The following is a 113,818-nucleotide window of genomic DNA, read 5'->3' on the forward strand; positions in this document are numbered from 1 at the left end:
GGTGGTGTTGTGGATATTTTGCTTTTGAGGAAAAGAAAAAAACACCTAGTTTCTAGAGCTCCATCAGACTTACTTTTATTAAAGGCAAGGAATTGCAATGTTTCGACACTAGAGGAATTGCACACTAGGTCTTCATCAGGAAAATATATCCTTAGATTTGCCTGTATGAAGACCTATAGTGTCGAAACATTGCAATCCCTTGACTTTAATAAAAGTAAGTCTGATGGAGCTCTAGAAACTAGTGGATGTTTTTTCCTTTTCCTTAATGTTTGCCTTGATGCCTGACACATCCAGCACCTGGCCTAAATATAGGCATTGAGATGTGCACACAATCCTCTCTGTGATATTTTACTTTTTAAACATGTTTGGGGTCATTTTATTTATATTATTATTATTGTTTATTTTATAATATTTGTTAAGCCAACATTAAAACATTAAAAGTTCATAGACTTGGCTGCCACATGACATAATTTCTGAAAGCCAGACGGAGGGGCTAGCACCTCTCAAAAACTGCCCAGGGTGCTCACAACAGCCCGAGCAAGTAGATAAATGACCCCAAACATGTTTGAAAGTGAAATATCCCTTTAATATTGACTCTGCTGACCCAGCAGAGTCTCGTTTAACACTGTGAACAGGCAAATACAAATACACGCGTGACAGTGTGGTTATCGATTGGCCGTTTGAACTGGGGAGTTTAATGGAAAACCTCAATGTTTTATCAGGTTATCAATAAAAGCATTTTAATTTATTTTAAAATGTTTTCTTTGAATGTATGTTAAACTGTCTCAATGTGACATTGTCATTTTGTTAAAAGAGTACATGCCAGGATTTTAATGGATCACAAAATATGCTGCTTTATAAACCTTGTCTAATAATAAAAAAGATAAATTGAAGTTTGTTTGAGAGTTCATGATAGAAAATAATATTAAAATGCATATTCACTTCACGCCAGGTTCATTAATTGCTGCTCTGCTAAGTCTAAAGTTGTTTGAAATTTCAACCTTAAGTCTGTATGTTTTTATTACTAGGGCAGATGGCATCTATGATGTAATGCTAATAATAATCAAAATTATGTGAGTGTGTGTTACAAGGCAACAACAACGTGTTTGTTGTTATTAATTGCTTTTGAATTATTTTCTAGCTCTTCATTTTCACCCTTCACCCTTCATGGCCACTGGCCAGTCATGGCCGGTTGGTGGCGATAATACACCATAGTTGGTTTCAAACGCCATTAATGACGCAGGGAGAAGAAATACGGAAGTACGGACAGATCGTCATAATATTTATTTATTTTTCAGTATTATTCTTTTTTCTTGGAGGTTATTATTACCAAGACAGGTTAACGTTTCATTCATACTCGTGCTTATTCACAGCAGCTCGTGCGGTTTAAAATGCTCCGAAGCCAAAGAAGCTAGAGCGCGGCGCGGTGCACGCTGGGCATTATGATAATGACGCGGGACGACGTTGTTGATTCGTCGGGAGGAAAACGAGAGCACAAATACAAAGTTTATCGGTTTATTTGGAGTTTTATCCTTTAAAACGCTCCATTTCATCACATCTATTGATCTATAAACCTTCTCCCCGTCAACAGGTGGGTCTTGAAAGCACGAATCTCCATTTAAAAGTGACTTAAATAGCAGGCTAACGTTTAGCATCAGCATCATCATCGGCTCGAGCTGTCAAATGAAACTTTAAGCTTTATGTTATATGCTCCGTCCAGAGCCATGGCTCCATCGTACGACGGCGTCGCTTGGGTATCACTATCTCATAATCTCCCTAAAGCTACATTTATGCTCCACGTACGTCGTCATGCATTGGAACATAAACAGGGAATCTGTAGGACTGTTAGCCCCACAAGTCAGAACCCAATGGTACTGAAGTTTCTGACATTTTTGAGACTGTGTGTGTTTGCTGAAGCAGACCAAATCATGTATAAATTAAAAGGATAAGTGCAAAGATCAGGCTGAAATCCTGAGTGTAGTTCCATCATCACACACAGCTGCTGTTTTTTGCCTTGGATCAAGACTGACAGTCAGTCAGACTATTAAAAGCATCTAATACTGAGGTATACTCTGTAAACCTGCATATTCATATTGCGTGTACCTCGTACCACCACCATGATGCCATCTCTGATGGATGCTGCTGATAGAAGCATAGATCTATGCCTAGTCACACACTCGCGTGAAGTGAGGGGCGCTCTTTATCATAGGCCTACATCATCATCCATCATCTCATTCTGGCCAATCACAATTTGCGTCCTCACTTTTCCATCTTCACTTGTATCTTCAATGTTTGTGTTAAACCCGGAAAGCATAGGAGGGGTCCCTCAAAAATCACACTCGTGTGAAGTGAGGGGCGCTCTTATCATCAGCCTAATCAAATCATCTGTGGTACACACACACATAGACACACAAAGCTGGGCATAGGAGGGGCTATAGTGACCCTCAAAAACAAACAAAAGAATACATGATGTTTCATGATTATTTATATAATGGCTGTATGCTCTTATGGCAGTCATAATGAGGCTATGTAATTTCTGTAGCGTGAGGCAGCTTGATGTACAAGTACACCCCCTGGACAGTGACGCTAGGATATCACAGGGACATGCTCGTCTACATGACGTAACATTTCCCTTCATTGTCAATGGCATTTAATGTTTGTGTTTTTTTACGTCATATTTGAGGCACATATGACCTAATTTCTCCTTTCAGTGTCAATGGCAAATATGAGACATGATGTGGGGACAAAAGCTGTATATAGGAGGGGCTAGCTCCCCTTAACTATGGGTCTATTTATCTATTATTCATGATAATGTACAGACCCTGACGTATGTGTTTTTTCCCTCCCAGGCATCATGTCTGAGTCTCTGGAGGAGGAGAGACTAAGAGTCCAGAGACAGATTGAACAACTGGAAAGGACTTTGTCTGGAGCACACCACGACATGTCTGTGGACAGCTCTACAGGTACCTGTCTGTCTGTCTGTCTGTCTGTCTGTATCTCACCGTCTTTCAGTCTGTGGTTTTAAGATGCTTAAGATGACTAAAACCTTTCTGATTGGACAGATGATGATGACGATGATGAGGATGAGCAGGAGGAGGAGCCAGTCAATGTGAGAGACATGCATATGCTAATAACAATGACAATAAGAAGTGTGTGTGTGTGTGTGTGTGTGTGCATACTTGCATGCATGATCGTTTGTGTTCATGCATTTGTTTTCTAAGTGTGTGTGTGTGTGTGTGTGTGTGTGTGTGTGTGTGTGTGTGTGTGTGTGTGTGTGTGTGTGTGTGTGTGTGTGTGTGTGTGTGTGTGTGTGTGTGTGTGTGTGTGTGTGTGTGTGTGTGTGTGTGTGTGTGTGTGTGTGTGTGTGTGTGTGTGTGTGTGTGTGTGTGTGTGTGTGTGTGTGTGTGTGTGTGTGTGTGTGTGTGTGTGTGTGTGTGTGTGTGTGTGTGTGTGTGTGTGTGTGTGTGTGTGTGTGTGTGTGTGTGTGTGTGCGTGCGTGCGTGCATGTAGGATGCAGCCTCTCTGTCAGAACAGCGACTTCAGGTCCAGAGAGAGATACAGCAACTGGAGAGTGCTCTGGGACAAGATGCCACCATACTGTCAGGTAACACAAACAAACATTGGCATATTGTGTTCCGTCTGTGTTTCATGGCCGCCTCAATGCTTTTCCAATGGAAGTCACGTGGTTTGACCAAACATTGACAAAGTACTGTGTGTGCAATGTTTGACACTCGAACAAACCTTATTTCACATACGATATACAATATATTTTGTTCCACCACATTAAGTTATCTTTCAACTTGCTGGGAATTTGCTGTCGCGCTGATCAGAATCAGTCCTTAAAACACAACTACAATCAAACACAACCATTGAAGATAACAATAGAAATCACATCTAAAGCTAGTGCTATAGAGCGTCGCAGTCCCGCCCCCTTTCATGACCACGACAGGCCCAGGAAATAATTCCCCATTCATTTTCCCCATAGACCTTTTAAAAAGCCAACTCGAGTTGTGACAAATCATGATAACAAACACAATATTTTGGGCTAAACAAATAATTACAAAGAAGAAAAACAACAAAGTGTTGTAACCTGACGTTTTTTTCTTCTTTCTAATTATTTGTTCGGCCCAATAAATTGTGTTTGTTGTCATGATTTGTCACAACTCAAGTTGACTTAGTACGAGCCTTAAAAGGTCTTTAAATGTCTATGGGGAAAATTTATGGGGAATTATTTCCTGAGCCTGTCGTCGTCATGAAAGGGGGCGGGACTGCGGTGCTCTATAGCAAATTAACTAAACAATTGCTAACACATTGTCCACTCATCCAAGCCGGGCAGCCTTTACTCCATTTTATTCTTTAAATGCCTTCTTATGCAATGCATTTAGAAAAGCCTTTGTGTACTAAAATTAACGTGTCTTGCCTTCCAGCCATACTGCTTTTTTTTTTTTTTATATATATTTTTTATCCCACGATTTTGTAACCCATTTTTCACCCCTGTGCCAATCATCTACTGTGATCCTGGGCTCTACACACCCTCCGCCAACCTGGGGAGAGCAACGGACTTAACTCATGCTCCCTTCATGCCTGAGTGTCCAAGTTGCTCCTTTACACCTGACAGGGGGGAGTTTCCCTGGTTGGACGTAGCGCGTGGAAGGAACACGTTATTCCAACCAGTTCCTTTCCCCTCCATCAGGCGCCCCGGCTGGCCAGGGGGAGGCAGTTTAGAGACCAGGATTACTGCATGTTTGTGAGGGTACCTACCCTAGGGGACACGGGGAGAACATGCAAACTCCACACAGAAAGGCCCTTTCGCCAACCCCGCCTTCGGGTATGGGCACTGATGACGCGGAGGAGGAAACACGCCGCCAGCACCCATACTGCTTCTTGACATTTTTACCATAGCAATTCTTTTTGACATGTTATGCTGTATATTGAGCCTTTCTGTCTGTCTGTCTGTTTGTTTCTCTCTCTCTCCAGATGAAGATGATGACAGTGATGATGATGATGATGATGAGGTTAGTCAAGTTCTTCTCTTCTAATCTCTTTTATTTTCTCTTTCTTTTCTCTTCTTCTCCATCATTCCCTGCTGTATATCCGTACATGCAGTCCTTTAAGTGTGTGTGTGTGTGTGTGTGTGTGTGTGTGTGTGTGTGTGTGTGTGTGTGTGTGTGTGTGTGCGTCCCTGTGTAGAGTGGAAGTGAGTTGGATCTTCCTATGAACACAGAGAGCTGTCTGCAGATGAACATGGTGTACCAGCAGATTCTACAGGAGAAACTACAACAGTTAGAAACCCTACTACAAGACAACAGACTGCAACAAGTATACAGCACACACACACACACACGCGTGTATAGTACAGTATGTAAAAAATCGTACGATTAATCACACACGTTACTGCAGTGAAATCTGTTTTCCGCATTTGACCCATCTCTTGGAGCGGTGAGCCGCACCATGCGCCACACTCGGGAATCATTAGTTGATTTGACCCCCAATCCAACCCATTGATGCCGAGTGCCAAGCAGGGAGGAATTGGGTCCCATTTTTACAGTCTTTGGTATGAGCCGGCCAGGGATCGAACCCCGACCTCCCAGTTTCAGGGCGGCCACTCTAACCACAAGGCCACTGTCTGGTATGTGTAGTACATCATGTACCCATGCTTTGCTCACAGACACACTGATGTGTGTGTTTATAGACCTTTTACTTGGTGACTGGAGTGTAAACATAGTAGCACACTCTAAGCTCTCCTGACCATAATCATATCATTATTATCAATAATATATCAATAATAATAATAATGTTTTTCCATATTTGTCTTCTAGAGGGAGTTGGATTCTCAGCTGACAGGTAAAGGACAAGCTACCCCCGCATCACATCCACATCGTGGTTCCAACCAAGCCAAACTGTTCCTGGGACGCTTCCTCAAACCATACTTCAAAGACAAACTCACTGGTCTGGTAAGCCTAGGGATGCGTACAGAGAACTGGTGCCAATTTGATACTGGTTCATGATTGATTAGTCAAGTACCAATAAACTTCTGGACATAATGGTATTTGAAAGACAATTCATTCTGAGGGCTGTATTTTGCGTGTCTTAAGTACCAGGTCTTATTACTTAACTTAAGACCTGGAGGCGTGGTCAATGCTCTTTGGCCACTCAGAATAGCCAAATGGCATTGATCACGCCTCCAGGTCTTAAGTTAAGACCTGGAAATACAGCCCTAAATGTTTAACAAACAAGCTTTAGTGGGGTGGGTTTGTCTAATATGCTAACAGCATAACAACATATTAAATATACACAGGCAGATTTGAACACTTCAAAATTTGAAGATTAATTGGACCAATGTATTTCTTTGTCAGAGAAAATAACTGTCGCCGATTCCGATCAAATTACATGATCGGCCCGATTTCTATTTTTTTATTAATAATTCTGTAAACCAGTTTGTTCAGTACTATTTCCGCCTGCATTGTGTCGTCAGTCACTTAACTGGCAGCAGTTAATTCCCTGACTGAATCAGTCCGACTGACTGATTCTCATAGCCTTCCATTGTCCAATGAAACATTGTTTTTTCCCAGGGTCCTCCAGCCAATCCGGAATCAAAGGAAAAGGCCAGAAACATGACACAATGTGTGGATTCACAACGGATGAAACTGAAAAGATGTAAGAACACATGCATACAAGACTACTAGTCACACCATGAGGTTAGGTGACATTAGAGATGTAAGAACACATACAAACAAGACTACTAGTCACACCAGATGAGGTTAGGTGACATTTGCCCATTTTGGACTGAGGCATTTTGGCTCTGAAATATATATTCAAAGATTTGCGCCACATTTTCACGATTTTTCAAAAATAGCAGACCTACAAGTTCATAGCACGGCACTCGGTGCCGCGCTATGAGCATGTAGATCTGCTATTTTTCAGCGGCTAAAGCATAACATAACGCATAACGCTTAAAACACCAAAGGGGGTTCCCGCCTAGAATGGGTTAGAGATGAGATTATATGAGGTTAGACTGGATGAGTTTAGGTTACATTGGATGTAATCTCTCAAAGACAGATTCTGCTAACAGGAGACCAAGATCAAATGAGGTTTGGTTACATTAAATGACCAAGCAAATGCCCCTTCTGATGTCTGTTTCCTGTTTCCTGTCCAGGGGAGGGCTGGCAAAAGACTCTTCTTATTCATGCTGTTGCTGAAGACCGCATGAAAAGACTCATCAAGCCCAAACTAAACAAGTACAAATGCAAATAATAATAAAACTGCTACTATTACTAAGGTCAGTCGTATGTTCCCTTAGCTCTGTTGTCCCTCAGCCCTGTTTTGTTAATTAGGGTTGAGACAGTCTTGCATGGCCATTGGCCGCCAGACAACTATTGCACAACCTCCGGATGCTGTATAGAGGTCTGGAACTACACCTCCCGTTTACGAAAATATATCTTAAAATATCTTTTCATTACATATTAAATTTGCATTTCTGCTAAGCAGCAAGCTTTATATGCTTAGATGATTGTGATTTAAATTCCGATAAACTTTGCGACTGTAAAGACGAAATTGAAGTGGGGAGGAGGCTTCACATCCGCTTCATCACTAATATCATTTTCAGAGCTTCCGTTGTGCCACACTATGATGGACGTATTTCCTTGTGGGAGGCAACAGCCTGGCCACGCAGGACTAGAGTTGAGGGAACTACCCTATATAGGCTATTCGTACTCTTTGAATTACTGCATGAGTTAAGTACATATTTCTGTCTGTCTCATCCTGTGTGAATTTCTTTCTCCGTCTGTCTCTTTGTAGGATAGACTATCTGACTCAGAAGTTGTCTTCGTCCCAGAAAGTAGACCCACAGCTGTATTTCTCCCAGGAAGAAGACATCACGCAACAGATAGACCAACTGGAGAAAGACATAGTCGTGCTAAAGTAAGACTATCTGTCAGCCTCTCTCTACCTGTCTTACTGTCTGTTGTCTGTGTATCTGTCTTACTGTTTGCTCTCTGATTGGCAAGGGCGCAGAATGAGGAGGAGCTGGTCGGTGATCGCTATGACAACCATGACTGGGAAAAGATCTCTAATATTGATGTAGGTTTTTACCTGTCTGTCTCTCTATATTACTATATGTCTCTTAATACCTGTCTGTCTTACGTCTGTCTGTCTTTCTGTTGATGTGAGTGTTTAACCACTAATCTTCCTCTCCTTTTGTTCAGTTTGAGGGAACGAGGGAGGCTCAGGACATTTGTCGCTTTTGGCAGAACGTTCTCCATCCGTCCATCAACAAGGCCCGCTGGGGCCAAGAGGAGATCGATCGTCTGAAGGAGATCAGCAAGGAACACCAGGAGAGAGACTGGGACAAGATAGCACAGGAACTAGAGGTGAGACTGGGAGAGGATAGCACAGGAACTAGGGGTGAGACTGGGACAAGATAGCACAGGAACTAGAGGTGAGACTGGGAGAGGATAGCACAGGAACTAGGGGTGAGACTGGGAGAGGATAGCACAGGAACTAGGGGTGAGACTGGGAGAGGATAGCACAGGAACTAGGGGTGAGACTGGGAGAGGATAGCACAGGAACTAGAGGTGAGACTGGGAGAGGATAGCACAGGAACTAGGGGTGAGACTGGGAGTGGATAGCACAGGAACTAGGGGTGAGACTGGGAGAGGATAGCACAGGAACTAGGGGTGAGACTGGGAGAGGATAGCACAGGAACTAGGGGTGAGACTGGGAGAGGATAGCACAGGAACTAGGGGTGAGACTGGGAGAGGATAGCACAGGAACTAGGGGTGAGACTGGGAGAGGATAGCACAGGAACTAGAGGTGAGACTGGGAGAGGATAGCACAGGAACTAGGGGTGAGACTGGGAGTGGATAGCACAGGAACTAGGGGTGAGACTGGGAGAGGATAGCACAGGAACTAGGGGTGAGACTGGGAGAGGATAGCACAGGAACTAGGGGTGAGACTGGGAGAGGATAAATAGAGAGAGAGATATTGGTAGAATGATTATAAGGCAGGTGAAAGTGGTACAAAAATGGAAATTAAAAATAAAACATTCTCTAGTCAATTAGTAATCTGTTGAGAGACTGGGGACATGTTTTGATTTAATTAAAAAAAGGAACGGTGGCACAGATTTATTCAAAAGAATGCTAAAAGGATAATCCAATAAGCCTTAAGCTTTGGGTACTAATAAGCTTTAGGTGTTTTTGAATGTTTGTATCAAGGTCATATTTAAATCAAGGTCTACCTACAAATCCACCTTGAGTGCCTGGACCTGGAATGTAATGCCTTTCTGTCATATTTTCCCTTTCTCTCTCTCTCTCTCTCTCTCTTAAGCACAGATGTCCTGTGTATTAAATTCAACATACATTTTTGTTTTCTGTTTATTTGTCTTTCTACCTCTCTGTCTGTCTGTCTGTCTGTCTGTCTGTCTCTGCCGCTGTCTGCAGACCGGCAGGACGGCGTTCATGTGTCTCCAGTTGTATCAGCGTTACATCTCCAAGACATTCAAAAACAACATGTGGACAGAGGACGAAGACGAAGCCCTCATAGAGCTGGTGGACAAGATGAGGATGGGAAACTTTATACCTTATACCCAGAGTAAGATTGCATTATACCTGTACTGTACAGAGTACGATTACTTTATACTTATATAAGGGTAAGATTACTTTATACTTATTATACCCATAGTAAACTAAGATTCTGTTTACCGGCCGGCCTGCCGGGCCGGTAAAACGGATTCTGCCCTTGCTGCTTTTATGGAAGTGTCACATTTTGAAAACCGAGATTTAAATCAGTGGTTCTCAACCTTTTCATGCCGTGACCCCCAATTTCCCAAAATAATTATATTTAACTGGGGCTTCCCATTTTGTTTGACCCAGAGCTTATTTTCATAGTTTTTGCCTCCTTATATTTTTTGACAATTTGGCCAATTTTGTTTTACAGTATAGTTTGTTGATTACTTTTGATGCAGTAATGTTTTTTGTTTGTTTGTTAAAAAGCTCTTAAAAGTCCTTAAATTGTCACTTAACTGTCATCTGAGGTCGTTAGAGGCATGAACAGTTTGTGGCTGGGGTGGTGCCTGTATCTGATGGTGCGCTGAGCTTTTTGACTACACACCCGCCCCTCTTGTACAGTGTGATTTAATATACTGTATTATACTCTAGTATAGGCCCTGATTGGTCGCGTGTCTGTTTATCCGTCTCCAGTGAGTTATTTCATGGATGGTCGTCAACCTTTCCAGTTGCTGTACAGATGGAATGGGGTTCTCGACCCGTCTCTCCGAAAAGGCGCCTGGAGCCCAGAAGAAGACGAGGTGAGAGAGGCCGCTTCCTTTCAATAAACCAGCATGATAATATCTATACAAAAATGTGGATGGAAGCGTTTCACACTATAGAGAGAATATATATTTTATAGCATGAATATTAATGTTGATTATTATTTTAGAAGCTTGCTTCCATTTTCAAACATTGTGTGTGGGTGTGGGGTGCGCGCATGTGTGGGTGCGTGTGTGTGCGTGTAGCTGTTGCTGCAAGCAGTGTCTCGTCATGGAGAGAAGAACTGGTGGAGAATCAAAATGGAGGTTCCTGGAAGAACTGACGGAGCAGTTAGAGACAGGTATAGACTCCTACTGGATGGTTTCAGTCACACAGACAGTTCGCTTGAAAGTTCCAACTCACATTCTGTTTGATAGCAAATAATAAAACCCTTGTTGGACAGCTGTTCTCTAATGGTAAGACCCAACATTAAATGTCCCAAAATTAAACAGCTGTTCTCACATGAAAAGACAACTTTTCATGTTGATGAATTATTTTTTCATCATCATGAAAAGTTGTCTTCAATATGATCATGTTAAAAGATCAATCCCATGCTTCTTGTGTCGTTAAAGGACAACTTTGGTTTTTATAAACCAAGGTTCATGTTTTATGTGGTTATTAGAGAAAGTAAAAGATGGGTGTTTTTTTTTCATCTGATGCTTTCTTTCGTTTTAGCTATTTTTGACAGGGGGCCGGGGCATTCGAACAGGTGGCTAAATATGTATTTTGTTCTGACCACAAAAGATCACGGGATCTATTGAATGTGAAGGGGGATACTAGGGGGCTATTTAAAACTACATTATTATAACTATAACTAACCATTATTTTTGAAAAATGTGTGAAAATATTTGAATATATATTTCACAGCAAAAGTTTTTAACTCAAATATTTGCTTCTGGGGGTCCCTGAAACAAAATATTTTGAGATTGCGCATAATTTGAGAACCACTGATATAGAATCATAGGATTTTAAGAAAACTTGGAAGACATTTGTAGAATCTGGTCTCAGGTCTCAATGGGTTCAATTAATCTATTACAGATTGTTGACATGTAGGTAACATATTACTTATGTATTTGTGTGTTTGCACTAGGTATCATGATATTCTGAAACCAGGAATTAAGCGAGGGGCATTTGATGAAAATGAGAGAAGACTTCTACTCATTCTGGTCCAGAAACATGGAGTTGGTAAGGGGTGTCGAAACTGGCGCTATTTGTTTTTTTCAACAGTGAGAAGCATGGGGCGCCCGCTGGCCAAGTGGTCCAGGCGCATGCCCGTTCATGACGACATTTGCTGCTTGTCTATCCCTCTTTCCTGTTCGTCTTCACTTGATACTATCAATAAAGGCAGAAAATCCACAAAAAAAAAGAGTGGCCCTGGATAATGACATCTCAGCAACAGCATGGCTCTGTAACAGGTGATTTTATTTAATACGAGTCTGCTGCCTGCTGGCCAGGCTGAGTAGCGAGTGACAAAACAGAAACACAGAACGCAGCAAATCAGGCTGGAACCCAGGCTATGATTTACCTGCTCTCCCTTCTGGCTCCAAACTATGGAACGCACTTCCTATTACAATCAGAACTGCAGACTCACTCCCAATCTTCTGTCGAAGTCTGAAAATCCACCTCTTCAGCCCATAGCACTTGCCCTAGCCTCAATGACCTTACAGACGTATGCAAAGGCTCAACTTATGTCTTTGAAATAGCATTTTATGTAGACGGATGTTAGGTTCTTAGCTTTTTTTATGTATTTGATGTATTACTATGTGTTGTTCTAATTGACTGTAATTCTGCTAAATGCCTAAATTGTAATTGTGTTCCAAAAATAGACGATCTACAAGCTCAGCTTGTACTATTTTCACCTGCCAACCAAGCATAACATGTCTTGTCTTAGTTCTACTGGATCTCTTATCCACTAGTGACTAGTCCATCAATAAAATGATAGTCTAGTTTGTATTTGTTAACAAAATTGTTAATGTTTAGTCCTACTTTTAGTCATTATAGCTTAGTTTTTATTTTATGAAATAAAAGTGAAATAAAATTTAGGCCAGTATTTTTGTTGAAGATTTAAATGTAAAATCTTTGGAAGACAAAGAAAAACTAACAAATGAAAGGAAACAATGAAGGAAATGAGGAAATAAGCCTGTGGCTTAAAGGTTTCAAATATTTCAAACATATGCAGTGGTTTCTTGACAGCAATGTGAAAGGATCAAAACATTTAGTGTATCCTTCTAGCGCGTAATTGTACTTTTACTTGGGCGAGTTTTATCGCCACAACATTTGCCCTTACATTCCAAACAACTGCTCCCTTTTGTTTCAGGTCGTTGGGCGAGGATTGCTGCTGAGATTCCAAACCGTTTTGATGCTCAGTGTATGAGAGAGTGGAGGAAGTACAGTGGTACAGTAAGTACTGTAGGACACACACACACACACACACACACACACACACACAGGGCAGAAGTCGCGCTAGGATTTTAAATTCCCAGTCATCATGGCCAGAATGATTACAGTTTACCGCAAATTTTGATAAAAAATAACAGACTTAATCATGATTCTTGAACATTGCCAATAATAACAGTTACAGCATCATATTTGGGGCGGAAAACGATTTGAACGTAAAGCAGTATGCTAATAAACGCCTTCATCTTGCATAAGGGAATTGCGTGATGAGGACAGAGCATGATTTAAACGCTTTTGACGATTTAAACGCTGGAGTGCAATAAAGAGAGTCTGCTTGCCTATAGGCAACCACACTACATTTCGGCTACTCACAAGTACATGGTCAACAGATATGACGCAGTCTTCCACACATCTAGTTTCCATTACGCAAAAATCTACTTGTGCGTTGGGTAAACACTGATACAGTACACATACAAGACAGACAGACAGACAGACAGATCCACACACAGACTCACTTATTTTTGTCATCCTGTAGCAGCCCAAGAGGTCACAGTGGAAAAGGGGAAAAAGGAGGAAGCGGACAAGTCAACAGGCCGCCCCGACGGGCAGGCGGAGACGGCGGGCCGCCGGCGAGGCGGGTCAAAACGCCACCCCAGCCCCCAGGCAGAGGCGGCAGCAGGGCGCCCAGACAACCAAGAGACGAATCAAAAAGGAGGAGAGTGACGATGAGGATGAGATCAGTGATGAGGAGAGCGAGGACGAGTCGCAGCTGGTGTACATGGACAGTGACAGTGAGGAGGACAAGAAGGCAGTGAGACGGAAAGTGGAGGAGACACGGGAGAGACGGCGACGAGAGGAGACGCAGACACAGGAGAGACGGGCAGGAGAGGAGATGCAGACGGACGAGAGACGGGGAGGAGAGGTGGCGCAAACGGAGGACAGACGGGGAGGACAGGAGGTGCAAACGGAGAGCAGACGGGGAGGACAGGAGGTGCAGACACAGGGAGGACAGGAGGTGCAGACACAGGGCAGACAGGGAGGACAGGAGGTGCAGACACAGGGCAGACAGGGAGGAGAGGAGGTGCAGACACAGGGCAGACAGGGAGGACAGGAGGCGCAGACACAGGAGAGACGAGGAGTGGAGAAGGCTGTGCAGACAGAGGAGAGACGGGGAGGAGAGGAGACGCAGGTGGAGGAGATACAGGGAGTGGAGGAGGTGGTGACGGAAGTCCAAACGGTGCGGAAGGTGAAGAAGGAGCACCCTCTCCCGCCCATGGAGGAGTGGCTCCCTTGCCCTAGAGTCGGAAAATGGGACGCGTTGAACGGCTGCCTGGTGGCGCGCCCAGAACCCTGCTCCTCCCTGCCCCCCACCACTTCCGACAAAGGTTCCCCGAATGGGGTGCGCTCCACCATCGTGAGCCGCCTGGGGGTCCAGGTGGACTCTCTTTTCGGACAAGCCCCTAAACCACTGCCCCGCTGGGGACGGCACCGGCCCGATGCCCTGATCCAGGTGTCGTGCAAGCACCTGAACTATCTGATGCAGAAAAAGGCCTCCTCCGTCACCGCCAAAGACGTCGTTGCTGCCAAAGACGTCGTTGCTGCCAAAGACATGGACCAGGTGATGCAGTTCAGGCTCATGGCGGCCGTTACGCCGTGGATCGGAAACCTGCTGCTGCCCGCTCCCTGGACCAAGAGGAGCGACGCAGACCACCTCCGGGAGAGAGGAGAGAAGGTGCGCCTCTCCTCCACCTCGGTCTTCCTGCTGCTGCTGAAGACGCTCTGCGTGGACCTGACGGGCTGCAAGGGGGCAATAGAGGAGAGGAAATCTAAGTGCGACTCGAATCGGACCGCTCTTGAACTGTTGCCATGCGTCACACAAACCAAACAACAACATCAACATCATATAAAGCACTTACTACAACAGCAGCAACAACAGCAGCAACAAGTACACACATCTCAGCAACAACAAGTGACACGTCAACCATGTCCACAATCGCCTCAACCACATCATCTGCAGCTGGTAATGCAACAGCCGACGAAAAGCAACACTCCTCCTCTTCCCGTCTCTCCGTGGATGAGCCTCCCTAACATACCTCCTCACATCCTCACGTCGATACCTCCCAACATGCATCTTCAATATCTTCCTCTCGTGATGCATCCTGCCATGTGCGCTCAGAGGCCACCGTTGCCGTTTCCTCGCCACTTTGTTCCTGTCACCATGTCTCCTAATACCCCTGTCACCATGTCTAATACTCCTGTTTCCATGTCTAATTCTCCTATCACCATGCCCTCTCCTACTGCATTACAAGCTGTACCACTTCCTCACAATCCCTCGGCCATCCCTCCGTCACCCAATTCCTCTGTCAGTCGCGCCTCTGCTCCCACAGTCCCAGGCCAACCGAGTGTCCCCTCTGAAACGACCAGCCGGGAGGGTGATCATCCCGACGGCACGATAATCACCAGTCCGGGTGAAACATGCAAGGGCAGGAAGCGACAGCGCAAGGTTACGGAGAAGGTCAAATGTATGAAGGAGGATGCAGCCGCCAAGGTAATTAATTATGTAACCTTGATGGCAACACATAACGGACATCTTGGTTTCAAAGAGGATTCAGCGTCAACATCTAGAATGAATAGTGGATTTAGCTATGCAATTTACTGCGTTTCCCAGGTTCAGATTTTCCTTAACTGGCATTTTTTTTATTTAGGTTTTCTGAGCTCAATTGCAACCCCCAAAAAACTTTTAACATTCAGTACATTCTGTGGTCTGGGGTTTTCTGGCTCAAACGAGTGCTCTGATTTTCCTGTGAACTGTGAGGTAAGAGTCCACAATCCCATGTATATGACAATGGGATTTGCCAGCAGATGTCACTGTTGAGACCTGTTTTCATTGCAGCTCAAAAAGCTTCAGAACATACAGAGAAAACACCAGACCACAGAAAAGCCACTGAATGTTCAAAGTTCAGGTTGTGTGTGTGTAATTGAGGTCATTAAACCTACAAGAAAAACAAAAAAAGTGAAAATGTCACAAAACCTCTAAAAACATCTAAAACTAGCTCAGTAGATTTAATAGGTTTATTTATTACAAAATATTTACAGGCAGACATAATCATTCTTATCAAAATAAAGAAAATCCCCTGTAAATACTCTCATAATTCTTTGACTAGTTTGCTCAGTAGAGCGCAGACCTCCACATGTTCAGAGAGTGATGCCATGCACACTGCTACCCAGGTGTTTCCTTCTTGTTATGATAGCAGTCTCTTGACTCCTTGTTGTTGTTTTGATCCTACTGTAGATTGAAGCCAAGGAGAAGAAAAGAGTTACTCCTAGACGACAAAGAAAAAAGCCCAAAATTGACTCGCATCCTGACACGCTGCCTCCTGGCCCGACGCTGTGGAAGATGACGGCCGATGGACTGGTTCAGGTGGGCCCCGGAGACCTACCCCCGGGTTTAAAATTGCCACTCCCTCTCTTGACGCCACATAGGAATGTTGTCTTCCAACAGCTGATTCCATCCCCAAACAGCAGCAAGAAGACTTCCGTCCAGCCCCGCCCTCCACCCACCAGTGTTCAGTCTCAAGTTGCCTCTACCTCCCTCCCATATGGATTCAGTCCCATCTTCCACCACGTCCAAATCTGTCCACCTCCGCCAGGTACTCCACCCGGTCCCTCAGGACCTTGCTTCCAGCCACCACCACCCGCCAGCGTTCAGCCTCAAGCTGCCCCCTCCTCCTCCCTCCCGGTTGGAAGCCCTCACGGCGGTCACGTCAGGCCTCCAACCGGTCTTCAACGTGGTCCATCCCTTGGTCTTCAACGTGGTTCATCCCCTGGTCCAACAGGACCTTCATTCCGACCACCATTTTCACCCTTGCGGCAACTGCGTCCTCCCGCCATGCACTCTCCGTTCGCCCTCCTCCGTCCTGGTTCGCCCTCGCCTCGCTTCCCCGGCGCGGTGAACGCTGCCCCCACCGCGACGGCCCCCAGGACGCCCCCTCTGCTCAGGATAGCGCAGACGCAGGTGGATCCCTCCCTGTTGTTCACGGAGCCCCGGGCGGAGGTGCAGCGGTGGATGAGCGGCCGTGGGGGGGTGGCACTCCCGGGTTCGGACGTGGCGTTGCCGTACCTGCCGCCTTTCATCAGCAACCTCCGGACACTGTGTGCTCTGCTTAAGGCCAAGAGGTCCCTGGTTGACACGGCTCTACAGACTCTACCTGGTCCAGATGCTGGTAACTCTGACAGTGAACCTGGTTCCATCTCAGACCATGATTACATCCAGACGGGTCAACCAGGTACACACACACACACACACACACACACTTTCATTAATAAATAAGATACAATGTTTCGACCCTTGCGGGTCTTCGTCAGGAAGTGATTCCTGACCTGAAACATTGCATCTTATTTATTAAAAAAAAAAAATGTTGTGCGGACTCACTACCTTCCTTCTAATCTGTACGCATTGCTGTTCAGCATCCGTATAATCTTTTGAGATGTGCATGCTTCCTTTTAGGATTATATTTCTAAATACTGATTGACAAATACAAAGGTCTGTGTGCACGGGCCTTTAGTTGACACAGATGTGTTGTTGCGTCTGCATCCCCCCCCCCTCCCCGCCCCGCAGGTCCAGCTCCAGAGGAGCATGAGCGCGTGGCAGCAGTACGCCACCTAGTGGTTCAACGTTTTGCTGCTGACCCAGCCTACCAGCTGCTGAAGGCACGCTTCCTGTCCTGCTTCACCGTACCTGCCCTCCTGGCCACCATTCAGCCAGTCGCAGATCTGCCTGATTCCTGCACAGCCAATGAGGAGGAGGAGGAGGAGGAGGGGCTAAGAGATGGAGAGGTGGAGGAGGGGCTAAGAGGTGGAGAGGCGGAGGAAGGGCTAAGAGCCGTTGAGGAAGAGAATGTTGGCTCTGAGGTACGTCATGGTCAAAGACGAACTAGAATATTAATTTGTATAAAAATAAAAAAACATGTTTTGTTCTCAAAAGTGTTGCCAGTCGCCTATCCCAGAATTCAGTCCATTTGAATAGTCCAATGTGAGAAAGGGTCTTTGTGTGCAGGGGTACAAAATGGTCTGGTTTGTAGTCTCTCAGGAAACTCCACAGTCAAGGATTTAGATTTTTTTTAGAATGTGTGCTCGCGTACAGCAATCTCAAAATATGTTGTTACACGGACCCCCAGAAGAAAAGTTTGAGTTTAAACATTTAGCTTTAAAAATAATAATCAACTGTGCTAATCCTGTGCATCTGTATGGTCATCGTCCTTCTGTTCTCTCTCTATTCTAACTCATTATACTCTGACTTTTTATTCCTTCCTAAGATCAAATGTGTGAAATGTGATCATAGGATGTTCATGCACTTCCTGTTCTGTTCTCATCGTGAGAGAGAAGCCTGTACATGTCTTGCATGGTCAGGTTCTTCTCTTTCACCAATGGGTGTGCCATACGCCCTTCTATTTCTGATTGAGATTGAATCTCCCAGGCTATTACTGCTCAGCTAGACTATTTACCACAACATATTTATATCACTGAGATTTCTTAGGACTTTTGATGTGTATATTTATGAAACAAAAACAGTTGAAAGTGTTTCTGTTGCAATTTGTTCGAGGATAAGTCCCCTTTTTTCCTGGGCTAATGATGAGCTGAAAAGAGATCTGGACAATGCTGTATGTTTAATCACACAATTATTTTCAGCCATCACTGACAGAAGTACAGTATACTTTTGGATGCCTTTGGAGAAGTTGAAAATGCACCTGAAATATAAAACAATCCCCCCACCACCACCAATTGCCTGTATAACAGCAATGGTACACTCTATAGATATGTAATTGGTACTCATCATATTTTATCATAACTGGCAGTTATCTTCATCACTACTACAGATTATATCATGACAATTAATGTGAGAGGTTGTGATGTCAAGCTGACCAGTGCACCACAACTGCAGACACAGATCTACCTAAAACCAGCGCATTTACATCTGTCAATCTCTTCTTGTACCTCATACAATGATGTAGGATGTTATATTATATGATATGCTTCCTAACAGATGGAGATGTAGATTGTTGCGGTTCTGGTGGTATATTATTCATCCTTACCGCTATTACATTCTTCTTGAGAATGAATCGACACGTTTCCGATATTGTTGTTTTTTTATTTTTCACAGAATCCCTTGCTGCTCATGCAGGGGTCTCCCGCCGCCCACTACTCTGGCATGGTGACTCGACGCACATCCAGACTGCTGGCTACGGAACCACCGCCGCAGACCGGTCCAATGGATACCGGAGCTACGGAACCACCACCGCAGACCGGTCCAATACCGGAGCAGAACTGCAGCGACGGCAGATAAGAGCAGACTGTGGGTAGGTACAGGACCAATGAATGGATCCCATGCAGGCCGCAGTGGAGCATAGCACACGGACGCAGCAGTAGAGGCCAGATAAGGTCAGATGGCTGGGAAGGGAAGGGGGAACCGTTATGTTTTACCGGCATCATCGTCATTTCCTCATGACGAGTTGTCAGCACTGTGGGGGTTGGTATTAAAGGTATTATATATTCGCTGTCAGGTGGAAACCTTGTCCAAAACTTTTAACAAAAATTATTATTATTATTTAGTCACAAGCTCTTGTTAATACACCTGAATTGTTAGACACTGTCATACAACAATGTAGGGCAAAAGAAATAATTGAAATTGAATAAAATGTAATAACGGAGATGAGAGGTTTCTACCTGACAGGGATGTTACATGGTTCTTCATGAAGATCCCAGACGGAGATTTATGACCACCTTAGAGGTTTGTAGAATCTTTTGGTTCTATATTGAACTGTTTAACACAGTGGTTTTCAACCAGTGGTCCCCAGCTAAATGAGGGAGAGTTGGTAACCAAATGGACCCTTATAGAACTCTAACTCTTGTAATGGTACCAACATCAATACAGCATGGAATTGTGGTCAAAATCTACAACAAAATATTAAGTTTTGGGTCTGAGAGGATACATCTCATCAAATGGTGGTCCGTGGCTGAAATGCTGAATAAATAATGGACCTTGATATGAAAAAGGTTGAAAACCACTCTGGTTGAAAAGGTTTGGAGTGCATATCGGAGTATTACAATACTATGTGGTATTGTACTAGTATATGTTTTGTTTCACAATCTTTATTTTTGTTGTTCATGGGTTTTCTTTTTACAAAAAAGTGTTTTGCAATAAAAGTGCATCTTTCTAAATCTGTGTACGTTCATAAAATGCTGTGTTCTTTCTGCAGTATCGACAACATTTTGCAGGTGTGTGTTTGTCTTAGATCTTAGGAACAGACAAAAATAGAGACAACTAAATGTTCGTAAGAATCCCTTAAAATAACTCAATTGTTTTTAATTCATTATTATTAATATCACTGTAATATCACATTTCCATTTAGTATGATTAGTATCAGGTACAACCAGGTATAGTCTGGTGACCACCGGAGAGACGGATGACAGCCGGAATGTAGACGGCACCTGGGTGAGCAGTATGGGTTAGCGCCCCAGCCTGTGTCCTCCGTGAGGAGGAAGCCCAACAGCCCTCGGTGAGGCCTTTAGAAGGGCCATGCAAGCATCAAGCGGAGTCGTAGCACCAGTGCCCTGCGGAACCATTGCCTACCAGTGTCTGGTGCTGGGACTCTGATGCAACGTACAACGTCCTGAGCCTGGTGAGAGCAGGAGTGGACCAGGTGAGACGTAGGAGGGGCCCGGACAGGGGACAACCCACAGAACCTAGTCCTTCCATGCGCCAGAAGTGTACCTCCCAGCCCTGGCAGAGTAGTTCTGGAGTAGTTCCAACGGATTGTGTGTCCCTGGTTTTTCCCTAGTGGGACTGATTGAGGGACTTACTGGGACTTGATCACCCCGGCTGGGTCGCCTGAGTGAGGGGTATGATGTTGGAAGACCCGAAACCCCGTTGACCTCAGGATACATCACTGAGGATACGTCCCAGGTGCATCCATGCAATGTATTCTTTTGTCAGTATATTTTCCTTTTAGTATAGTTGCTTTTTGTTTGTGAAAGTCAAATGACTCGCATTGATATGGACTCTGCATTTTAATTTAGTTTGGAACACTGAAAAGAAAACCAAAACTATTTCAAAAATAATTATGAAATATGTGTACTGCGACATGAAATGTAGATCTGTAGAGAAAAACAAATTGAAACAGAATATCGTTGTGTGTGCGCGTGTGTACTGTACGTGGTTTTGACACAGAACAGGAAGTGGCTCCTAGGGAACGGGAAGTTTCTCTGTTCCCCATCAAAAATGATGCTCTCATCTCCCAATGATCTCAAAACCGTGGTGGATAGATAGAAGGGTGGATAGGTATTATCACTCCAACTAGTAGTCAGGAAGGCAGTGTGGTTTGGTTTGTGTGTGCGTGACGTGTGTGTGCGGTGGTTTTGTTTTATGTGTAGTGTGCACTAGCGGTTCTGTTCGTGTGTGTCTGTGTGGTTCTTTTTGTGTGTGCTGTGTGTGTAGTGTGCGTTTCTGTCTGTGTGTGTCTGTATGTTTGAGATGGCAGGAGATGTGCAGGCTGTGTGTGTGTTGGAGGAGGAGGCCTGTTGGCTCCAGTTGGAAGACTTCAGAATGGTGCTCATTAAAACCATCGAACCTTCACGCATCATTCCTTATCTGCGCCAGTGTCAGGTACTCCTGTTTTCTGTTCTCTAATCGCTGCTTATCTATGTTCCAATGTCACATATACTCCTTCTTTCATAATTATGCTCTCATTGTTCCTTATCAGTAGATAAGGTACAGTACGCCTGTGTCAGGTACTCTTCGCTCCTATTCTCTAAGTAATCACTCCAATCTATGCCAATGTCAGATACTCTTACCTCCTCTGCTATTCTCTTCTCATCAGTCACTGTGCTTACCTCTGCCAAGTTCAAGGTTCTCCTCCCGTTCTCTCATTTCTCCTTATCTACTCTACGCCAAAGGGTTCTCCTCTAATCACTCATCCTTATCTCTGCCAATGGCAGGTAATCCTCTCCTCTCCCATTCTTCTCTCATCACGGCTCATAATCTGCCAATGTCAGGTACTCCCGATCCTCTCCTATTCTCTCATCACTCCTTATCTACAGTATGTTAGTTTCAGGTGCTCCTTATCTAGGCCAATGTCGGGTACTCCTCTCATCGCTCCTTATCTCTACGCCAATGTCAGGTACATCACTGTATGTCTGCTGTATGTCGATGTCAGGTACTCCTCTCCCCTTGTCCTTGTCTGGTGTCATTCTCTAAATCAATGTACCTACTTGATGTTCACACTACTTCACACAGAGCAGGAATTGTTCCTGACTAATAGCTAATTTTTCAATTTAACCTTTTTTTTGCTTTTTAATGCTTGGACAAACTTCCAAGAAATATTAAAAGCATAGAAGGAAACTAACACAACAACATGTAATATAACAAGCAGACACAATACCCAAGAAAAACTATTGCATTTCCCTTGACGATAACATTTCACCTGCCACTATGCATGATACCACTGAGCACAAAAAAAGAACAATGCATGTTGAACAAGAATGGGAGGACACACATGACTAATGACCTTTAATGTTATGCTAATCAGATCGGATGTTCGAAAAAGTATGGTCATCATCTCGATCCATTCTGTGAAATTGTCCAATGTCTCAGTACTGTTCTACATTCAGTTATGAAAGCTAATTTCACATGCTTGTGAGGGCAGTTTAATATTTAGGATACCCAATGCACATGATCCTGGACTGGTGGACCCACAACGAACTCGGTTTCCATTATGTTAATATACCAATAGTTGACCTCAAATGATGTAGCTTTTCACATTCATACAACATTGAGTACCATAGTCTGTTCCGCTTTCTTTACTGCATCTCCAATAGCTGCAGTCCTCCCTAAGTCCAATAACTCCTATTCATATTTTTTAAAGAAACATTTAAATCTAATTTGGGAAAATAGGACTAACATACCAACATTCTATTCAGAATATAGTTTAAAAAAGGCATTCAGAACACATTTTATATGCAGTTGCCTATGTACAGTAACACCTTTCTCTTCAACAATCAGTACAGGTAATTGTAAGCGCTGCTCGCTGCTAAAAGGACTGCTTTGACGATAAGGAAGTTTGTTCCTTATCGTCAAAGCAGTCCTTTTAGCAGCGAGTACTTCCTGTCAGAGTTCAACAAAATGTCGTTGTTGGCAGTGTTTTTAAATAATGACATTATGAGTTATGACATTACAACGTTACTTTTGGGAGGCGGGAGTGAATGTTGCAGCCAGTCAGAATGTTTAAAATAGAATCCAAAGAATCCAGGATTAGGGCCTAATATATTAGGGCCTTATGTTGTCTCTGTTGGGTGGGAACCTCATATGTCCAAAACATACTTTTCAGGGTTAGAAAAAGAAAACAAAGACAAAAAGTAGCAAACAGCAAAAGTAGCAGATCTACAAGCTGTGGATCTGCTACTTTTGGTGCTTTGGTGGTGTGACACTGTAGTATGGTCAAGTAGTAATTTACAAAAAATAAATTTAAAAGAGGTTTATGCACGACAGCAATGATATCTACATCATGTGCAAGTGTTTTTCCTGTCATTTACTGTACACACCCACCCCGGCCATATTGTGCTGTAGCAACTGTACTTGTGGAGGCATGTTGGTCTTTCAATGATCAGAAATTCTAAAATGTTTTCGAGCCGCGGACCCCCATCTGAAAATGTTTTGTGCCAGGGACGCCCCAGAAGAGGATTTGTGTTATAATGTTCAAAAATAGCAGATGTACAAGTTTGCAGCATGGCATAAAGTGGTTAAAATAATCGTGATGCTGTATTATATATATTTTTCCTGGGAACCCTGCAATAGTCTTAAATCATGAGTATATTGTATGATCTAATCAATGCATGTGTTGGCAGGTAATCAGCCCTGAGGATGAGGAACAGATATTTAACGACCCCATGCTCGTTATCAGGCGACGCAAAGTTGGTAAGAACAGAACCCATGAGCAACACTGAAGGATTAGACCCAACAAGCTGTACAATTCATTAAGACCTGCGGCCAATTCTACAAATTCCTTCTAAATCAGCAGTTCTCACACTTTCAAGATTTTTCTGAAATGTTGAAAAATAGAAGATATACAAGCTCGCAGCATGCCACAAAGTGACACGCTTTGAGCTAGTATATCTGCTATTTTTGAATAGCCAATCCCACAATCTTAAACCTAAATCACACCAATGATTCGCCAATGCAAGGAGTGTGCATTGGAGTGGTTGACCTTAAAAAATGTTTTGTAGCATTGGTGCGGTTTGGGCTTAAAACCAAGGACACGGATGCATTCCTGGTATTAATGGGATAATAGCAAGACTAATATCTATAAGCTACAATGCATCACAATGTGACGTGTTGTGAGCTTGTAGATCTAACTTTTTTTTAAATCTTTGAAACCTATTTAAAACATCTGGGACGCCAGAGTTAAAGTGGTTTAGTTTAAATGTTAGACGTTTGTGCCGTGGGGCCTTGCCTCAACAGGATGCTAAGTAAGGCATAATAAATGGGTCAGCGGAGGTGACTAATCCTGAAGGGATTCATTTCTCCATAATGAACGCCGACCCCTTTATTATCCTGCTTATTACACAGCTACTTACTAATGAATTAAATAATTCTGTAGGTCGTCCTCAGACGAGCCCTCCATCGTTGCTTCCAGTCATCTCGGTTCTCCATACATCTGGCCAGCTCGTTGGTGCTTTGCGCTCCTACGTCGTTCTTGAGTACATCCACATATGTTAATGTGGGACGTCCTCGTGACCGGTGCCCGTGTGTTGGTTCCCACAGCACTAGTTTGCTGGCCCAGCTCTTGGTGTCTTTGGCAGTGTCCTGCTAGTCTCATTCTCCTGGCTGCTATTTTCTGGCTCACCCTTGGCATTACATCATACAGATTTGTGTTGGTAACATGTGTGCTCTTACTGGTGTAGCACCCGTCTAGAGACTTCTGCAGGGTTGGTTTCAAGGTACAGCTTCTTCTACCGTTGCGTAGAAGAAGCTGAGTTTGTTTTGACGGGGGAGGTTGGAGTGCCATACACTGGCCATGCCGTTCAGGGCCCTCCATGCAAGTGCCTTCCTCACTTTCAGGTCTTGCTCCCTTGCTAGTTGACCCAAAAGTAACAACAAAACGAGGTATTTCCTTGTCTACGCAAATGGAAGTATTCCATAAGTGTTGCGCTGGCCGTCTGCACAGCGCAACACAAACATTTTTAATTAGGGAAAAGGCTATTTTTACATTATCTTAGTTAAAAGCATTCCATGATTTTCTCAGAATACAAGGAAGTGTTGATCAAATAGAATACATTTTCGGTTACGGCATCGTCTATTTCTCGCTTCAAATGCTTTCAAAAACATTCTTGAGAGCAATGTTTATCTGTAAATGACATTGTGTGTTTGTTGTTCAGTTAACTATGGAATCCTGCATTTCCCATGTGACGGCACTATATATGGTGCCCGGGTTTTGTGACATGTGACATCATCAGGGATGGAGATGTGGAGACCCTGATGTCATAGTAAATGCGACCTGCTGTCGCAGTTAAGTCCATATATGGAGATCCCTGATGACATCAGTATTGGCCAGCAACTCTACATGTGACCTCAAACCTTTAGATCTACATATATGGATATATGTCTGGATATATATCATATATGTCAGAACCTGTTGATCCTTCCCCAGCCATCCATCCTTCCTCTTCGATGTCTCCATTATTATTGTTATTAGTCGCTCGTCCGCCGACGAAAACTAGAGTTCTCAACAGGCCCATCTGTCCATTCAAACTCTAGATGGGCCTGCCCCAAAGTTATCAGTGAACTAGAATTCTCAACAGGCCCGAAAATTAAGGCCCGGCCCTACCTGGGCCCTGTACACTCAAGAGAATGTCCCCACTAACATCCTTAGATCTCCATATATGGAGCTGACCTGTTCTGACATTCCATATGTTGATCTGACCTCAACAAACCCTTTACACTCATGACATGCTCCTTATATGGCCAGTACAGAATTCATTCCATGTTGATTTGACCCCCCATGCCAAAGCGCCAGCGCTCGCCCAGCAGTCTGCCATCAACAAGGCAGGTGCGTGCAAGCCGCGACTCGCAGCGAGGTCGCTTCTCGCCCTCAGGCATCTTACTGGTTTACATGGCTGTCATGTTGGATACAGCACAAAATCCATGCAGCACAGCCAGGTGCTCTGAATCTTTGATTAGGCAGCGGTCTGTTATAGAGCTGATCGGTCATTTTACAGAAATAACACACTGCTGAATTCAGCGATTGACCAATCAGAATTCTAAGCTAATGCGGATCCAAATGAATCAAGCATCAACAATCAAGCATATCCAAGCCTCGTAATAAGAACACCTGACTTCGTGACCCTTGTGTAGGAGCACTGTTGGACATCCTCCAGAGGTCAGGGGTCAAAGGCTACACAGCGTTCTTGGAGAGTTTGGAGCTGGACTATCCTCAGCTTTACAGCCGCATCACCGGGAAGGAACCCAACAGAACCTTCAGCATCCTGGTTGGTAAGGACTGGACCTGTGTGTGTGTGTGTGTGTGTGTGTGTGTGTGTGTGTGTGTGTGTGTGTGTGTGTGTGTGTGTTCTAACTGTGTGTGTGTGTGTGTGTGTGTGTGTGTAGACACAGCAGGTGACAGAGGTCTGACAGAGTTTCTGATGTCAGAGGTTTCTTGCCTGCAGAGGGCGCTGCAGGAAGAGAAACGCAGACGGCAGGCTGCATGCGCCGCAGCCAAGGACCAGGTCAGTCTTTTACCACTAGAGAAACGCAGACGGCAGGCTGCATGCGCCGCAGCCAAGGACCAGGTCAGTCTTTTACCACTAGAGAAACGCAGACGGCAGGCTGCATGTGCCGCAGCCAAGGACCAGGTCAGTCTTTTACCACTAGAGAAACGCAGACGGCAGGCTGCATGCGCCGCAGCCAAGGACCAGGTCAGTCTTTTACCACTAGAGAAACGCAGACGGCAGGCTGCATGCGCCGCAGCCAAGGACCAGGTCAGCTTGGCGACTATTAGGTCTTTAACAACTTGAACCCCAGCATTCCTATTCAGGGGGCCAGGCGGCAGTGGGCGGACAGTAATCAGACACACCCCCTTCTTATACAAACCCAAAACTATGATAGATTCATCGAAAACACCCGTCCCTTGGTTCTGGTCGGTGACTGGTATTGGCCTAGGAAGAGGGCGTGGTGTGTCTGATTAAATTAATATCAAATATCAAATAAATAAATAAATGTACTCCACTGTGTTTCAGGAGGAGAGTAGTCGCCAGCATCAGTTGAGAGACCGGGAGGTGCGTAAGCTCTCTGAGCGCGTGCAGAAGGTGCGTGAGGAGCGAGACAGGTTGAGCGAGGAGGTGAAACAGCTCAGAGAACACAACTACATCCTGATGACCAACATCAATGCACTCAGCGATGACAAGAACAACGCCCTGCTGGCCAACAGGGATCTACAGCTGGAGGTATAATTATGGATGGACCCAGACAATTCTTGCCATTAATATAGTCGTTGCAAAGGTATTAATTGATTACGTCCCGTGGTGGGAGCTCTGGTCTGGTTTTGGTGAATATTAAGTACTCATTTGGTGGAGGTCTGGGAGCCACTCATAAATAATCCACAAAACTGGCGCCATTTGTATCGTTGACCTATTTCTACCATATAGTGCAACTTTCGTTCACACTTGACCTATCTGTCACATGGAACTATTTGTTGTGTATCACTATGCCAACAGCACAAAAACATAGAGAACCACTATACAATGTATGCACAACTGTGTATACAATGTATATGATTAATTTTATTTGATGAATTTGATTTGTTGAATTTGTGTGTGTGTGTGTGTGTGTGTGTGTGTGTGTGTGTGTGTGTGTGTGTGTGTGTGTGTGTGTGTGTGTGTGTGTGTGTGTGTGTGTGTGTGTGTGTGTGTGTGTGTGTGTGTGTGTGTGTGTGTGTGTGTGTGTGTGTGTGTGTGTGTGTGTGTGTGTGTGTGTGCGCGCGCGCGCAGATAGAGAAACTGAAACACAGCCTACAGAGTGCGGAGAGCGCGAACCGCCTGGCCCGCCATCGAACAGTGACGCTGCGTTCTGCCATGGAGCAGAGACCCAGCCAGGAGGCGCTACTGAGCCTCCAGAGGCACAACATGCTGCTGTCAGAGAGAGTCAAAGAACTGGAGGTAAGCAGGCAGGCAGGCAGACATTCAGTATTTCATAAATACAGTAAAATAACTTCCATTAAAAAGAAATACAATAAAAATAAAAACATTTAAGAAGTAGTGAAAATAGAAGATCTACTAATGAGAGTATTTTTTTAAGACTATCTCAAAATATGTATTACTATAAATAACGCTAATGGGTCGCACACACATTGCATTTCAGTAATTTATTCTTGCATTTTGGACAGGAGACAAACGTTTTGTCAAGGCTGGATAGGTGAAACGTTTGTCCAAAATACAAGAATAAATTACTGAAATGCAATCTTGGTGTGTGTGACCCATTACCGTTATGTATATGATATGATTTGAACGGGTAACGCACCTTAAGTCAGAGTGCGGTGGTCACATGAAGAGTTAAAATATGTATTACTGCCATCTCTTTGTATGGTTGGGAGAGATATATTTGTACGAATACCTTTGTCCTATGAGAAAATTAAAAGTTTTTTTAAATTAAAAGTCTGGGAACCACTAGATTAGTACAGTAGATTAGTTTTCACATTGTGTGTGTGTGTGTGTGTGTGTGTGTGTGTGTGTGTGTGTGTGTGTGTGTGTGTGTGTGTGTGTGTGTGTGTGTGTGTGTGTGTGTGTGTGTGTGTGTGTGTGTGTGTGTGTGTGTGTGTGTGTGTGTGTGTGTGTGTGTGTGTGTGTGTGTGTGTGTGTGTGTGTGTGTGTGTGCGCGCGTGTGCGTGCAGAGCAGAAAGCTCAGCACCTCCCAACCCAAAGGTGCAAAGGAGGAGGTGGAGGAGGAGAAAAAAGAGGAGGAGGTGAAGAAGGAAGAGACCAAGAGAGAGGAGAGGAAGTTGGACCTCCTCTCTACTCCTCTACTCGTCTTCAAACTGAAGAGGCAGCTTCACCAAGCAGAGGAGGAGAGAAACAGGGTGAACAGGGTGGTTGGCCAGGGGTCATTGTGGTGGACATTTTCACCATGGACATACAGATTGAGCGGATAATAATGCAGCAAATAAAACATTTGTGAACCTCTAGTACTGGTGGTCTCCTAATGTGCCATGGTATTGTCGTGTAAAAAAGAAAATCAGCCTAGTCTTTGCCGGACACACATTTTGTCCATGGACACTTGATGTGGTTGGCAAACAGCTTTTAGGTGTATTACTGCCACCCTCTGGCAGTATTAATATATTACTTGCTTCCAGGCATTCCTAAAAGAAACTGAAAAGATATTTTTAAGACAAGACGATAGTCGCATAAACCATTGGATTTTTTTTTTTTTAAATGACATTGTAATAACTTAGCTGCTACACACAGCTGATTGACAGCCAACCAGCTCTGTTAGTGATGTGTTCTCTGATGCGCTCACATGAAAACAAAGAGTCCATGTATAAGTAGGTTTTCAGGAGATGTATCTGCGTGTGTTGGTTTATGAATTCCTGGTGTGGCGCTACAGAGCTGAGACAGGGTGTTTGTGTTTGTTTTTCAGACCCAGGAGAAGATGGAGGAGTTGGTGCTGCGCTACTCCCAGCTGAAGGGAGACGCCAAGATGTACCGCCAACGAAATGAACAAACCCTCCGTCAGCTGGAAGAGGTGTCCAGAGAGAGAGACAAGGTCTGATATAGGCTGTGATATACAGTATATTAAAGCTACAATCTATAGGCCTACATTTTATGTCTCTTCCGATGTAATATAATTGCAACTCGGTGTGTCATCTGCCGTCCAGCGCTGTCTGCTTCAAATAACTTTGTCGACATTGTCAATCAGTATGGGGTGGTGTCAACATGTATCTGTGGAAGTATAGGGAGACCACCAGCTCCAGATGTCCTAGACATAGTTTATTTAACATACTCTACAACTGTGGTTCTCAACGTTTTTGGCCCCTTTGTCGCCCTGTCTCGCCATGCTTTGCGTTATTGATATTGCAGTGGCTCAGTGTCCGGTAGAGCTGCCAATTCGATCCCGGGCTCCCCCAGAGTTTGTGTCGAGGTGTCCTTGAGCAAGATGCTGAACCCCTAATTGCTCCCAATGAGCAGGTTGGTGTCTTATATGGCTCCTCCGCCATCAGTGTATGAATGGGTGAATTTAATGCACAATCTATGTAAAGCGATTAGGATAAAAGGAGAGGAGAGGTTTCTGCTCGACAGTGAAGACGATATGATAGTAAATAGTTACTAATGTGTATGTTTGTCTAATAGGCCATGTTGTCCCGTGCTGACCTCCATGCCGAGACCACCGTCTACCTGCAGGAGAAGGACCAGTACAGAGTACAGGTCAGCAGTGGTGGAAAGTAACTAAGTACATTTACTCAAGTACAATTATTTTGGTATTTGTAGGCCTACTTTTACTTCTACTCATCTCAGAGGCAAATATTGTACGTTTACTCCACTGCAATTATTTGAAAACTTTAGTTACTTTGTAGATTTTGATCATTATATAACATACATTAACCACTTCAGCCATATACATTTTGGCCATTTGAGAATAGTCGATCTACAAGCTCACAATGTGTGAGCTCGTAGATCAACTATTTTCAAAAGATTATTATACATTTGAAAACTTTAAATGGATAACTCTTCATGTGACCACCGCACTCTGGTGTGTTACCCGTTCAAATCATATCATATAAATAACGGTATCGCCGGAATGTCCAAAATGCAAGAATAAATTACTGAAATGCAGTCTTGGTGTGTGCGATATGATAAAACTTTAAATGGGACATTCTGCACAATTAGTACTTTGTACTTTTGGTACTTTTAAGTACATTTTTAAGCCAATACTTTTGCACTTTCACTGAAGGGAATGTTGAATTCCAGACTTTTACTTGTAACAGAGTATTTCTACATTGCAGTATCGATACTTTTACTTGAGTAAAAACTACTTTTTCCCCATCACTGCAGGTCAGAGAGCTGACGGAGAGGACCGATTGGCAGCAGCTCCAGCTGCTGCGCTCAAAGGGGGAGGTGCTCCAATTACAGACACGCCTCCGCAGGCTGACCTGCTCCACTCATCAGGTACTGTGCACCGGTGGTTCCCAAAGTGGGGTCTGGGGACCCCTAGGGGTCCTTGAGAGAGTTCCAGGGGGTCCCCAGCTAAATGATGAGTTAGTTAGGAACCAAATGGACCCTCATGGGTGTGTAAACTTTGTTTTACAATATAAATTGGAGGTCCCAGAGATAGAAATGCCATTAAAGGACCACTTCACCACTTTTCAACCTATCTTCATATAATAGGTCCTCACTAATAACTAACATTAGGAGACCACTAGTACTAGAGGTTCACAAACGTTTTATTTGCTGCATTATTATCCGCTCAATCTGTATGTCCATGGTGAAAATGTCATGTTGACTACAATGACGAAACGCATAACAAAAAACAAAACAAAACACAGCCTGTACAACAGTCGCTCGTAAGCGGCCAGTTGTCCAAGCGAGGTGTACCAGAGGCACGGTGCAGGTGCAGTCCTTAACCAACAGCCTCCTACTGTACCTGACATGATAGCAGTTTGTATAGATTCTGCTAAAGGAGGGGCAGCATTCCTCAACGTAATAATAAACCCATAATAAACAGAATGGGGGAGAATGGAATATGACAACTGTAATTTGTTTGTTTGTTGTGTGCCATCATGAAGTTAACCTGAAAGATACTTTTGTGAGCATACTCCATACTGTGCCCGCCTCCCCACCCCTCCACTCCCCGCCCCCCTCCGCTCCCGTCTCCACACAGCGGGGAACACTGACGTGGCCACATTTAGAGTGACGCCCCACTGCACTCTTATTGGTTAGTGAAAATACAAGGTTCACTCCGCTCGTATGCCACTTCTCATGCACGTCTCGCCCAGGCGTTTTTTCCTACTTCGAAAACAAATGCCTGTGGACTCCGAGGCTAATGACCTGACATGGCTTTTTGTCGTGTTTTCTTGATCCATCAAAGGAAAAGCGACATTAGTGTTGTTGTTTTCTCAGAGTGGGCGGAGCCAGAGTGCTAGCAGTGAGGAGGTTGAGCGCACAGAGGGCGGGGCTAAAGGTGAGCGCACATAAAAAGATCACTTTGTTCTGGAATTTGTAATTATTGTGTTGTTATGGTAACTCTCTCTAGGTAGTCATTATCTCCGCCAGGCCAGAACGGCCCCTGTCTATGTGCATTTTCTTTGTTTGATTGCGTGTCTGTAGTCTGTGTACAGTCAATCTGGACCGATTGGCGTGAAACTTTGCAGGCATACTCCCAGTAGGCCAAGGACGAACCTCTCCCCCAGGCCTATAACTCTTGAATCGTAGGTCGTACAATGATTTGTTTTGTTCTCTAGATTGCTTGGATCATGACACAGTTCCCCATAATAGGTCACGTCACGCCCATTTGTGACTATTTTGCGTTTTCTTAAAAACTCACTTTGTGCTACTACTCCTACAGATTTACAGAAGTGTCAGTCCGAATTAAATTTGATAACAAAAAGCAGGGCCAAAATCTATTTCACTTCAGTCAGTAAGTAGTACCAGTAACTACCAGTAGTTTGTTGTAGAAACGTCATTTCTTTCTACTAATTTGGACACACATGGTCCAGGCTGTGAGTCATGAGACAATGACCGTCAAACAAGGGTTTTGGTCAGGCCATATTTCTTAAACACCCTATGTCAGTGGTTCCCAAAGCCTGGATCGGGACCCATTTATGAGTACCGTAAATATCCCTTATATTTATTATATTTCCTACAATGTGTTAAAACCAGGCCTGGCGGAGATCCGCTCTCCGAGGAGTGTTTTCTAGTGTATGACAGTATAATATTACATATTGTAATGAGAGGACATGGATGGTAATAATAACATGATTACTTGACAGTAGGCAGTAGTGACGACATTCCCAGCGGGACCTCAGGAGAGAATGAAGAGAATGCAGCGTTGCAATGCCACCAGTCACCTCTTGATGGCCCCACAGAGTCAGGACAGCAACCTAGCACTGACGCAGCATGGGTAATATTCTCTTTTCTGGAAGAGAACACTCTTACTTCAACCCAACCAAACACACACACACACACACACACACACACACACACACACACACACACACACACGCACATGCACACGCACACTTGCTTAAGGCAGTCCATCTTGACACTGCACGCCTATCATCCTCATCATCATTATTTTCATGTCTCTGGGCCTTGACACATGAGCTCATTTGAACTCTAAATGTGTCTTTAAGTATATCTAACCCAAATTGGGGAGTAGTCTCTCTTCTCCTATCCATGTTTGATGTGGCTGATGTTGAGTGGGCTGAAACTCTGGTTCCTTGTGTTTTCTTTTCCATCTGACTGTCTGTCTCTCTAGGAAGATGAACTGTCTGACTGCTGGAGACCACGGAGCAGATGTCATCGCAACTTCTTCTACCGCAGGTGGGTGTGAGCATGTCATGTCAACAATAGAGAACCTCAAATACACCAAAAAATGAAATATGACATGCTCACAACAAAGTACATGTGATTTACGTAATCCCCTTGACCACAGGAAGCGAGCCCTCAGGTCAAAGGTCATTGGCAAGGAGCATGCACTGTGCAATCTTGACGACAGCAGTGGAAGTGATATCACAGACTCTGATGGAATATGATTGGTAGGGTAGGATTAGCCACGCACGCACGCACGCACGCACGCACGCACGCACGCACGCACGCAAACATAATCGTTATTCACTTATTTCTTCTTGGTATGAATCACCCACATGAGTTGGCTGAGACGCCCCTAACTCACCACGCCACTGTCTCTCCAATGTCACATAAGGATTGTAAAATCAACGTGAATGATAGATATTCTACTTATTGGTGAAATAATACTGCTGATCTACTTTACTGTTGTCTTTTTGTAGGTCAACCCAGATCTCATCTCAACCACTGATTCCTACAGCACATTTTCAAAGGATATTTTGCACTGTGTGTTGGACAAATTAAGGAAATAATCTCTGCAGTAAATAAAGGCTTTCTTTTGTTATTATTATATATTTTTGTGGGGCGCTAGCCCCTCCTATATCCAGCTTTTTGCCATAACTCGTAACTGCCATTGACAACGAAAGGAGAATTTACATGTGTCTGAGCAAATCGGCTTTTTGTGCCACCCTAAACATTAAATGTAATTGACAATGAAAGGAGAATTTACATCATATGTGTCTGAGCAAATTGGCAATTGGCTATGTATATAATTATCGTTAATATTACTTGCGTGGGTATAGCATGACCCAGCAATGGTATAGTGTGGGGAATTGTGTAATGCCCAGTGACGTGAATGAACTAGGCATGTTGACAAATGAATTCATGAGGAAGTATATTCATTTTTTATTGGATAATGTACGATGATAAGAGCACCCCTCACTTCACACGGTGTGTCTTTAATCATACACAATTAAGTTGAGTGATATCCAACGAGCACTCCCAAACTCCGCACAGGTCTCATAACATGTCTACGGTGGATTTTCATGAAACAAAAACTTTACAGATTGAAAGAGGATAATTCAAGCTTTCCGTACAGCTGCAATGTTGGTGAGTTTGATGTTGTATAATACAATCAGATGGGACTTTTCTGTTTGGATAAATGGGCTGTCAATGGGACATTCAAAGAAGAAAAAAGGAAAGAAAAAACTACATTAATCTCTAAATAACTTGAATTTCTCACACGGTTACTTGCACATGTAAATAGATAAGTGTGCTTTGTGTATATAAGTATTTTGTTTTAACTTGCACAAATGTACTTAGATAAGTGTACTTGATTTAAGTGTATTTTGATTTGACTTGCACAAATGTACTTTAGATTTAATGTATATTGGTATTTTGTTTTAGCTTTCACAAATAAGTGTACTTAATGTATATTGGTATTTTGTTTTAGCTTTCACAAATAAGTGTACTTATTAATGTATATTGGTATTTAGTTTTAGCTTTCACAAATGTACATAGATAAGTGTACTTGATGATACCTCCTGTGCCTTCTACCCCCAAATGATATATTCTGTAATATATTTAATGTATTTTTAACCTTATTTTAACATTTTTATTTAATAATAATATAATCTAGTTTTATTCCGTATAAACTTTTTAGGCCAAGACAATGCCAAATTTAATGACCATCATGTGGCAGCCGAATTTATGGACTTTTTATGTTTGCTTTTGTGTGTGCTCCCCATAAACGTCATGTGGCAGCCAAGTCTTTGGTCGTTTTACTATGGTGAGGGTGATTTGTGTTTTTAATGGTTTCATAATATTTGTTTAATGTTTAACTTTAAGTTTATAATGGAAACCATGTCCTGACTGACATCATCAATATATGATTAGTCTTGCCCAGATATGGAGTTCCATTCTGATTTTGTGTCATCAACATGATTTCAGAGATCCACACAGTGGCCACGCATGAATTTGACACAATATAACATTTTAATTAATTTAGATTTTTTTTCCTCAGAACATTGACATAACTTTGACAGAGCAGATTTGCAACAAATGCTCGCCTATTGTTGTTGACTGTTCGTTCGCCTGGTATTATGACAAAGTCAGAGATAGAAGGATGATGCTGACAGGGCACTGCATCAGGCACCCAGCACCAGAGGTAGAAGGATGAGGCTGGCAGGGCACTGCATCAGGCACCCAGCACCAGAGGCCAGCAGGCCGACTCACCTGAGTCCCGAGGTGGTGATGGCTAGACCACACTCTCGCATCGCATCGGTATATTATGCCCAGAATAAGGTAGGTATGAATCAAGTGTTTTGAGCCATATAATCTTATATTTACGTTTTATAAAACCCATCACATTAATGCACCATCGTACATTTACATTTTACGGTGTTTATAGTACAGAATCAATGATCATTGTAATATTTACCGCATAGGGCATCGCATCGCCGTCCTGGAGCGTTCAAAAACAAACGACGATACACTGCATAGCACCAAGGCACGCTCCGTATAGAGTCCCGTAATGGCCGCGATCTTTAGTGGCGTTTATCTCCGAATTGAGGTGCAGAAGAACTACATGGCTCCAAGTGGGATCCTCCGCAAGCAGTTGGTGTATGTGACATGTCACCGAATATTAGTTTCCTGAGAATGCCAGAGTAATACGGTTCATAGACACGTTTGTTGTAGTTGACCATGCCGGTGAACTTCAGCCCTAGGGATGCCAGCTCAGGCTGGATGGCAGTCAGACCGGCTGGTACCTGTTCAGGTTTAGCGTTGGGCTTACTGATAAGGCACACAAAGTACTGCTGTACGCGCTCCTCGACAAGAGTGCGGATAGGGTTGTCCTTCTGGGTGAGGCTACAGATCTGGCCAGTGAGGGAGGCCTGCAGGGTCTGGGTCAGTGAGGGATACTTTCTCTCCGTCAGAGACTTATTTAGCTCACAGCAGATCTGGGTACTCGCACCCTTCAGTGCCGCCTCCAGATTAAAGTCTGCACTGTGCAACCCGTCCAGGAGAACACTGGTCGTCCTCTTGAGGCGCTCGGCCAGAGAAGACACTCCTTGGATCGGTCCCCCGACGGCACTGTAGACGATGAGCAATACGGCATTCACCGCCTGAAGCTGCTGAAGCTCCCGCCGAATCTCCCACAGACGCGTCTCGTCCGTCATCAAGGTCTCTGGCAGCGGGTTGCTGCAGTCCCAGGTGAGGATGTGAAGAAAGGCGTTATCAATGATCCGGGAGGGTGCAGGCAAGGCCTTGTGACCTTCCGCCTGGCCATGGGTCTGATCTGTGGGGTTAACGGTCAGCACCAGTTCCTCCAATGACGATTTGATCCAGGAGGTCGTGTGAGCCAAGGCGTTGGGCACAGTGTCCACGATGTTCTGGAATGTGGCTCTCTCATATTCCACAGCCTGCTTCTGTAGCACGGGTCTCAGGTTCTTGATGGTGAAGTTGAGCATGTCTAATTTCATCAAGTCCAGCACGCGGAAGATCTCCTTGAACAGTGTCACCACATTGTCTGTGATCGTCCCGAGATTCTTGATCTCCTCGTCTCTGGCTGGCGCGCACAGTTTGCCCATGGTGGTGATAATATATGACGCCAGCCCTCGGAAATCCACTGCGTCGTTTTCAGCCTGCTGGCGAATAAGATCGATGTCCAGAGCCTCCGTGATCTGGGTCCGCAGCCAAATGGGTCTGGACATGGACAGCAGGATCTCCCTGATGTCCTTCAGCAGATGGATGGCAAACTTATACTGCGGCGGGTCATGGTTCAACTGAGACTCCAGGATATCCCAGAAAGCACTGTGAACGATGTCTTTGGCTAGTTTACCAAAACTGTTCGGAGGTAGGTCCAGTGGCTCCAGCGCAAAGCCGGGGTTGACGATAATCTCATGGGCCAGGGTGAGATTAGACAGGTCCTTGGCAGAAGCAACAACTTCATCCATGGTTATGTTAGGGGTGCTGGGGGAGGCCACACTGGGGAAGCTGTCACAGGGAGAGTCCTGGTCAGTGGTGGACTCACTGTCCAAGTATGAGTCCATACTTGTTTATCACTACGACTCTTAACATTTTAGTAGAACAGCATCTTATAAGACTGACGAGAGCTCTGAGTTGACATCACGCACAACACAAACCGTTACCATGCCGGTCGAAGGAATTTGACATCTCTCAACATTTCAAGCATGAAGCGTTCTTGTGTATTTAATAATACACCTGTGTTTTGTAAGGGGCGTTCTTATCATCATCGTCTGTATCATCTCATACTGGCCAATCAGAATGTCTTGCCTGTTTTACGTCATATTTAGTGGACATTTGACCTAATTTCTCCTTTCATTTTCAATGGAAAATATTGAGATGTGTGGGGTCAAATTTCCACACCAGAGGGCCACATTGCATAATGCTGTCTGTCGTAGCAAAAATAGTCAATCTACAAGCTCTGCAGTGCGAACGTTTTGAGCTTGTAGATCTGCTATTTTTTCTTTATTTGAATGGAAATCCTTTTTTTTTAATTGGAATCGGTATATTGGTATATATTTTTTATTTAAGTCCTTCCACCTTTGGCTACCAACCCCTAAAAATAATGCTTCTAAACAGAACCATGCAGGGAGAGAACAGAACTGCTTGTAGCCTAGGCTACTGCTTGTATTTTTATGATCATGTGGTGACTTGACCTAGTGTGATGTAACCGAATACCGGTAAGACAATGAGACGTGTGTGTGTGTGTGTGTGTGTGTGTGTGTGTGTGTGTGTGTGTGTGTGTGTGTGTGTGTGTGTGTGTGTGTGTGTGTGTGTGTGTGTGTGTGTGTGTGTGTGTGTGTGTGTGTGTGTGTGTGTGTGTGTGTGTGTGTGTGTGTGTGGCAGTGGCACAATGATTTTGTAGCCTATGTCTACTTTGTCTTTCTACTAAAGTAGACTCTCTCCTTAAAGATGCTCTACTCCTTTAAGTCCCCCTGTGGTGTGTGTTGTCATGACAACTGATAGACGCTGCAGTCGGCTGCCAGCAAACAACAGTGTGAAAAGACAAGTTCTAGTCTAGTCTAGCGTATAAAATCACAGGGAAAACAATCCAACAGCCAGCGGGACAATTATGTGTAAAGTTTCTGTCTCGTAGCGGACTGAGAAGGAGTTTGTTTAAGTCTGATTGTTTAAGTTTGTTTAAAAACATGGCGGAGACTCGAGTTGTCCCCAGCGGTAAAGTCTACAGACAGATGTTTGATGCCCAGGTAGGCCTGCCTATTATGTGAAGACTGAAGTTTGTGTTTACAGTTACTTAATACAGCTTAATAAGGTTGTAGGTCTGCGTATAAAATATACCTGTCTGTGTTATGTAATTATACTTACTTTACTGCAGTGCTCAGCCGGCATGAGCCAAACGCGTCATCCTTCACAACCAGAATACGTAGCCTACAGGCCCTAATAAATGTAGGATTGCAATGCTCTCTAGTCTCTACTTCAACTTGAAGTAGAGAGCAATCCTACATTTATTTGTTCTTTTCCAAAGCGCAAACTTTTTATTTCTTTCCAAAAAAAATACCTCGTATTGACATTTGACAATTTGTTTTATATGAAATGTATTTGCCGTTTAGACAAACAACGCTATAATAGAAGCTTTTGTTTTGGGAAGGGGTATGAGGTAATAACGGCATACAGGGAAACACTCAGAATGGCTCAGATGGTTTGGAAGAGACGTCTTTATTTGCAGAAAAGCAAATGCTGCTGCTGCTACGTCCACCGCTGTTGTCTTACTCAAACACTGCTGCTCACCCTCCACCACCCCAGCTACTGTAGGCTACCACCTGTGTCGTTTTGGATCTACTGTTTATGTATGGGGGATTCAGATTCCCTATGGTTGGGAGATGTGTTTTATCAGAGTAACTAAAAGCAGATAAAATAATGGAGATGTACCATGTCATAGATATGTCATACTGTAGATGGTGACATGAAGTCTAAGGCTTCATCCACACCTACATAAACGTAGCGTTTTAGTTTTAGTTTTAGTTTTTTTAAATCTCTCTGTCCATATGACACTTTTTTTAAATCTCTCTGTCCATATGACCAATGGCAAGACCCATGCAAAACTCCGTTTACATTGTCCACACGGGAACACACAGGCGGAGTTTAAAAAAAATACACTGTGGCAGGAGTTTTCCAAAAGATGCGTTTATATGGACCAAAAACGCGTTTGCCCAAAACGCATATAAAAACCTACGTTTATCCGTTTACCCAGATACGTGTGGACAAGGCCTAAGATCCACATGGAAGCTAGCCTTGGGACCGTCAGCACACTTCAAAATCATCCGATGTGCTGCATTGGACCACATCCGGTGTGCTGCATTGGTTGGATGTAGCCACCACTTGTACATCACACAGTGAAAGACGCTCACATTTTTTAAATTATTTTTTTCACCAGTGGAAAAAAGGTAGTCGACGAACATCTTTCGTCATAGTTGACTAAATCAACAGTGTAACTGTGTGTCTGTCACTGTGTCTCTGATCAGGTGCAGCTGTCCAGGACCCTGCAGGCTAGTCGCAGGGGCCGATTGGCCCCAGAGGGCCCTGACTCTGGGAGCCTCCCCTCTGAAGCCAGCGCTGACACCTCTCCCAGACACACCACTGGCAGGTACTGTATAGAGCACTGGTTCTTAATCACTGGCTCCGGACCCATTTGTGGGTCACGATCGGACACATTTTTATGGGTCCCACATTTTGTTTTCAATTATTATTTCAAAACATTTTCAAAAAACATTCCCAAAAAATGAATTTCATGAATTAAAAACAAATACAATGATTTTTTTCCCCATTCATTTCATGAATAAAACAAAGGTTTAAGTAGTTGTGAAAATAGCCAATCTACAAACTCATAACGCGGTTGCGAAACGACATGTTATGAGCAGTGAGAGACCTAAGCTAGACCTGGCTAGCTCAAAACATTTACAAACACAAAATACATCTTCATAATAAAGCTATAGCTGGATCTTGTAGTTTCTCTGTCTCTCTGTCTTTCTGCTAGGGACCAGTTGTTATCAGCAGTACAGTGCAACTCCATCACAGAACAACAGTGCCATGTTGAAGTTAGAGGTCTGCCTGATGAGATTGGTGAGTACAGTAACACTACTACTATTACCGTTACCAGTGTTTAAATCTGACCTGAATAATCTGACCTGAAATATTCAACGCCTTAGTAGTGAATTTAAGCAAGTTGGGGAGTCATGCACATGTAATTTTCTCAAAAGCGTTTCATAATCAAGACAGTATGGCTGCCAGGAGAAAATCACGGACAATTGTTTTTTAGCACTTGTCAATGTCGGGCTGTGACGAGAGCTCATACTGAAAATCGCAGCCAACCTTAAATGATAGAATGAATTTTCTTCCGTAGTCTGGTTTTCCAGCATGAGCTCTCAAGGTACATAAAATGGGTGTGGGAGGCAGGGAGCGTTATGTCAGGATTCCACGTCTCCTCTTCACAATATAACAATAAGACAACAACGCATGTTGGAGCCACGGGTGAGTCTTAACCGGCCACGTATGTCGCACTATTGGTATGTCGGACTAACGTATGTGCCCCTTTGTCAACATTAACAACTACTGTTACGACGAGTTTATGAATGTAAACAAAAGACGCACCACTGGAAGTGGAGTGCTAAAAGAGAGCGAAACGGACGACATCCGGTCTCTACAAATGGAGGTGGGCGGAGCCTGCAGAGGCAAACTAAAATGTCCCTTTTTTGCCGATGGGTTCCCAGATTGATGACTCACTGACTTACAGATAAATAATTGGAATAACCTTGGATTAAAAAAAAAATCATTTAGGTGTCAATCTTTTAACATTTGTTACCCAATGCTGAAATGGGGTCGGAATCCAGAATCCCTTATTTGGATAATGTAATGATCATGTACAGCTTCTTTATCTCTTCCCCCTTTTTCAGTGATTGACAGGCCATCCTCTGACATCATCGAGCGTCTGAGAGAGAAGAGAGAGCGTGATCACAAACAGGCTGTGGGACAGCTATACAAAGACCTGTCTGTTGTTAGTCAGGTAGGATATAACCTGCAGCCCATACAATTGCCATACTGTAGGTATAACGAATGACTACTCAAAGCTGGTTTATGGGTCATCCAACAGGCCTTCGGCTTTGCCATTAAACTCTAACCCGACCTAGTGCCCTTCTCCTTAAAGACTCGCAATGCGGTTGGTTTCCTTTGCACGTCAAAGAGGAACTACAGAGCACGGAGAAAATTGGTGTCTGTAAGCATGTCGGAGTAGTCAACTTATTGGGCAGCTGCGATTGTGGTGGCTGCACAAACGTGAAGAGGAAGTGTAGCGCCCAGGATTACATTGATTAGATAATTGACACTGGGTGAAAAATTGGATTGCAAAATAGTGGGATAAGAATTATGAATAAATAAAATATCACTGCGTAGATAGTCTTTGGTGTGGAAGATTTATTTCCAAGGGGCTGTCACAGCTAAAAAAAGTCTCTGATTGGTCATCCACAACTCTTGGGTGAGCAAAACGTAATTCAAAAGGAATGCCAAACCAATATCCCCAGGGTTTTTTTTTGTTCTCCTGCAGATTTGTCTGGTTTCCAGGCTACCTTAGTTCCAAACCATTGACAATCAATGACCAGCATGTTGTGTGTGTTTGTGCATGTGTGTTGTCTAGGACTATGAGGTCAGGTACAGGCAGGCCTGTGGACAGTTATTGTCTTATCTGTCAGAACGGCAGCAGAGACTGGACAACCTGATGGACGGAATGGACAACACTGAACACCTACAACACTTTACACTGCAGGTACCTTCTACTGGACCTCACAACTACTGTAGAACAGCCGCTGCTGAATGGGATCAGCTGCTTGTGGAGGGGTTGGGATGGGCTGGGGTTGGGATGGTTGCTAATGATTGTTTTTTGAGGGGTGCTAGGCCCTCCTATTTGAGTGTTTGTCTAAACACAAACATTGAAGACAAAAGTGAGGACGCAAATTGTGAGTGGCCAGAATGAGATGACGATAAGATGCTGATAAGAGCGGCCCTCACTTCACATTCACACGGGTGTGATTTACCTTCTTTTTACCTTTTACTGTGTGCGTGTGCGTGTGCGTGTGCGTGCAGGAACTATGTTCTCTATGGGATATGGTGAGTGAGGAAACTACCTTAAAGAAGAGGAGAATCAGAGAGCTGGACCGACAACTGACCGGATACGAATCAGACAGGGCTAATGATGTAAGGAGTACTACTACTACTAAATATATTACTTCTACTACTTTAGTTATTAAATAATTGATTAGTGTGTCCTGAAAGTGGTGTATTTCGATTGGGCCTTTTGACTCTTTCAGCTTTCAGGAAGACATATTTCAATATTATAACCACACAGGGGCCTATAAGAGTAATGCCAACTCCATAGACACATTCAAAACAGAAAAAGTACTATGGCACTCCATCTTTAAATATACATGCATTCTAGCTACATTCTGCTGCCATTTTCCTTCACCAAGGCCCCGGTGTTACAACTGGAGTTGGTCCCCAGGGGGTGCTGCACTATTATTTATCCGGCATTTGAGCCACGGACCACCATTTGTTGAGATTTAGCCTCTCAAACTTAGAATATTTTGTTGTCGTTGGAAGGTTTTTGTCGACAATTCCATGCTGTGATAACAGGAGAGATAACAGGTAAACGTTGATCAAAATTAGAATCAGAATCTACATTCTCTAATTGTGTAGACTTCTTTTAAATACATTAACTGATGCAGATGTTTAGCAATAATGTAACTCTTGAGAGCGTAAAAGGAAACCAAATGAGTCCATTTCGTTTCACTTTACGCTTTCAAGAGTTAAAAGTGTCCATTTGGTTACCAACTCCATCATTTAGCTGGGGAGCACCTGGAACCCTCGCAAGGACCACTGGTTGAGAACTACTGCTCTCTACGTTTATGTCCTAATGTGTATCATTCAGGGGGGGTGGTGAGCAGTCTGAAGACCAACCACTACGGGTCAAGAGTGATGAGAGTACACAAGGGGAATTAGTCCCACTGGCAATCCCTAACAGGGGCAGAATCACAGATATAGGTTTTCATAGTCAATGCAATTATACTGTGTGTGTGTGTGTGTGTGTGTGTGTGTGTGTGTGTGTGTGTGTGTGTGTGTGTGTGTGCGCGTGTGTGTGTGTCTGTGTGTGTGTGTGTGTGTGTGTGTGTGTTTGTGCGCACGCATGTGTGCCATAGATAAGTCTTGTGCTGAGGAAGTACAGCAGACTGCTGGAGAAGATCAGCTTCCTGTTGCCCTCTGACCTTCACAGACTACTGGACACTGAAGCTATGGTGATGAGTGACCCCTGACACTGACATCTCTTGTCTGTCTCTTTTGAGACACTTTCACAGATGCCTGTTAAAGCTACAATCTGTAAGAGTTATGTCTCTTTCAACTCAGAGTTTATTGCAATGATGTCCGAACTACAATAAGATCTTCTTCAAATAGCTTTATTGACATTGTCAAGCCGACTCCACCGGGGTCTTAAAGTGTCTCAATGTAAGAGTAGGAACTACTAGGGAGACCTCCACTATAGTTATATTGTGTTAGCATACTCAAATATAATGATAATAAAATGTAATTCTATTTGTTAAAATAAGATTGTATACCTTTCAGGATACGGTATCTAATTATCTATTCATTAACCTGACTCCGCGAGCTAGTGGCAGCAGTGAGTTCCTCCTCCTGCTCCCATCTGGTCTCTCTCGTGCAGAGACGACGAATACAAAATCTGATCGGAGCGATATGCGGCCGCTATAGAGGCAGGATCAATGCGAGACTGGTGACGTATTGAAGCGCTGCCACAAATGTAAACACCGCTGCTTCCGGTTCATCGTTTCTGCCTAAGAGAGACCAGATCAAAGTAGGAGGAGATAATTTTTGGCGGAGTCAGGTTATCTATTCATATCCATTGTTGCTAAGCTGTATACTGTATACAGTACAGAGTAGACCATTGGTTCAGAGACCCAGGGCAGATCTATAGTGCCAGAATCTATAGTGACATTCATTATATTATTTTACTCTTATTTATCTTGGTTTATTTCTTCTTACTGCTGTTGCTGCTGTGACACCACTTTACATCATTATTCTCAAATACAGAAAAATCACCTTACAATCTCTACCTGTCTGTCTTGTGTACCAGATGATAAACCTGTCTGTGTACCTACCTGTCTGTCTGTGTACCAGATGATAAACCTGTCTGTCTGTGTACCAGATGATAAACCTGTCTGTGTACCTGTCTGTCTGTGTACCATATGATAAACCTGTCTGTGTACCTGTCTGTCTGTCTGTCTGTGTACCAGATGATAAACCTGTCTGTGTACCTGTCTGTCTGTCTGTGTACCAGATGATAAACCTGTCTGTCTGTCTGTCTGTCTGTGTACCAGATGATAAACCTGTCTGTGTACCTGTCTGTCTGTCTGTGTACCAGATGATAAACCTGTCTGTCTGTGTACCAGATGATAAACCTGTCTGTGTACCTGTCTGTCTGTCTGTGTACCAGATGATAAACCTGTCTGTCTGTCTGTGTACCAGATGATAAACCTGTCTGTGTACCTGTCTGTCTGTCTGTGTACCAGATGATAAACCTGTCTGTCTGTCTGTGTACCAGATGATAAACCTGTCTGTCTGTCTGTCTGTCTGTGTACCAGATGATAACCCAGGCGTTGTTGGCTAACCGCCGCAGCGTGTCTCGCCTCCTGCTGCACCTCCTGGAGGCGGAGCTACAGCAGGAGTCAGCGCTGCGTTTCCGCTGGGAGGAGCTTATCCTCTCCTGGAGGAGGAGCCAAGTCGATGACATCATCACCAGCTTCAGGTGCGACCCTCTCGACGTCCTCTAGGGTTGTCATAATTCAGTGGTTTTCAACCAGTGGTCCGAGGACCAACAGTGGTCCATGAGGTGGTTCCAGGTGGTCCCCAGCTAAATGATGGAGAGTTGGTAACCAAATGCACCCATATTAGATATTTAACTCTTGAGAGCGTAAAATGATATCAAATGGACTGTAAGGGTCCATTTGGTTTAATTTGACACTATCAAGGGTTAAATTATTGTTAACCATCTGAATTACTTAATTTACAAAGAATCTACACAATTATAGAATGACAGAATGTAGAAGAATTGTTATTTTGATCAACGTGTGCCTGTTATCTCTCCTATCACATCAATACATTGAATCGTGGAAAAAAAAACCTTATCCAACGACAACAAAAGTCTTTCGTTTTGGGTCTGCAAGGCTAAATGTCATCAAATGGTGGTCCGTGGCTCAAATGCAGAAAAAGTAACGGGCCTTCATATGAAAAAGGTTGAAAACCACTGGCATAATTGTAGATATAAAGTTATAATTAGATAATTAGATAAACACAGTCTGGTGATATTAGTGGTGGTCATATTAGTAGTATTTGTGTGTTAGGGATGCTGCGATCAAGATTATTCACTTTCGATTCAATACCGATATGGCAACATCAATACCAATCCGATACAGATCCGATACAGATCCACATATTCAAGTCTCTCTATGCTGTTTATTGTTGCCTGCTGGCTACCTGCCTGCTGCGACTGGCAAACACTGTGATGATCACGTGACCTGTACTGTACATGCTGGATCTGCTGGATAGAAGTCCTGGAGCGGACTGCTGTAATGGATTGCTTGGATCGGAGTGTTTGATCGGTCATTTTCGCTGCAGTCTGATTCGATCTACGTATGATGTTGGTCAGCATCCCTAGTTGTAATGTGTATATTTATAGGGATCAGACCAGTAGTGACGACACACAGAAACCCAGTGTGATGCAGCAGATGGTTGAGGAGACGAGAACAGCTCAACACAACCTTCTGGAACAGCGCTGTCACGTCATACAAGACCTCTGGTAACTCATACTGCTGTCACTATATCATGTTACACTGTTACTAGTGCTACGCTGTTACTAAATAATACTGCAGTTATGTTTCAGTAGAGATGTCCCGATCACGTTTTGTTTTGCTCTCCGATCTGATTCCAATCAGTTCATTTTGAGCATCTGCCGATACCGATTTCTCACGATATTGTAATGTATAGAACACGTTTATGCCATATCACAATAGTACAATATCCCAACTCACAGACAATTACCAGTCTAATATCGTGATATGGATATAACATTGATACTAGGGATGTCCCGATCACGTGTTTTGGCTCCCGATCTGATTCCGATCAGTTGAAAATGACGTGATCGACACCGATTTCCGATCACCTGATCCGATCGGGACAACCCTAGTACTAGAAGACTGTTACTTACACCACATGCTGCCACTGACTGAAGGCCTATTCATACTCCATAGTATACACACACACACACACACACACACACACACACACACACACACACGCACAAAGATTTGCACAAATTAAAAAAATAGCGTATCTACAAGCTCATAGCATAGTGTACACATGCAGTGAAAAGGATTGATTGATTGATTGATTGATTGATTGATTGATTGATTGATTGATTGATGTCACCTGTAGCTCCCTGACCCCACCAACCTGCTCCACATCCCTGGTAGGCGATTGGTTTGACCAGTTGACAGCTGTCAATCAGAAGATTGGTAAAACTCATCATCTGTCCCATTCTCTATACCTACAGTATCATCTCTTTTGTCCCTGAATTGTTTTGTAAACCTTACCGTGTGTGTGTGTGTGTGTGTGTGTGTGTGTGTGTGTGTGTGTGTGTGTGTGTGTGTGTGTGTGTGTGTGTGTGTGTGTGTGTGTGTGTGTGTGTGTGTGTGTGTGTGTGTGTGTGTGTGTGTGTGTGTCGTGTGTGCGTCTGTAGACAATGTTAATGTGAAGTATTTACAACAGCTGACTTTTTACTATGAAGAGATGTGGCAGAGCTATTTGACTGAAATGGAACACAGCCAGGTACACAACATAACACAACACAACTGAACACATACTGTAACCTCAATACTACACTACACATTGATAATGTTGCCATTGGGGTGTGTTTGATGTGCTGTACGGTGTTGTCCTGCAGATGGCGCTGAATGCGCTGGGTCTGTCAGAGGAAGAGGTCCAAGACTTAGTTTCCTCCCACCTCCTGTCTCTCATTGGACTGCACCAGAGCCAGGCTGAGCAGCGATTGGCCACCTTAGATGTCAGTCAAAACTGTGTGTCTGTCTGTCTGTCTGTCTGTCTGTCTCTTTCTCTATTTGTTCATCTGTCTGTCTACAATTATGTCTTATTAACATGTCTGATAGATTTATGTCACTCATATCTACAGTATTACCTCTCTTGGCCGCTTCAGGACTTTCCACATGTGTTCACATCTCGAAACAACCTGCTTGTATTTACTTTTTTGTCTAACTATGATAGTACTGTTTTCTCCATTATCCTTTGTTTAAAATGAGTTGAGGGCTAGGGGTATGGGAGATGGTGAGCAAGGTAACTGTACGTGTGTGTATTGTGTATTTTATTTTGTATTGTATGTAATGTTTTACCAATGGGTAATTGTATACAAATTGTGCATTCGTATTCTATGTAATGTTTTACTTACAGTATGTGCTAACTGGCTATCCTCTCAATAAATCCTGACCAAATTCTGTCCGTCTCTCTCTATCTGCATGTTTGTTGTACAGCGTGAGTTTGAGGCCCTGGCAGAGCACGGCCGCTCTCTAAGCAGGAGTGTGTGTGCTGTGATTGGCGGTGTGGCGATGCTATGGGAGACACATTGCCAAGCAATAGAGACAACAGATCACAAGCTACAGCAACTCCTGGACACACTGCGACAAACACAGCAACAGGAAGTACAGGTCAGCTGACGCCAAGTACAGATGAAATTATAACATACAGTTAATTTTTTTAACTCCCTCTGCCAACCCGGGGAGAGCAATGGACTGACCTGATGCTCTTTTCACCTGAAAGAGGGGAGTTACCCCGGTTGGAAGGAACACGTTATTCCAACCAGTTCCTTTACCCTCCATCAGGTGCCCTGGCTGGCCAGGGTGAGGCAGTATAGAGACCAGGATTACTGCTTGTTTTTTGCGGGTATACCTTCCCTAGGGGAGACCGGGAGAACATGCAAACTTCACACAGAAACTCCACATAACCTACAGTTCTGAGGGTTCTCCTCCGCCATATTGTTGCTCAAACCTTTTTATGATGTAACAGGCCTTCCTTATTCTTCTAAAAAAAGAATTGTTAGTTCTTGCTAGTTCTTCAAGAACGTTTTCGGATTAAGTGTGTTAGCTGTCAAAAGGTCATAACTTCGTTACCCTGCACAGTGCTTTGTGTTAATTATTTTTATTTTACAGAAGAAGGAGTCCCAACTAGACATGTGGTTGGACCGACTGCGTCAGGAGAGCACAGAGGACGGCCTGAGAAACACCCTGGATAAATCTCTAAACAGCCTGGATCAGATTAAACAAAGGTACGTGAAGAAGAGTAATGTAAGAAACATACCGAGGATGTCAACGTCATTACAGTCGTGTCACTGTGTGTGTGTGTGTGTGTGTGTGTGTGTGTGTGTGTGTGTGTGTGTGTGTGTGGTTACAGCCGGTGGTTCAGTGAACTCGGTGAGGTGGTCGACCGTTACCCTGTTACCATTCTGGAGCAACTTCACACCTACAGCACTGCCTTCAGCCAATACTACAACCTCAACAACACACACACACTGGTAGCTATAGCAGCCGCACGCACGCACGTACACATGCACACGCACACACACACACACACACGCACGCACGCGCACACACATACACACACACACACACACACACACACACACACACACACACACACACACACACAGGAAGTAATGGCAATGCAGAGCGCTGGCCTTTGACCTCGGAGATGAATAGGCTCATAATCAGCCTATTGAGAGTCTATATTGACCTTTGTTAGAACCACAGCCTACAGCAGGGGTCTTCAACAGGGGGTCCTCAGAGAGAGTTACAGAGGTGGAATTATAATCTTTTTACATTAACCACTTGAACCCTAGCATCCCTATTCTGTGGGGAACATTAGCCGAAAATAGCCGTATAATAGTCTACAAGCGGTTTGTGTGCTGTGAGCACAAACTTATTTTCAGTAGCTGTAGCTGCTTCATCTCTCACTCAGCTAAGGAGAAACGTTGAAGACACCCTGACCTATACAACAACATTAACAGCACCTGTCTATCTGAACGCCTGTCTCACTCAACACCCTGACCTATACAACATTAACAGCACCTGTCTATCTGAATGCCTGTCTCACCTAATATATTATCTAATTTACACCTGTCTGTCTCGCTCTTCAACCTCCACAGAGTTCAGATGAGCTGCATGCCATGTATCCTTCCATCAACACTGGTTAGTCAGTCTGTCTGGTCTGTCTGGTCTGTCTGGTCTGTCTGGTCTGTCTGGTCCGTCCGTCCGTCCGTCCGTCCGTCCGTCCGTCCGTCCGTCATTCAGTCTTTTCTGTATCCTCAGACATGATTGGTCAGTCTGGGATAATTAAGACACAACCGACAGAGAAACATCCAATCGCCTCGCCAAACCCTTCCAAGCTCTCCCCTGATTGGCGCCTTCCTGAGGTAAACAAACAGATCAAATGGCAGATTGACAGAACGACCTCAATGCATCACTTACTGTACTGTGTGTGTGTGTGTGTGTGTGTGTGTGTGTGTGTGTGGTGTGCGTGCGGCTGTGTGTGCGTAGGCTCCGTGCTGTCTAGCTGAACTCCAGGACTCCGTGAACATGGTCACCTTCACCTCAAGCGGGGGTGGGGCTTACAGTGGCCCCGCCTTCAAATGCCCCGCCCACAAACCCACAGCGGACCTGGAGCCGGAAGTGGAGTTTGCACCGTTTCCTGTCGAACAGCTGTCCCGCTCACTGACGCGGTAACCACGTTAACAACATAGCAACAACCAAAAGTAACGATAAAGTAACAAAGTAAAAACAGATTAATCTAGCAACAACGTGGTTAGATAGATCTGTACTATCCATGCACTGACAATGTTGCACCATGTGTGGTTGTGCGTGTGCGTGTGCCTGTGTGTATGTGTGCAGGTTCCGTGCCCTGTGTGTAGATCATGTTGAACAGAGGTTTCACCAGGTGCTGAGTTCAGCGGTCGTCACGGTAGCGGGCAGGAGGGAAGCGCTGCGTTCAGAACACGACTCTCTGCTCAAACTGCACGCACAGAGGAAGGAACACATACTGACGGACGTACACAACACACGCGCTGGTAACACACACTCCTCCTGCTCTGTGTGTTTGTGTGTGTGTGTGTGTGGTAACACACACTCCTCCTGCTCTGTGTGTTTGTGTGTGTGTGTGTGTGTGTGTGTGTGTGTGTGTGTGTGTGTGTGTGTGTGTGTGTGTGTGTGTGTGTGTGTGTGTGTGTGTGCATGGGTGTGTGTGTGTGTGTGTGTGTGTGTGTGCGTATGCGTGTGCACGTGCGTGCGTGTGTGCATTTATGTGTGTCTCTGAGCTGCCATTGCAATAAAATGAGTGTAATGCGGAGATGAATGGGGGCATTTAGCAGATGCTCTTAAACCAGAGCGACTTACAGTTAGCAAGAACAACACATGGTAATACATCAAATGCACAGAAATAGTCATCAAGGATCATACGCAAGCTAAGAACCGTACTAACAGTATAGAATATACTATGAGTATACACTCTAGAGTTCTATGTCATAATATGATATCTAAATTAGATACGTTTAGCCTGTGCATGCGCCTGTAAGGTCATCAAGGCTACGGCAATTGCTGTAGGCTAAAATGGAGTCTGAAGAAGAGGTGAGTTTTCTTTTTTTTTATATTATTTATTTTGAGGGTTTTCTTTACATAGACACAAGGACAAACAGCAGACTTACATACAAGACAGTTACTTACATAAAAACAACAATGAATAAACAAGGAAAAAAAATAGAACTAAATAATTAAAATAAAATGAAAAATAGCTAATAAATAATAGTTTCCAAGTGGTACATGGGTTGTATAATGTATGTGTGCACGTTGAGGTGGGTTCCATCCTAAACAGAGTCAAATGCGCTCTTCAATATGATTTAAAAAGGGGGTCCATACCTCCACAAATACATCTGCCTTATTTTGTGTTTCAAACTTGAGTCTCTCCAGTGGTAGTATTGACATTATTTGGGCCATCCACATATGTTCTGAGGGTATTTCATCTGTCTTCCAAAACATTAAGATACATTTCTTTGCTAAGAATCTAAATAGATCAAATAATTTCCTATGAGCAGAGTTCAACTTTACATTTGGGTCTGCCCCCAACAGGTATAACAGAGGAGATTTTCTCAATTTTACTTTAAGGATTTTTTCAATTTGATCATGAATTATTTGCCAAAATGGTTTGATTTTTGGACAAAACCAGAACATATGCGGGTAGGTACCCAAATGCAGTTTGCATCTGTTACATAGGGGAGAGTTCTCCCTGGACATTTTGTTTAGACAAACAGGGGTTAAGTATGTTTTGAAAATAAACTTGTAGTTATGTTCTAGGATTCTAGGAGTAAGTGAAGATAGATTTACTTTTACACATATTGTTGTCCATGTTTCCTGGTCAATTACAACATTTAGATCTTTTTCCCATATCCTTCTCAGAGGCTGGAAGGATGATGTCACTCTACCATTAAGGATTTTATAAATCTTTGAAGTGAATTTTAACATAGATTGGGTGTTAATAATGCATTGTTCTATCTCGTCTATGTGAGACCTAAAAATATTTTTCCTAAGCAAAGATTGTAAAAAGTGTCTTAATTGTAAGTACTGGAATAAGTTTGTGGAAGACAGACCAAATTCCTCCTTCACCTCTGAAAAGGGCTTGATGTTTGTACTACTGAGTAGACAGCCCAAATTGTTAACACCTTTGTTAGTCCACCTTTGCAAACCAATCTCATTTAGACTCGCCGGTAAATCTGGGTTATGAGAAACAGGTGAAAGGACAGATAAACTCTTTTGAATTTTACAGTATTTTTTACACTTTGGCCACATTGATAAAATGCCGTTAACAACGAAAGATTTGTTGAGCCCTGACAAACTCGCATTTACAAAAGGGAGAGATTTAAGTGGAATTGGGTGACTGAGATGGGATTCTATTGTTTTCCATAGGGAATCATCAGACTCCTGGAACCATTCAGTCATTCGTTTAATTTGAGCAGACCAATAGTATAATTCAAGATTTGGGAGGGCTAAACCACCTTCGTTATAAGGTTTACACAGTGTGGCCAGAGAGATTTGTACCTTTTTTTGGTTCCAGAGAAATCTAGAGATATTAGTGTTTAAATTAGCAAAGAATAAGGGTGGAATTGGACAGGGTAATGATTGAAATAGATAATTTAATCTTGGCAACAGGAGAGGTGAGTTTTCAGACTACAGCAGGAGATTGGGAGTTGGGAGTTCATGCCATAGTTTTGGAGCCAGAAGGGAGAAGAGTCTGGGACTAGTGGCGTGTTGTCCCAGCTGTTTTAACGAAGGTTCTGCCAACTTCCCTGTGTCAGAGAAGTCCCTTATTAAAATTCACATTTAAAGGACATTCATATTTTGACATCTAGTTCTCCACTCGTGTTTGTGTGTGTGTGTGTGTGTGTGTGTGTGTGTGTGTGTGTGTGTGTGTGTGTGTGTGTGTGTGTGTGTGTGTGTGTGTGTGTGTGTGTGTGTGTGTGTGTGTGTGTGTGTGTGTGTGTGTGTGTGTGTGTGTGTGTGTGTGTGTGTGTGTGTGTGTGTGTGTGTGCGTGCGTGCGTGCGTGCGTGCGTGTAGCTGAGTTGATGCTCCACAGAGACAGCGTTGAGAGTCACTGTCAGCTTGTGCTTCAGGAACTGACTTCCTGTAGGAACGACTTCCTGTTCCTGCAGACGAGCACAGATAAAACAACTGAAGATTTCAGAACTCAAATCTACAACATGGAGAAGCAGTTCATGCACGCTAGAACATCTGACAGGTAGGCCTACCTCTGTCTCACTAACGGAGTGATTAACTGACTGATACACAATGAAGATAAACATTTAGATGTTTAAGAATTAGATTGAAATTGTATAATTGTTCATAATACTGTGTTTTCTCAGAGTCTTCCTAATATATTTTTTAAAGCACATGGAGCAACTGTGCATAATACGAATATTCAAAGAATGAGAAGATGCCGGAGCAGCTCGGACAATTTAAGCCTAAAAATGATAAATGAATGACCTATACAGTCTTCCTTAGAGTCAGATTCCCTTTGTTATCAATATTCACACACCATGCAGCTGTTGTTGGCCTTGTGGAAGAAAAGAGTGAGCCACCTTGTGGTGGGACATGATATCATCTTTGCCCTTTTCCAACTATAGCACTAGTAGTCAAACGGACAAGACCATTAAGTCTTATTATAGGCTTCTTATATTACAATAATGCAAACAAAACACAATAAGAAAATGTAATTGCAATAATAAAACTACTACTATTGTACTTAAAAAATAAATAGCCGATCTAGTGGGTTGCAGTGCATTGCGGCGCTACGCGTTGTGGGCTTGTAGATCGAACTATCACTGCCAGCTAGGGACCTCGGACATTCATGACGACATTCACAGCTCCCTGGGAAATAAAAGAAGGGCCTGACTAGTGACTACTCCTAGTGGTCGTGCTGTGTGTCCCATATAGTTATATGCAAATACTATAAAACCTCTTCTTTCCTCTCTTCTATCCCAACTATCCCTCTTCCTCTCTTCTCTCTACTCCTCTGCTCTGTCACCTCTCTGGTCGGTCACCTCTCTGGTCTTGTAGTCTGGCATCCTTGTTCTCATCCCTCCAGGACAGGTTGGATAAACATCTTGAAGTCACCCAGAATTCCCAGAAGGTTTTCAGACAGTCGGTCCTTAGCAGACTGAACCAGCTGAGAAACAGCACCTCTGCTCTACTCAAGTCATTCAGGTAACTAACTGCTAAAGAGTGCTATGACAATAGTACTAGAGTAGGAGGCTGCTATACTGCTACACGCAAAACTACTACATTTATCCTCTTCTCTTCTTCTCTTCTCTTCTCTTCTCTTCTCTTCTCTTCTCTTCTCTTCTCTTCTCTTCTTCTCAGGTTATTCAGCGAAGGAGGTAATTTTTGTCCAAAGGAGGTACAGTCTCTCCTCAGGCGTTTGGAGAAGTCCACTAAACGTATCGACACCACAGAGGAGACCCTGAAGACCGACATGGAGGTTGCAGAGTCTAAGAGCATAGGACAGGTGACCCCTTGACACCAATATCTAACTATGCTGTTTTTATATCTCCTCGCTTCTTTGTACTGTTTTATTTTTATATTTTGCTTTTATTAGGACTATGTTGCTATTATTCTTGCATTTTACTGTTGTCACACAGGATATGTTCTAAGAACAAGAATTGTACTGCCTGCAATGTTGCCCCAGCTGTATTGTAAGAGCACGTTATAATAATCCTCTCCTGTCCAGGCGAAGGAGGTGGTGAGTCGTTTTGAGGAGAAGTTTAATTTCCTCACTGTAGAACTCAAGTTCCAGGAGAACATCCAGAATGTTCTGACTAACACCCAGGTCCTCATCAAGACAGAGGTACCTGTCTGTCTGTCTGTCTGTCTGTCTGTCTGTCTGTCTGTCTGTCTGTCTGTCTGTCTGTCTGTCTGTCTGTCTGTCTGTCTGTCTGTCTGTCTGTCTGTCTGTCTGTCTGTCTGTCTGTCTGTCCGTCCGTCCGTCCGTCCGTCCGTCCGTCCGTCCGTCCGTCCGTCCGTCCGTCCGTCCGTCCGTCCGTCCGTCCGTCCGTCCGTCCGTCCGTCCGTCCGTCCGTCCGTCCGTCCGTCCGTCTGTCTGTCTGTCTGTCTGTCTGTCTGTCTGTCCGTCCGTGCCTGTTTGTTTCCCTCTTTACCTGTCTTCTTACTACATGTCTTGTTTCTCTCTCTCTGTGTGTGTGTGTGTGTGTGCTCACATACATTGTTGCTTTTTGTCAAGGTTGCTAATAACAACAGTCAGAAGTCTCACATCAGTAGCAGACTGCTGGAACTGCAGACAATGACGGACAGTGCAGAGGTACAGTATTAAGCAGATGCGCACTCAATGCACACATCGCGTTCCTGCGATGCTGCAGGAACGCAGGCGTAAACCACCCCCTCTCGTGTAATATTGCAATTATACAATAGTATAAAACTAAGAAAATCGCTGAAAAAACATATTTTTTTAATGACAGATGTAGTCACTACGACCACAAATGTCCCAAGAAACTAGCTAGCCTTGCCACCGAGTCTGGGAGAACAGAGCAGCTGAATTCTTTGTTTTGACGTGTGTGGAGTGGTGCTCGTTTGAACCACAGCTAGAAGGCTGTTTCAACCAATCACATTGCTTCCTCGAAACGACCTGTTGTATAATGGTTATTGTCACATTAGTATTCCTACTATTATTGGTTGCAGGTGGTTTGAAGTACAGTAAAGCCCATTGCATACTACACAAGATCAACCGACATTTGTTCGGTTCGGCTGGTCCAAAACTATAGAATATGAATATGTCATTGAGAGTTCGGGTGTTTGTCCTGTGATGTAGAGAATAAACCTTTTGAAAATATATTCTTGGTGTGTGTGACCTCTTCACCTATTCTACATTTGAAAACTTGAAATGGGACATTGTGCATAGTGAGTACTTTCTACTTCCTCTAGGGGGTGCTGGTTTGCCGATTTCCCTCACAGTCCTGTCCAAATTAATTGCCTGTCCTTCTGTCTAGCTGTCTTCAGAGGAGGCGTGTTGCTTCCTGTCTTCTGTCAGTGAGGAGATAAGAGCTCGCTGCCGACACCTCCACTGCTTCCTGGTATGTCTGAAACCAATACATTCTTTAATATATATATTTTTTTTTATGCCACGATTTTGAAACCCATTTTTCACCCCTGTGTCAATCATCTAATGTGATCCTGGGCTCTACACACCCTCCACCAACCTAGTCCCCCATATATGGGGACAAGTTGCTCCTTTACACCTGACAGGGGGGAGTTTCCCTGGTTGGACGTAGCGCGTGGAAGGAACACGTTATTCCAACCAGTTCCTTTCCCCTCCATCAGGCGCCCCGGCTGGCCAGGGGGAGGCAGAACCAATACATTCTACTCGTTTCATTTTAACGTGTGCTCAACAGTCACTCTCCGTTTGAGAAATGAACTACTCTTGTGTGTGTGTGTGTGTGTGGGGGGGGGGGGGGGGGGGGGTGCGTGCGTGTGCGTGTGCAGGACGCCAGTCTGTCGGCCGCACCACCACAGCGCACCCTACAGGGACCGTTCGCGCTAGCGGCGCGACCCAAATCTAGTGCCCCGTCCGCCAACACTGTACCGGAGCCCTGCAGGAGAGGCGTGGTCTGTAGTGATGACGCTGCACTGGGCGTGGTCAAACACCTCAACAGGTGAACACATCGATGCTGATACTATGTGACGATTGTTTACTTTATATTCAATTACATGACAGAGTCATATGTTCATCGTGCTTTGTGTGTGTGTGTGTGTGTGTGTGTGTGTGTGTGTGTGTGTGTGTGTGTGTGTGTGTGTGTGTGTGTGTGTGTGTGTGTGTGTGATTGATTGTGTGTGTGTGTGCGTGTGCGTGTGTGTGTGTCAGGATGTGTAGAATCCAGGACGTTCCATCAGAATCTGCAGAGAATGACCAGAGAAGAACAACAACATCTGCAGGTAAACAGCCGTCTGCATCCTCCCGGAGGAGAAAATGACAGCATATATGTACAGTTGTACACCCTTCGGGGACACTAAATAAACTTGAACCTTGAACCTTGAACCTTCTGGAGGGGTTACAGAGGGGCTCATGGCCGCACCCACAGCTCATAGAAGAGTTGAGACCAAGAACCATTTAAGTCCATAATGTATTCTGACCCCATCCCCAAAAGCCCCATTTGTCCTGACCCCCATTTGATCCATAATGATGGATAATTAGTAATAGTATAGAATGGTTCTTCGTCCCAACTCACTGAGTAACTCACTCACTAGCTCACCAGCCAACTGACTCACCGACTCACTGAATAACTTACATTACAATAACTGCAGTAGCCTTTCTTTTGACTGATTGACCATCTAAGTCAATAGTGTTTCAACCGTGTGTGTGTGTGTGTGTGTGTGTGCGCGTGTGCGTGCGTGCGTGCGTGCGCAGGTCAGAAGAGTAGCTCCTCCCGACGGAAATCTGCCAGCAGACAGAGGTACACACAAACACATACTATTAGATTCATTTTGGTTTTCAAAACTTTTAGACTGCTTCAACACTCACATACCAGTCTTGTCTGTTGTTAGCATGAGGAGGTTGTCCAAGCCCAACAGGAAGGACCCGAGGTTTCTTGTGTTCGGGAACGAGCCTTCAGAACAACCTGCACAGTGAGTCATACTCAGCATTCTATTCTATGTTCTATTGTGTCATGTCACGTGTGGACATATTGTAAAGGTCGAGTAGACATGATATGCCATATATGGCCAATACAGAATTCATTCCATTATGTTGATCTGACCTCATCAAACCCTGTACACTCAAGAAACTCAACCCTGTACACCGAATTCCTTCCATATGTTGATCTGTCTACAAATTCTGCCTTCTGACAATAAATCTGATTCGGATTGTGATTCTGCCTTCTAAATCAGCAATCTGGGAACCCATTGCCAAAACAAAGGAAAATCAGCGCCTTCTTTTTTCCTGTGAGTCAACAGTCTGTCTCGAGAGACTACTAAATCAGAAGTTCTCAAACGTTTCCATGCCCGTATTTGCCCCCCCCCCCCAGAAGAGAATATATTTTATTTTCTATTAAAGAATTCAAAATTATGCAAAATCTTTTAAACACTTTCTAGATTTTTTTTTAAATGTTTGAGAACCACTGTTCTAGTCTTTTGAAAAACGTATGTTGCTGAGAGTAGTAGTAGCTTAAATATTTCTCCTCCATTATAAGAGTGATCTCTGAATTGAGGCTCAGATTGAGGTGATTGAACAGAACGTCGATGTTTGGGGCGCAGGGTAGAGTAACCGGATGGCAACCGCAAGATTCCCAGTTTGAACCCTGTGGGCTCTCCCAGAGTTAGTGTCGAAGTGTCCTTGAGCAAGACTCTGAACCCCTAATTGCTCCCGATGTGCAGGTTGGTGCCTTGCATAGTTTCCTCCGGCATCGGTGTGTGAATGTCTGTATGAATGAATGTAATGCACAATCTCTGTAAAGCGCCTTGGATAAAGGCACTATATAAATGCACCATTTATCATTTACTAAATCATCGCTACCTCACAGTAATATTCACTATTAACACTTCTGATGACTTTTAATGTTACGAATCGATGGTCTATAGGCAATTTTATCAAAGTAAAAAAAGCCTTTTCTATGGCTGGTGGTGAGGGACATTAGACTGAATCGCTGGAGGCAGTCAAAGTGTTTTAAGATGATAGGACAGTAACAGCTAGTGTTTGTTGGGTTGCAGGTGTTTTATGTCCATAATCAACAGTATGCTGTGGAAGGCAAATGAAATCCTGCTGCTGGTTGCCGAGGTAACAATGACATGCACGCAGCCACGCACACACACACACACACACACACACACACACACACACACACACACACACACACACACACACACACACACACAGTATATATCATACATTACATAATACACTGTGTGCGTGTGTGTGCGTGCGTGTGTGCGTGTTAGGACTTCTATAAGCAGGCTACTCACCAGACTGACAGCTTTGACGTGTGCGCCGTTCAAATCAACACCAGACTGCTGGGATACAAACAGCAAGTGAACCTGTACTACAACGTCTGCTTGCAAGGTACAAAATACACGGTGCACACTGTACAACACACACTACTCTATAAGTTGACCTGTGCTACAACACCCTCCAAGGTACGCACAATTTAGACATTTGTATTTGTCAGTCTTGCAAAGTGTAACATTGGAGTAAGTGGTAGTCCGCAAATGGCATACAGTACGGGCTAAATATAGTGTATAGAAAGTACGGATGTCCCAATAAAAAAAGAAACAAAGATCTTATTTCGAAGTCCACCTCTCTCTCTCTCTTTCTCTCTCACTGTGGTTCTCCTTTCTCTTTCTCTCTACCTGTCTGTCTGTCAGAGTTCAGAGAGCAGTTGTGTGTGTTGGAGGAGGGGGTGTGTGGGTTTCCGAGGGTTCTGTTCCCGAACCACACACAGCGCTATGTGACGGCGATGCTGGAGGAGACCACCGCTATCAGACAGGACCTGGACCACACCATTAGGACCAGCATAGAGACCAAGGTACGAGCATTGTTGTTGATTCTGACAGCAATTTTTGATTTAGTTCAGTCGTAGTCTTTTGTATAAAATTGTCATTTAGTTTTAGTCATATTTTAGTCATCTGACATGTTTTAGTGTTGCTTTAGCTTGTTTCGAGACGTGGATATAAAGAAGGAAGTCCTGAAAGAGCCAAGAGAGCAAGTAACAGAGAAAGAGCAACATTGTTCCAGTCAAATGGAACTTTGTAGTGGAATGACCTACGGCATCCAATTAAGAAAAAATGGAAAAATGGAGGAAGAATAACATAGGGATATTGTGTATGTCTAAGAAGTGGATAAAGGCGATGTACTATATATGGAACCATCTTGAAATGCAGGATTCCAGTTATGCACCGAGCCTATTAAGGCGAGAGACTGTTGACTCATGTGACTATAGAGTGTGATGGTAAATGGTGTATTTATACTGTATAGCGCTTTTTTAATCCAAAGTGCTTTACATAGATTGTGCATTAAATTCACCCATTCACACACACACACACACACACACACACACACACACACACACACACACAACACACACACACACACACACACACACACACACACACACACACACACACACACACACACACACACACACATTCATACACCGATGGCGGAGGAAACCATGCAAGGCACCAACTGCACATCGGGAGAAATTAGGGTTCAGTCTCACTTAGGGACACTTGACACTAACTGGGATCGAACTGGGGACCTCATGGTTTCCCCATCCGGGTTTGAGGTAGGTTGTCGGCCTAATGACACTCGGACCAATAGTATGTCGGAACTAAAGCCTCTACCCGCTCTACCCCTGAGCTACTGCCACACTGAAACATTGTGTTTTCATGGACTGAGCGTGTGATAAAACATGGTTGTGTCTTTGTAGAGACTCCATGTCAGTCAGCTGAGTGTGCGTCTTAGTCACCCAGCCTGTGAGGAGGAGCTGTCAGCTCTGAGGAGAAGAGAGGATGACAGACAGACACAGCTGGCTGGCGCCATCAACAGGACGTACCAGGAACTGCAGGTAGGACACACATGATTCAGCCAGGTTGAGCTTACCAGTCATAACTAGCTAAGTCATAACGACTTTATACTCAGTTGACTGAGGTCCCCCCAGGTCGTACACAAACAGACCATTTCCAATTATTTCTATTCGTTTATAGTATGTCCATATGTCCACATATTGAAATGTTAACTTACTGAATGGTTGAGTCCTGTCTGTGTGTGTGGCTATGTTTGAATGTCGTTATGCACTTTGCATGCGTTCCTTAAAGATATGCACAATCGCCACAGAAGAGCATTTGGTCTTTCTCAGGAGTGCGTGCGCGTCAGTGGTGAGGAGTTTGTGAAGACTCTGGCATCTCTGGCAGAGAAGCTGCTGTTTCAGATGGACAACCTACTGACTGTAGATCAGATGATGGACACCAGCCTACCGACTGGTGATCGGACGGACAATCTACTGACTGGAGTTGAGCTAAACACTGGAGGTAAAATATTCTAAAACATTTTGAGAGGCGGTATAGCCCCTCCAATGCATGGCTTTTGAAGATTACATCATATGGCTGACAGCCAAGTATATGGGATTTTTAATGTTTTTGTAGTGCACTCATGACGTAAATCGGTTGCTTCGTTTGCCTACATGCTTCGGTTATCTAGATAACTGTGTCTGTGAAGACTAGCCTCGCATAGTCAGCCTTCATCTGCCTTAGCAATGCATATTGCCCCAGGCAGAGTAAGTCTGGCCCCTCTCTATTGTGGGAGGACGGCATGGCTGAAATGGTCTAGATTCATCTGGAACCAAGGTTAATTAAATAAGGTTAGGAAGTGAAACCGTACGGTAGTCAATGGGCTATATGCAGCAAACACTTCCGTGTTCAGCTTCCTTGGTCTCAATTCCGCATCCCAGCAAGCCAAATAACGCCATGATAACGTTATGATGACGTCCTCCAGTGACTCCGGTGACGTTCAGGACTAGGCCAGATCACAACCCATATGGGGATGATCTTTACGTCATTTCCAGGACGTCTTCACTAGTTTAAATCTTATTCTGGGCCAGATCTGACTAGTTATGATATGATAGACTTATGTTGATCTGGCCTCGATCAGTCTCTCTCTGATTCATCCAGGGACGTCCGTCTTAGTGGGTAAAATTTATGTTGGTTGAAATCAGGTGATATTCTGGGCCAGATGTGACTAGTCTTGCTTTGGCTTGATCTAGCCCCAATCGAGACGTCACCAATTCATCCAGGTCCTGACCGTGCTTGCTGGGATGTTTCTTTCCTTCCAGGGAGCAACATGGAGTCCACCGTACGGTCTTCGCTTCCTAACCTTATTTAATTAACCTTGTCTGGAACCAGGCTATAACCAACCAGGGCCCAGTATTCAAATATGGGGGAAAAATCCTAACACTGAGAGGGACAAGACTAATATCCACGCAGTGATATTAGTACCGCTACGCAAGGCTAGTGAAGACAGAAGAGGACTAACTGAAGACTATAACTGTGTCTCTCGTTGCTATAGAGACAGAACCCAGGAGAGAGAGTGTGACCATTCCGCTCTCGTGCAGAGAAGAACAGCAGCGAGGCAGCAGGTGACCTTTGACCCTGAATCCTGAATTGTTTTTGAATTCGTTTCTCGTCCACATTTATTGATGGACTGTAACTTGTTTGTGTAACAGGACATGGCCAGGTGTCTGTTACCTGTCGCCCCCTGCTGACAGCCCTGAGAGACACACGCCTTCCCCTGCATCTCCCGTTACCATGCCGATTACAGCATCCCCCGTTACCATGCCGATTACAGCATCCCCCGTTACCATGCCGATTACAACATCACGCGTTACCGTGGCGACAGCCTCCATCACCACTGCAAAGAGCAGCCTGGGACACCTGGCTGTTATACAACACAGAGAGACACAGCTGCAGGTACACACACACACACACACACACTAGAATAGATCCCAATTATAAATAACTAGTAAATATAGTTGAATTTATTTTATATCTCTAATATATAATATCTCTTAATATTGCTACACTGTGCCTGTCTATATTGACACTTAATGAAAATGTATGAAATTCAGATTTCTTTCAGAGGTTTTTGTTCTTGTTTGTTCTTTTCTTACTTGAATTAGCAAACATATTTATAAATTGTTTTCCAGTTTTGCTAAATCAAATTAGAAATTATGTTCATTGATTTGTTTTAATACTTGATTTTGTATTTAAACGGGGTAGGCAAAATAAACTTTAGCTTCAGCCTACACTTTTTTAAAGTGCCTTATTGATATGTTCCAACTGTACTAAACTGTTTGAAAAGTACTGAAATAAAAACTAAACACTGGAGCAGGGAGTGCCTAATGTCAGACTTGTATTGAAGTCTGAGCCCTCTTTGATTCAAACCTTTATCACTGACAAAGGTTCAGATCAAAGGGTCTCCATGAGATGGAATCACTGACAAAGGTTCAGATCAAAGGGTCTCCATGAGATGGAATCAAAGCAACTCACAATGAGATCATATATTACTCGTCGTCAAACTAACGTATCCCCATTTAAAATTCCACCACTCTTCCTGACGGGGCTCTTTATTGAGGGGGGTTGTTTTTGTGTGTGTGTGTGTGTGTGTGTGTGTTAGTTGTTTGAGGAGGTGTACAGGTCTGAGTTGCTGCATTCATATAGAGACAGAGACGGACGCCTGACGGAACTGCAGAGATGGACTGAACACTGGACACAACAGATACACACACTGACACAACTGAACGCTGAGTAACACACACACACACACACACACACACACACACACACACACACACACACACACACACACAGAACGGTTCAACATGTTATTGATGGTTATCAATGTGCACTCTATCTGCTATATGTCTTAATAATGTTCTTATTTTTTATGATTCAAAATTTTTATTGCTTTTTCAGTTTAGTTTCATATTAAAAACTAGACTTCATAAGTATTAAAATGTACAACAAATTTGTTCAGTTTTTCAAGTCAATATTTATTTTACACGCCAGCTTTCAGATTTTTTTGTGTTCTCATAAATCATCAGTTGAGGGAAAGGGAACTAATTCAATATATAATTAAATACAGTTGTGAATCGTGATGACTGAGGTCTTTACGCCGTTATGTGAATGTTGCACGTGTGCTTCAATAATTGGGACTCAGTCATTAAGTTACAGACTATTATTATACTAGCTGGTTGCAAACGATTGATTTTTATCTATGGACCATCAGGCACAGCAAAAAACAATACAAAACACAAAAGGCGTTTAAAGTGAAAAACACTTATTTCCAACATGGTCTCAAGAAGATGTTAAAGGACAATGAAAAACAAAGAATCGTAATCGATTACATAAAAAACACAGAAAATAAAATAAAATACAGGTCCAACATTCTCAACAGATTTCATTATGAATCCATTAAAAAAAAAGTCCTAACCTAACTTCTATAATATTTCATATCTATTAAAAAATGCAATGTTTAATGGAAGGCTGTTTCATAACATGGCAGCAATATAAAAAACTTCAGTCTACATTATTATTCACTCAAGGCACTTTATATGAACTGGCACACTGACCCTGGTATTATTCTTTGAGACATACATAGTTATTTTGGACCAAATCTGCCATTACCTCTGGTGAAAACATCGCCATCGGGGTAAATTGAAGGTAAACGTAAGTTCTTGAACTTAACTGATGGCCACTCTCGAGGATTAGTCCAGACATGAGCAGGCAGTCTATATAGGTGTTCTTTCAGCCCACAATGTGTCAATAATTGCTTATAATGCACTAGTGCACTTCGCTGTGGCCCACAAATGTAGTTGGCCGATATAAAAAACTAATATAAATCAAGATATCCACGTTGCCATGTTTCTATGCACCGGTTTGCACAACAAGATGGTAGATGATTGATAGGCAACGCATGTCACTGTTGATGAAAGAATAATTATGCCGAGTATGGACCATTGTCATCTTAGAACACAGGTATTGAGAAACATACCCAATTTGTACATATGATGCATATAGTTATCCACTAGCAATATTATGTTAGCTCTATTATGTTATTGTAAAGTGTCTCATCAATTTTGGTACTAATGTACAGTATACCTTCTCTTATTAGCATAAAACCATACTATCTTAGATTGACATCACGGAGCCCATCCAAAGTGTGACCGTGGACCCGTCCTCCCCCAGAGCACGGCCATGGACTGCTATCATATTATTACACTATATCCTTCCTAATATTATTATACATTATATATTATCTGACATTGCTATACCATACTATATTATCTTACTTACACTATTACATTCAGTTTGACGTTTCTTCCTATGGGGGAGTTGTTCGTTGCTAACTTGCTACTGTCGCAATATTGCTTGCACTGGGTGGAACTTTGTTGGTTTTCTGCTCTATATGTAAAGTGTCTTGAGACAACTTGTTGTGATTTGACACTTTAATAAAATTGAATTGAAATAATCTACCAACAATATACTTTCAATTATGAAAATATTTTAATTCCAAAACGCTACCAAAACATACTATTTTCATCTCAAAGATGCTACATATAGTATACTGTATATGAGTTATATACAGTATATTAAACATTATACAAATGTTTTTTTTTGTTTTTTCCCTCCAAAATCTTTCTCAAGTAAGTCACATTCTTTCTTGATCCCTCTCATAATGTCTGACTCTCACGTGGTCCCAGAAGACGACCAAAAACAAAACAAAAAACATTGTATGTTTGGAAATATAGAAAAAAACAATGAACAGCATACAGACTCATTCTGAGTCAGTTTGGAAAACAAAACGTGCCAGAATAGCTGTGGTCAAGGATCTGTGTGTAGACTAGAGATCTTATCGATAGACTGAAGCATCTGGGAGGTCAAACGAAGTCTGTCTGATTCACCCAACAGCTGTCTGTACAGAAAGACAGACACATAGACAAACAAGACTAGATTTACAAAAGTATATTTAGAGGTACAGTACACAGTTACTGTCAGTTATCCTTTATTAGCCTTAATGTCTGACTTAACGATGCTGGAGATTAGCTGTACACAGACGGACGGACAAACAGACAGAGTGCAAAACATACTCTCCACATGCCTTCGGCCTGGTGGAGACAATTACAGGCCTATTTCTACATTAGGCCTTATTATTATTTTAAAAAAAGTGTGCTAATGTACTCAAACCTTGTGCCACCTGTACTTGTGCCACATTAGTAGCTACTGGTGGAAATACTAACTTGATTGATTTGTGTGCATTGCAAACAGCCTGGTTTAGCTGTTCTGAAGCCAGATGAGCCTGGTGTCTCATGTTGGAAACTGTCTCCGACTCCTCCGTCTTCAGTACAGCATTCTCTGACCTCAACAACTCACACTGGACCTGCACACACGATCAGTTGTTCAGCTAAATAACCAGAAATCAGTGAGTCTCTACAAAGCATAATTAGCAGTGATAGCGTGTGTTTATCTCACAACAATGTGTTAGTTTTAAGTCAACTGACTCTAGTCTCTAGTAATCTATGCATATATTTTGTTTAACTGATCTTTAAAACATCTGCAAAGATTTCTTACAGGAGGGATGTTTTAAAGTGAATCTGCGTAAATTATGTGCACATGCAGTATGATCACTCCACAATCTGCGGCATGAATACCTATCGTAGATGCTATCACAGGGCCACGATAATATTGAGATGTTTTTGTTGCGACTGTAAACCCATTACTACCACCTGTAAACACATAATGTGAACAATTTAATGTTGCACCTGTAGTTGCTGTAGTTCCTGTTTGAGTCTGGACACAGTGTTCTCTGCCTTCACTGCTCGCTTCTGAAAGACACACAGCAGACAAGACGTAGAGAAAGATAGACAGGTAGACAGATGGAGACACAGGCATGTGTGGGGGAGAAACGCACACGTAGAAGGTAGGCAATTGGGCACAGATGGATGAACAGGATTTACTGCAGGTGCATATTGAGTAATTTGAGTGTGAGTTCTACATCATCAGTAAACGAAGAACTACAGTATTACAACCACAATTTAGCTTTCTATGCTAAAGGTTGAGCGTTTAGGAGACATACGGTCATCAGATGCAGGTTCTGTTCCACAGAGTGGACCATGCTCTCCAGAGCTTGTGCCTCCTTCTCCTCCTGTAATCTCCTCTGGAGTAACTCCTCAGACAGCTGATGGATCCTGGCAAGTATCAGTAGAATAGTGACGATGAAAAAGATTAGAGCAAAAGTGAGAAGTCTTGGTTCTTATTCTTATATCACTATATATACACTATCTCATGTAACATTATTGTTACATCTTATATACTATCTTACACTACTATTTATTATTCGTTATTGCTACTACTTGTATCTCCCTCTCTGTCTCTGCTCTCTTTCCCATCGAGGCAGATGGCCGCCCGCCCTATGGAGTCTGCAACTCACAAAATTGCTTGCTCAGGGTGGGACTGTCGGGTCTCTGCTTGATTTGACACTTTAATAAAATTGAATTGATTGATGATTTTCACAGAGATGTGGTGCTTATTCTGATTTATTGGCTAACTGCTGTATAATGGTTACAAAGTCAAAGTCATACGATTTGTCACACACTTCTCCGCATTTGACCCATCTCTTGGAGCAGCCGTGCCGTGCTCAGGAATAATTTGATTCGTTTATTTGACCCCCCAATCCAACCAATTGATGCCGAGTGCCAAGCAGGGAGGCATTGGGTCCCATTTTTACACTCTTTGGTATGACCCGGGCCGGGGATCGAACCCCGACCTCCCAGTTTCATGGTCGGATACTCTAACCACAAGGCCACCGACTGGTTACACAATTCATGGAGCAGTGCCCTGTAGGCCAGGTGTAGCTAATCAGTGCTGAGGAGTAAAGCTGCACTTAATGGTACACCTCAGTAATGGCTGCGCCCAGGGCACCACCCCTTCGTCTATATACAGCAACTGACCAATCAGAACAGCTGAAGTGGTGTAGCAACATATCTGCTTACCCCTATGAGGTCAAGAGATTCAGCCGTGGAGCTCAGAACTTTCCATGTCAAACTACCCGTGTAAATGCTTGGTTGTCTGATTGGCTCACCTGTGTTGGCCACTGTCATATTTCTTCTGGAGGTCTTTGAGAGTTATTTTCAAACACACGTTGTCCTCCTTCAACTGGAACAGAGACACACCACTGTCAAGCCTGTGGTCCCTACAGCTGTGAGTGTGTATGTATACATGTATACATGTGTACCTGCTGCTGTAGCCGTTTGTTGCTCCTAGAGGTGGTGTCAGGAGGCTCGATGGATGTCTCATCATCTCCCTCATAGTGCTCTCCGTTCAGACTGATCTTGCTGGTCCCGGAGGAGAACCTAGTTTGTCCAGATAAAACAAAAAAACAAAAAATAGCAATAGTAGCGGATCAATCTTGAAACACGTCGCCACGTTTCGGTCTTGCAGATCTGCTACTTTTGTGTGACGCTGTAGTATGATCAAGCAGGGCATTCATTTATGAAAAAAAAACAACACAAAAAGTTAGAATATGGAGTTGCCTGACAGCAAGTAAATACGATACATTTACATAATAAAACGTAAGGCATTTTCTTGCAGGTTTGGCAGAGAACCTCCCAAGACCCAAAGCGTACCTGGTCACCTCCTCCTCTTCATCTTCTAGCCAGGAGACACTGCTGTCCTGTTCCTGCTGGTAGCTCTGCCCCCACTCCTCCTGAATACAGGAGTAGGCTGACCTCATTACTCATTCATCGATAATAATAAGAATACGTGACATTTCTATAGCGCTTTAAGATACCCAAAGTCTCTTTACAACATCTGTTGCTTGTGTGCAGTGGATCAGGGTTCCCAGTTCGATCCCACCGGGATCCCCCAGAGTTAAGTGTCAAAGTGTCCTTGAGCAAGACTCTGAACCCCTAATTGCTCACGATGTGCAGGTTGGTGCCTTGCATGGTTTCCTACGGGATGACCTTTTACACAGAGCCTGGTAGTCGATTGTCACTGAGGGGGCGCTTGTTTAAAGGCGACCGGATTAAGGTTGGTGAGGGGTCCGTTAAAACGACTGGATTAAGGTTGGTGAGGGGTCCGTTAAAACGACTGGATTAAGGTTGGTGAGGGGTCCGTTAAAACGACCGGATTAAGGTTGGTGAGGGGTTCGTTAAAACCACCGGATTAAGGTTGGTGAGGGGTCCGTTAAAACGACCGGATTAAGGTTGGTGAGGGGTCCGTTAAAACCACCGGATTAAGGTTCGTGAGGGGTCCGTTAAAACCACCGGATTAAGGTTGGTGAGGGATGCGCTGCTCCGTGCTTGCGGTTATGGTTAGGGTTTGAGGTAGCTAGTAGCCGGCGCTGTAAAACAAGCGTCGCATCAGCGACCATAGAAACCGAGGCTCTGCGTAAAAGGTAGTCCCGGTTTCCACGCCATCGGTGTAAGAATGTCTGTGTGTTTGAATGAGTGAATGTAAAGCGCTTTGGATAAAAAACGCTATATAAATGCACCAGCATTTACCATTTATAGATAAAGGTGATTGACAATATCATGGCCAGATAGCTATACGTATACAACCCAAGAGTACTAGGCTAGTACTAGCAAAGTTAAACATTGCTTTAATCAAAATCACAGCATGCGTGAGGTTAAAAGTAAAACGAAACTAAAATGATAATATAATTTTGTCCCAAAGTGGCTGCTCCTTAATCAATGAAAAAAGCAATTGAAAATTGTCATTATGAGCTTCTTTAATCCATATCCATGAGATGCCAGCCTGAGGTGTTCAAATGATTCAACACAAAACTAAACATTACATACAACACTGTACATCACTGTACGGTACCTGCTGCGGCAGGAGGGAGGGGTCAGAAAAGAAACTGCTTTTGACCTCCGGTTCAAACCTCGGACTGCTGGCCCTCTGCAAACAGATGGGTAGAGAGAGACTTAACAGTAGCTAGAGAGAGTGATACACTAGCAGCGAGACAGAAAGACACACAGGTGGGTATATCTGTGGTAAATAGTAAACACTGGTGTGTGTGTGTGTGTGTGTCCGCCTCGTGTCCACTGTCCAGTCCTCACCTTGTGCGCTGTCTGTCTGTCTTCCTGCGTGTCTGTATGTTTACAGCGCAGGAACTCCTTGAAGGAAAATGGGTTCATTTCATCTCCCTCAGCCTCATCATCTATAGACAAAAATAGCATCAACCTTTATGAATGATGATGATATAATACAATAAATAATAACACATCATGGTGGTGGTATTTATAATAGTAGTAGTAGTAGTAGTATTATGCATGGCCACAGATAATACTGATTTCTGATGATTTGTCGGAGGTGTATAATTTAGAACATTTCGTGCACTGAGAAAGTTAATCAACTTAGTGAACTTACCGTCTGTAATGATGAGAGTCTTGACAGAGCTCTTATGTTTATGTTTAGACATGTTGACAGTCAGTGACACACACACACACACACACACACACACACTCTCAGTCAGTCAGTCAGTAACAAGTCGCAGACAGTCAGTCAGTCACAAACGTCAAACAGACAGACAGAGAGACGTACGGACGGAAACGATGCAGGGCAGGGATCTGTTACTCTGCAGTCTGTCTCTCCTGTTAGCTTTCTGCCATATAGCTTTCTGCTAACTATACATCCAGCTTTGTTTTGCCGTTTTTAAACAAACCATGTGCAATATGACATATTAAGACCTTTACGGTGTAGTTAAACCTGCCGTGCTGATGTAGTCCGGTAAGGTCCACAGAACTTCAGATGTTTGTTTTAGCTACTGCAGGGTTACCAGATCAGCTGACAACAACAGTAACAAGGGAGACACTAAAAGGATGTAATACTTCCGCCCGTGGCCTTCAAAATAAAAGCATATATCACTATCAGTTATGAATGGCAGCTGAGGCTTGAGTTGTGAGCATAGACTGTAATGTTGTGAGTCACAATTATCAGTGGTAAAAAAGTACTCACAATTTACTTGATACAAAGGTATTGCTTGCTATTGGTATCAAAATGCCGTTGTGCAGAATGTCGACTTTTCACAACTTTTCACTGTATACATATAAAATAAAATGTATAAAATCTTTTGAAAATAGCAAAATGTACAACCTCACGAGTCACGACGCATTGTAGGTTATAGATCGATAGAAGGGCTGAAGTGCATGTATTATTTTGTAATAAATCAAAATCTCTCAAAAAGTGACTAACTAATGTTTTCTAATATTGTAAATAAACCTACAGAAACCCATGGCCATGTGGGTTTTTTCATGCACTTCCTCGAAAATTCTACTTCATAGTCATATGGTCAATGTCAGATGTCTGAGGTCTCTCTGAATCATCTCTCTCTCTCTCTCTCTCTCTCTCTCTCTCTCTCTCTCTCTCTCTCTCTCTCTCTCTCTCTCTCTCGCTCTCTGTCTCTGTATGATTAGACTGTATGATTGCCATAACATCTTTATTGTTGGATGATGTGTGTACATTCTTTTTTTCAGCAGGTTTTCTATTCCCCCTACATAGCCTAGGCCTAGGCTATTTAATGGTTACATTTATTTTGAAGTTAAATCATTCCACGTTGGCTGATTTCACAGAGCTGAGCCCGACTCAGCTGACAGCTGCAAGAACACGTGTCCAGCTCACAACTTCTCATTGGCTGCGCTGTGGCGGGATGGCATAGAAACAGGAAATACAATTCCCATAGTGCAAGACGGCGCTAGTCAGTGTTCACTTCAATCACTTGCTTCAGTTCCACATGATCCACGCAAGCAAACAAACAAACAAACAGCGGTAAGTTTTAAAGAGGGGAAGATGAAGACATTAAAGTTAAAGGTGTTTTTTGGTTCATTGATTGAATCTAAAGTGAAGTGAATGAATCTGTGTTATGACTTCCGTGATTGAAGATATTATAGCTAACAGGGGAAATTGGAAAAACATCATAATCAACATGAACAACTATAGTTTGTTTTTCTTTATGTCAGTCTGTCAGTCTACTTAATACCATTCAGAATAAAAGCTTGTGTATGACTGTGTGTACTACTGTAGTGTAGTGCACTTTTGGGAAGAGCTTATCGCATTTTGTGTTGTCCCAATTGTGGGCACAACATTAAATCATTACCATAGTAATCGATTAGCAACGATTTTATTTTTGTTTGACTCTGTTTTGTTTTTTAATAGTGATCCTCTTGAATTATAAGAAACATCATTCATACTGTTATGCAATGATGTTTTCTTAATTTAAAACTTAAAACTTGAACTATAAAGCTAAATGATCTTTATCTAGATCTACAAGCTCACAACGCCTCGTATATGAGCTTGAATAACAGATTTTTTTGTCTGTAAACTGGATTTCCTGCAGTACTGTACATCCTGTTTATTTATGTTCCAACAATTAAGGTCACTTAGGGCTGGGTCATGAATTCAGTTCAATATAGTTCTGTGGAATGTTTTTTTAAGCAGTCACCCACTATGCAATTGTGGCCAAGTAGTCCAAACTTGCAACCAGTTGCAAAAAACTGCTGCGGTCTGGAGTGACCAGTTGCTCACCATTTGGGGATAATGGTTGCGTTGAGAATCATTGGTACCAATAGGATCCCGCCTTGTACTCACTGGTAACCGCCCCTCTAGACCAGAAACCACACAGGCTGGGCCTGGCTACCCCTTACCTGGCTCTTGACTCCAATAGTTTGACTCGGGCCATCCCACGTGTATCCCATGCCATGTATCTAAACGAAAAATATGAGGACAAATCAATGTATCTAAATTTAATAAATGTATTTTCATTGTGTGTGCTATGGTTAGCTAATTCACATCAGCTCTCACATAAGCTCTGGCTGCTCTTCCCGGGTGCTTCTGTGTTTATTATTACTAACAACATCATTTCATGTTTAAAGGCCTATTCATAGTTTGGATTTTCGGTGGTGAGGTGACCACCGCTTCACCGAAAACTACAACATGATGTCACTGAGCTGCGCTGAAGAGAAAACCACAGCTCTCCCCAGCCCTTCTCTCTGTTTTTACTCACCACTGGATCACCAAGACTCGCTCCGGGCAATGTGATTGGTCTAGAAGCTGTTAATATGTTGTGCTGGCTATAGTATAGGCCTACTTTATAATAGTTGCAATGACAGCTCAGCTCGCGCCACCACGGAGTATAGCCGGCCAGCGCTGTCCTCCTGGCTGTGACGAGACATCGGGGCTTGCAGTTTAGCCTGCACAACGTGAGTAGCTCCCCCCAGCAAAAAGTGGAACACACACGCAAATACACAGTGCACCCGATGTAGTATGAATCCACACACACACAAGCTTTGCTTCGGGGCACTGGTTTTGCGAGCCGAGCAGTGTTGCCATTATTATAATAAGAGACCTTGGGCTTGTTTTTCTGTAAATGTGATTACATACATATTGGTGGTTGTGGTTTTTTGGGGGCTTGTTTCTAGAGTGTAGTTGCTTATTTGGGTTTGTTTCCTAATGTTTAAACCACCATAATGTTTACCACCTAATGTTTAAGCCACCATGTTTGTCCAAGCAAGGAACCTACATCCATTTCCCAACCACTAGGTACTTGAGACCCCTCTGGTGGTACAAAAAAGGAGGAAAAAAATGACAAAGGTGGAATGAAATATTTATATTACTACAGGTAGTTCTTCTGACCAACCATGCAATTGGTTGAAATAGGCTATCCAGCCGTGCTGAAATGAGCATGATGGCACTCCTAGCCGTTAACAGAAGATTTGAGAACGGATTAATCACATTAGAAATATCATCAGTTGTGCTGATTATTGATTAGACAGAGTTTTGTCAGAGCAGCAGCATTATTGGCTTAGGAATGGAACAAAAAGGGCACTCCTGAATATTATCAGCTTTTAAGGTGGAGAGTAAAATATTTTCTGAGGTGGTACTTCAGTAGGCCTATACAATGGTTAGGAACCAATACCACATCATCTAAACATATTTTGTGCCAGGGACCCCCTTTTACCAGATTTGTGTTTGGGGTGAGAGCGGTGGTCACCTCACCACCGAAAATCCAAACTATGAAAATGAATAGGGCTTAAGCACTCGTGCTGGCATAATCTGTCTTGAGATATTACCGTCTCTGACAGACTCTGACATATTGAGTGTGATAGTTTGTGTTTGTGCAGCTCTGTTTTTCCTTCAGATCGAGAATGTCGGTGGACCTTCCCAGCCAAGATGACAAGAAGACCCAGTCGCCCAATCAGGCGTCCAAGTCTGAAACCCCCCAGTCTGAGACCCAGTCCCTGGAGCACCAGTCTTCCCAGTCCGTCCAGCAGCAGAATGCTGCTTCCAGTTCGTCCAGCGGGCCCTCCTCGGCCAGCCAGTCGTCCAGTGGCTCTGGGACGGTGAGCAGTGCGGACACCATACCAGTGTCGTCTCTGGCCTCTGTTCCTGAGGAGCCCGAAATCCAGCCCTGGGGCCGCCTCCTGCCCCTGAAGAGAGGCTACAGAATGCATGGTTTGTGTGTGTGTGTCGTGTGTGTGCATGCTCGCATGCTTGTTATGCAAACCTGCAGTCAGTTTAAAAAAAAGTCCATAGACTTGGCTAGAGTCCTGTTTGTTGTGATGCTGTTTGTTATCCCATTAAGGACGAGGGAAGCCCTTTTAGTTTTTTTACATTTCAAGACCTGGAACCCATTTTTGAGTTGTTGTTGCCATGTACAGTATATAGCAAAATAATGTTTTTGTAATTTTTGAATAAATAATTTCAGAAAACCAGATCAGGATTTAGAAGGCGCTTTGGGTCTGAATGCGTTAAGCAAACATTAAAAGTCATAGACTTGGCTGCCACATTATGATGTAATTCTGAAAGCCAGACATTGGAAGGGCTAGCGCCCAGATGAGAGGTGGAGAGACACAGTAGAAAAGCTGAGAGGAAGAATGTTGTAGTAATGACAGGAGAAAAGGCTCTACTTACATTATTCTTTGTGTTCTGCTGTATTCTGACACCAGTGTGTTTGCTGTTTTCCAGATTGTGTGGAGGATCAGTATGAGTTTGGGAGAGACAAGAGGTGTCACTATGTGATTAAGGACCCCGCACTCGAAGCAGTGGGACGATTTAATATCATCAGTAAAAAACACTTCAGCATAGTCAAGGTATCACTGACAGGTTTAATGGCAGCATTGTTGACTAACTGATTTACTAATTACTGTTTTACCTCAGGATACAACTTGAATGTGACACTTGGGACAATTATGTTTAGTGATTTAGGAAGTGTGCCATGCTGCTTTCTCGGATGAATTACTGCATGTCACTACTGTGATCAACCGATCGCAGTAATTATTTGAACTGAACTTCAGTCCGGTCAGAAGAAAAATTAAGGAACCTGGCGTTCCCATTTTGGGCATTTCATCATACTGTAGGTCAGTGGTTCCCAAACTGTGGTCCGTGCACCCCTTGTGGCGCACAAACACCCTCTAGGGGGTGCGTGACATGAAAAGGGTAATGGCGGTTTCATGGTGTTATTTAGCACAAACGGCAAAATCTGGTAAACACTGTTGTCTCTCAGTACAGTGACATTCTGTGATTATTTGCTATGAATGTAAAAATTTCGGTCAAATACAACGAGACTGAGCGTTGGGGTCGGGGGGGTGCGTCAACTTGGTCAAGAGGTAACAGTGGGTGCAAGGCCAAAAACGTTTGGGGACTGCTGCTGTAGGTGAATTAAAAATGTCAAAGTTTTATGCAATCTTTTCAAAATATCAGTGAGCTCACAATCACAATGCATTGAGTTTGTAGATTGGCTACCTATTTTAATTTTTTCAATTCAGTGCTGACGTCACTCGTTGGGCGTAGGAGAATATCATGGGGTCATCTTAAAATCGTCTCTTATAAGCATTGTGGTCCAAAAAAAAACGATTCTTCTCGTTCTCGGAAATATTGTCAGATATTGTCGGAGAGGTGGTTCTGTAATCTGTATCGATTATGAGAGTCGGTCACTCACTTTTTTATATTACTCCTCCAGGTTTTGTCCAAAGCTCAGTATCTTGAGCTGTCATATTCCATCCTAATTGGCTAACATTGACTTTCAAAGTTTGCAGTCTTTCACACACTTTCCTACTAGGCTGAGGAATATATCCCACCCTTTTCTCATTGGCCTACCACTAACGGGTAGATTTGAGCAAAACACATTTTTGGAACAAAATGCCAATCATCCAATTGCCATCAAAGGCGTAAGAAGAAGAAATTGCACCTTTTTCACATTGGCCTATTATAGCGCCACCAGGAGGCCACAACCTGACCTGGCCTGGTGGAGACCTGTGCCCCGAGGGGCACTTTTTCTTCTCTGCTATATACTGTATCTACAATCCTGGCAATCCTGGCTGGCAAATAATCACATATACAGTGAACACTTCATTAACCAGATTACTGAACGAATGACTGGTTTGCGACAAACTGACAGGTCGTGTGTGTGTGTGTGTGTGTGTGTGTGATGTGTCTGTGTGTAGGAGGGTACCATCGTGTATGTAAAGGATCAGAGTAATAATGGGACGTTCTTAAATGGGGATAAAATTGGACAAGGAAAGAGTCTTCCTCTGGTCAACAATGATGTACTGGCACTGGCTGAACCCACCAACAAAGGTTAGTATCTCTCCATTCACTCTGATAAAACGTGTTCTATCTCTTTCCTCCAGCACACTAGTCAAAAGGTGCAAATCCATCAGGCAATCAGTCAGTGTACCGGACCACAAAGGAGAGGTCCTGTGTGCTGCGGGTCGCCTGCTAGGGGAGGCATACTATGGTCCGACGGAGCATTGGTTCGAAGAAGCATTGGTCCGAGGTGCGTTGGGGGTCGGGAGAGTGTTGGGGTTAGGTTTAGGTGTGCTGCCCCAGGGGAGGTTAGGGTTAGGGTGAGGGTTGGGGTTAGGTTTAGGTGTGCTGCCCCAGGGGAGGTTAGGGTTAGGGTGAGGGTTTGAGGTAGGTTGTCGTTCGGACCAATGCTCCGTCGGACCAAACATATGAACCAGCCTGCTAGGTGTGTGTGGATTTTTGAGGGAAGTTGGAATTTAGGTGCTAAGCCACCATCTTGAATCATGTGCCGTCAAGTTCAATACATATAGTAATAGTATGTAAGCCAAAACACATAAAGTTGAGGTGACTTGACATGAAAAAGTTTGAGCATCACTGATAGCAACATATGTTTTTCAGAAAACCGCATTTAGAATTGGTTGAGTTGGCCTCAGGGCTTAACTACATACTGTAGTTAAGTATGTATCATGGGTGTGAATTGAATTGGGTGTGAATACACCAATTCACACCTGTCTTACACACCTTTGTGAGTATGAGCTCAGATGTGTTTGTCTTAGACGACCTAAACAAACACAAAGCTGTGCCCCTGTTTTGTTCTGCTTACAAGAACTGTGTTCTTGTACTGTTTTTAACCTGTATGGCGACCTTGAGTGCCCTGAAAGGCGCCTTATAAATAAAATGTATTATTATTATTACAAAGGGACCACTGCTGAATCAGGTAATCCAATTAAGTTGTGTGTGTGTGTGTGTAGTGTATACTGCAATGTAAAAATGTGATAAAAAAAGTTTGAGGATAATCATTTATGCCCTTGTCAACTGATTTTAATGATCGGTTTGTCAACTTTATGTACAGCAACTGACTGTCTCTCCGTCTACAGTCTTTATGTTTATAGACTTGATGGCAGATGAACAGACCAGCTATCCTCCGGAGTTCAAACAGAAGTACTTGGTGACCCGGGTCATCGGCACGTGAGTCAGACGTGATTAAGTACTTGAAGTGAACCAGATCTGAATATGGATCTAACTTTCAAGTTTTTTTTGGTCAAGTAACTCCTGGATTCTACTGGGTGCTTTTCAGTGGTGGACAAAGTATACAGGTATACTCGTGAATACTCATTACTCAATTGTTAAAAAGTGCAAATTTCAAAGAAAGTTTGTGAAAATGGCAATTAATGTGGTCACTGGAGCTGATCATGCCAAGCAAAAGTAAAGTCCTATTATTGTCCCTTGCTAATTTGCTCTTAAAACTGTTTTACTAAGTGCGCAGGCTGAATGGTCTTTCAGCCTCGAATAGGCTATGAGCAAGGGACTGCTGCTGTGTATTTGCAAAGAGCAAATATTAATTCGTAGGCATTATTATTAATATGGTGCATCCTTCGATGGCGGCGGAAACCATGCAAGGCACCAACCTGCTCATCGGGAGCAATCAGCGGTTCAGTATTTTGCTCAAGGACAGGCCATGCCGATGTGATATACCGTACTGTATATTTCAAATACGCCAGTGTTACTGTTAGCATTTTGTTTCATCAGTGCTATTTTCCTAGTTCCTATTGAAAATAGTCAACTGTAAGATGTCAACGATAAGATGTCACAGTTTTGCGCCCAGTTTAATCCAGGGATTAAAGACTACAGAATGCATTTAGTAATGTGTGCATGCGTCTGTTCCTTCATTCCAGAGGGGTGTGTGGTGAGGTGAAGCTAGCGTTTGAGAGGTCCACCTGTAAGAAGGTAGCTGTCAAAATCATTCACAAGAAAAACTTCCCGTCAGTAGGGGTGAGTCACGTGTGAATCATCCCGCCATAGTTCTTGGATTGGTCTACATGCAAATACTGATACCCAGTTGTGCCATCAGATGATTGGCTAAGGAATGGCCAGTATTATCCACTGTCAGAACTCATGTGATTGTTAATTATCTTCGTCCAATCGTACAGACGGCGGACATGAATGCAGAGAAAGAGATACGCATTCTCCAACAAATAGATCATGTAAGGAAAAAACCAAATGATTTTATTGACTTTTAATATTTTGATTGATGTACATAATTGATGTACAGTATCTGATGTGCTGTCCTCTCCTCTCTTGTAGCCTTGTCTCATCAAAACGGAGGACTTTTATCAATCTGAGGATTCTTATTATATTGTACTCGAACTGTGAGTCTGAACCGCCACACTGTTTTTACACATACTCTCTAGTCTACTACACTGTTTCACACACCATGCTACACTGTTAAACTTCCTCTACCACATTGGTACACATACTCTCTAGTCTACTACACTGTTTCTTGCTTAATGTAAGTCGCTCTGGATTAAGAGTGTCTGCTAAATGCCTAAATTGTAAATTGTAAATTGTTTCACACACTATGCTACACTGTTAAACTTCCTCTACCACATTGGTACACATACTACCACAATACCATGCTGTCAGTGATGTTGCTAGGTTTTTAATGTAATAAGTCCTGGGAACTACACGTGGTCTTTTAATGGGATCCTAGGCGAAATTCTTTGGGTCCCCAATTATTGGTCTATTTTGACAAATTGTAGTGTTAAAACACTTGCATGTCAGAGTAGTCAAAAACTAAAAATGATTCCATTACATTTTTAGCAGGAAGCCTTTAGACTTCATATTTCAGGAAATATATCATCTATATACAAATTTAAAATGGAAACGAAATATTACCATATTACACCGTACCCTCTCTAAATGGTGATATTATGTTATAAATACTATACTGTTTTTATCCAATAAGACAATGGGTGCTTCTGCTTCACAAGAATAATTTTGCTATGAAGAAGAAATGTTCTTTTTCCTACAAATTATGAACCAACCAAGTTTCAGTTTACTCAACCCGACACCACGTTTTTAGGGCTTCAGGCGCTTCTGTTTCATGATGTCATGCATGCAGCAGCATGAGCTGTGATTGGTGTACTTTTGAGGGGCCGCACATGCATGCATGCATACTGTACAATACATGCTTACATACCCTGTTCTACATGGCTTGGCCTGTGACCATGAGCTAAGAATAATACAAGAGGAAATGGATGGATATTCTCTCTTTTCCCTGTCAGGATGGAGGGTGGAGAGTTATTCGACAGGGTGATGTCAAATAAGTCGTTGAAGGAGCCAATTGCAAAGTTATATTTTTACCAGATGCTTTGTGCGGTGGAGGTGGGTGGATTCAACACGTCAATCAATATAAATCACAATATTGTTCAGATTATCACACTATAAATATTAATCATTATTAGTATAATAACAATAACAGTCGGGATTTATTTTTTATTTATATGAAAGGAGATTAGAGCCATTAATAAACGCATTTCTCTCTCTGTGTGTGTGTGTGTGTGTGTGTGTGTGTGTGTGTGTAGTATCTCCACAACAACGGCATCATCCACAGAGACCTGAAACCGGAGAACATTTTGCTGGCTTCACAGGAGGATATCTGCTTGGTCAAGGTACACAGACTATGCACAAACACACATCATTTAGGCATGAGTACTTGGCCTTTTATTTGTAAACGATGATGTATGGTTTGTTTTTGAGAATATAGATTTTGGATACCGGTATATCTCACAGGATAAACTATAGGCATTGATATAGGCATTAAGCAGATGCCCTTCTCCACAGTTACTTAAAGGTTCAAATTCAGAGTAAGTGAAATGAACCCTAGCAGTGATGCTGATAGGCTTGCGTCCTGTCTCTGATGCACATTAAGAAAAGGCGCATCCACCTCACCATCTGTGGGTCCATGGGACACGTTTATCTACTGTAATTTTTCTTAACATGGAATTTACACAGTAGCCTATTGATCTTTTTATTTAACTAGGTAACTCCGATCCTGGGTATAGATCAAACCTGGTATCTGTCTAAGCAACATGCTCAACTCAATAACATACTTAACATTGTGCAAATCGACATTAAGTAACTTAAAAAAATCGGCATAGATTAACTAATAAAGGTGACAAGTGTGTGTGTGTGTGTGTGTCTGTCTGTAGGTGACAGATTTTAACCAGTCTAAGATCTTAGAGGAGACCAGTCTAATGAAGACTTTGTGTGGAACGTCTTACTACCTGGCCCCTGAAGTCTTCACCCACGCAAACACTACCACAGGATACGGCCCCAAGGTTGATGCCTGGAGTCTGGGAGTTGTCCTGTTTATCTGGTGGGCTGCTTAACCTGTCTGTCTGCCTGTCTGTGTGCTCGTCTTTGTTGTTGTAATCACAGGTCTTAACGAGTATTAATATTAGTATTAACATTCAACTAGCCTGGCCCAGCCAGCATGTTTTCTGGTCTAGGGGGGTGGGTGTGCATGGAGCAAGCGCTGGAGAATATTGTTTCACCGATCGGTCACCCCCTCCGCCCCTCCCCGGTAGGAAACAGCGGAGAAAACTGGGAGCGATGCCCCTTTGCACTGTAGTTCACTCCCACTCCTAGACCAGGAAATGTATCTCGTTCACCCAGGCTTTACATTTTTCAGCCGATGCGAACGAAAATAAAAGCCTGGGTACCGAGGCTAACATTTATCTAGAAAGTACTGTCCCTGAAGAAACGGTAGGGCTCACTGTGACATTTTTGCTTAATTCCTCAGCCCAACATCATATATTATAAGTACTTACTTCATATTGACGTCCAAATATGGAGTTCCATGCGGCTCCATATTTGCGCGAGTTTGTAGATCCAGGGATCCCAGCTTGAAATTTGTTAAACATCACGACACATCAGCCGCACAATTGCCAATACCGAGGTCAGAATGCAGGTGCCTGAGAGACCTGGCACCTGGAGAGGGTGTGTAATTTTGGGGAAGGGACTTTATTATTGAGTGTGGTAGGCCACTGCTGAGGGTGTATGTGTATATAGGGGTAATTGGAACCGAAAGCTCTGATGCACTGTTTAACCTTCTCTGGTACCTTCTGAGTTCTATTGTTAGTGCATACTGGTTGGTTAGATCATCATGCTACTACTGAACTTAGTACATCTTGCACTGGGTTTTAATTCTGAAAGTGTTACTATCCCATTCTTACCATTTTGCCAGTAATCTTTAATGTGATGTATGTTGTGTTGTCAGTCTTTGTGGCTACCCACCCTTCCATAAGGACTGGAGCACTGTCCAAAATCCAATGTCTGTCCAACAACAGATCACTCAGGGATTCTTCAGGATGTTGCCAGAGAAATGGGATAATGTCTCTAAAAATGGTATGACACTGTCTCTATATACTGTACGACACTAGTATTTATACTACAGTACACTAAATGCACTATGCCGTTGGTACTTCACACTAGGCAGTATTGACTATTCACTAGTACATAGTACACTAAATGCATTGCACCTTTTCTACTTGACTAATTTCTGGCAGTAGTACAGTGCACCTTATGGTACACTAGATTCACTGCTTCCTTTATTTAGGAAAGTAGTCTACTGCACATTCTCTATTAGACTAGATGCACTATGCCTTTGTAATTATTTGGACAGTACTAGTAGTATGTACTAGTACAAAGTATCTATGGACTTATTGTTGGTTGTATGTCTTTCAGCCAAAGACCTAGTGAAGAAACTACTGGTGGTTGATCCAATTCACAGACTCTCTATACGAGAAGCCCTGCAACATCCCTGGTTAAAGGTACTTCTACTAATGGCACTAGTAATGCTACAACTAGTAGTTGTAATGCTACTACTACTTGTCAACAATGTCATCCTTCCATCATCTCAGTGTAAGTTGTTAAGTTTGTTCAGGTCCTCAGGAGGAGCTGTACAGTCGGTTGCTGGATTGAAATTGAATGTTTTCATTGAAGTTGTTGATGCTGTATACATTTAGGCTATAAATGTAGTGTGGTTGACTTGAGCAGCTCCCAGGTACCTAACCTTGGTATATATTCAGCTACATTTATTGTACATGTTTTTCATCAAATGTGTCTGTCGAGAGAGTGACCAAATAAGAGCCTTCCTATAACAGTCAACACTGTTCATAACTTGCTGCTCATAAGAGGTCTTTGAAGACCCAAAGGAAGGGTTAAAATATTACGGTAATATTCATATTGTTTGAGAATCTGTGTGTGTGTATGTGTTCATTCGTTCTCAGGACCCTGTAATGTTGGAACAGGCTCGCGGTCTCATGGACCCCTCCGATGCTGCTGCTGAAAATGCCAGGGTACGTAACACGCAAGCACGTGCAAAAGTGAAGCAACATTGAGTTTACATTTGATTGATTGATTGAAATCTTTATTAACAGTTTGCAGAATTACAGTACATTTCAAGCACAAACTCAATACAAAGACTGTTAACTGTGAGTGGACGACCCAATTAAGCCTTACACTTGTTTACAACAGGGTCCACATTGTTCAATTCATCATTCATCATTCATCATTTGTCCACATGTGTTAAAGTTCCCATGACAAACGGATGTGTTTCGGTTTTGGCTACTCAGGCCTTCATCAGTTTCTTTGAGAGTTAGAGAATTTCTATAATGTGTGCGTATGCACACACACACACACACACACACAGACACACACACACACACACACACACACACACACACACACACACACACTTCCAGTCATAATGTCATGGGATCGAATTCCACTCCTGATGCTGCTTTTTGAAAATATTATTTTGCCACATTAGGCATAATTTCACCACATTAGGCATAATTTCACCACTATTCATAGATCTCTCAAGGAATTGATCCCGTAGCTGGACCTGACTGAAGCGCCATTCTAATGCCGTGCTGTTTATTCCTGTGTGTCAGGTGTCAGCCCCAATAACGTCACACAGGCAGCTCTCCATTGGCTTTTAACGTATTTATTTCACCATATAAAGAGTTGTGTACAGCATCAGATCTGCGTGATATTAAAAATAAACCATAATTAGACAGATTACAGACAATGGATACTTCAGACTGAAACAGACAAACATTTCGCTCCAACCATTTCAAAGTGCTGACGTACCTGCGGTCAAAGCCATTTGCCCTTCCGGGTCAATCCTTCCCTCACCATGCCTGTGAGCTTGACGCTTATGTACCAACAGCGCCACCCCAAGGTTACATAAATGTGTTCGACATTAGTGGTCATTTTGGCCCTTACAAGTGTCTTTGACTAATCACACACAATGTTTTGTCAGAACTCTGTTCAGCAGCAATCATGACAAATGGACGCGTTTCGGCTACTCAGGCCTTCATCTGTGTTTATGCGTTTGTTCATTCGTTCTCAGGACCCTGTAATGTTGGAACAGGCTCGCGGCGTCGTGGATCCCTCCGAAGCTGCTGCGGGAAATGCCAGGGTAACCTTACCAACCAACTAACAACTAATTACACACAATGTTTTGTACAGAACTTTGTTCAGCTTGTTAGAAATTCCTTGAGGTGCAAGAAATACCAAAATTAAGTTCTGAAAGGCACTGCTGTAGTTCATGACTGTGTGTGTGTGTGTGTGTGTGTGTGTGTGTGTGTGTGTGTGTGTGTGTGTGTCTGTGTGTCTGTGTGTCTGTGTGTCTGTCTGTGTGCGCGTTGCCCCAGGAGGATGGCATGCTCCCCCAGCAGGAAGGCAGTTTGAAGAGGAGCAGAGAAGAAGATGAGGAGGAAAAGGAACAGATCCCTGCCAAGAAGAGACAAGTCCCATCCTCTGAATGACTGTCGGGGACAAGGATAATTATGTTGGCTAAATTTACACACTGTAACCTTATTGGTATTTTTTATTTAAATTTTTTACAACTGTTTAATAAACAGTTTTTTTATTTTCATTTACCTAAATTTATTTGTTGATAGGTCATGCAAAGCACACTCAAAGAAATTATGAATCCATGGTACAATGAAAACGATGCTGCAAATCAGTTAAAGTTTTGTTAAAGACATACTATACTATAGCATCATCTGAACCTAGCACTTACAGTAGGCACTTACAGTAGGGGGTTAAGTGTCGGGAGGCCGGGAGGTGAACCTGTGACCTTCAGATTACCAGTCAGTGGTTATCATTTTCTTTTAAATTTTATTATTTTTACTATTTTCTTTTTTTTTAGTACTTTATTAACATTGTTTATACACAAAAGCAACAAAATTATGTTTTCGAGCTCCACAGGCATAACCAACAAATAAACCCCAAAGGAAGGAAACTCCACAGATAAATAATAATATACCAAAAGTACAATGTGCTGTGTGCAATGTGCAAAGTCCAGTTCTTGTAGCCATTTAGGAAGGGTGGGGGTAATGAGTGGCTGGGGCATCGTTTAGCAGCCTGTGGATAGAGGCTGTTGGTCAGTCTGCAGTGCTGGTCGTGGACCTAATGGACCGGTACCTCCTACGGTAGGTGCAGGGTGGAGCTGGTCCTGGAGGATGTTACTCGTGCGTCGCAGGCAGTGGGAGGTAAAGACAGTGGAGATCTCCCGATGATCCTCCCTGAGGGCCTCCTTCTCTGTCCTGGTGCAGCTAGAAAACCACACCAATAGACCGTAGGTGAGCACACTCTCTACTGTGCAGTGGTAGAAGTTGACCATAAGTTACCAGGGGAGTTTTGCCCATTTAAGTTTCCGTAGGTAGAAAAGGCCTGACTTCTTGATCAAAGTACCCTTTTTATAGCATGTTGCTTAGAAAAACAAAATGATATGTAGCATATCGTTGCTGTCGGGCAGAAACCTTTATATATTTTTTTGTTTGGGAAAATAAATGCCCTACTTTGCCATACTACAGTAGCAAAAATGGCTACTTTTGAATCCTGAAAAGTAGCCGTTTTGGATATATGAGGCTGGACACCATCTGCTAAGAGTGCTTAGATTCCAAGAATGACATGATATGTAATTTTTATCCCATGATTTTGTAACCCATTTTTCACCCCTGTGTCAATAATCCACCTTTGAAGAATATAACATTACAAATCGGAACCTCTGGTATAATAGACAGGTGTACGAGAAAGTGTTAACAAAAGAGTAATTATAATCTTTTTTTTTTGTATTACGTTTTGCAAATTATGGCAAACCTCAATGCTTTTTGAGAAATAGTTTTAATAAATCAAACCACTCATAAGACATGCAATACTTTAATCTACAGTATGTGTATTTAATGAATATCCCCTTAGGTCCTGAATCCTGTTTTACATAAACTCACCTTTTTGTACAGTATGTTCCCTTCATTGTGGGCTACACAGGGATGATTTGATGAGTGTTGGACTGTTGGTATGGTATGGTTAATTTTGGAGAAAAGTTAAGTTAGTTGGATGAGGTTTGGATTATTATGTTAAGCTTCAGGTCGTTGGCACAGTGTCTCAACACTATTTTTAATAGGCTTTGTAATTTACATCAAAGATGAGGGAAACATTTTTGAATGTCCACACAGGTTTGACAGATGAACAAAAAAAGTTGTCTTATCTGTGTAGCCTAACATGAATGATCCTCTGATTTATTAACATATTGAAGAATTACACTACATTTCAAGCACACCTCAATACAAAACTAACTGGACTAACACCATGCATAAAGTATTACACTTGTTTATTGACTATCTTTCCCCATATAAAATGGGACACAGGTGTCAGACTGAGGATGTTTTGTATTGCCACAACACTTTATTTGGGTAGCACTATATTTTTATTTTACAAAAAAATAATATTCTAGTTTTGCATTGCCAAACCTGTGGACATTATTTTTGTTACTTATTCAAATGTACCAGAGCAAGCTAGCAGGTGTCGGTAGTCCCAAATAACAGAACAGAACTTAATATGGAGACCACACTCTCAGACAGGAGTTGCAACACTCAACACACGGGTGTGATAAATAATTTAGTCCCTTGTTTGTGCCGAATCTGGGTTGTACATGGTTTGTTGCACTCCCTCTGGTGTTGTGGGTGTGGACTTCGTTTACATTAAGGAAGTATTTAGACAGGTACATGGGTATCTTAGTGGTGTATCGAATCTTGTGGACCAGACCCATTGCAACATGCTGTACTCTGTCGTCGACTCTAAGCCATCCCAGCCTGTCAAAGTGGGCAGGGGTGAGGTGGGTTCGGGGGGTGAGGCCAAGTAGGAGCCTGACCAGTTTGTTTTGGGAGGTCTGGAGCCTTGTTTTAAGGGCCTTTGAGGTGCTGTGGTACCAAGATGTGGATGCATAGTCAAGTGAGATGTCTTCACTTTCGGGCACTTTCAGGGTGAGTTATCTGACTGAATATGTACACAACCACCTCCCCCCTCCAGATCATGATGGTTCTGCCCCCTCCCTCCCGCTGTCCAATTACTATGTCCAGAGCCGAAGAGTTTTGAGGATTTGAAAAAAATGACGAAATGACAAAAACGATGGGTTATAGCCCATGTTTTTTGAAATTTTGAAAAAAAAAATTATCCTCGTTTCTCATCATTTTGGACCATGGGCTATAGCCCATATCGTACGGCATACTATAGCGCGCCGTTTTTCATCATTTTTGAGGATTTGAAAAAAATGAAAACATGAAAATACGATGGGTTATAGCCCATGTTTTTTGAAATTTTGAAAAAAAAATTATCTTCGTTTCTCATCATTTTGGACCATGCATAGCCCATATCGTACGGCATACTATAGCACGCCGTTTTTCATCATTTTGGAGGATTTGAAAAAAATGAAAAAATAAAAGAACGATGGGTTATAGCCCATGTTTTTTGAAATTTTGAAAAAAAAGTTATCCTCGTTTCTCATCATTTCGGACCATGGGCTATAGCCTATATCGTACGGCATATTATAGCACGCCGTTTTTCATCATTTTTGATGATTTGACAAAAATGAAAAAAACGATGGGTTATAGCCCATGTTTTTTGAAATTTTGAAAAAAAATTATCCTCGTTTCTCATCATTTTGGACCATGGGCTATAGCCTATATCGTACGGCATACTATAGCGCGCCGTTTTTCATCATTTTTGATGATTTGACAAAAATGAAAAAATAAAAAAAACGATGGGTTATAGCCCATGTTTTTTGAAATTTTGAAAAAAAAATTATCCTCGTTTCTCATCATTTTGGACCATGGGCTATAGCCTATATCGTACGGCATACTATAGCGTGCCGTTTTTCATCCTTTTTGATGATTTGACAATATTGAAAAAATGAAAAAAACGATGGGTTATATTGAAGCGTGGTCCGGCCCATTCCTCTCTGTTATGTCATATGACGAGCATTCAGTTGAAGGTTTACTTGATTTAACTTTTAATATCACAATTATTGTAGCTAATCTAACTGAATCTGGAAGTATTCCTTTATTAAATGATTCTTCATAGTCTGGAATTGTAACTGATCAATTTTTTATGGTGACTTTCGCCTTTATTTTATATGGAGGGACAGTCAGTGGTGTAAACTTTATTTATATAGCACATTTCATACATAAAATGCAACTCTGTCACATTCTGTCTCTCCCTCAGTCTCCACACTGGCCTCCCATATCCCATTCCAGCACACCTCCAGCACACCTGTCAACTACCTCATCAGCCCAGCAGTGAACACTTCTCCAATCAACCTGCTCATTGTAAAACTGGACTCAGTACAAACACTCATTGTCAGTTCATAACCTGTGTCACAGATGTCCTGCCTGTTCATGTGTTGACTTTGATGTCATTCTGATTCATGCCTGATTCCTACCTGCATTCTCCTGTGTAAGATATCTCGTAATTCTTTATTAAATACTTTATTATTATACTCTAGTTTGTTGTGATTTTGCTCCTGGGTTCAACTCTGTCTGCATCCTTGACAACTCAAAGTACTTCACATATTAAACTTTATTTATATAGCACATTTCATACATAAAATGCAACTCAAAGTACTTCACATGAAAATAAAATAAAAAATAACAAGCAGTGGAATGCCAGAAACAAAAAGTAGGTCAATCTACAATTAGCAAATAAAAATAGCAATACAAAACTAAAACATTAAAAATGGTAAGGAAATTTGTATTGGATAATACATTTTAAATTGATATTCTTAGATATTCAACTTTATTGACATTTATAATTAAATTGGTGTCTTTACACTGTAGAATTTTACATTTGATTTAATACTACCATTGTTGTTTGTTGCTTAACTCTGTTGCTTTAACTACATATAAGTGTCTATTTGTTTGTCTCTAAATGTTTTGATGAATTGAACAATGCCCTTTTGTAAACAAGTGTAAAGCCCCATTCAGACCGAAGAAGCAGAAGCTAGCTTCTGCTTCTTCGTCCCATGTTATCTCTATGCAGAACAGCTTCTGCGTTTAAAAGCTGGAAACACAGCTTTTTTTTGTTTTTGCGTTTTTTTTTTCTCACCGGACCTTAACTTTAACGCAGCTTTTAAAAGCTGGAGCTTTAAAAATCTGCGTGTAGCCAATCAGAGCACAGCGTGGTTTGAGGAGGCGGAGTTGAGCTCATTTTACAAAACCGAAAACCCTCTGGAAAGCTGTCCGACCCAATTGTCCGCATTAAAAAAAAAACTTTTTGAATATGGGCTGTATATGAAATATGAATGGATATTTGGCAAGACCATAGCATATTTTGTGATAGAAATTAAAGTTTATATGAGAAACAAGTTGTCGAAGCGGTGAAAACAGGTTGTGTTCCGTGTGCCGTCGCGAGTGTCACGTTTCTGGGGACAAGTCATCGTGCATTCACCCCCCCCTCCGGTTCTCATCGAAGCTATGGATGGACTACTGAACTGAACTCTCCGGAACGCTATCCGTCGCTGACGCTGATTGTGGACTAAACAGTGCACACACACACGGTTGATAAATTAGCAGATATAGATAGATAGACAAACAACTAAACAATAGTTGTGTCGGGAGTTTTCGCCAAAACCTTCCCCGAGAAGAGGGAAGTAGCAGCCCGCTCTCAGCGCGTTTCTGTGCCGATCCTCGTGTGTCTCTCGGTAGTATGTTGAAGCTTTTGCGCCGTCAATCAATACCTTTAAAATAAATAATTAATAGCCTTTATATCAGTTGTATGTACCCCCCCCCCCCCACACACACACACACACACACACACACACACACACAGTACACAGTACAGTAGTCCCCAGTACTGGAACGCCGAGGAGAGCTGTGCTCGGAGACGATTTGCGGGACGTTTCCTCGCACTAAAATTAATTGCCCTTGTCGCGGGACCTCGCCCTGAGCACAGGGCGTTGACCACTGGTGTACGCTCCTCGACACCCAGTCTCAACTTAGGGGGTCCTCCGCGGGCCGGGCCACAGGGTCCAGAAGTCGGTCCACTTTCGTGTGTGTGTGTGTGTCGCTGCATTGTATGTTGATTGTTGAAACGTGGGCACCGTGAATCATACCTTTAAAAAATAATTAATAGCCTTTATATCAGTTGTATGTACCCCCTCTATTTATGCAATATGTTGCCCATGTTTTGTGATTGGTTTGCTGCGTTCTGAATCGATAAACCAATCGCATATATTTATTTGAGGGAATCATTTCAGACAGCGCCGAGATAGGAGCTCCCTTCCACGGGAGACTTGGGACTGAATGTCCGGAAATCGCACGTAAACATAAGCTGTTTTAATTGCTTTTACGACGTGCTGGATACATACAATTGTATTTCTACGGTATGCTCTTTCTAAATCAACATTAACATTACATACAGAGCCGCCATTTAAAACAATGCCCGGAGTGTTTCGCTCGTGGCCTAGGGGGGAGAGGAGAGCGGAGTGTGGGGGGGAGACATGAACACTGAAGACGGGGAGGATTGAGATCCGGTCCGTTCGGTTATTTACAAACAAGTTTACCAAGATTATATTATTTATTCATCCATACATAGGTTATGATGTAACTAAATATATCATTATTTCTCCTCTACAGTCGCTATTTTACATTTTAGACTTTCAAATGCGCATCTGCTCAAACTGCCCGTCTCTCGTCTCAAAGCCAGACAGCCAGTCCAGGCAGCTTGAGTGACAGGTACCTTGTACACGCCCACTTTCTCAAAAAAAAGCTGCGTCTTTCTGAGTTCTGCTTCTGCTTTTTAAAGCAGCTTCTTCAATGTGAACGGAGCCCCCATTCAGACCGAAGAAGCAGAAGCTAGCTTCTGCTTCTTCGTCCCATGTTATCTCTATGCAGAACAGCTTCTGCGTTTAAAAGCTGGAAACACAGCTTTTTTTTGTTTTTGCGTTTTTTTTTTCTCACCGGACCTTAACTTTAACGCAGCTTTTAAAAGCTGGAGCTTTAAAAATCTGCGTGTAGCCAATCAGAGCACAGCGTGGTTTGAGGAGGCGGAGTTGAGCTCATTTTACAAAACCGAAAACCCTCTGGAAAGCTGTCCGACCCAATTGTCCGCATTAAAAAAAAAACTTTTTGAATATGGGCTGTATATGAAATATGAATGGATATTTGGCAAGACCATAGCATATTTTGTGATAGAAATTAAAGTTTATATGAGAAACAAGTTGTCGAAGCGGTGAAAACAGGTTGTGTTCCGTGTGCCGTCGCGAGTGTCACGTTTCTGGGGACAAGTCATCGTGCATTCACCCCCCCCTCCGGTTCTCATCGAAGCTATGGATGGACTACTGAACTGAACTCTCCGGAACGCTATCCGTCGCTGACGCTGATTGTGGACTAAACAGTGCACACACACACGGTTGATAAATTAGCAGATATAGATAGATAGACAAACAACTAAACAATAGTTGTGTCGGGAGTTTTCGCCAAAACCTTCCCCGAGAAGAGGGAAGTAGCAGCCCGCTCTCAGCGCGTTTCTGTGCCGATCCTCGTGTGTCTCTCGGTAGTATGTTGAAGCTTTTGCGCCGTCAATCAATACCTTTAAAATAAATAATTAATAGCCTTTATATCAGTTGTATGTACCCCCCCCCCCCCACACACACACACACACACACACACACACACACACAGTACACAGTACAGTAGTCCCCAGTACTGGAACGCCGAGGAGAGCTGTGCTCGGAGACGATTTGCGGGACGTTTCCTCGCACTAAAATTAATTGCCCTTGTCGCGGGACCTCGCCCTGAGCACAGGGCGTTGACCACTGGTGTACGCTCCTCGACACCCAGTCTCAACTTAGGGGGTCCTCCGCGGGCCGGGCCACAGGGTCCAGAAGTCGGTCCACTTTCGTGTGTGTGTGTGTGTCGCTGCATTGTATGTTGATTGTTGAAACGTGGGCACCGTGAATCATACCTTTAAAAAATAATTAATAGCCTTTATATCAGTTGTATGTACCCCCTCTATTTATGCAATATGTTGCCCATGTTTTGTGATTGGTTTGCTGCGTTCTGAATCGATAAACCAATCGCATATATTTATTTGAGGGAATCATTTCAGACAGCGCCGAGATAGGAGCTCCCTTCCACGGGAGACTTGGGACTGAATGTCCGGAAATCGCACGTAAACATAAGCTGTTTTAATTGCTTTTACGACGTGCTGGATACATACAATTGTATTTCTACGGTATGCTCTTTCTAAATCAACATTAACATTACATACAGAGCCGCCATTTAAAACAATGCCCGGAGTGTTTCGCTCGTGGCCTAGGGGGGAGAGGAGAGCGGAGTGTGGGGGGGAGACATGAACACTGAAGACGGGGAGGATTGAGATCCGGTCCGTTCGGTTATTTACAAACAAGTTTACCAAGATTATATTATTTATTCATCCATACATAGGTTATGATGTAACTAAATATATCATTATTTCTCCTCTACAGTCGCTATTTTACATTTTAGACTTTCAAATGCGCATCTGCTCAAACTGCCCGTCTCTCGTCTCAAAGCCAGACAGCCAGTCCAGGCAGCTTGAGTGACAGGTACCTTGTACACGCCCACTTTCTCAAAAAAAAGCTGCGTCTTTCTGAGTTCTGCTTCTGCTTTTTAAAGCAGCTTCTTCAATGTGAACGGAGCTTAAAGCTCCGTTCACATTGAAGAAGCTGCTTTAAAAAGCAGAAGCAGAACTCAGAAAGACGCAGCTTTTTTTTGAGAAAGTGGGCGTGTACAAGGTACCTGTCACTCAAGCTGCCTGGACTGGCTGTCTGGCTTTGAGACGAGAGACGGGCAGTTTGAGCAGATGCGCATTTGAAAGTCTAAAACGTAAAATAGCGACTGTAGAGGAGAAATAATGATATATTTAGTTACATCATAACCTATGTATGGATGAATAAAGAATATAATCTTGGTAAACTTGTTTGTAAATAACCGAACGGACCGGATCTCAATCCTCCCCGTCTTCAGCGCTCATGTCTCCCCCCCACACTCCGCTCTCCTCTCCCCCCTAGGCCACGAGCGAAACACTCCGGGGTTTTTTTTAAATGGCGGCTCTGTATGTAATGTTAATGTTGATTTAGCAAAAGCATACAATTGTATATATCCAGCACGTCGTAAAAGCAATTAAAACAGCTTATGTTTACGTGCGATTTCCGGACATTCAGTCCCAAGTCTCCCGTGGAAGGGAGCTCCTATCTCGGCGCTGTCTGAAATGATTCCCTCAAATAAATATATGCGATTGGTTTATCGATTCAGAACGCAGCAAACCAATCACAAAACATGGGCAACATATTGCATAAATAGAGGGGGTACATACAACTGATATAAAGGCTATTAATTTTTTTTAAAGGTATGATTCACGGTGCCCACGTTTCAACAATCAACATACAATGCAGCGACACACACACACACACACGAAAGTGGACCGACTTCTGGACCCTGTGGCCCGGCCCGCGGAGGACCCCCTAAGTTGAGACTGGGTGTCGAGGAGCGTACACCAGTGGTCAACGCCCTGTGCTCAGGGCGAGGTCCCGCGACAAGGGCAATTAATTTTAGTGCGATGAAACGTCCCGCAAATCGTCTACGAGCACAGCTCTCCTCGGCGTTGAGCGGGGGGGATGAGCGGGCTGCTCATCCCCTCTTCTCGGGGAAGGTTTTGGCGAAAACTCCGACACAACTATTGTTTAGTTGTTTGTCTATCTATCTATATCTGCTAATTTATCAACCGTGTGTGTGTGCGTGCACTGTTTAGTCCACAAACAGTCCACAAGCGACGGATAGCGTTCTGGAGAGTTCAGTTCGCTAGTCCATCCATAGCTTCGATGAGAACCGGAGGGGGGGGTGAATGCACGATGACTTGTCCCCAGAAACGTGACACTCGCGACGGCACACGGAACACAACCTGTTTTCACCGCTTCGACAACTTGTTTCTCATATAAACTTTAATTTCTATCACAAAATATGCTATGGTCTTGCCAAATATCCATTCATATTTCATATACAGCCCATATTTAAAAGGTTTATTTTTTAATGCGGACAATTGGGTCGGACAGCTTTCCAGAGGGTTTTCGGTTTTGTAAAATGAGCTCAACTCCGCCTCCTCAAACCACGCTGTGCTCTGATTGGCTACACGCAGATTTTTAAAGCTCCAGCTTTTAAAAGCTGCTTTAAAGTTAAGCTCCGGTGAGCAAAAAAAAAAGCAAAAACAAAAAAAAGCTATTGTTCCAGCTTTTAAACGCAGAAGCTGTTCAGCATAGAGATAACATGGGACCAAGAAGCAGAAGCTAGCTTCTGCTTCTTCAGTCTGAATGGGGCTTAAGGCTTAATTGGGTCGTCCACTCACAGTTAACAGTCTTTGTATTGAGTTTGTGCTTGAAATGTAGGCCTACTGTAATTCTGCAAACTGTTAATAAATATTTCAATCAATCAATCAAAATTGACATTTCAACTATTGATCAGACGCTGTGCATTGACGACACCTAGTGGTCATTCATTTTAATTGCATGCATGCAGAGAAATCACAACATTGTGAGACGCACTGGGTCGTTGCCATGTTTTGCCACGGAAACCAGCGACCTGCCTTGTGTAAGTAAGTAAGTAAATTTTATTTATAAAGCACCTTTCTTAACAATGTTACAAAGTGCTGTACAGTGACACAATAAAATCAATCATAATTAAAACAGGACAGTACAACAAGCAAATAAGAACAACATAATCAAGTCAAATAAAATCAGAAAAATGTTCCCGAAATAAAAACGTTTTCAGTGGACGAAGCCAGGCTTGATACGAGCAGACGTGGCAACGCGATCGAAACACCGGGGCAATCTCCCGTTGGCCGAGAGGTTGGAACTCACGGGCCAATGGGAGCCTGCATGCTTTTGGGCAATGGAATTTATATCTCTGGGACCCCCAATTTATATTGTAAATTCAAGGAATTAATTTAACTCTAAGGGTGTACAAATGGAACATTCTGGCGGATTCTTTAGCTCAACGGTGCTGATGAACCACTTCGAGGTAATGACATTTCTCAACGCGCTGTGGCGCTGTTCTGAATTTCACTGTGCCAACTGACTTTTGTGTTTTTCCTCTGCTGTTCTTCTTCATCACCTTGTAGTTCCTTTATCACAGAGAACAATCAAACCAAGCCAATGACTAGCTGACTATATATCTCGCGTTTTTGGACGACATAGAAGAGGACCTGGATTTATATTTATGCCGCCAGTGTTTACTTTTACTCCACAATTCTACGTCATACAACGTGTTCAGTTCAGTCACAGTGTTGTGTTGTGGGGGGAAAGCCGTCTTCTATGAGACTGACTGAGTTGAGGTTGTTATGTTAGGTAATACTGAACTCACCCCAAAAAGTAAACCAAGACTGATATATTATGTATAAGCTTGCTAATTGCTCCATCTTCGGCAACTGCTGTTACTTAATGGCGAGTGTTTGTTTTGTTTGGACTGCAGCTAACGAAACGGGAATTTATGGAGCAACATGAGCGTGGCAAGATATGCCTGCGAAGCTGCGACGTATGTATGTGTTATTTATTTTCATTTTTATATATACTATTGTTATTGTAGCAGTAGGCTATACCTGCCATAATGTAGGACTACGTCACATGAGTTTTTGGTTTTGGCGCCTGGAATTATTTTGTTTGCTGATAAAGTAAGGTGCCACCGCATCGACCATCTCGCTTTGAGTCAGTCTGTCTCTGACTGACTTGACTTTGACAATATTTACAATAAATACAAAAAACAACAACATTGTAACTAGTTCGTCGTCACCATGCATGCACATGACATGATGACAATGACGTGTGAATTGTGATGTGTCCGATTTGTGGAAAAGTCGACACAGCTGTTTAATCACGGACGGTGGGCTCAGTTTGTTATGAGTAGTTATGAGACTACTACTAGACAGTTTCAGTTGTAGTTAATAAACTGTTGCTCCACAGATAATTAATTAAACATGACCTAGTCTAAAAGGCAATGACTTGTAGGCCTAGCTCTGGTTCATAGCTCTAATGCAGTTTCATTTACCGCATTAGAGGTATAGGCTATGGATCAGAGCTACTGTAGGCCTGTCCTCTTGAGAGCCCTAACATAGTGGGCATTTTCTTTTTTTCCATCCCTGTAGGGAGTGTAGGCCTACTGATGTAAATTCTTCTCAGGTGACTCTTTAAAATTATACATTCTAATGTGTGACCAGTGTTGCCAACTCTCCAGTAACGGAAGTAGCTAGTGGCTCCTCGAAAAGTCGCTAAAAGTCGCTAGCGGTGGGATATGCGCGCGCGTAGCGCGCGCCGCCCCTAGCGACTTTTTTGCGTCCCTAGCGACTTTTAGGCGCCCCTAGCAACGAAAATATGTAGCCAGCCCAGAAAAACATTTGTCATTTATGTGCACTTAGTTTGTATCATCTCTTCATTTGATAACACATCGTTTAAACTCATTGTAATATTAAAAAAAAACATACCTCAATTCAACTAATGTTTAGAACGCTATTTTGTTCCGATCCATACAGGAATTAGAAGGTTAATACTTTATGCATCCGAGTGTGTATTTTATTTTTACTAGCAGACTAAACTGAGCTGCCAGTGCTTCCTCCTTTCTTGCTCTGTCGAGCTCGAGGGGCGCGTTCGGAAATACCGCACCGGAGCGCACTCGCCTAGGCAGAGCAAGAAAGGAGGAAGCACTGGTAGACAGTCTGTGCAGTGTGCACATAACCGAGCCGAGGAAGCCACTGAGCCTGCTGTGACCTGTGAGCCAGACCAGACGCGCCGACCACTTTTAGTTTTGCCAATTTCGCGGATTTGAGGCTGAGAAAAAAAAAAAAAAGATTTTATCTCTGGCGCATATCTGGCGCCTGTCAACACGATTTGTCCCCAATTCACCAGGGGAAAAAAGCTAGATTTCTCGCCAGAAGCTTTTCACTAATTCAGTCGCTAGGGGGGTCTGGAAAGAAGCTAAATATGACGACAAATCCGCTAAGTTGGCAACACTGTGTGTGACTGTGAGGGGGCTGTGATTGTTACATTTTCTCATATACATATATTCATTAACTGACTGACTGACTATAATTTTGAATGTGACATTTTCAAAAAGTGACAGGGGTATTGCCATGAAACTTACTGAATGTACTTGCTGAGTATGGTTGGTGAATGATGATCATATATGACTGATGATGATAGTAAGGGTGAAAATTACATTTAAAAACATTAGGATACAATTTCTAGGTAAATTCTAGGTACTCAAGTATAGTATACAAATACCTCAAGTTTACTTTAAGTACAGTACTTAAGTAAATGTACTTTGTTACACCACTGGTGGTGCATAGCCAACTGTTCAGGAAGGAGGGATGAACCAAACCATTTGAGGGACACCATTACCATGCCTCTAGTGCCACCCTCAGGTCAAAATGTAAACGCACACAACAACCCTGCTGATTTTGGTGGCCCCAGCATGCATGTCCTTTGCTCTAGTCACTAGTCTAGAGGAAAGGACATGAAGAAAGGAAACTGAAGAAAGCACTAGAGGCTAGTGCTTTCTTCAGTGAACATAATACACCTCCCCCATTTGTCACTGATAATCCTACATTTACTTTTCTTTTCTCCAACCCAACAACTAAGAGCACAGGGTCTAAGGATGGCAATGTTGTCAGTAAATTGAAATCACTTTGGTCCATGCTGTGACCATGTACAGTATGTGTAAGGGCACAGCACAGCCTAGAGGGGCTGCTAGTGCAGGGGCTTTTAAACTGTATACGGTTAGGATTAGTCTTCTTGTTAAGGAAAGTGAAGTAATGTTTACTTGGTCCATGCTGTTTTCTTACAATGCTTAACGACAATATAGTAAGTGACGTTTCCAGTAGATGCAGATTTCAATTATGTTAAACATGTTCAACTCACAGGTAGATGTATGTGGTAAGAAAAAGCTAAGTATAGGGGGATTGCCCACAAAAGTAAAGCAGGTAATAATGCTACATGATTCTTGCTCAAATGTAATATCGATTTTCCTCCACAATAATTGAAATCGCAATTCAAAAATCTCCATGGAAATATGTATTGCCTTTAGTCTGTAGTTCCTGAACATTATTACTTTCAAAATGTGGCACCTGGAGCCAACTACTCAGATAACATCAAAGGCCTTGACGTAAACCTCTCTTAAAGTCTGTCTCTTGTAGCAAAAACACAAGAGTAACTAAAATAAATTGGACAGCCAACTAGTCCTGCACGATTCTTGCTCAAATTTAGAAATGTGATCGCAAATCAATCATCGCATAGGTGTCTGAATTTAGATCTCAAACATTTTTTCGATTAATTGTGCAGCACTAGTAGTAGGTAAACAGGTTTTAAGTAGGGATAAGTACAAATCTAACTATAGAAAAAAAGGGAATGAAATGGAAGAGTAGGGTAGAAGTAGAGGGGGATGAGGATAAGAGGGGAAGAGAAGGGGAGTACAAGGGGACTCAGTTAGAGGGGAGAGTTTGCAGTGAGTAAAAGTTGTTTTATACAGGGCTTCCATTTATGGCAAAAGTTTGCAGTGTTGCCCTTTACAGAGCTTTTCTAAGTTGAGATAGGACATTATATCCCTATTATGCCAGTGCCACACATAGAGGTGGATGGAGGACATCCATGTTGATTTTACAGCAGCCTGCTAGTTTTGAAATAGCAATGGCCATAACATAAGCAGTCATTCGATCTTTAGGACAATCACCAATACATCTATCCTTCCTTATATTGTATGCTGTATGTGTACTGTTGTACACCATTTGATTTCTCGCTTTACTCTGCTTTGAAGGTTACACGTTTGGCTCACATGTCTGCCGGCATGCTGTTTAAACAAGCAGTGCTGTTACTATGGAGACAGTTGCTACCTTGCCAGTGCGATGAGTGCAATGGGAGGAGGACGTAAAGTCACGGCCACCAAGCTGACCAGACCTAATTAACAACAAAGTGTCCCGGCGACGAGACACAACTGCACCGCAGTGTAACACGCGTAAAGAGGAAACATGACATCAGAAGACAAGGACATGGAAAGAGCTATTCCTTTACCGCCGGCAAAGGTCAGTTGTTGTCTTCAGTTTGTTCCTTGTTTTCTTGTCTCAAGTGTAAATTAATGCTCAGATTTAAGGCTACGACCGGCCTGATAACAACAATCTGGGAAATAAACATCCACATATCTCTGTATGTATGGGCTGTTCTGTTTGGGTGCAGAACTGCAGACACAATGTGAAATAATTAAAGCCTTTATTATTGGTTTACCGGAGTTCCCCATGGGTCTATAGGCCTCCTACTTTTCCCCCTCTACAGCAAATCTCTTTGCGGAAAATAGGCAATCTACAAGCTCAGAAAGCGTTGCAATGCAACAGAGCTTGTAGATCTGCTATTTTCCTTGAATGTTCACCACAGAATACAGATTGGATACTTTATAACAGTTTGCAGAAAAAAAAACACAGGAAGGTACAGTTCAATACAAGGGCTGCTAAGAGGATTTATAACCCAAGAAAGCCTATGGCTTGTTTCCATTGGGGTCCTTCATATTTGAATTAATCTGAAAATTGAATGAGTCGGAATGCTAGAGGTCATGTGGTTTACCAAGCAAGAAAAACAATTTGTTGGTTTTTTAGGGCCAGTAGTTAAGCTCTACTATTAAAATATTGTTACTGTAACTTGTACCACTGGAGTGGTTGGCTCAGAGATGTTGTTTGTCAGCCAAACTAGTGTGTCGGCGGGGTGTATCTGTTGGGATAGTTTTACAAGTCCAGCACTCCAGTGAGTTCAAGTTTCAACAGCCACCCTGAGAACAAACAATCCTACAGTACTGTTGTTACGCACCAATTAGTCTAGGGGTAAAGGGTACGCATAACATATAAAATGGACAGGAAACCTCACTCCAAAGTTGAAAATACTTTACTTGTACTTCAGTCATAAAAGTTACAGAGGTACAAAAGTGTTGTTCTTAATACAAATGACTCAATAAATACAAGATGGAAGTTAATCGACTTTCAAGTATATTGGCAATAATTTATAATAGCGGATAACTAGTAGACAGTATTATAAATAGGGTAAGATATTAAAGCAGAGCGATATAACTTATAGTGGTGGGGTGTTCCCAGAAAGAAAAAGGAGACAACAAAAGAAATAACTTTGCCTGACCAAAACCTAAGCAATAACAAAGAGAAACTACAACTTAACACTCCTTCCCAAAGGGAGCTGAACAACCAAAAGTTTAACCAACAGAATAATAGCAAACAGCTAGAGCTAAATATTAAATAAGCGATGTCATCTCGTCGAAAGCCAGGCAAAGTCTGTCCTTTAGTAGTAGACGGTCTGAGGCCTCGGAGTGTCACATGGCCGGCTTGGCCAATGAGGGTGATCAGGACCTCACGCAGCTTCTCCCGGTTCAAGCGAGAGATGGCGAGCGAGAAGGGACATCTTTCGTCTGCACTTGGGAAAAGCAGAGTAATAAAAACAACAGCAGCACTGGCCGTAGTGGCACAGCGTAAACAAGGCTGCTGGCAGTCCTGATATATAAGCTTAGCTCCATAACTGTAAAGAATGAATAGTTCGTTAGTATAAATATATTTATGGAAATAGCAATAAGTACATATATATATATATATATATATATATATATATATATATATATATATATATATATATTTAACCAACCATAACATAACAGTAAGTAGACAAAATGTAGACACCTGAACAACATGCAATTTTAAGTGTATTACTGTATTATCTGTTTCAATATATATATATATATATATATATATATATGGTACTGTACCTATATTACGGTATGTCTCTATCTAGTATCTACTTATGTGTGAAAATGGTGTAGAAAATATAAGCAATGTGTTGTAAGCTTGAAAAAGAGATTTTGTGTAGAGTGAACAGGGGGGGGGGGCTAGTAGTACTGTATACACCCCTGAGACTCATGTTAATGAAGTATAATGCCTTTCTAGTGGGTAAAACCTCTATCATAGGTAACTTTGGTAAAAATAGACAGGTTAAATGCAATCTGGGTACCCATCTGCAAAAAAAAAGAAAAAACAGCACCCTCTGCTGTTTGTTTCAGAATCTGTTCTTGAGAGATTAGGTTAAATGAAACTGGTGAGTTGTCTTCCAAGACCATGAGAAACGGTGCCATCTGCTGGCAGCTGGCACAGAGATCAGATTCAAAATTGTATGGAATATTTCCGCTTTGGCTATGGTGACTTCTTTCACCAGCCTGTGTTTAAGATTTCACAATATTGAGATCAGCATATCTCTCAGCCTGGCAAGGTTATCAACTCTTGATGGGCACATTTGAGCTTCTGAAGCTAGAGACTTATGACTGAAAGTACATTTTCAGCATCAATTTAAGATTTAGACTAAAGCCTTGTTATGAAGCTGTCATCTGCATGATAGACAAATATTATGCCAACTGTGTGTCCCAGATGGCTTCATACCTCAGCATTATAGCAGATTTTTCTGCAAAGTTCTGTTGTTGAATTGAATTGCATAATACTTGTCTTGTATACTACATTAGGTGACAGTAAGCAGTACCAACTGGAAGCCGTGGCTTTTCCATTCATGTGATCCTGTAAGATTCTAATAAATAGTTCTATCCCCAGAACTAACATAACATCCATGGCCTTTTCCTTGTTAATTTCAGTGCACCAACATGGATTTCAGAAATATTCCATTGAGCTGCACAGCAGACGAAAGTAAAGCACTAATGCAAAGGACTTGTTTCTGTGTAATTGATCCATTAATGGCAAGGACTTAAATCACATCCCTTAGTGGAAGCTCATTAATCTATGCCTTGTGTGTACTCCTGGTTGGATAGGTTGTATCCCTGCGTTGGGAGAAAGGGCGCCTTGGTCAAGTCCAGTCTTTATTAAGATTAATGAACAGGTTGACATTTTTAGTCCTCTGTCTGAATCGATAATTTTAATACTCATGAGGGCCAGTGGGGAATGTAGGCCTGCCGAGCGCATATTGTGGCCACGGGGCGCATGTTAAATGTCCAAGCGGTAATCAATGCAGAGAAATTAGCTATTGATCCCTTATAGTTTTGTAATAGGTTATCTATTGGTTTGCTCTTTCGGAAAATTCCAATATTAGTCGGATGGAATTGTGGTGGTAATATTGCTATGGGGTGTGTATATTGCTGTGGGGTGTGTATATTGCTTGTGTGTGTGTGTGTGTGTGTGTGTGTGTGTGTGTGTGTGCGTGTGCGTGTGCGCGCACGTCTTGGGTTGTCCACATCTTTCAATGTGTGTGTGTGTACTTGCCAGGGTCAGATTCTAATTAGCACAGAGGGCAGGTGCTAAATAAACACGTTGAAGGAACTATCGGTGATGTGCATCACAGCCACAGTTCATTACAAGTCAGGCTGGGAACTCTGACCACATCTTATTGGTTTTTGATCGGTTTTGCACAAGCTAAACTCAGACTGTTAGACCGGCATTCGTAAACATCTGAGTTAGAACTTGTGTGAGATCATTATGCAGGGAGCAGTCTTGTTATGCCCACACTATGTGACTATGTAAAACTGTCTATAGGTAGACTACTTGCATATCAAATTGTATTCAGCATGAGTATGCATTTAGATTTCTTTTGCAAAGCTGAAATAGCTCTTAATTGACCATTGTATGTACACCGCGGCCATCTTGCCATATAAGTTAATGACAGGGTGGTAAGTAGGTGCAATTTGCTTGATAGCCCATACAGCCAAACAGAAAAGTCCTATCTGATTGTATTAAACAACGTCAAACTCACCAACATTGCAGCTGTACGAAGCGCTTGAATTATCCTCTTTCAATCGGTAATGTGTTTGTTTCATAAGAATCTACTGTAGACATGTTATGAGCTACTTTCTGTCCTTGTCCTTGTCCGTGATTATTTAACATTTTTAAGTCTTTCAGTTCATATCACTCAACGGCCCAACAGGCCCATGCGTACCACCTGTTTTGACCTATGATCCTATCCTTTTCTTCCATTCCATCTTTTGAAAATCTTCTAATTTAACAGCATGCCCAGAATATGGACACTGGGTTGAAGTGCTTAATAACGCCTCCCGTTGTCTGTCTGTCTCCAGGGCTTTGGGTGTGAACCGGGGGATGTGGACCTGCTGTGCTGGGGCAGCGGGGAGCTGGGCCAGACGGGACACAGCCAGCCAGGGGACGTCCGGCCAGAAGAGGCGCAGCTGAGGGACTTTACCCCGGGAGGTCTCGGGATGGTGGCGTTAATGGCCTGTGGATCGAGTCACTCCATCGTGGTCACAGGTACTGTGGATAATTTCACTGGGCTGTGTTTGTTTTGCACAACTAGCTGTCCCTGTTTGGATAGGATACTTTTGTGGAGTTCTTATTCTTCTTATTGATGTATTACCATGTGTTGTTCTTGCTTACTGTAAATTGCTCTGGATTAAGAGCATCTGCTAAATTGTTATTGTCGTTCAAATGCATCACATCCGACGGGGTGGCCATGGCTTAGTGGAGAGAGGCCATCTGGGATTCAGAAGGTCCCTGTTTTTATTTGGGAGTGAGGTTTAAGTTATTTTGGGGGATTTATCTTTGAGATGCAGCAAAGGGTGGGAATCGAACCGGGTACTCGTTGTCATAGGCATTAGAGCCCTAACCACTACGCCACTGTAGCCTTAATTAACAGTGAAAGAGCTAAAGTTAGTAGTTGTTACTGGTTAGTATTTATTTTTATGTCATTAATTCAACACGAGACATAGCATAACATCCATCTATAAATGTGTGGAATCTCTGCATGCATGTACGTCGCATATCTCGAGAACGCTTCCAACCAATCAACTGCAGCGTGTGTACGTATAGTACACATATGTATGTAAAATATGAATGTGTGTTGAAACACGCATAATGTCATGATCAGCAGTATAAAGTGTGCCATGCCCACTATACATGTAGGTATTACTATGCCCTACTTATTCGCCAATTTGATAGAAACCCCCAGCGAGAGAACGGAACAGGGGGGGGGGCTCCTCCAGTACATTAGCTGGCGGCGGTCATAAATCAGCGGCATAGATAAGTCTTATAGATCACTCCAACACAAGGGATCCTATGGCTCTATCGTCGTTACAGAGGGGGGGGTGTGGAGGGGTGAGGGGGGGTGACAAGCTTGATTGATTAAAATGGTGCGGGCCGACTCGGGCTAAATCATGCTAAGTGATGTGACACTGCAGTTTCACATATCATATTTCTGTCAGGACAATGATGGCGCGAGGCATTGTCAAGGCATGATATCTGACAACGGCAGACATCTGGGGGGACGCGGAGGAGATTTATGGGGAGGTTTTAGTGGTCCGAGGGAGACGGGCGAGAGTAAAAAGTGGTCCTTTTTTGTGCATTGTCACTTCCCGAGTGACTGTAAATTCTACCCCGGTGCTATTGGGAATTGGAGTCATTTACACATCCTGACAAATTGCCCGCTGTAAAAGTATTTACTGGTCCTGTCCCCCTTTTTTATTCACACACACACACACACACACACACACACACACACACACTCACATATATTTACTCACAGTGAATTGATGAGACAACAGGCATTTAGGAGGTGACATATATGCGAGCTAACCCAGAATGGTTCTTAATGGTTCTTTGCTGGTATAGTGCCGGGTTTCTCTTAATGTTTTTATACATGGAGGCCCTTGGAGTGGGTCGTACCAGTTTTATCTTTCACATTGACTCCAATCACTGGATCCATCTGACCCAAGTGCGCATGCATACGCATGCATACGCATGCATGCACGCACGGACACGGTCGCGATAAAATGTCGTCACACCCCCGGCAAACGATTCAATGAATGATCAGTAAACAAACCTGGTCTGAAAAAAAATAATCGACAGTAAACGAGGACAGCTTGGTTGTCTTGGTGAACTTGCGACCTGCATGCGTAACAAGACTTGGCCTTGGTTTAGTTTTGTTTGTTTTGTGGTGATGGTAGTACCTGTTCATACTCGCACACCAGTATTCGGTCCTTTTGAGAAACGAGATGGTTTGAGTCACGTTTTCATAAAAGTGATCGGCGGCTCTGCATGCCTCGGAACATAGAAATTGTTATAATTTGTTTACATTGGCGCGTTACTGGGTAATAAAACAAATTCCAGATGAATGATACATTGTGGATTGTATAATTTTACTGTATACTACAGTATTAGGATTGTTATTGTTTCCACATCATGACCCTGTGTGTGTGTGTGTGTGTGTGTGTGTGGAGAAATGTCCCCAATTAAAATGGAAAGATCATTATGGAGAACAACCACTGGGTGGCACTGTTAGACTGGCAATAACAAGCAAGCTGTGTGTAGCTGTCTCTCTCTCTCTCTGTGTGTGTGTGTTGTATGTATATGTGTGTGTGTGTGTGTTGAATGTGTGTGTATGGGGGGGGTGTTAGCGTGGAGGCCCACCACACTTACCTCACACTCAGACAGAGGCTATAATTTACTAATAGAGCGGGAGCCGCCATTGCTGTTATCTTTTAATAGATTTGTACAGGGGGAAAGCAGGTGCCTGTTGTTAATGTGTCCAATTGGCCGAGTTGCCTACGGAATGCGGGGCATCCATCACTGTCGTCGGGCGGTGACACCCTGTCGTTCTCCTTCACGCGGCGGACCGGCCCGGCTGGGCCGGTAACAGATGAGGCTTCTCTCTCCTCCAGACGCACACACACACAGTAACGCAAGGAGAGACGACCGCCATACGTGCTTGAGCACACACACACACACACACACATAACACACACACACGCACACACACAGCTATATCACAATTTAGAGGGCGAACTAAACTCAATGACCACGACAGCAAAGTAAGTATAAGTAAAATTATGGGCCTAAATATTTGTTTATTTCTTTGGTCCGGATTGCCTCATTTGTCTGAAAAGAAAACACACAAAAAACATAGATTTTATTTTTTATTTTAATATACATCACTGAATGTAATGAAGGCGAACAAACATAACATTACACACACCTCCTTTTACCCAACATTTTAAAACAATGATTCGCAAATAGTGAAGATTAGCACATCTGCATTCTACAAGCTCACAATGCATTGCTAGTAGAGCACCCATTCTTCAACAAAAAGTAAAAGAAAAGAAAACCTGACACCTATACGGTTGGCTTTACATTCTTGACCTTCCAGCTCTGCCTGATGTGAGCTTGGACATGGGGCACAGCGCATGGCGCTCGCCTGCAGGGTCTTTGCCCCCCGGTGCCCCCCGGCCTGAACACAAGCCATGCAGCTGTGTGTCTACAGCAGCCTGGGTATCCAGTCCAGAGGGGCTTGGCGCTAATACCTTGTTAGGGCTGTTTGGGGCGGCCAGCGGGGTCTCGGTGAGGTCAGTGTCAGGACCGCTTTGGGCCGAGTACCTTGATGTGTGTGTGGGTGTGGTGGGATGAGGCCAAGAAGGACTCAGACCTGCTCTGTAACTCTATCGCGGTGGTTCTCAAAAGGCAGGGCTGGGGACCCCCAGGGGTCCTAGAGGGGGCTCCAGTTCAGGGGGTTCCGGCTAAATTAGGGCTAAATTAGTTAATACAGCATCAAAATAAGGTTCAATCACTTGGCTATTTGAAGATGGTACATAGTCGTACAAGCTCACAACGCAAGCTTGTAGATAACAATAGAAATCTATGGAATATATTTTATACATTTTAACTATGCAAATCTTGTATGGGGGTCCCCCCTGGTACAAAATGTTTTCAGATGGAGGTCTGCAGCCGTATTAAACATTAATCTAGGGGTCATTGACATGAAAACATTCTGAGAACCCCTGCTCTGAGGACTGGGCGGCGCAGCCACCCAGTCCTCACAGTAAGTAGTGCGATCCCATATGGAGTCGGCACTCACTAACCATTAGTCAAATTCAAGGCCTTTCGCCGTTCCGAAGGAAAGAGGCAAATATCACCCAGTGTTTCCTTTTGATTTGGAGTCATTTTAAGGAAAAAGCTTATGAGTCAGATTCAAACTCACGACGTGGCAAGTATGTGGCGTGTGCTACAAAGAACCACCCCAGGGCTTTTTTCTTAAATTTTCCCCCCCGCTTTTCTTTCTTCCTTCTTTTTTTCCCAGTTTTCTTCACCTCTGTTTCCGTACGAGTTAGGAACCCGGTCGGGACTCGGTGTCAGGTGTTAAACAGCAGATGAGGGCTGCGACCCGGCTCCCTAACCCTCCTTTCCTCCCTGACATCTCTCTTAACATAAAACAGAGCTCTCTCTCCCTCTTCTTCTCTCTCTCCCTCTCCTTCTGTCTCTCTCTCTCTCTCTCTCTCCTCTCTCTCTCTCATTCTGTAATTGTAACCATCGTGTAGCTTTTCCATTGTTTTTACAAAAGTCACCCGTTCGTAAGCACAACTCTGTTCTGTGCAAAGTGCTCCTTCAGCTAAAAGGATATACAGTTTGTGTGTATATAGAGTACACACATACGCGTGTGCGCGCACACGCATGCACACTATATGCTATACAATGACATCATGCACCTGTTTGCAATAAAGACCCATGAGGGCCTACGTGTGGAACTTCTTGAACGCAGCAATATTATGTCGTTCTGTCCGTAAAAGTTTTGATGTATACTGTACTACTCGATTCATCATAAAAATCTCCGCACAGACGCAGGCGTGCACGCACATATACGTACATAGCCGTGTCAATGCAGTTTAATGACGTCCATTAAAATAGATTACAGCAGACGTAGTCTGCCCTGATTCCCCTGGCCCCGAAATCCAATACCTTTTTTAGAAACAAATAAAAGCCCCAAACATAACAGGAACGGACAATTGACCCGCCATCCACCCGATCCTTATTGGCATTCAGGGCAGAATCAAAAGCAGAGAAAGGACGGAGAGAGAGAGAGCGAGATGGAGGCAGAAAAAAAGACAAAAGAAACAAGAGAGAGGGAAGGGGGGGAGAGAGAGAGAGAGAGAGAGAGAGAGGATCCTTGAGGTGCAGTCGTGGCCCTCAGCCTTTGAATCGCCAATCATTGCTTGCCCTGAGGCATTCTGGGTAAGGTTCATGCAGTCCAGAGGGGCTAGTAAGTGTATATTCACCTGGCCCAGTCGGGCCGTTCAGAAAATTGCGTTGTAAATATGCCCATTTCTCTTTCTTGACTTCCTCTCCCTCTCTTTCTCGCTCCCTGTGTATAGGCAAATTTACCTTTACCTCTGCATTTTATTGTCTTGTTTAATGCTTGTCAAAGGGTCCAATACTCGGAATAATCATAGGAAAGTATTGGCCATCCCGCTGCATGACAAGTCCAATATGTCTGCTTAGAGGCCGGCACTGAGCGGAGCTTTGGTAATAATTTGCCGTTTAGCTGTGTTGATGTTTTTCTACTATTTCCCAGTTGGCAGAGGTGAGAGAGGGGGGGAAACGAGGGAAAGTGCCCCCCCCCCCCCCCCTCTGTCCCTCTGTCTCTCTTTTTTTCTTTTTCTCTCTCTCCCCTTGTCTCACCCTCTTTCACCCTATTTCATTCACTGTCTTCAATCTCTCTCTCTCTCTCTCTCTCTCTCTCTCTCTCTCTCTCTCTCTCTCTCTCTCTCTCCCTCTTCCCTTGATCTCAGTGCTAATTTGGCCGAGCAGGTTGAGCGCCCAATTTTGCACTCAGTTGCTTTTTAAGGTTAATGGCGGGACAGGAGTGTTTATGTTGCAGTAATATGGGCTTAACACTCCCGGCAAAGCTCCAAGCATTCCAAATATGTAACTTAGCGTCCTGTCAAACTCTGACCCCCCCTCCCACCCACCCCCACCCCCTCTCAACCCACCCTCCTCCTCCGCCCTCTCCCTCTCTCCGTCTCCCTCCTGCCACCATCAAAAAAAATAAAAAATACAAATGTATCACAGAACAAAAGGCGAGTGCGGTGGTGGTGGGTGTGCGGGGTGGGGTGGGGTGGTTGGGGCTGTCTAGCCAATTAGCAGCTAATGAGACAAGCTTGTGAGGATATCCAAACCCTCAACGTGTTAACGTTTACGATCCCCTCCACTCCTTCAAATGCTCCCCCTCTCTCCCCACTCTGCCCCACTCCCTCCCGCCCCCCACCCCCACCCTGCCCTTGCACCCGGCCTCCTGTAAGGCAGGGAGAGGGCAGCTCCGGGGCCCTCTGTGTGATTATTCACACATGGCCGTGGCCCCGGCCCGCTTTGAGCTGCGAGCGGCAGAGGAAGGAACGCCTTACGTATGGTTAATGTAAAAGCGGACGTCTGACATGAGGCTGAGAGCTCCAAGGCTCTCCGTTCTTTAATTCTCTCTTTTTTTTTCTCCTTCTTCCTTTTTTTTACCCCCCACTCCGCCTCTCCACCCCTCACCACCAACCCCAATGATCATCTGCCATAGATACTGTAAACAGATAGATAGATAGATAGATACTGTACGTGGATGGGTTCCAATGGGGGAACTCGCTCCGTCCACCATCCGTTCTCAATTTTCTCCCCTAATATGGTAAATGCCAGCCGGGGAACAGGGCGGGCTGCATGCTGAGGTGGGCTGCTGGTGGTGCTGAGGGGGGGGGGGGGGGATAACCCACAATTGATAAGTGAAAAATAATATGCCAAGAGAAAAACCAGTCATCCCCTAGTTGCCTTTGACGTGCTTTTATCAGCGACGTCTGTGTTGTGGAGGTTTGAAATCAAATCTGTTTTCGTAATGGAAGGGGGGGGGGGGGGGGGGGGTTATTCCTTGGCTTGGACAGCCTTGAATGATCCCACCACCGAACGCTGCCGGGCCGGGCCTTGTTCGTTCCTCGTTTTCTCCGGAGCGTGGCATGCAACTGGGAGCGAGTTTGGAATCTCAGCGGGGGAAAAAAACCCTTCAGATCCGAGCTGGCCTGGAAGTGTTGCGGTAAACAGTGAGGAAACGCAAACATGGGGCCAGATCCAGGAATTAGCAATGTTTGGAACAGAAATTTAAGAAAAACGTAATGGAACGGCACCCCTCCTCACTCTCTCTCCCTCTCTCTCCCCCCCCCCCCTCTCTCTCTCTCTCTCTCTGAGGGGACTTCTAATTGATTGTGTGTTTCATTATTGTTCTCTCAGGGATAAATAAAATAGACCATTCGCCCCTGTATTATGAACACAGACACCAATAGACATTTACAATGGATGTGGCCGTGATGATTATTGTGATACAATTCTCACAGCATTTGGAAACACGGTTGATTGCTTCATCCGGCTTGTGACTGTAGCTTTGTACACGTCCCCCCCCGCGCCCCCACCCCATCCCTTCAATTTGTATTATTTCTGTATGTAGGTAAGGAATAAGTACCAGTTTGAAAACAACCCTAACCCTGAGTAGAGAGAGAGAGAGAGAGAGAGAGACACGGGGTTAGAAGCAACACAGTATATTCCAGGGCTCGTCTTGATAAGTTATTTGTCGAGGGGCAGTGCATTTGTGCATGTTAACTAACTGTGCCACCAGACTTGGCCTTCTCATAATATGGTTCCCAGCACAAACATTTTCTCCCAGGGATTTCTATTATTAATTCCGTCTGAACACATCCATAAATGAATAATGAAATAAATAATGGAAACCTTATTACTTTTGGCAGCAGGGTCATTTCTCTCCTTTTCCTGCTTTTTTTTCTCTCCGCTTGTTTCCTACTAATTAACTTACCGAGGAGTTGTCGTCTTTTCCTTTTTTTTGGCGGGTGAAATTAATTCCACCAGTATGGGAGGGCAGGGCACGACGCGTGCGTGTACACGCACGCACGCACGCAAGCACGCACGCACGTACACACTTATAAAAAGACAACAAGTACGCAAAACACACAAACTCCCTCACTGGTTGTTGCACATCCAAAGGGCATCGGCATCATGTAATGAATTATTCCTTTGTCTTTTCACTTGCACAGTGCAAAATGTAACCCTGTACAGTGATGGCATTTATGTATTTGGCCCTAGTAAGTAAACAGTTAAGCTATTAAAGTCTAATGTCCATGTGGCTAAAAAGAAAGTTACAAACTAAAGCAATAAGGGGGGGGGGGTGCTTTTTGGGGAATATGTCCGTTTAGCAAATTATGCCTCCTATATCCCCATTAAACTGCAGCACCCCTCAACTCCATCCTTTAAGATGGCTGACCTCTGGCCTGCGCCATGCTGTTAAAAGGCCTGTGGGCCGGGGACAGAGGCTCGGCGATAAGTAGCCCCCTCATTTAATACACATCCTAAAGAGGGCAGTAAACCTTAGCATGGTATAGCTCCCCTCAATTCCTCTTGCATCACTATAGTATACAGATGACCCCCTTCTCTCTCTCTCTCTCTCTCTCTCTCTCTCTCCCCCCTCCCTCCCTCCCTCCATCTCTTTCTTGCTCTCTCTCGCTCATTAGAGTCACTACAACCCTTTCAAACGGCTCCTTCCTTCGCTCTCTGCGTTTTACTGTTAATTAGTTTGCTTTGTAAGGTTAGACGTGCGGACGGAGCAACTTTGGGAGTGTTTGGCTGCCATCTGTGTTCGTAGGGCTCTAACTACGTACAGATGGTCGGTGCTCTGAGACAGGTTGCTTCTTGTGGGGGGTGGAGTGGAGAGGGAAAAAAACAACTCGCGAGAGAGACGGTTTTGGTTATTTTAACAAGATTTATGGCTATCCTCACAGGTAACTATTTGAGCCGTAATGATGATTGTTAGTCAGCCGTCAAAAAAAGGAGGGGTGATTTAGAGCAAGTGCAACGAAGACAAAAGAATGTGTACGTTTCCTGGTTTTTCACATGCTCCGTGATGATAAATCTCCTCCGTGTACTGTGGAAAAACCGCAGAAAAAGAGTAGCTTTGTTGAATTGTGTATACGGCGACACATGTTGAACCAATTGGCACGGCGGCTACTTCAGAAAACCTCTCCTTAATTTGGGGCAGGTTAAAACGCCATTAGCCGCTCAGTGGAGCAGTCAACCAGGTAACTGCGGGGAAAAGGCAGAGGTTGCCGAATAATTGTTCGACAAGGTCACAAAATTAGCAAACATAATCAAATAAGGAGAGTGACACACGATAATTTATGATTTCTTGTAGGAAAGAAAAAACTGAAAGCACTAGAGTTTCTGCAAAGAAAAAAAAAAGAAAAAGTAATGTTAGGTACCGGTAGCCATAAAACGGAACATCTTAGCAAGAATTAGAATATTTAATATTACGTGAAAGATGGTAAACCAAAAAATATCACCCACTTTTCTTCAAAGTAATAGATATCAAAGAATAGATCTCTACAATAATATTCATCCAGCAGCAGGTTGCAGGTTGACATGTTAGCTTATCGCTTTTGGATGCGATGTATTAATTTCTGGAGGTTTAGTTCTTGGCCTGCCTGCAAGGTGCCTCTGGCTGGTGGGAAACCTGCCCTTGTCTGTTGCAGTTCAGCTGCTAATGCTTTCTGCTGGGCATTGAGACTGACCCTCCCCACAATTAAAAAAGGGTTAGCCAAATTATTGTTGGCCTTCTGCCACATACTTTATGTGGCTTAGCAGTGGTCAGAGAGAGGTTATGAGCCCAGAGTCCCTGAAACGTGACTTCTTTTCTATTAAACCTGCTCTCTGAAGTAGTTGCCCGATGTAATTAGCACGTTGTAAGAAATTAAAGGAGAGGGAGATTTTTTGATGTAGGCAAGCTCACAGAACTCGAGACTCGATATACGACCCTTCTGTTTAACTTGTGCTAATTGTGGTCAGAGTTAACGAGTTGGACGGACTGTTTTCTGCTTTTGGACTTTAATTGATAACTTGGGAGAGGACTTTGGCTGGCTGTAGCAAGATATCTCAGGCACTGGAAGGGCACAATACTGTCGACTACGAAGGGTACAACCCAGAACCTTCCACAAACCTGATACTTTCCAGAACCTAGTCCTGTCCTTGTATGATATCCAGAACCATACAACCTTGAAAGGAGAGGAACACAATTTTGTTTTTCCTAGGGTGCCATGTGGACATGAGCGCTCGTTTTGGGTCACCCTACATCCTGTTATGGTTCACTTGATGTCCTGCGTAGCGTATGTGCAAGGTTTTACAACAAATGCATAACATTGTAAACCACTGAAATGCCATCTATAGAGCCAGTGAGACCGATGCCAGATTTTCTTTTTGCCGGATCCCGGTTTTTGAGAATCCTAGATTAGACCACCGGTTACCAATGTTTTGCAGTACATCTTGAAATCAATTTGAACATAAATGTTAGTGAAGTTTATATTTGAGAACATTTAAGCATTTAAGCAAACAATAACAAATAATATTTGTTTGCTTAAATGCTTAAATTATATTATATAAAAATAAACAAATACAATTTTTATACGTAGAATTGTCAAATTAAGCATGTTAAACGTAATAAATGTAAATGCACACATAAACCGAACTTAATTTGAGTTCATTTCCGTTTTTAATAAATTTTGTCCAGTCTGTATGCATGGTAGAATATTTTTTATACAATATAGCTTGTATTTTATAGCTTGTATTTTGTCTCTTCTATTAATTTACATCCTTGTGTCTAGATGTGTCCTGTGTCTAGATGATACATGACCTTTGACGCGACCCCGTTTCTGTTTTGATGCAAAATTTGTCCTGGAAGGATCAAGATTAAATTTATCCTGTGAGCAGCATGCAGGCTCTATTATTAGCTCAATGGTAAAACATCTCAGAACTTGCTCTGGAGACTCCAGAAGTTACATAGAAGTGCAGCTTTAAGTCCAAAGTGAATATTTAGCTATACAAAAATAGCGGATTCTTGTGACACGTTGTAAGCTTGTAGATCTGTCATTCTTTCATTTACTTTAAAATATATTATTTTACTTTTATAAAAAAAAATAATGCCAAAAATTGGGACACATCGGCTGCATAATTGCAGATACCGATATCATTAAAAAAAAACTAGTTTTTCAGAGATTTTTCTTGTGATTTTGCATTTGACAGTTTTTGTAGATATTCGTACTTGGCGGTGCTGTGTTGTGGGTTGCTCGTGCACTTAAGCTCGACCAATCAATCCCGAGCAACAGCAACTGCTTCCTGCTCCTACGGGTTATCATCGGAACCCTGGTCAGTACAGCCTCCAGAGCGGCCGAAAGCGGGTTCTAAAGAACCTTGACTGAAACCGAGGCATAGCGCATGGAAACAAATCCAGAACCCGTGAAATACGTTGCATGGCGCGGCACGTGTCACTTAGTTCTTGAAGTCGAAAAAGTCTTTGATGTTGCTTGCCCTACTGGTTCACTGAGGGCAAAACTGTCCTGTAATTGCCTTCATATGTCAGTCCATTTCCATGGTGTGAATTTTTCACTAATTGAACCAATTAAAGCTAGACTTCTAGTCCAGCACAGCTTTACCTTTTTTTTTCTTCTTCTTCCCTTTCTCATAAGTGCATTTTCACA

At 43.1% G+C, this 113,818-nt stretch overlaps 7 protein-coding genes across 11 annotated transcripts in view; 5 read left to right on the top strand and 2 right to left on the bottom strand.

The window, feature by feature from the left end:
- Positions 1 to 289, top strand: part of pomt1 (protein-O-mannosyltransferase 1) — a 12,874-nt gene extending 12,585 nt beyond the window's left edge. Inside the window, exon 20 of the mRNA XM_080765097.1 lies at positions 1 to 289. This exon is cut by the window's left edge and continues 287 nt beyond it. The gene's annotated coding sequence lies outside the window, so the exon portion shown is untranslated.
- A 1,168-nt stretch (positions 290 to 1,457) lies between these two features.
- On the top strand, positions 1,458 to 19,775 carry snapc4 (small nuclear RNA activating complex, polypeptide 4). Of its 2 annotated transcripts, XM_080765121.1 has the most exons (22): positions 1,458 to 1,591; positions 2,850 to 2,963; positions 3,063 to 3,109; positions 3,511 to 3,604; positions 4,978 to 5,015; positions 5,191 to 5,319; positions 5,820 to 5,954; positions 6,573 to 6,657; positions 7,157 to 7,238; positions 7,798 to 7,920; positions 8,007 to 8,079; positions 8,205 to 8,369; positions 9,438 to 9,588; positions 10,197 to 10,303; positions 10,511 to 10,605; positions 11,395 to 11,489; positions 12,622 to 12,704; positions 13,237 to 13,716; positions 13,750 to 15,249; positions 15,994 to 16,987; positions 17,320 to 17,612; positions 18,862 to 19,775. In XM_080765121.1, exons 2-22 carry the CDS (start codon positions 2,855 to 2,857, stop codon positions 19,042 to 19,044), a joined length of 5,061 nt encoding a protein of 1,686 aa, XP_080621247.1. In that variant the 5' UTR covers positions 1,458 to 1,591; positions 2,850 to 2,854; the 3' UTR covers positions 19,045 to 19,775. The 2 variants fall into 2 exon arrangements, with proteins under 2 accessions (XP_080621247.1, XP_080621246.1); XM_080765120.1 differs by having other exon boundaries at positions 13,237 to 15,249.
- A 1,415-nt stretch (positions 19,776 to 21,190) lies between these two features.
- card9 (caspase recruitment domain family, member 9) lies at positions 21,191 to 33,928 on the top strand. Of its 2 annotated transcripts, none has more exons than XM_080765051.1 (15): positions 21,191 to 21,363; positions 23,601 to 23,670; positions 26,107 to 26,244; positions 26,359 to 26,477; positions 26,988 to 27,194; positions 27,738 to 27,905; positions 28,637 to 28,822; positions 29,380 to 29,505; positions 30,090 to 30,164; positions 30,792 to 30,905; positions 31,857 to 31,917; positions 32,726 to 32,856; positions 33,214 to 33,278; positions 33,391 to 33,493; positions 33,746 to 33,928. In XM_080765051.1, exons 1-14 carry the CDS (start codon positions 21,223 to 21,225, stop codon positions 33,488 to 33,490), a joined length of 1,701 nt encoding a protein of 566 aa, XP_080621177.1. In that variant the 5' UTR covers positions 21,191 to 21,222; the 3' UTR covers positions 33,491 to 33,493; positions 33,746 to 33,928. The 2 variants fall into 2 exon arrangements, with proteins under 2 accessions (XP_080621177.1, XP_080621178.1); XM_080765052.1 differs by having other exon boundaries at positions 32,729 to 32,856.
- A 1,920-nt stretch (positions 33,929 to 35,848) lies between these two features.
- LOC308316993 (T-complex protein 11-like protein 2) lies at positions 35,849 to 37,354 on the bottom strand (the record flags this gene model as incomplete). The annotated part of the gene is made up of 1 exon (XM_080765783.1): positions 35,849 to 37,354. One exon carries the CDS (start codon positions 37,352 to 37,354, stop codon positions 35,849 to 35,851), a length of 1,506 nt encoding a protein of 501 aa, XP_080621909.1.
- A 1,122-nt stretch (positions 37,355 to 38,476) lies between these two features.
- ccdc180 (coiled-coil domain containing 180) lies at positions 38,477 to 63,312 on the top strand (the record flags this gene model as incomplete). The annotated part of the gene is made up of 31 exons (XM_080765784.1): positions 38,477 to 38,536; positions 39,812 to 39,933; positions 40,324 to 40,409; positions 41,240 to 41,349; positions 41,977 to 42,105; positions 42,423 to 42,540; positions 43,264 to 43,316; positions 44,987 to 45,150; positions 46,081 to 46,132; positions 47,344 to 47,463; positions 47,945 to 48,118; positions 48,620 to 48,754; positions 49,612 to 49,654; positions 50,019 to 50,184; positions 50,354 to 50,510; positions 54,094 to 54,212; positions 54,369 to 54,513; positions 54,736 to 54,852; positions 56,009 to 56,092; positions 56,502 to 56,671; positions 56,890 to 56,951; positions 57,424 to 57,469; positions 57,561 to 57,641; positions 58,722 to 58,788; positions 58,950 to 59,070; positions 59,373 to 59,533; positions 60,437 to 60,574; positions 60,866 to 61,037; positions 62,071 to 62,140; positions 62,228 to 62,471; positions 63,178 to 63,312. The coding sequence occupies 31 exons, from the start codon at positions 38,477 to 38,479 to the stop codon at positions 63,310 to 63,312; spliced, it is 3,621 nt and encodes a 1,206-aa protein (XP_080621910.1).
- A 126-nt stretch (positions 63,313 to 63,438) lies between these two features.
- Positions 63,439 to 70,352, bottom strand: entr1 (endosome associated trafficking regulator 1). Its single transcript, XM_080766026.1, has 10 exons — positions 69,930 to 70,352; positions 69,620 to 69,720; positions 69,384 to 69,458; positions 68,186 to 68,265; positions 67,795 to 67,912; positions 67,642 to 67,715; positions 66,637 to 66,748; positions 66,323 to 66,385; positions 65,801 to 65,940; positions 63,439 to 65,475 (listed from the first exon to the last, which is right to left on the bottom strand). Exons 1-10 carry the CDS (start codon positions 69,979 to 69,981, stop codon positions 65,385 to 65,387), a joined length of 906 nt encoding a protein of 301 aa, XP_080622152.1. The 5' UTR covers positions 69,982 to 70,352; the 3' UTR covers positions 63,439 to 65,384.
- Positions 70,353 to 71,233: 881 nt separating this feature from the next.
- Positions 71,234 to 85,050, top strand: chek2 (checkpoint kinase 2). Of its 3 annotated transcripts, none has more exons than XM_080765002.1 (16): positions 71,234 to 71,327; positions 73,679 to 74,009; positions 74,523 to 74,647; positions 76,001 to 76,133; positions 77,180 to 77,270; positions 77,978 to 78,074; positions 78,233 to 78,286; positions 78,387 to 78,451; positions 79,367 to 79,466; positions 79,667 to 79,753; positions 80,294 to 80,460; positions 81,364 to 81,491; positions 81,831 to 81,916; positions 82,376 to 82,444; positions 83,503 to 83,571; positions 83,807 to 85,050. In XM_080765002.1, the coding sequence occupies exons 2-16, from the start codon at positions 73,703 to 73,705 to the stop codon at positions 83,918 to 83,920; spliced, it is 1,692 nt and encodes a 563-aa protein (XP_080621128.1). In that variant the 5' UTR covers positions 71,234 to 71,327; positions 73,679 to 73,702; the 3' UTR covers positions 83,921 to 85,050. The 3 variants fall into 3 exon arrangements, with proteins under 3 accessions (XP_080621128.1, XP_080621130.1, XP_080621129.1); XM_080765004.1 differs by having other exon boundaries at positions 83,810 to 85,050; XM_080765003.1 differs by having other exon boundaries at positions 71,291 to 71,331.
- The last annotated feature ends 28,768 nt before the right edge of the window (positions 85,051 to 113,818 follow it).

The sequence above is a fragment of the Protomyctophum bolini genome (genome assembly GCF_963924005.1).
Source record: "Protomyctophum bolini genome assembly, chromosome: 6".
NCBI lineage: Eukaryota > Metazoa > Chordata > Actinopteri > Myctophiformes > Myctophidae > Protomyctophum > Protomyctophum bolini.

Coding starts and splice junctions, on each gene's coding strand:
- snapc4 (XM_080765120.1), top strand. CDS start 2,855: ATGTCTGAGTCTCTGGAGGAGGAGAGACTAAGAGTCCAGAGACAGATT. Junction 8,080..8,204: donor AAAAGATCTCTAATATTGAT/GTAGGTTTTTAC, acceptor CCTTTTGTTCAG/TTTGAGGGAACGAGGGAGGC. Junction 10,606..11,394: donor GACGGAGCAGTTAGAGACAG/GTATAGACTCCT, acceptor TGTTTGCACTAG/GTATCATGATATTCTGAAAC.
- card9 (XM_080765051.1), top strand. CDS start 21,223: ATGTTTGAGATGGCAGGAGATGTGCAGGCTGTGTGTGTGTTGGAGGAG. Junction 27,906..28,636: donor AGAGAGTCAAAGAACTGGAG/GTAAGCAGGCAG, acceptor GTGTGCGTGCAG/AGCAGAAAGCTCAGCACCTC. Junction 30,906..31,856: donor TGACCTGCTCCACTCATCAG/GTACTGTGCACC, acceptor TTGTTTTCTCAG/AGTGGGCGGAGCCAGAGTGC.
- entr1 (XM_080766026.1), bottom strand. CDS start 69,981: ATGTCTAAACATAAACATAAGAGCTCTGTCAAGACTCTCATCATTACA. Junction 67,913..68,185: donor GAAGAGGAGGAGGTGACCAG/GTACGCTTTGGG, acceptor TGGACAAACTAG/GTTCTCCTCCGGGACCAGCA. Junction 67,716..67,794: donor ACAAACGGCTACAGCAGCAG/GTACACATGTAT, acceptor TCTCTGTTCCAG/TTGAAGGAGGACAACGTGTG.
- chek2 (XM_080765002.1), top strand. CDS start 73,703: ATGTCGGTGGACCTTCCCAGCCAAGATGACAAGAAGACCCAGTCGCCC. Junction 77,271..77,977: donor GTGACCCGGGTCATCGGCAC/GTGAGTCAGACG, acceptor CCTTCATTCCAG/AGGGGTGTGTGGTGAGGTGA. Junction 79,754..80,293: donor AGGATATCTGCTTGGTCAAG/GTACACAGACTA, acceptor GTCTGTCTGTAG/GTGACAGATTTTAACCAGTC.